This window comes from Tauraco erythrolophus, chromosome 6, assembly GCF_009769465.1.
Source record: "Tauraco erythrolophus isolate bTauEry1 chromosome 6, bTauEry1.pri, whole genome shotgun sequence".
NCBI lineage: Eukaryota > Metazoa > Chordata > Aves > Musophagiformes > Musophagidae > Tauraco > Tauraco erythrolophus.
In genome coordinates, this window is record NC_141470.1 from 67,316,610 (window position 1) to 67,427,806 (window position 111,197).

A 111,197-nucleotide genomic window follows, 5' to 3' on the forward strand; every position below is an offset into this window, starting at 1 on the left:
CTCTAGGTCTCTTAGCACCATGGCAGAGTCCACAGTCCTCGGTCTTCTTGTTGTTTTGTGAAGTCTGAAGATGTAAGCAGTGTAGAGAGAAGCAGCAGCGGGGAAAGGAGAGAGGGATGGTGTAGTTGTAACCCCAGGCGTAGGCGGTACTCAGCCTTGCTCCAAACCTGGTACATAAACCTACAGAGCATCATGGAGAGAGGAGCCGGGGCAAGTTCCTGTAGCAGAACAGCTTGTACGTAGCTACAAGAGAGGGCACAGTGTTAATGGGAAATCCCTTTCGAGGCAGATTGCTTGCAGCCACGACAGCAGTGCTCGTGTCAGAGCTGAATTAGGGCAGACAGCGCATTACAGGCAATTTAAGCATGAGTTTCCCAGCTTGGTCAGAAACGAGCCCTTCCGTACAGAACCCATCTCAACAGTACTGGTGTTCCATGTGCTGGACAGCAACAGCTCTGAGGCACCAAGGATTGTGGTTTTTAAAACATTTCCCATCCCGTTGACACCCAATTCCACCATTAGCTAAAAGTACCTCTGTAGTGGCAACTTGTCTGTACTCACAAGCTTGGTGACCTTCTTGCTGTCGACCAGGTCCTTAGTAATGTTTGGATATACTTCAGGCCACACACTATGCAGGTAAGAAAAATTCTTCCTTCTGTATCGAGTGATAATAAAAGACTAACAACCCATAACAACATGTTTAAAATGATCAAAACTTTCCAACCATAGCAAAGAATAAGCCCAGAGTGATGTTTTTAACATGACATTCAACGAAGATGGAAAGTCCTGTCTTGAAAAGAAGAAAACAGACTGATGAAATGACAAGTGTCTCGTCTCCTGCTGTTCTGGAGGAACAGATGGTTCAGGTCACTCACTGACACACCAGTTCCTGTGCTGTGGTTGGTGAGATGTGCTGAGAGGGAGCAGTAAGTCTGCGTGACAAAATGCAGCGACTCATAATGCAACACGCGCGCAGATGATGTTCACAGGATGCTTTAGCTTCCATCCTCTAGTCCACAGGTTCGGCAGTACTGCACACAGCAGAATGTTTGCTCTCAAATTTACGTACAGCCTTCTGTGCTTTTTCTCTACCAAAAGTGGAAGCCTTTGTGCTCAAAGAGAAGGTCGCTGCTCTTGCTCGTGCTAAGGACAGCTGCTGCCAGACATATGAGCACAGCCCCACCTTCACGGACTATGCTACTGCCACCACCAGCACGAGAAAGAACAACATGGAAGGAGCGACAGTAGAGATGACCGAGACCAAGCGGTGAGGAAGTTACCTCTTTCAGAGAGGAAGCTGATGTTCAAGGAAAATGCAGAAAGTAGATTCATTCCAAAAGGGACAAAGCATTTGCCGTTTGAAAACCTCACCTCCCTAACGCTGTTCCATTAAACCGATTCGTGTTGCTTTATGGTACATGAATGGGACACAGGCGGCATCCAGGACTATATTTTTTGTAAAGGCTGAAGAAAAGGGGGTGAAAATCCTCTAGTAAGCAGTGAACATGTTACTTTGATCTCATTAAATAAAGGGTCTTCTCCAAAGCTATGATGAAGGTGTCTTACACTTACCTTGGTGTCCTCACCATCGCAGTCTGTAAAGCAAGTGGGTGTTGATCAGAATTACAGTCAAGTTGATGCACCCAGCTGGTTAGAAAACACAGAACAGTTCTCACTGGTCAGACAGGAAAATGGTGGAGGAGCCTGTCATAAGCTCAGTCCTAAATATTCAGTCCAGTCCTAGTATTCCATCGGTAATCCAACAGCAGCATATATATACTTGAGAGCTGCAGACAAGACCAGGCTCGAAGGTGCTCCAAATTCCTGATAAAGAAGTGCTCCAAAAGAAACACAACACAGTTCAAGAGCACGCAAACGAAACAACACACTTAACAGGGACACTCAGCTGCGCAAATTTGTGATACAGGACAAGAGGGTGTAACTCCTTGTTCTGCCAAAAAAAGAATCTGAAGAGGGTTGCAGAAGATCGTAACGTGAATTGGGTCAAACTGCTGCAAAAACATACCGGAATGTGCCACTGGCTCAGTGTATTAATGACTACGGGGCTGCAGGACACGCTGCCTGCAATGGCAGGGGCAGGGTGTCACAGCGCCTTCGAGCCCAACTCCACATTCCTGTGCACACACGGGAATTCTGCACGTCACTAATTCCGCTTCTCCAGCTGATACCAATCAGGATCTCGCTGCAACACCAGCAACACCTTCCCAGAAGGCTGTGTGCCAGGTGGAGAAAACCAGAGGAAAGCAAGAGAAAAGGATCACAGCGCTCTCCAGTTTTTTCTCAACTAGTTTATTCGGTTTACAGAAGACAAAGAATGAGGGCAGAAATTACAGCCATCTTCAAATCAAAGACTGCTGCTGCTGCTGCAAAAAAAAGGTAATTAAATTTTCTGTGACCATACAGAAGCCAAGTAGTAAGAGGCTTACAATGAGGCAGGGAGGTTTAATTAGATTTAGGAAAAAAACCCAACTTTCCAACTGCTGAAAGAACAGCAAAGAACTGAAGCTAACAACTCGATGAGTTGATGATACTTCTGGTATTGAAAGTTTTAAATCAGATTAAACATTTCCCAGGAGTAGTTCTTTTTCAGAGGGAGGTGAAATAGGTGCTCTCTAAAAGCCCCTTCCAGATCAGTTTGCATGACTCTGTATTTCCAGACACAGTTCATGGCCAAGGAAGGTGATTTTAGGTTATCGGCGCTTCGTTATTTATGTGCCTGCATAAATACCAAACAAACACCTTCTAAAAGCTGCTTCCATTAATGTTCTGTGTGAATTTCATCCTGCGTGTTAGAGTGTTATACCATGGAGTTTGACAGGTGTTTCCTTACTGCTTCTGAATTCCAGTACACAGTTTGCATATTTTTTAAAAATAATTTTTGCCATTAAAAAAAAAAAAAGGCTAATAGCCAAGTACACAGTACACAGCCCTGTGACAAATTTTATCTGATACAAAAAGGTCTTAAACGTGAGGAGTAAAAGTAATAAACGCTTCAAATTCAACTCTGGGTGTACTAAACCAATACTGATTTGGTTACAGAGCAGATCTGATTTAAACGGATTCTACAGGTTAAAGACAAATTACCTACATCCCGCTCAGCACATGGCAGCAGTAATGACACTGTAACTACTGATCCACAGAGAAAACATTTATGTTTCCTTGGTGGTAACCATCAGGATAAAAGAGCCACCGGAGAGATGACCCACACCTGTTTTCAAGGAGACCTATAACAAAAACCAATTGCCAAATTCTGTTCTAACCTCTGGTAAAGATTAAAAAAAATAGTAAGTTATGGCACAGACAGTTGGATTTCCACCCCCACCCCACCCTGTCATCCAGTTCTCACTGTATTTGTGGAAGACTGGTTAGTGATGTGGACATAGGTTGCAAACAACAACGTGTGTGTGTGTGTGTATATATATATTAAAAATATATATGGATATCGAAAGAAGGAACTAAAAATTAATCCATTCGGATTTAAATTCCTTCTCTTCCCTAATTACACGTTTACTTTCATCAGTAGGTCACACAGGTTATTGATGTGTCAGAACGCACACTGACACTTAAGTTTTATATAAATTTTCTTTGCCCCCAAAACAAGTACTTCGGTAAAAATTGTCCCTTACAACTTCTTTTGTTAAAGCATAGCTGATAACTCACTACAACTAAGGAAGATCAGCTAATGTCATATATTATAACAAATGCTAAAACTGAAGTCAGTCCCATATAAAATGGCCAGAATAATAAAAAAAAAAAATCATTTAAATAGTCGTATGTACACTTTGGTTACCAACTCTGCGGTTGACAGTACTACAGTGAGCTGTAACCTGTCAGTGCAAGTCACCTGTCCAACTATTAAAAAAGAAAAATATTAAAAAAAAAAATCAGAATGCACCAAAAGTAGTTAATGATCAGAATTATGCCGCTCTTCTCTAAACTGAAGAAGAGAATTCCAGCATCTGGCTTGTCAGCCACCCAGGCAATGGTGCCTCCCATGTTCCAGCAGAAGAAAACAGTTCAAATCTTCCCGCCTGCTGAAGGTTCTGGCTAGCACCATTTCTGCCCAAATTACGTACGCTGGCTTGGCACTGCCATCCAACGCCCTTTTGAGAGTAAAATCTTACTTGTAGTGTAGAAATGTGGCACGAGCATTCGATTCCCCACGTGCAGATGGAAAACACAATAATTAATAACAAAAGTGCTACTGACATTCTAGAACAAAGGCAGATGCAGGAGTTCAGATGAGTAAACGGGGTAGCCAAGAGGTGGGTCCGCAGCTTGCACAGTCAGGTTGCGCAGGAGAACGGGGTGTGCCTGGATGCTGTAGCGTTCTTCATCATCGTTGGTGGCATACAGCAGCTCCCAGGACAGATTTGCCCACTGACCTCGGACAGCTTCGTCATTAAGTTTTCCCACCTGTACTAACAATTCCTGAAGAGTGAGGACTCGCCCGGTGTAAATTCCCTTTAAGAACAAACAGATCAAAATGTTCAGTACATTCTCCAAGTGTTTTGGTTACAAAGCACTAAAGGCAGCTTTGGGACTACATACTATGAATATCGTCCCTTTAAAAACGGCAAAGTGCACGAACTAGTCTCCTCGGTTCAGTTCTTCCATCTAGGAAGATAAGCAGGAAACATTCTGCATCTGAAGAACAACACGGCGTGACTTTCTACAACAGTGATGTCAGCTCCTGTCTAGTACAAGCAAACCTTCTTTGCACAGCCTTTGTGTTTTGGAACGCAATTAAAAAGAAAAAAACCCCAACAAACTAGTGGAAAAGAAAACCAAAGTTTGATCTTGCTTCCTAGTAATTTTTCTACTTACCAAGTTTGGGTCATGTCCCAGTGAAAAAAGGTATGGCTTTTCCTGAAGAACTGCTTGCTGCCACTCAAGATCCGATACCAGTCCGATGTACCAATCGTTTTCATATTCTTCCAGATAGTTAACCAGCTCTTTGAAGTTCTCAACTGGACCCAGACTGGCTTTGTCAACCATGAGTTTAAAAGTGTATCTGAAAGGCACAAAAAGCCATACAGTAAGTGGCGCAGCAAAAGGCAGGAGCAAGAAAGCTCCTTCAGGCTGGAAAAGGCAGAGAGGCTCCGTCAAACCTCCTCAGGCACCAGCGACTTTGTGAGTTACTGCTGTCAGTCGAGTCACCAGGAGTCAGTTCGGGTGTGCTTTTAGCTCACCCAGATGTAAAGCACATCAGCCGAAACATCTTCCATTCACCTCAAACACTGTTCCTGCTGCCTGATAATGGAAAGTGTCAAACATCCAACTCCATCACAATTCTCTTAGATTATGGGGACAATGAGTCATTTTTTCCCCACTCAACACAGCTGATTTCCAATGTTGAAGGCAGCTGCTGTGGGGAAGGGAAGAAGGAAGCAATCTCCATATCACAGTCTTCACCGCTTGGGGGTACGGGCAATATTTGTGTAGGAAGAAGCTACAAATGATCCGGTTTTAACATGAACTACTCTTAGCAAAGTGATACTTACTTTCAAAGCACATGACTCTCTATATCGGTTTTATAATCTGGGAGAATATTTTTCTTTTACCTGAATGCTTTCAATGCAAGTTGGAATAGCTCCGGTTTGCCAGTCAGCCAGTCCAAACCGACAGACCACGGAACACCACCAGCGTACGCTCTGAACACGTGGCTCGGGGCAGGCACGGTGTTATCCAGTCCAAACAGACCAAAGCAACACGCCAGTACTCCGTGGACGTACATGTCTTTCAAAGCTGTATCTTTCATAAGCTCTTCAAGTAAATTGGAAGGCTTTTCTTTCAGGTGAAAAAAGTCCAGTTGACCCAAAATGAAGTGGTACCACTCTTCTGGAAACCTCTGCCTCATTTCATTGACTTTGGAAGCAGGCACCGGGGCTGTTCTCCAGTCTTCAGGGATGCTCAGTAGCTCTGAGTAAGAGCAACTAAATGCAACCCGAGGTAAAACTCCTTGCTGTTTCCCTTTGTCTACAGCAGGAAGCCCAAGCACAACAGCCCTGTACAATTTCTCTTCTGGTGACATTTCTTGTGGGACATCTTGGCTCTGTGTTTCTACAGATCCTGGGACAGACAGATGTACTTTTGGTGTAGTTCCCAGCCGCACAGGGTCTTTTCCATCTTTCTTTCTGCCACTGGGTTCAAGATCAAAAATGTCACTATCATCAGTCCAGTCCTCAATTGTATCAACACTAAAGCTATCTTCTTCCCTCAGAGGCCGGGATCTTTCTACTGTACCACTAGGCTGATTTTCTGGAAATGATCCTTTTTTGTTCCGGTCGGCATTGCCTGGGCTTTCCCATGCTTTTGATTTTTTATAACAATACTGGACAAGCGTCCATACAAGCACTTTAATGAAATCATCTTTCAGATGCTTTAAATTCTCATGAGAGTCAATTATTCCAGATAACACATTTCTGGCATCGGAATACAGCCGCACAGGTAGAACAGTACAAGGAGTCAAAATGTGACCAAAATGGTGATTAGGAGAGAAAATCTTTGTGTGCTCCTGATGTTCGAAGGCCATTTCGAAAATTTCATCCACTCTGTGGGCTTCAGCAGCATGACAGGATGTTTCCTGCAGTTCTAGCCCCTAAAGCATAAATGAAAACAATTTGATTTTACTCTTCACCAATGCATATCCTTAAATGCTAGCAAGCTGTTTTCTTGCAACAAATTTTTTCTGAACAAATAAAGATACCTTCCATTGTCAGTATTTCCACAACTGAACCTACAAATCTAACTAGAGATAATAGGAACAGCAAAGCACTCACTACAATATTATACACAGATCAATGTCTTAAAAAAAAACAACAAATCTTTGCCTCATACAGATCTTATTAGCCAACTTATTGAAGATATGTCACAAGCTAGATGATAAAAAATTTCACATGTGCTAAGCAGGTCAGTTGCAAGACTAGTTAATATAGCAATAACATTCCTCTTTGAAAACCGACTGCAACATCAGGTATATTAGTTGAAACATTTTACAGCAAAACGTGCATGATTTCCAAACATTAGTAGGTCAGTCCTCAACACGCAGTTACCTTAATGTTAACAGCACAGTAAGTGAAGCCTTGTTCTAGCACCAATATCCACATCAGTCTGTCCTGAAAGCGGCACAGGTAATGTGATCCAGGCAGAGAGAGACCTAAACAAGAAAAACAAAACAAAAACTATGGCATTACTGCACTATTATATTGATAAAAACCTTTTGTACATGCCAACGGAGGAACTCGACTGCTAACACAAAATATTTCTGCGTCAACATCGAAATCGGTTAAAACTGGCTAACTAGTACCCTAGAATCCTAGAGGAACTAGCTGCAAAGCTAGATCTTGAAATTGTAGTGCTGTCTTTGAAAAAGCTGTGGAAAACTGGGAAACTCTCCCAGAACTGCAGGACTACAACATTCACACTGGACCCGAGCTAAGCAGCCCCACCGTCAGTTCCCTTCGTAGACACGACTGTCATGATTGAAGATCAGCTTTGGCTGCATTTCCAAGTGCCCAGTTCCCACTGATGCCACCTGGAGATCTAGAATTCTTATGACTGCTAAATACATTAAAGAATCATCACTTAGCACTGGAGTATCTTAATGGTCCTATTTGCTGTGGAATATGAAGTTTATCTTTTATGGGAGAAATAAAAAAAAAAATCTAACTGAATAGGATTTGTTATCGGCACTACTGTTCCTAAACTGACTCATCTGTATTCCAGAATGATTAGAAAATATCCCTTAGGATGCAAAATCCAGAGTGTAAATGATTCATAGCAAGTGTCATAGTATCACATCCATTTTATAGATGCATGAATAGAGGCAGAGAGATAAACATCTAGATTTTCAAGAGCAACTGAAAGATCTTTAAAGATCTGTGAATCAGTATCACACACACTGAACAGCAGCAGCAGATACAGCAGAAATCATCTGCAGGCTTTCTGCAGCACCTCTGTGCATGTGTATGTGTGGAATAAATCTGATCCCACTGCCTTAAGTTTGGCATCGCCAAAAATACAGTCACACAAATCAAACTGGGATTTGAAAATCATGTCCTGAACGACTTCAGATCACACATCAAATTAGTACTCAAAAATCCCACAATTTGGCTCTCGCTGTAAAAATTAGATGACATTTACAAAGAAAATAGTACTTTTTATCTTTTCTCCCTATTTCAATAAAAAGCCCAATGCCAAACTTCCTTGACACTGGTGCTTATCCTGTATTTCTCTTGAGTTACAGCTTATTGTTAACTTCTCCAAAACAATGGTGCTGTTCTTAAGCATGACGTTTGCTGCCAGTTTATGACCTGCTTCTGCTCTCACTCATGTCCAAGTGATCACTCACTTGCACAGAGAATTTTAGTTTTAGACTGTTGTAAGATGAAATCAGTGAAAGCATCCATTAAGCTGTAGTTAAAATTTAAGTAACCTTTTCTATCCCACTGAGCTAATGAAGTGCATTTTCTTGCTAACATTTTGCAAAGATTTTAATTCTTTTCTTGCGAGCTGTTAAAGCTACTAAAACTCCTTTACACAGAAAAAAGTATGGTTTTAAATTAAAATAGGGACACACAAAGTGGTACCTCTTCGTTTTGAACTCATCTGAGAACATCACATTTTTTCTTGCTTGAAGACATTCATTCAGAGATTTTCCCATTAAAGAAGAGACTATTTTTCCCCTCAAGACTAGTAGTTTGAATTATTTAATCTGAGGCATACATGCCACCACAGTCTTGATGGAAATGAGGGAATATATATACATATATCTCTGTGTGTGTGTGTATGTGTGTGAATATATATATTTAAAAGGTATAGATATAAAATAGCTATAACAGATACATAACAGATATATATGTATATTATAATATACCTATTGCATATATAAAACATACATAGGCTGATGCAGTTGACAAGTGTCTCTCTTCTTTAGAGGAAAAATAGCCTCCTAGTTTTATTTTTTAAATACCTCTCTCTACCCCAGTACTAAAACTGCAGAAAATGTTTCCTAGTAAACCACTTGCATTTAGTCTTCAGAAAATTGTGATTAAGGTTAACTTCCACTGTAATTTTTAAATATTAGTCCATTTTTTCTAGTAACGAGCCGTTTTCTAAGAGGCTTATGTAAATATTTGCCTCTTGTCTAAGGGCAACGATCTTTTGATTATTTACTTAGGTTCCACAAAGACTGTTTCCCAAGAAAACAAGCTTGCAATTTTAACAGTTGTTCTGTCTCCAGCAGGCAAAAAGACTCGGCATTTCTTCACCTCTGTTTATATAACTCTGTGAAATACCCATCATGATGTCTTTCACAGGTTTTAAGACCACAAGCTCTGTTATGACCCCACCCTAACTGGCTGCCCAAGATATGATGTTACCTCTTATCAACTGGTTCTATTCTCAACTGTTTACTGCTAGTTAGGTTACATCATGTATTTTACAAACACCCAGTCCACATTCACCAGACCTCATTAACATAGCCAAATTATCACAGTCACCTTCTGGATCCTGAGTAATGGGACTGATGGAGAGAGACACTTATATACCCAACCACAAAGAGCAGTTTGATCCATCTCCTTCTCTCCACTGACTGTCACGAGAACTTCTCAATTTATTGCCTCCAATTAGGTGGGATAAATCATAGAATGGTTAGGGTTGGAAGGGACCTCAAATATCATCTAGTTCCAACACCCCTGCCATGGGCACGGATACCCTCCACTACACCAGGTTGCTCAAAGCCTCATCCAATCTGGCCTTGAACACTTCCAGGGATGGGGCATCTACAACTTCTCTGGGCAACCTGTTCCAGTGCCTCACCACCCTCAGAGTGAAGAATTCCTTGCTTGTATCCAATCTAAATCTCCCCTCTTTCAGTTTAAATCCACTTCCCCTTGTCCTATCACTACATGCCCTTGTAAAAAGTCCCTCTCCAGCTTTCTTGTAGCATACCATCCTTTTTTGTTCAGTCTAAAAAGATTAGGATTGATACCGTTTCACCACCACCTAGTTTCTCCTTACTTTAAAGATAACAAATCAGAATTGTTTTCTTACAAGGATGTAAGAAGCAGAGATGTATGAGAAGGATAAGAATAATCACTTTTCCTCAATTGAACAGTCTCTGGATACCAGATTTAACCTATGCCGTGAAATGTGATTTAAATCGGACGCTACGATTCTCCTGTTCTCCAGCAACATCTTATTTCTGGAAATATTCAGCTACATTCCTTCAGAGTGTTGCTAACGTGCCTACCTAGGCTACCGGCTGCTAGCGCAGCCTGCAGAGCAACAGCCAGACTGGGAACCATCTGCTGATAGTAGACGGTGTCGGAGCAAACGCACGCCGAAGCACCCACAGGTCCTGGCCAGCTTCGGATAGGCCTGGGGAACCCAACCAAAAACACCGGCAGCGTGAAAAGCGGCAGCAAGGGAGAAGACAGGAGCGCGGAGACGGCGACGAAGGTCAGCAGGATCGGGAAGAACACGACATTGAGTGTGATTAAGGTGGCGGTAGATTTACGACGTTGTTTTTTCTCAGTCCATGATGTCAGAAGGATTGCTATGGCGAAGTGCAACTTGGAGACAAACTGAAGCAGTCGATCCCGTAGGATACCAACCTGCAAGATACGTACCACGAGCATGTTTATTTATCAATATCATTTATTCAGCGCTGCCAAAGCTGCCTTATCTACAACAATTTTAAGAAAACAAAGCATGATTATCATTGACTGGTATTAGAAAGTTTTTTAGCTTCTATTTGCTTAGGTCCTGGACTCCCTAATTCTCTAACAGGCGAGGGCAAGGAAACAAAGACTTTAAGTGACAACTATCTGCTTAAATTTGCATTATGACAATTACCAGCAAGAGTCTGATTCCTGTATCGAGGCTCCTGTTCCACCAGAGGTCTGGATTAAACACCAACATTTGTGCTATTGACACAACCACTATGTCCAGTAGGGCATTTTCTGTATTCTGCCAGACCTAAAACACAGATATGTTAGACATACATTTAAAAATGCATTTATCTATCTCTGCTTTCATGACCTGGAATATTTCTTCCAAGTCACCTTAATACTTAAATCACGTAGAAGAGAATTACTTAGGCTGACATATTTAAAATTCAAATTACCATCCTAAATATTCTTGTGAATCCAATGCAAACAGACACAGAATGAAGATTTTGTAGCGAACGGTCTAGAGACAGGAACGCTATCATAGCAAACGGAGACACTGTAATTGAAATAAAAGAATCATTGATTTCCTTTCAAAACATAATTAAAGTCTACAGAGGTAAGCAGTCTTATTGCAGAATGGAAATTTTGGCATAAAAAGAGAACTCTTCGCTTCATTATTACAAACTCCTCTTTGTTTTACCCTTCCAGGATACCAAACAGCGTATTTGCACTAATGGCCCAAGATGGCAAACATTTCTGTTGATGCTTATTTGTTGCTTGTTATTACTTTTTTTGTTGTTGTTTTTGTTTGTTTTCCCAAGAGAATGGGAATACTCAAGTAAGTAAAAATAAACATGGGAATAGCACTCATCAATCCACTTCACTAAACTGATGTTTCTTTATAAAATTAAATAATTTAGATCAAATTTTCATTTCCCTGAAGTATATACATTTGTCCCTAATCTACCAGAAAGGAGACTGGTCCCTTCGCTAGCAACTTGTAAGAACCAAATATTTAGTCAGCTTGAAGTCTCTCAACTCACTTTTGTTTCCAAGTACCTTTTAAAAAACTCTACAAGAGCCATTTTTTTCAAAAGCGAGTACTGATGTTGTAACTACAATCCTTTAAAAGGCCTTGCTTTCTGAGCTGGACTTTTAAAAAGCTCAACTTTTTAGGTTTACCCCTAAAAAGGAAATAAATAAAATCACGAATCACTAGCAAATACTCTGAACCAGTAATTTTGACCTCAACGCACAATTTAGCAACAAAAGTATTTCCAACTACTTGTGGTTTTTTAGTTCATTCACGGAATCTTGCACATACAGTAATTCTAGTGTGGTTTCAATCTTCCTACAAGACCATCTAACAAACAACAGACAGTGCGTGCTCCTACCTAGTGTTAGTAAAATCCTCCTGACAACACCAACTTTCATTAGCCTTCTTTGCTTCTCCATGAATACAGTCACAGTCCTGACATCCTTTGGATAAAAGGGGTTTCGGAAGACTCCAAACAAGTACACTCTCTGAATCTCTCTAAGAATCCACATAATTATAAGTAATATGATCAGAACGTAACTCGCCACAGCCTGAGGACTGGCTTTGGAAAATGAAGAAAAGCCTGCAAACTGGTGCAGCAGGCTAGCTTCTATGAGAGCAAGTGTCAATACAGTCAAATAAAAAATAAATTCCCTCCACCTAAATTGTATTCTAAGACCTCTGAGCATGTTTTTAGATTTGCTGGAGGCTAAATGGCTGATCATGATGTGTTTGAAGGCAAAACCAATCTCGCTTAGGTTAAGACTCAGTATGAACCCAAATCCAGTCATGAAGAGGACCGCACCAAGAGTGCTGCGAATGAAATACGATGCTATTGCTGTTCCAGCAGAAATGAGAAACATTACTAACAACCTGTGAAGGAGAAAATAAAAAAAGATTTGCTTGAAAAGTAAAAGGTTATAAACAATATTGATATATTTACAATTATGTAAACAACATTTACTTTGTGTTACTTGACATGGGTGAACCTCCTAGTCCAAACTCCAACAGTTGTTCCATTCCCCATAGAAAAAGTGCGTCAAGTGGGGGCAGAATTCCCATTGCCCATAAAAATGGCAGAAAAAGAAATACGATGTGCAAAATCTGGTTTGTCTGTTCTAGAATGGGTGTGTTGACAGCAAACCTGGATAAAAAAAAGAAATGTATTTGACTTCTGTGAAGGAAAAGATAACTGATGCGTTGGAAGACTTAACTAGTAGTAGTAGTTTAACTACTACAGCAAATCCAGAAGTACAAACATTACATATTCAATCAATGCTTTTTACTTTTTCCTTTTAAAAGGAAAAATAAGGACACGCATTTAAGCTTAGGGCAGTAATACACTAATTAGAACATCAGAACAAAAGCTAGTTTTTAATTTAAAAGATTTGAAGCCTTCAGATTATGCAGATGAGTCAAATGATGTAAGTATCCCAATTGTTTTGATACTGTTAATACACTCAAGAAATACTTGTGCAAAAAGTAAGGTCCACAAGCTGTAAGACCTCAACCGTTTAGCAAAAAAATGCCAAGTACTTTTTTCAGAATTAGAAAAGCAAAACTTTATGTAAGTCCAAGACACAAGATACAAGCATTAGCACTGAAATAACTGGCATGTTGCCTGCAGACCAAGAGACAAACTCTCTTTATGATCATAAAATGTTTTCTTCCACATAAAAGTATTAAAATTTTCCCGTAAAAATGCAAAGATCTGCATTAGAAATCTGCATAGATTCTAAGCCATACATAGTTCAATAGCTAATTAACTTCGGGTTGGACTGCTAAGATACTTGGTGTCTCTCTTCTTACTAAATAAATAAGTAAGCTTCAAAGGAATCCTGACAGGAATTTAAAGAGTGTCTGAATTTTCTCCTCAGGTAATTATAAGAATTTGGGATCCAAGACAATTCTCGTATCATAATTGAAGAGGCAACTAGGGTAAATTACTGTTAAAAAAAAAAAAAAATTATTATCATTAACAAAGACATCTCCAAGTGTAAAACTTGTAAAATCAAACATGCTTTTTTTAATGCATTTAAAGTACCCCAACCATAAAATACGTACATGTGATGAAGTGGTATAAATATCACCCGACAGGGAGAAAGAATGCATAAAGTAAATCTAAACGCATCTTGCTTTAAGAGATTCTACAAATACTTCAACTAAGACACTCATCTCAAAAGTGGAAATATAAAAATCTCCTATTTGTGGACCGACATAGTTCTTTTGTATTACAAAAGCACTTAAAAATCCAAGATCCAAATCCATATGACAAAGATATAGCCATGTTCACATTTGCTTATCCATTCTTTAAAACCAAATTCACGGTCCTTTTTTGCCTCTAATTTAAAACTCTCTGCAATCACTTTGGAGAGATTAAATTAGAAAATATTCCAGGATGAAATCTGGATATAAATCCAGTGCTCCTGAAGTTTGCAGTGTTTAGATCTATGATTCCAGGTCAGGAACATGTTTTTTGAAAACACATCCTTTAAAAGGACGTTGATGCAAATGCTCTTGCACAAAACGACTGAAATTGACACAGTAGAAGATAATTTTAGCTGTCTCTTACTTAGAAACTGCTCTAACTGCTCTTCCTAATTCATGTGGAATGGTATGAAAATTTAAGAACCATCTTTCATGCACAGCATAGAGCCTCGATTTTTACCATGTCATCTTCTAGCTTCTTTCTCTGGAGTTCCTACAGTTGATTAAAATCTCAAGATAAGTTTTCCTCAGAAGAATAATTTCATCTTTCTCATTAAAACTATATAGAATAACAATTACTTTAATTAGCCAAGTGCTGTCTTTATGTTTACCTGTGTGCCACATCCACCGCAATAAAGACAAAAATGTAGAACGGTCTCATCAGAGCGGTGATTTCGTAAGTATCCAGTGCTTGGAAAGTAGCTGTTTCGGTAGCTGTGTTTATGATTAACGAATACTCTCCTATACAGATAGTCACCCATCCAAACACAAAGATCATCACAGTTCCTCCAATATTGCTATACAGCAAGGTTATTCTGTTTGGCAGCAAATACCAAGTTCCCAACCCACACAATACCCCTGCCAGAAGGGAATGAAATACAGTGTTGATTAGATACTTCTTGCCAGGAATAATAAATTTTACTGTCTCTGAGCCTACACAGCTGGAAAATTCAAACTCATCTTCATCTGTTAGGGTATTCTGAATTTGCATTCTTTCTACTGTCACTGTTTTCTGTTTTGCATATAGATTTGTGATCTGAAGAGTGAGTGCAGTAACAAACATCAGTCCTCCTGAAAGTGCTGCAGTACAGTAGTCTTTCATAACGCCTAACTGGTACAAAAGCGTTCCTACTCCTCCCAAAACCCATGGCATCAAGAAAAGAATAATCTGATTCACGTATACGTAAGGAGGGGCACAATAGCCTAATTTAAACCGGGGACCTCCCAGCACAGTCTGTGGAAAGCGCTTCAAGAAGAACTCCTGTTTGTAATCATTCAACAGAGGTACATCTGGACCCATCCTTATTACTCAGGAATGCTGGATGAATATCATTTTTCCTGTAAGAGAACACAAAGGCAAAAAAAAGGAAACATAACTGAATCTGGAACCCCGAACTTAACCAGGGAATTCTTCTGTCCTGTTTTCATTTCCTAAGTCATAGTGCAATTCTGACACGTTAGTAGACATCATACTAAAGCACCCACAGAAGCTACTAGACTACAACTACTGAGCAATGAAATGAAGAAAGACCATCTATTTTTAAACAAAGAACATGTTCGCTATCTGAAGCTTTAGGCAACAAATAACACATGTAATCTCTTCTTGGAAGATGATAAAATCAATTCATTTCCACAACAGAACACCTTCCTAAAACTGAAATTTTCTTCCATCTGGTCTGATTCCAATTACATCTTGCCACAGACCTCTAATTCCAATTAATCCTGCTAAAGATCTCCATATACAAAGAGAAGAGTCAGTGATTTCAGTGAATAGCCATGTAAGTGCAAGGATAGAGTCACACTGAGGTCCTTGCAAAAATCGAAGCCTTATGAAATAAACTGTAAAAAAATTAGTAGAACCATTAAAAAAATTGTTTTCCACATCAACATTTTTACTGTCCTCCCTAAACAGCTTAGTTGCAGAAGAGGATCTCACTGTACCAAGCACTACACAAGACATAAACAGTTCACTCTCTCCTTCCTAAAACATATAAAATAAAAAAAAAAAAACCACAATACTTGCGAGTTGTAGCAGAATTGGCATATATTCTTCTGTAAGTCAATGGAGAAAGCTGAAAAAAGAAAGAAGATACCAGTAAATATTTACAATGAACCATCAAATAGAAATCAGACATGAATACTCATTTAGAGAGGACGAGGCAATGTAGAAACAATGAATGTAAGATGGTAACTATGATATTCAAATATCATTTCATGCTACTAGCCACGAAAGCAAGAATCCATGAATGAATTGGTAGAAATACCCAAACTAAGAAATAGGGTGAAAAAACAGCATAAAAACACAGTGCAAAACCAGCATAAAAATGCAGTGCAAAAGCATTTCGCTAATATATTTCTAAAAAAGAAAGCGATGTTACTGTGCACTAGGAGACGTGGAAGTACTGAAATTCTGATTTTTCTACTGGACCTGTACAATCTGATGAATACGTATTAGCCATCACTGCTGAGATATTAAAAATTAAACACTTGGCTGCCATGGAGTTTCCAAACTATTGTGATCCTTTCCTCTGTAACATCAAATGCTTCCAGGCACTTCTGAGAACAATTTACTCCTTACATTTCAACAGATATCAATCACCTGACTGTAGGTAAATACTAGTCATCACTGGATAAAATTAGAAACAGGGCAAATGAGAGAGATTAAAAGCCATTCATGTGCATTATCGCGACTGCAAATTTGCATTCGGGGTCCACTAAGTCGATACACTTCAAAGTGAAAAGCAGGACCTCATAGTAACTACTCTCCATGTCGGCTGTGGAATTATTTTTTTTTTTTTTAATTTAGAATTCAAAATTGGAATTTTTTCACATAAAATATTGAACGTGGAATATTGAAAACATAGACGTTTTTTAGTCATACTATTTCCAGCCGTTGAAAGTTTCGTAAGGGAAGGAGAAAGCAGCAGCCAGTCTTAAAGGAATTCGCCACATCCAGCTCAGGAATTTAAAATGTAACAGGGACACACCCAACTGAAAAACAAATTTCAAATTTAATTACAAAGAAAAAGTCACAATTCAGCCAATCTTGTTTGGAAAAAGAAACACTGTTTACAAGGCTACATAGGCATGAAACTAAGTTGCTGCGAAAGCTACATGCAGTAGAGGATTTACATGCATGTAAAAGCTAGAAACTGAGTTCTAAAACAAACGTAGCACCAAAAGGTGCAGTTTTCCTTGAAAAACAGTTTTCTGGCAGCTCTGTTTTTCTGCTCTAAGAAGGGCTACTTTTGCTTCAAGTTCTAGTCTGCATTTGTGTTTGTCAGCTTATATTGCCAACAAAACATTAACCAAACATTCCTCTTGCAGTTTCTGTGTAAACAATAGACATCTTTGTGTGAGACACAAAAATCTCCGCACACAAACAACATCGCTCCACTTGGCTAGATTCCAATACGAGCCACGAAAAGATGTGAATTCATTTATAACTGAAAATCCCAAGACTTCAGCTCACCAACTACGGAAACGATACCCTCGACAGTCCTCCTGGCTTCCAAATAGTCAGGTAGCACATCAGGACTTCCAGGAGGCACTCGTGTGTCTCGTTATTTCTGTGCAAAGCCCTAGCAACAAGAGTCCACACAGGAGTGAGTGTTTACAGGACCTGGCTTCAATATGCATTCCGAACATACAGGCCTGGCCTGACTTTGACGACTTGCCTGGTTACCCAAACAATCCGCACCACAACAGTTTGTCATCACCAGCAGGCACCCATGCGCCAGAGATACTACCACAACAAGGATGGTAAAAGGACTTTTAACTCCTTAAAGTCATTTAACATGTTCCCTCCCCACGATATTCTCTCTATGTCCTCATTACAAGAGGAAATAAAGCAAGTCTTGCTCGAATTCAGGCAGAAATTCACAGGAGGGTATGAACTTTCGTCTAAACGAACGTCATCCTTCACGTCCACTGATGGTGGGCCAGCTCCAGAAGAACACAGAAACGTGGTTTCATTTCAAGCGGATTAGAGAAGAGCACGAGTACAGTCCTCGGCCATCTAAGCTGCCGGAGCACGTAAGGCTTAAAAATACTTACCCGGGTGGTCTCCGAGGCCTTTCCACGGGAGACCAAGTAACGCTCACAAAGCACCTGCTAGCACGGGAGGGTGAAGGCCAGCACGGGAGGCGCAGGGGGAGCTGCGGACAGACCCTGTCCGGGTGAATCCATACATGCCCCCTGCCCACCTGTGTGCCCAGACACCGGCACCTCTACTCCATGGTCAAAGATTCAGCTGCGCTGCAGGTCAGCGTCCAACCCGGGCTGGGGTCTCGCCTCAACAGCACTGATGCCATCCTCCAGCGAGACCGGGCACACACCATTTTAGGCTGATGCGCTCCAGTTACGGGAAGAGCATCCCAGGACCCCCTCTGGGAAGGGCTGCAGACCACCTCCTTCCCAAGACACCTCCGCACCCGACCAGACGGGCTCCCACCAGAGCCACCACATTTACTACCCGGCCCCCTTATCCCTCAGACCTTCCGCTGAAACGGAATCAACCAAGCGACCAAAACCAAAGCCTCTGCGGTTTTTAACCGCGGAGGGAAAGGGGAGCCAGGGATCCGATCCGAGGCACGGCCGGCGGGCGAACCCCGCGGAGGGCAATGCCGGTCCGGCGGATCCAGACGGGCCGGGCCGCCTGCCCCGATCGGCCTCCGGCTGTCCCCGCACCGCCGCCCCGCCGCTTCGAGGAGGCCCTGGCGCCTCCGCCCGCTCCGGCGAAGGGCCCCGCGGCGCCCCGGCCGCGGGGGAAGGCGGGCAGGCGGGCGGCCGCGGCCGGCGAGAGGCAGCCGCGGTAAAAAGCCTTTGCGAGGCGGGCACCTACCTCCGGCCCGGGCCCGGAGCGGGTCAGGGGCTTTGCGGGGCGGGGGGAGAAGGGGGACGGGGCTGAGCCTGCGGCGGGGAGAGGAGGGAGGATGGCGGAGCGCTCCCCCACCCCCTTCCCCGCTCCAGGGCAGTCCCGGCAGAGCGCTAACGGCGCAGGCCGCGGCCGAGCGCTTCTCCCCGCCGGCGGGGCCCCGGCGCGGCGGCTGCTGCTGCGAACGGCGGGGAGGGGGACGGGGGAGGCGGCGGCTAACGGCGGCGGGGAAGCCCGGCCTCGCCGCGGCGGCCCCCTCCCTTCTCCGCCCCCTCCTCCCTCCGTGCGGCCGCCATTTTGGCCGCTGGAGGCGGTGGGGGGCTGCGGAGCGGCGCTGCCCGCGGGGAACGGCCCCGGCCGGCGGAGCGGCGGGCGGCTTCGCCGGGCGGCTTCGTTGCGCGGTCGGCACAAGAGGTGCGGCGAGGCGGGGGGGCCGGTCGCCTCCCCGCTGCCCCGCCGCGGGTGCCCCGGGCCCGGCCCGGCCGCGCTTCCCGCGGCGGAGCCGGCGGTTTCTTCCCGCGTTAAGGAAATTGCAAACCCAGACGAGCCAGTCTGTTTTCTTTCGTTGTTACAACATTTAACATCCAACGCGCAACATTCTAGTATTGTGTTAAAACGTTTGGCACAAACACTCAATCCGCAGCGTTCAGACGTGACGCTAAAATAGCCTTAAAAGTCCCCTTCATCTCGAGCATCAGTGGTCCCTCCCTGTTCATGTAGAACTCACTCACTCAAGGGGAGAACACGGTTCCTCAGGCAGAGGAAAATTGCATTCTCAGTTTTCTTTTAGGTTAATAAACTCGAGCATTCACTGGCAAATTGAACCTAAATCCAAATACTGCCATACTACTTACGACTTCAAATAACACCCATTAAACACTGGCAATATTTAACAGAGCGAGCACGCTTAATATAGTTTACATCTAATCATACTAAACCGCATTACTCACTGTAGTCTTTAGAACATTAGGGCATGTGTACGTCTACCCCAATATCTGTGTTATAACAATCACCATATAAATTCTTACATCAGTTTTGATCTGAATCTCTAATAAAATGTAACACAGGCATATGCTTAGAATTTTAGATAGGCTAAAAGAATTACTGTAATTGATTTAATTCTTATCAGAAGCATCAGAACGTTTTTGTACGTCTGTTAATCTTTATTCTTCAGAGATAATAAAAAGGCAGTTAGATCGGGGTATCCAGTGCCAAACCTTGAAGATGCTACCAAAGAAAAATGCTCGTTTACCTTTACTGAGTTGGTTTTGAATGAAGTTCGATGGCACAAATGATACTAGAGTCCAGCCTCCTGGAAGACAGGTACAAGTATCTTGAACAAACTCTTCTTGCTTTTTTTTTTTTTCCCCGGGATCCTTGATTTAAGATTAAGCCACCCTGTCCTTCAAATATATCTTTTGTAATCCTATTAAAATTAAGTATTTATATGTCTCATAGCATCTCTGTACAATTCACTAAAGGTCGGCAGCAGGTGTTTTACTTTTTAGCTGAAAACTTTCATCCTGTCCCACTTTACCAATTCAGTTATAATTTTGTAAAGATGATGATTCTGTGCTGGAATATGTAAATCCTAAATATCAATTGCAGGGAGGAAGCAGACATTAGATTTATTTCCTTGCAAGCTCTGCCACTTGTGTTTCAAAACTCAGAGAAGGCTTCTTGCCCGTCCTCTTTTCCTAGGATTTCACTCTTGGTCAAAAGAATAAATCAGAATTTCAGTCAGTGAAAACTCCAAGCTGTTTACTAGAGAAGGGAGCATACTCATTTATTTTTCTTAAGAGTTGTAAGAATTTTCATGGTCATATGAAATAAGATGAAACCTGCTAAGAGAGTAAGCTGTTCTAGGTAAGTTCTGCCAACCTCCAGCTGTCTTGTGCAGATGCAAGCACGTGAACTATCCCACTGAAATTAATAGGACTCCTAATCTGTTTAGAATTATGATATACATAAACTATTTGCAGACTTGGGACTTGGTCTTTGGCTTTCTTCTTTTTAATTTGTGAAAGGGCTATTAGTCCCAGCTCCCCAGGTAATCATTTTGCGTATTTCCATATTTTTAATGTTTACTTTGTTTAGAATGACGCATGCAGGAGCAAGCATTTTTCTTACTGCCCTTTCTCCTCTTTGAAGATAAACCAAAAAAGTGATTTTTGTTTTGGAATGCATCTTCATATACAGCAATGAAAGTAGGAGAAACAGATGCTTTATTGCATTTAGTGATTATTAAGGAAGACAGAGCTTGTAGGAAATTATTCTTTTAAAGAGAATTAGTGCTAGGGGAAAAAAAAAAGATTACTTTCAGATCAGATCGTGGAAGTTTTGGTTTGTTTTTGTTTTTTTTTTTTTTCCCTAATGCCCAAAGTTACTTGTTGATATATTAGAGATCTGTAGGCTGGCGTTCCCAAACAGAAGATGTCAAAGCAAAATCTGACTCCTTGCTTTACTCGGTCTTCTTCTTCTGCATCCCATAGCAGATCCATCTTGTCTTTATCTGTGTGGCTTTCTGGAAGGCTGCATATGCTGGATGTATGTTATCCATGACTACTTTTCCATGGCTCCCTTGGAAGTAATACCTTTCGACAATACAGCCTTAGGCTGGCAGAAAAACATGACATACTAGGGAGCGTGCTTCTTTCTGGATGACTTTATCCCTTTAAAATAAACTTTACAAAAAAGAACTCCATTCCTACATGTGAAAGATACCTGTGTTTTCCTGAAGACAAAGGCTTTTAAGGACAGTTCTAAGCCACCATTAAGAGTTCAAGGGTAATAGTCATCCATGTAATGAGTTTTATCAACTGAAATGTCAGTTCCCATTCAGCTACCCTTCCTGTACAGCAGCTGAGCATGTGCTTCAAGTCATTGTAGAGTTGATACCTACCTGTTTATTACGGCATTAATGCAACAGAAGAGTATTTCTTATCAATTTAGTTTTGGTTTTGTGTGTAATACGGTTTGGGTTTTATGAGAACCGTGTTCTTCCAGTATTGCTGCTATAAAACAGTCTGAGTTTGCAGATTTCCTTTTAGTTTGTGTAGGATATTCTTAAAATCAGGAGCTGTGAGCTGAATTCTTTTTGTTGTTTAACAATGCAAGATTTTCCTTTTTCTTCCTGCTTGTGTTTAATGCTGAAAACACCTTGATTATGGAAGCAATCTAGTTAAATATTTTATGTTTTGGGAAAGGCTCCCTTGCCTTGGAAGTCTCTTTCAGTTGCTGTGTTTCGAGGATCTATCACTGATCTGAGGAGAAAGGGACAGAGAGAGAATTACAAATTTGTGTACTACTAGAATCGTAAGTGACAACCCAGGATTGACTACGGGATATTCTGCATCTTTAGTTTGACAGGGTGCAACAGTCCTGTGGCCATGCAGACTTCACAGTTGTCATTTACACCACAGGCCATGGCCACACAGATGCTGTGGTTATAAACGGAGACGGATCACGTGCAAGACGCTCCACTCCAGCGACACACAACCTTTAATGCTAGAGCTTGAAGACAATGTGTAGCTGTCACAGCAGTATTAAAGTTTGTATCATCTACGTGCAAGGCGGTGTATCCTACGTCCTTGAGCACTTCACCCAGTTAAGAATGGTCATATTCACAGGTGCTAGTTGTTAGAGACTGGGGTCAGATCTCTGCCATCAGGCATCCAACTTTGCAATGCCTTAAAAAAATATTCTTGACCCAAAAAATTAATTCAGAGCTCTGAGTGAGACATTTGGGTTTTGTGCAAGATGGGGAACGGAGCGAAGTAGGTGTTCCTGGAGGATAGCTTGGTGCTCACTAAGTGAAGAGCTGCCAGTGTTAGCTGTTGGGAAACATCTCCCCAGGAGCAGGTCTGAGCTGCTGTCTTAGTGCATTGGATTTGTGGTTGTGCATAAAGTGCCTCAATCCCCTCAGAGCAGTGAGGCCCCTGGCAGGGCCGGTACCTGCTTAAGAAGGACTCAAAGGCAGTGGTATGGTGCCAGGAACTGCCTTTTGCAGAGCAAGCAAGCAGGCTAGGGGCTGCCTGCCCCACGAGGAAGGAGGTCAGGGACCTTCTTAGCCTGAAGGGGTCCAATTCACTGTTCCACTCCATAAAAGATGTCTTAACCATGAGGCTACAGACAAGACTATGGAAGAGCCATTATCTGCTGTTCTAGTAAAATTGGACTAGAGAGGGAGCCTGACTCCATCAACCAAAGATGAGCATTTCCCTTGTGTGCCAGACTGGAAGTATTAATTAGTCCTTACCTGTTGCTTCTAATTATGTCTTCAAAAAAGCAGACCAGCAGTGGAAGATCTCAACGTCAAGATTCTCACGTGAAATTTCTGCAATGTTGAGGAGTTCAGTTGTTGTGGTGTCTTGGCATGCACTGAAATCATCACTTGCGCCTACAGCATTACAGGCCATTAGGTCTACTGCTCAAGATCCCACGAGGAGAAGAGATTTACTGCCAGCTGTCAAAACGCTGCCCAGGAGCAGAGCTGGCCCTTCAGAGCTCTGGGTGGCAGTACTGAATAGTATGCTTGGACAGCAGAGGAACATTTTGGGCGAACTGGTTCCTCTTGAGAGGAGCTTGTGAGTATGCCTCTGTTTAAGCCTGTCCTACGTAGTAAAACAACAGATGTGTAGACACGAATGGTAAAGTCCTGTTCTGTGCTGGTGCTCAGCACGCTGCAATACTGGTAATTAAGCTCTGCTAGTTTGAGGTCCGGTTTTTCTGACATGGGTTTTGACCTAATCTTGCAGAATTCTAAAACTCTGCCTTTTTTCTTTGTACATGCAAGTACATTTAAAAAGGATTTTCATTATTTCTTTGTGTCCAGCTTCTCTAATAAGGTTGGACACATTCTCACAGTTTCTGTTGCTAATACGATTCCTGGCAAATAGAGCAGAAGGTTCAGGAGAACAAAAGAAATGATCTAATTTTAGTAATGGTGCAGACTGAGCCTGTCATTTTTCTCTCTCTTTTATCCTCCTACCCTTCCTGAATGTCAGAACCTCTCCCAGCACTGCCTCTTTTCAGTTTGAATTGAATTCTTGTTCGTTGTCGAGGACTGGACATGATGAGTTTTTAGAGACTCCTCTGAACAGAAGATGGAGTATTTAGAGAGGCTTCTCAGTGAAATTCTTACTTGTCACAGGTAATTTGCTAAGAATGAACCACTTCCAGTGAAGCTGTTTTTGCAAATTAGAAAACCTCATATCTGAAATTTCACTTAATACGTGTGTCATATTTCTGTTATCCATTTTAAATCTTAAATTGAAGTTTGAGGCTATTACAGTATGAACACAATAAAGGAATTCAGTTCCTGAAAGACACAGAGGGTTGCTTTTAGTGTAGTAGGTCTGCTCAGCTTGCAAGGTGCTCAGACCTCTACCCAGTGAAGTTCTTTGGCCTGTGCATAACTGAAGTATGAGAATTTCTACAGAAGCCTGAACATAAAACACATTCTCTCAAAGGCAATGGAAATACTAACATGTTTGAAATTAAATATATGCTTACAAACGTTGCCAGGTTTGGATCTCGGGGGATTGTTCCAGTGAACAACAATTATCCTTGTCTTTGCAAACCTTTATTCTTGTGCTCCTGGTTTGGATGTGAAAAATAAACAGGCTGTGTTTGCGATTTGAAGGATGGCAATTACAGGCATCTGATGTGCCCAACTGGACAAGAAAGTAAAGAATAACATGGTTTGAAGTGAAAATTGCTTGAGCAGTAACAAAATGCAGAGGACATCCTTTCTTGGATGTTAATTTATTGAGTGTACAACAAAAACACTGGTATAGTTGGAAATAAATCATAGTTCAACATTTAGAGACGTAATATATTACAAAATGAAAAATAAAGCCAGCCTAAAGATTAATTTTGTTCCTGAACAGGTCTACTTAAATAACCATGTCAAACTTGATTAAAAATGTGCAATCATTTTTCAAAATAATTCCTAAGCATCTAGCTCCAGTTTGTTTCATTTCATGTCATCTCTATAGAAGGGGATAGGCAAGAATTGCAAATAAATCTATAAAACCTACAGCCATATTTGTGTTAAAATAACTTCCTGTGATTGATGTAACAGACCACACTATTAGGCCTAAAATTGGGCTTTGGAATACACTTGATGTACTTTAGCACAGTATTTTCATGTGCAAATGCTCAGTAGATAAGTAGGCAGACCTCCTCCCCTAGCTTGTGTCACGAACTTAAAAACCAGGCTGAATGATTTTGAGATGGGAGGAGTATTGCTTCTTAGTTTTGTGTCTTTAGGAGTTATATTTATGTTGGTTTTTCTTGCGTCATTAGGTCTGAAAAAAATGAAAGCTTCAATGTATTCCAGGAACTGGAGCTTAAAAAAGCCCTTTGCCAAACAGGCAAGGTTTGCGATGAAACCTCCCTCATCTCCACCAAGCAGCTCATCATTTAACCAGGAAATGCAAGGGAAGGACCATTCTCTCTCTGTTCCTGTTTTCCATGCATGAAGAGGTTTGGATGGTTCTACCCCAAGGCTCAGCTGGACACAGCGCTCAGTCTGGGACATTGTCCTGGAGCAGCCTGTGGGGCTGGACGCAGGGGGTTGAACAGCGGTGGGGAATGGCGACACAGCAACGTGGCTGTCCCCGTGACACGGCCCTCTGTGCCTGTTGCACCGCGTAGCGTTGGCCAGAGTCAGCCGCCCCTTCGGCCCCTCCTGCCACAGTAAATGTGTGCATGGCTGCCAGCCCACCCCTTCCCAGAAGTGTTCGGTTTGGCTTACCCCTTACCTCTTCCCGCTCTGGTGCCCGGCCATGACTCCCGCTCCACCTGCAGTCACGGAATAGCACAGTATTTCTGTTTAAATCAATGTTCATTAAATGCTTCTTGTCCAGGGGCCGGGTGGAAGACTGGCAATGGTCAGGAGGATCTGGGGGTTGCCGAGTTCTCCCCAGAGGACAAGGTGGCCAGCTCTCCCAGGCCTCTCTGTTGGGTGCACTGTAACCTTCGTCATGGTTGTTTCCTATGTCCTATTTGTCACAGGATGATTTTCTGGCCGGGCTAAGGCATCCGTAGCCCCTCTGGTGCAGCGGAGCCTGCGGCACAGGCTCAGCCACTGTTCCGCTCCCACTGCTATCACATGCAGCTCCTATCAGGGTGCTAATACTGTGGCTAACGATGTCCACGTTCTTGAGGCACATCAAGAAATCTGGCGTATAGCCCACAGCTAGAGCTCAGATTCTGCAACAATAATGTTTGCGTTGGCAGGCTTTCCGACAGAAACTCCCGTTCGCTCCAGCTGGCTGGTGTGATTCTAGCAATTAATTCAGCTTTTCCAGTGGCAAGAGTTTGTTGATACAGCTTGTTGCTCTTCCTGTGGCAAAACACATCAATAACTTGGAAAAAGAACTGTCTCAGCAGCCACAGAATCACAGAAGTGTGGAGGTTGGAAGGAACTTTCTACTCTGCTCTCATGAGATCCCACCTGCAGTACTGCACTCAGCTCGAGGACCCCCAACATAAGAAGGATGTGGACCTGTTGGAGCGGGTTCAGAGGAGGCCACAAAGATGATCCAAGGGCTGGAGCACCTCTCCTGTGAAGACAGGCTGAGAGAGTTGGGGCTGTTCAGCCTGGAGAAGAGAAGGCTTTGGGGAGACGTTCTAGCAGCCTTCCAGTACCTAAAGGGGCCTACAGGAAAGCTGGAGAGGGACTTTTTACAAGAGCGTGTAGTGATAGGACAAGGGATGATGGATTTAAACTAAAAGAGGGGAGATTTAGGCTAGATATAAGAAAGAAATTTTTTACAATGAAGGTGGTGAGACACTCGAACAGGTTGCCCAGAGAGGTGGTAGATGCCCCATCCCTGGAAACATTCAAGGTCAGGCTGGACAGGGCTCTGAGCAATCTGATGCAGTGGAAGGTGTCCCTGCTTATTGCAGGGGGCGTGGACTAGATGACCTTTAAAGGTTCCTTCCAACCAAACTATTCTGATTCCATGATTCTATGACCTTTGGAGGTCGTCTAGTCCAAGCCCTGCTCAAAGAAGGGTCAGCTACAGCAGATTGCTCAGGGTTGCATCAGGGTTTTGAATATTTCCAAGAAAGGAAACTCCACAACCTGTTTGGGCAACCTGTTCTAGTGTGTAACCTTCATCCCAGTAAAACCTTTTTATGTTTAAATGGAGTTTCCTGTGATTCAATGCTTGTCCATTGCCTCTTGTCCTCTCACTGGGCACCACTGAGGAGAGTCTGACTCCATCTTCTTACTCCTTCACATCAGGTGTTTATGCACATTGGTAAGATTCTCCTGCGCTTTTCCAGGCTAAATGGCCCTGGCTGCGTCAATATGTCCTCATGTGACAGATTCTCCAGTCCCTTAACCATCATCGTGGCCCTTTGCTGGACTCATTCCAGTACGTCCATGCCTCTTTTGTACTGAAGAGTCCAGGACTGGGCCCAGCACTGCAGATGTGCTGAAGAGGGGAGAAAGATCACCTCCCTTGACCTGCTGGAGATGTTCCTCCTAATGCCTTGCTGGAGACTGTTGTCTGCCTTTGCTGCAAAGTCACCTTCCTGGCTCATGGTCAGCCTGTTGTCCACCAGGACTGCTGGGGCCTTTCCTGCAAAGCTGCTTTCCAACCAGTTGGCTCCAGCCTGTACTGGTAGTTGGGGTTATTCATCTCTGGGTGGAAGACTTTGCAAATATCTTCATTGAACTTCATGAGGTTGCTGTTTGCTTTAGTCTTTATAAAGAACCATTTGGGCAAGAGCTGGAGGGATGGAGATCAAAGTATCTCAGGTTCCCACAAAATCCACACATCGTAAGTTATCTGATGTTTTAACTCATGAGTCTCACATCTGTAAGACCAAGTCATCATCCAGAGTTCCGGAGGCTGTCACAGACCTGAAATGAGGACAAAAGCAATCCATACAATGATTAGCTTAGTAAGTTTGTACTGAAAGAGGAATTGCAGGTATTTAATCTTACGTGTTGTGATCTGAGCCCTAAAATTTTGTCTTTATAGCGTTTCTGTTTTAACAACAGGAATTTGGCTCCAAAATAAATGTGTGTAAATGGAATCCTCTCGTTTATGAATAAACCACTTATTTTCTGTATATTTATATAACTTAAATTCATAGTTTCCTCTGTATATTACGTTTTGTTCTGCAAGGTTGTTCTTTCCAACAAGGCCTCACCGCCTCTGCCCTCAGCTCACCTATGGTGAGGAAGCAGAATGTCCGTGTTGTTTCCCGAGCATACAAATGCAGCCAAATGCTGGCTGTGAAATGTCACCAACTGGAATTGCCACCAGACTGCCAAATGTCCTGAATGCGTTGAATTTTCACTTTGCCTTTATCACGTTGCCTGTTATTTTGGAGGTAGAAGAGACGAAGAGCTTTGTGGAGCAGTTTGATAGAGCTCTTGGCTTCTTCCTTCACCTTTGCCATTCACATTGGACAGCCATCGATTCGCGACACGGATTTACACCCAACTGTGAAGATTTGTTACTTTGGGTCCTACCTTGAATCCAGACTTTCCGGTCTATAATGGATGGCTCAGACAGTGCACTAAGGACATCAGGAGCATAATTCTGGTTTCTGGGGAGTCAATAATGAACATACCTTTGTGTTGGAGGCAGCCTGTATTTTCAACCCATTTGGAGGTCAGGAGTACCCAGGCCTGTCCTGTCATCCACACTAAGAAACTTAAGCACATTCAAAACCCTCCAGCTACCTTTCTTTACCCAGACTCACTGAGTGATTTTTAACAGATAAACATAGTTTGCTTACTTTTTAAATTTACTTCTTTGGTTTGAAATGTCTTTTATTTCTTTCAGGTTTTATGCTGTAAATTTATCAATAGCACCAAAAATTAGATTTGTCAAGAAGGTGTGCAACCAGAATAACAATAATATGAAGTGGATGTAGCAAAGAAAGGAAGTAGAAATGTTGCTAAAATTAATTTAGGATATTTACAATTAATTTGCTCACTCCTAACTTCACTGTTCAAGCAGGTCAGGAATTAGGGTCTCCATGGCATGGTAGCGTGAATCTCTTTGGGTTCACAGAGACCTGAGCTGCAGACATTAACTACTCAGCTCCGCTCCCTGCGTGGCTGGATGTAGCCCAGTGCCTTGCTGTCTGCATGCCCTGCAAGTGCAGTGCCCTGGTCTTCCGTGCTGGGAAGCTTCAGTTCGGAGGGTGGAAAAAATGGGTTTATGTTTAAGTTCCTGGACTGGGATGCTTCCAGGCTAAAAAAGTGGGAAATTGTTTTCTTTAAACAAACGTGATTTCATCTGACCTTCAGTAAATCTGCTAACTTCAGCTTTGCCCCTGCAAATTAGGTACTGTCAGGCTAAGTTGGTTGGATACGAGGCAGCAGGAAGGAAAACAATTATTAAAAAAACCCTCAAATCCTGCTTCATAGACAGAGCTCATCTCTTGTAAAGAGGTGAGAATTGTTACAGAAAATGTAGCAGTAGTCATACTAACGACAGGCTCTGGCTTGTTTAATAGGTCCTGTTAACATTTAAGACTTCTTTTCCACTTTTCGAATTTCCATTTTGAAGTCAGATGATTCATGATAACATGTTTTTCCGTTTGCGGTTAACATGTTGACCCGGCATCTCGGCGGCAGCAGCAGCACTGGGACGCTGTGATGGTGAATCCAGATCCTCAGGTCTCCGAAGGAAGCACCCATGAACGAGTCCCTGGGATTAAAGAGGAAGCGGAGGTTTTAATGAAGCAGACTCCATTCTTCGGAGGGGTGAGGGGAGGTGAGGGACGCTCCTGTTGCTTATGTGATTATTGCTAATTACTGTAATTGAACATCCTCATGACAGGAATATTTGGTGCCTGAGGTAAAGCTTGTTTGCTTCCATTCCTTTTTCAGCTGTCTCGTGGTGCCCTCTCGAGGTAGGAGAGCCACCCGTTTTATTTGCTATTTTACAGCAGCTGGAACGCAACTGGAAACACGGACCCCGGTGAAGAAGCTGAGAAATTGCTGTTTGCTTTGAAAAACAAAGTAAATGTGCTGTAACTCGATGCAAAGTCAGTGTTTTTTTTGATTCCCATTTAAAAAAGCACATTAATCCTTTTGCCTCCAGCCTTTCCACTAGAAAGGACACGAAAAGCACGGAGGATGCTTCTTCACAGTGCCCTGAAGCCACAAAGGTACATTTCCCCGGAGTGTGATCCAACGGATCATTGCAAGGTTAAAGGCTGGCTGTTTCCATGCAGGAAGGGAACGTGTTTCTCACAACATGCTCTTGCGCCCTTGAAGTTTAGCACAAAATGCATCAGGAAACGCTGGCATGTTGGGATACTGAAGTGGATTTCGGAACCTTTGAGCTATTAGGAAGGACAGCCTCTGGGCTCAAGTCAAATAGAGGGCATTGTGCTTGTGGGGAAGGTCTGCGTGTGAGGTGCCCGTTCCCTCCTGGCTGGAGGCAGCCAAACGCCTTGGATGTGATCACCGCCTTACTGGGAAGGACTGCAAGCTGTAGGTTTGTTCTTAAAAGTGACTATTAGATGCTTGGTCTTGAAATATATTTTGTCCTTCCAAAAATGCCTCATCTTAAATCCAACAAGGTGTATGGATTGGCAATAGGGTGGGTCCTCAAGAGTCAGTGGATTAATCACTTTTGTGTTGGACGGGGATAGGGCTGACGCTGGGTGTCTGGGGCGAGGACGTCCCGTTTGAGAGATGAGCACGCCATGGGTGCCACGGGTGCGTGCCGATTTATGAGCAGTCTCCCTGACTGCTGAGCAGGATGTATTAAGCTCACTGTGCAGCCCCTGCTGTCACCTTTTCACAGGATCCTACTGAGTGGCTCCAGGCTGTTTCTGTCTGATCCCATGCAATGCTGGTATGGCGGTTTCAGGAGAGTAGGCACAGGAGGCAATTACTGGCTGTATTTTGCTGAAGTCTGAGTCCTTTCACACCTCTTGCCCCTTCCAGGTGCCCAATGGCAGCAGTCACTGTGAAGCCTGCCATGCCCATTTGACCAAAACCTCTTATTTCTTTGTTTACAATATACCCTTCAGAGTAGGTGACCACAGAGTGCCTGCTCTGGACTCAGTCGGAGCGCAAGCGGAGGCTGTGGCACCCTGCAGAGGGATTGCACCTAGAGCCTGTGCACCAAGGCCCACCAGCATGGTGGGGTGATGAACGTGACTCTGCTGGGTTGTCTTAGCAAGCAGTGTGACACCTTTTCTCCTCCTGATAGCGTGGCAGCTGTGATTTTCTGAGGCACCTGAACCAGTAGGCACTTGGGGAGCAAGATTTTCTCAATGAAGGTTTTTTTTTTCTCTGATTTTCCTCTGCTGCTATTATAGACTGCAGACTTTGTGAACTACAGCCCCTCCTCCATCCCATCTTTTATGTGCAGCTTGGTTTTGGAGTTCAGAAGGCTTTTCATGTGTTGATTTTGTGCCCAAATTGGATACATTTTAAAAATAATTTTTTTTTTTTTTCCAAACATCTCTCCTTCTCATAGATAACTTTTGATGGGACAGTTGGAAATAAACGTAAACAAATGCTGAACAACATGCTGAATTTGAAGGCATAAATCCCCACCGCAGAGCTGCAAATTGAAGACTCAAAGCTCCTGTTGCGTGGAAAAGAGGGACTCTTGGGCCCGACAAGGGGTAAGATGTTAATAAAACCTTTGTTCACTGTTACAATAGGGAACAGCTAAGTGTGGTTTGGGGTTTCTGCCAAGTTAACCCTGACTTATTCCCATTGTCACCAGTACTGCTAAGAAACCCCTTAACATGTTATTAAAGATAAAGAACGAAAAACAGTTAATACTTTTCATTTTGAATGCTGTATTTAAAGCAAAAGCTTTCATTTTAAAAACATCCTTTATTCCCTTTCCCTGTTGCTAGACTAGAGGCTTTAGAGAAAATTCACATTTTATGTGGCATTAACTTTCTTTTTTATGGAAAAAAAAACCCCAAAGTTAGCTTAAACGGTCTTAAACTGGTACTGTCTTTTATATTACTGGAGTCTTATTTTCTTTAAGATGAAAGTGCAGGTGTTCTGAGCGCCACCCCCACCCCCCCCCAACCACATGCTAACCTGGCTTATTTGATTGTTTCTTTCCCTGTGATCTGTTGCGCTCTGCCTATCTGTGGCCTCTCACCCTGTTGTTAGCTTCTTGGGGTAGGAACCATGTGCAGCAGACCCATAACCAGACAGAGTTGCTACGATAATGTGAATGCTAGCAACAAAAAAAATGTGGAAAAATAAGACAACATTCAATCATCGTTTCAACTTTTGATTTCTTCAGTGAAGAAAGGCAAAAGAGAGACAGCTTCTGTCTACAGTCCTGCCTTTCATTAGCCACTGTAATGTCAGGGAATCAGAGGCTACTCAAGACATGGTCTTGAACACCCTTTCGCTGAGTATGAGGTTGTATGAGACATTGTATTAGGTGTGTCTCCACGAGAAGCCTGTAGTGGCATGATGACGGGTACGTTATCTTGACAGCTAGGGAAGAAAGGAAAGAGAAAGAGGTGGCAGGTGTTCCTGGGTACTCTCTGGTCAAGTCAGGATGCCTTGAGCATTGGGATCACAAAGATCCAGTGGGGTCATGTTCAAATGCAGGCTGGCAGAATATGCCGGGGTGATAGACACGTTTCTTCCAGCCCTCATACCTTCCTCTGCTCTCCTCTGTGCCACTCGTTCACCTAAACAAAGGTGGCATCTTTATTCTGGTAGAATTAACTAATCAAAATACACTGTTGGTGATTCAATTATAAATGTTTCCTCCCATTCTTAAAATGTTTCCACTTGTTTCTTGGCAGGACCTTGAGGATCTCTCCGGAGAGTTCCTTTCACATAGATATGCGCAGAATGAATAGTTATTCTCCAGCTCCTGCTGACTTTCATGAATAATTTGATGTAAAAAGCTAACTTCTGCTGTCCCGGATCACTTGGAATACCAGATTATTCCAGCCACAGACCAAAAGAGCCTGTCTAGTTTTAGAGGCCAAAGTGGCCTCCCTGCCTTCCACTCACCTGCACCTTTCTTAGAAATTTCCACTACTTTACATTTCTCTCCTTTAGCTACCTGGCTGCTTCAGGCTCCTCCCAAATGAGAGAGTCTCTGGGGCTTCCAACTGACCAAACTTATCTTCTGAACAAAAACTATTACTTAAACAAAGAAGATTTGGTGGGACGTACAACTGTGATTTTTCCTGTTTCTTGTTCACCTCCCCAGGTATAGGCCAGGAAATACTGTGGTCACTCCTGAAGACGAGCAGTTTGTTTTTTCGGGTTGCATTCACCTGCCCAGTCTCACTGAAGGCAAACAGAATCACTTATCTGAGTAATGTCACACATGTGCCTAAATGATTGCAAGAGACTGAAAGGAGTTGGGAGTAGAAATAATAGCACTATTTCATCTCTCACGGAGCCAGCGCCAACAAAATAATGAAGCTGTGTGAATAAAGAACCGACATAATAATCAAGCTCTAACCATTTTTGGAAAATTAGCACTTCTTCCATAACAGCAGCGGCTGCTGGGAAAATGGTACCAAATATTAACTGTCAGGTTAAGCACACCTTAATCAACATGTGCTGAGTCCCACTGATGTGTCCTCAAACCTGTTACTTAAGTACTTATTAAGGCCAATTAAATAAACAAAATTTTAAAGCCTAATAGCATAAACCACATAAATAACACAAAAGAGCCGTAACGGTTGAATGGGTGGGTGTTTAGCCCTTCTTGATTTAAAACAGCGAAGTGAAAATGTTGGAGCCCTTGAAGGTGATTTCGAAGAGGAGGAAGTGACTGTGCTACACAAACAGCAATCAGAGACAATTAAGAGAACTGGGACAAGTGCCTCATTCTCTCTGCAGACTGCATGGGAAATTGCGCTTTACATTTCAGCCGCGTTGCATTTCAAATAAGGCCCCAGCTATGTCATTTTTCAAGTCCAACTCAAATCAAAAGATATTGCTTAAAATCTTCCTATTACTCCAGAAGTGAAAGGAATGATTGTCTATGCTGATGAGCCTGGAAGATTGTTTTGGAAAGAATTTGACAGTTTTGTCTCCCAGTCCCATTATAATGTTATTACTGCCCCTGAAGAAGACTGACAGAGCCTGACTACCAGCGTAAGCATGGGGGTAGTTTCGGATGGCTCTCTGCTGCTGCAGATTTCACGTTGTTTCTCTGCACAGTAGAGAAACTGTGAGTGACATGGTGCATTGTGTTTTCTTTTAAAGCTTAATCTGATGAAGAATCTTAGCGAGACCATATAGTAAAAAAGAAGAGAAAATATAAGCAAGCTAAAAAAAACCCCAAAACATAAAAATGGAAATAATGAAAATAGGGAAATTCAGAAATCATTATCCATGTCTAATTATAACCCTATCCCAACGCAAAACGCATAGCCCATGAGTGATACTTGTTCAAGAACTTTCTGATAAGCATGGAAAGGTTTCAGTACGGGATTCAGAAATTTCCTGACACGCTGAGGTGGTCTCACTTTTGTAGCCTCTTCACAAAGACAGGAGCACCTTGAGCTTTCAGAGCCCTTGTAGCTGTTTTGGTTTGCCATAATATGCTATGGTGCCGAGAAATGAGCACCTTAGTTTTTAAACGTGCTTAAATACCGATTTAAGTGACTAAGTTTCCCTTGGTGCAAATCCTCATCCGTGTGTCATTTCTGTAATACAATTAACTTTTGCTGGTGCAAATCCTCCTAGTTATGAATAAGACGTAACTGGGAAGTAAGAGGAACATACTGAATTAAGTTCCTTACTAGAACATCGGTGCTTTTTGAATGTGATACGCATGCAAGACGGACTGTTTAACATTTAAAAAAAACCAACGACAAACCAGAGGGCTGGAGGAGGGGTTGAGAGGAGGGACGTGCTAGAGGCGCTGCTCGGTTGTGCCATCTCAGGAGCGGTGCTCAGTGAAACACCTGTGTCTATGTTTCCTCCTTTCTGCAGCCTGGGAGAGCCTGATCCATGAGGAAGCCCAGTCCTATGCACCACTTTCTTCCCCTAGCCCTCGTGAGCTGCCCTGCCTTCATCTCCACCTCCATGCCAGGGTCCAAGCAGTGGCCCAGCCGCTGCTCTTGCCCCGGCACACGCTGGTGAGCAGAGGGACGCAGGGGGATGGTGTGCTTGGCTGACTGCCCCTGTGGTGCCCAGTGAACCTTCCCTTAACCAGCCCTGACTTCTCTGCTCACCGTCATGAAAACTGTAAGATGGAGGGGCTGTGTTGTGTACATAGAAATGAGGAAAACTTTGCCTGACGGCAATTTTTTCCAAGGAAGTATCAACGGTCAATCCCATCTTACCGTTTCCTTTGCAAAAGGCATTTTCTAATTTTGAGTATTTTTTTTTTTAATGAAAGGTCTCTAAATGTAAATGTTTCATTAAAATGTTAATTAATACAAAGTTAATACAAGATCTGTCCACTCAGATACAATCAACTGTGCATAAACCAGGTGGTCCTAGAAAACAAGAACCTAATCGATTATTTCCAGATAAAGATTTAAACTTTTACTTTTCACTGTGTAACAACTGACTGAGAGTGAAATTATGGTTACAGTGACAACCTGGTCCTTGCTCTCCTCAATCTAGTACATAAGCGACCTAGATCTCTGAAAAGAAAAGCATGCCTTGTTGATTTGTGTGGGCTGCAGAACAAATATGCTCACTGAAACTAAGAGGAATTTGTAAGGAAACAGGCTGCTTCTGAGCCAGGGATTATAGAAATCGTTTACAAATTGTGATGACCCCAACAAGAAGCCTTTCTCAGTGTAGTGTCAGAAAGCAAGTCCAGCCAGATCATTCACATATGGAACTACACGAAAGAAAGAAAAATCCTGAAAACCATATTCACTGCTCAGAACCTTATCTGGTACCCAGAGTTGTGATGGACAATGTTTCTAGCAGAAATCTCATCCATTTCAGTGAGGCTCCCTTGGAGCACAGTACTACTCCAACTAATGATTGCAAAGTTTGGGTCCTAACCTGCTTGGTTTAGAACAGCTTTAGCAAAATATGTTTAGGGGCAAATTCTTGTCATAATAAGACCAGTGGGATTTTTGTGACTTAGTTTCTCTATTATACAACAATTACTTTTCTTAATTTTCATGTACCTCAAATATGTAACTCCTAACTGGAAGGAATACCATTATGTACATAAAAATGATGTATGTCAAATTGCAATGTTATTATATCGTATTCACTAGTAACTCTATGGCTCTGCATTCATCTCTTTCTATTGTTTTCTGAAACATAGCTGAAAGGTGAATGGGAGCAAAATACCGACCTGAGACAGCTGTCTAGCAAATAAAGCACTGCTGTCACTGCAGAGGGACTTCTAGCAGAAGTGGCACTTGCAGTTACGGAGGCTGTCAGTCCAAATCCGTGTTGCTCTGGTACCCCGGATAAAGATCAGGCCAACTTAAGAGCTGGCAACACGCCACGCAGACAGATGGATAGATATTGGTGAGCAACATAGAGACCATGCAGGAGTGTCAAGTGTGGATTACGAAGGCAGCGTTCCCAGCTGGGAGACTGCAAACAGCTGGCCAGCCTGAATTTTTTAAAAACAATTTCTGGTTTAGGAGATGCTGCGGTTTGTTTGGTTCTAGATGACGTAACATACTGAACAAACCAGGGACAGAGATAGGAAGGGGTATTGTTATTTAACATTGGTAAAGTTGGCTTGAGCTGCACAAAAAGAAGGAAGTGAAGAAGGGGCATTCCCTCCGAGCTCCAGGGAGAGTGAGGATGAGAAATGGTAATGGAATTTCCCTGGTGCTTTTCTGTGACAAGGCAAAACAGAGTCCACACACTGCTAAGCAGAGCAGCAGAGAGAGTGCCAAAGCTGCTCGTTAGGGAGGGGAGGAGAAATCTTACCTTGGATTCAGAAGCTGGAATTCATCACAAACTCACACTTCAGCTTCCTCTCCAAAGAGGATCAGTGCCGGGGGTAGGGGCACAATGGGACAGCTCCTTTCCTGGGACAAGGATAGCATTTACTAGACAGGATAAACTTGGACTCTTATTACAAGATGGAAAACTGAAACCCAAAGGTGAAAATCTGATGCCAGTGCATTTTGGTTTTGAAGAAAATAGTTTAAAAGAGTTTATCTGAATTAAAATATTTAGCTTTAAGCAGTTTATTTCCTGGCACACCAAACTTTAAATGGTTTAAATGAAATGATTCAACTCTAAGTAAAAATTGGGCTGCTATATAGGAATTTGAATGATTGGTCCTTACATGCGTCAGCACTCCGTTCACTTACAGCATTTCATCCCTTTCGTTTGCAAAATGGATAGGGTTTTCCCAGGCAGATAATCTATCCAGATTGTACTATATTCTGTCTTCTGATAATCAGTACAAGCTGAATTCCAAATACGAGTTCTACTCCATTTCTGTAATTCTTTCATTATTATTTGAAAATGCTGGGCTGGCCCCATGTATTTTGCCAGTGTTGATGCATATTGGGCTGTCAGATCTAAAGTAATTCCAGGTTACTCTTGTTTGTGTTTACTCTTGTTGTGAACTCAATTACAGTTAATCTAGGAATAACAGTCATAAAAGGCCAACACAAAAAAACCCCCACAAACCAAAACAAACCAACCCAAAAAGAATGCATTCAGTGCACTCAATATCATGCCCAGTCACAAACAGGGTTAGAAAGGGACGGGATGAGTGAAGGGACTGATAAAGGGCACAAGCACCTCATTTTTGGAAGAGGTTTAGATTTGCTACATCGAAAACTATTTGCACCTACAAGCACTGATTTATTGCTGGGTTCATCTCTTTAGGTGCACTAAAGGAATAACAGAAGAAATGACACCAGCAGACACCCTTGTTGGTCTTTGCAGGAGAAAGGAGTATATTTACATATCAGAAACTTTTGTTCTCACACATATGTATGATCAGAATAGTGTTGTGGGATCTAAGTGGGGCTGTGCACGTGGCGATTACAAATAACACACAGGAGTGTATTTTGATGGCCAAGAAAAAATTTAAAGCAGCACTTTTAACAAACACTAGCATATTACATAATTTTTTGAAGTTCATGGAAGAAGAAATACCTTTCCTTTGATGCACTTGCATAAGACCTTTGTTCTTCTATCAGCAACAACCAGTTCCTGTTAATTTTGCGCTGAGATGGTCACACAGCTGCACTCTTTGGGCTTCTACGGATTATGCTTACAAGCTTGATTACAATTATATGCCTATGGTACAGGAAATAAAGAAATACAATGAAGGAACATAAAGGGTATGAGACCATCAGCAAAACAATCGAGTTTATACTTCAGGGTGAATCCTAAGCTGAGGGACTTCAACAGTATCTCTAAACCAGCTGACCCACGAATCCTTCTAGTGCCATCTCAGGACAAGACTTTGGGACATTCCTCCACCTTCCATGGCCTCTGTAGTTTCCACATAAAAGTAACATGCACAAAGGCCAGATGGTGGTTGTGTTGTATTCAGGAGGGCTCTGATTTGGATCATCAGGCCCAAGACCACGGCTATCAGTGTAGTTATCTAACTGTTGGCCCTATCTTGGCTTGCAAAGAACAAGCGCAGAACATTGTGCACCACCAGCAGAGGGAAAGAAAACATTACTGTGACCCCAGTGCTAAATCAGTGATGTTGCAACGGGGTGGATCAGGATTTAAGCCTGCCTCGGCATTTTTAAGGTCACTGATTGTCTGTAAAGAAACAAAACAACACACACAGACTTGCGTGTGCACAAACACACACACATACAATAATTAAAAGAATTAACACAGGACTTAGTTTGTGTTGCAAACCAAGATTGTTGTTAAGTGGAAATTTGCCATAGCTCTCCAACACTAGACACAAAGAAGAGCCTTTTGCTACTTAAACCTCAGTTTTGCTGTTGGACTGGAATGCCCATTGCTGTCCATTGGCTTATTTAGTTCAGAGCATTAATATTTATTTTAGAGACTCTATTTCAAGGTTACTTCGAAGAAGTTTTTGGGAACTCTTTCTCTCAGGCTGCTGAGATTTTATTTGAGGAGAAAGTAAATCAAATAATAAAATGCAGAGGTGCCAGTGGGCTTAGTGTAAAGAAGACTTGGAGGTTTATATGTCTTATTTCTTTTTTTTTTTTTTTAAACAGTCCAATTATGTACCACATAGCAGCAACTGGGCTAACAACAGCCATATGACGGAATAGCTCGTAATCCGGTTGTGGGTCTAGCTCCATGAGACAGACTCCAAGTAGATGAGTTTAAATCTCCTTAGAATTAAGAAGGGTTTGGCAACCAAATTAATTGTTTTGGAAAAAATCCTGCTTTATGGATCATGAAGAGGATAAAAGGGGAAAAAACATGTCATCTGTAGTGGTTAGTCAGATGTTCTTTTGGAGTTACAACGATTTCCTCTCTAATTCCTCTTCTTGTTGACATTCCCGTTAAAAGAATAATGAGCACGACGTTCGTTGCCGTAGTGCTGCTCATCCCTGTGTACATTACGAAATCTTTGCTTTAAGCCACCCGAATGGATGGAATCATATTGTAAGGCAGACATTAAAAACAATGGCACTCAGCTGTAGGCATGCACAGAAGTGAAGTATAAGCTGATACGCTACGATACAAGTGATGATAGTTGCTGGTACACCTCTGCAGTAGTTTGTTTCAAAGAAGTGGCGGGGCCCAGGCAACCGGAGAGCGTGTATTAATCTGGTTAGCAGGACCGAATTATTTCAGTCATTGGATTTTTTTAATATTTTATCTAGTTACCCTTTTACCAGTGAGATTGTGATGCTTCGGAAAAAATTTGTTAGGTGATTATTAATGCCATGTTTAAATAATGGGAGGCAATTAAACAATCACTGGTAATAGTTTCACAGGTGTATTTCTATTTTATATGTTTTGTATTTATATAATGCATTCTCACAGAGGCTACATTACTTAATTACTCAATGCTTTTAAAGTATTTTGGTAGAAATAGGTGTGCAAAAAAAAGGTATTATTATTTCACAGGTGGCATAAAAGCAGCTTCATTAAGGAGGCTGGTATTAATAGTGCTTTAATACAGAAAGCCAGGAGATGGTTCTTCACATGGTACATTAAACAGTGAAATATGCCAATTTTGACTTGATTTCTATGCTGCTAAACTACCCCCACATTCATTTTGCTTCAGCTTTAAGCCCTTCCATTCTAGTGTTCTCTAGCCCCAGTTACAGAATTGCAGCTTGCTTTTCACCTATCTTCTAACAGTTTAACATAGATGTCTGGGTCCAGCCCATTGTTCCAATTGTATATAGTTTAAAAAGCTCTGCAGTATTTTACTCTTTCCATTATATCTTGGCTTCCCTGAGCGCTCTGCTCGCCGCATTTTGCTTGTACTGGCTCTGTTTTCTAAACCCATTTATGGCTTTTTTCTGTACACTTGTTCATTGGGGAGCTTAAATTGACTTCTCTCCATTCTGTTTCCTTAACTAAAAACGCACCATTAAGGTTGATGAAGTCTTTTGAAAACACTTCATAAAAATGAAAGGCCGTAAGAAATTAGGCTACCAGTGTTTGCAAATACCTGTTTTCAGCCAAATTGATGGGAAGGAATAAGAACTGAATTTAAAAATGCTACTGATATATATTTGTTTGCTACTTATTTTTATCATAATAGAAAAAGCATGTGTAAAACATTTTGAGGAATAAAATATCGAGACATTAACAAAACAGGCCACGCAGTAGCTTTTTGTTGCAGAAAGCCTTTTCCCTAAAAACATCAGGTATGGTTCTGAAGAGAGAAAATGGCCAAATGAACAGAAGTATCTGTATCAGTTATTTTAATGAATTTCTTTTTTAAAAAAATATTTTTATCTCAATATTTCTCTTCAGAGAATACTGAAAACTATTTCTTTCTAAGAGTAACATTTGAACCATGGAATGACATTTTTATCAGGAGTAGGAGGAGTTCTTAAGAAATTGCATTACAAAGGGGAGGAAAAAGAAAGGTTAATTAAATCAGCGAAACTTTGAGTCTCCTTTCAGCACAAAAACATCTGTGCAGTGGTTGAGGATATTAAGTATGTTTTACATTATGTACATGTACACTTAATAAACAAAGTAGCCTCATTTCACAAATCACCCAACAGGAATAAGGAAAGTCATTCTGAACAACATGCTGAATTGGCGGGAAACTTTTATGGACATATGGAAATGCATCTACTTTAAAAAAGAGAAATATCAAGAGGGATTTGCACAAAGTTAAAAGCAAAGCAAGTGCTTTAGAAGCAAAAGTGATTACATTGAAAATGGCAGCTTGCTTGTCAGAGCAGCTGAGACGGCTTCCTCACCAAACAAAATACTGATCGCTCCAGCTGTTTCCAGGCTCACCTAACACTGCTGCTTATCATTAAAAAATATATTCTTTAGAAATGTGGAAACCTCTAAAAGAATCATTATTTGGGTTTTGTTTATTCTCGGATAATTTTTCAGACAACTGCCATATTTTATTTACAAGGTATATTACTTCTATGGCTTTTTCTCTTCTCAGAAATATAGAAATTCATTCTGACAGTCATCCCAGTAAGTGGAGACATTTAAAGTGTAGAAAACTTTTAGTATATAACTTCTGTTACAGAACAGTAGCAAAAATCTGCATACTGAGACTTTTACAGTTTGAATAGACGCTTTCAAACAAAAAAAAGTCTTAATATGGAAAAAAAACCCCAACCACCTAACCTTTACATCAAACTCAGGTTTGAATTCAAGATCTAACTTGTAAATGAAAGTTGGTCCTAGGCTTTGCTTTAATAATATGATTGATTTAAGACTTTTGTTCCTTTTTATTTTATAAAAGCAAAAGAATAAGCTTGCCAGACCTCAAATGTAGTAGTATTTGATGGTGTACGTGAACACAAATTTAGCATACTGTATCACTTCCTTTAAGAATTCTCCCGTTAATGGAGGAAAAGAGCAGCGAGATCAACCAGAAGAGTAGCTAAGTACAAGGAGGTCATGCAGCAGCGAGGAGTTCTGTAGCAGGGGTACAAGGAAACCCTGTCAGTTTCCATCCCATTAAACAAGCTATGAGCTATGTGTTGGACTCGCTGGGAGTACCAGCAAACCCCTACCAAGCTGTGTGCTAGCTCTTGCTCACATCCTCTATCAATTATTCAGCTCCTTTTATGCAAATAATGTTTCGTAGAAGCAACGGAGATCCATAATGGGAAGAAGAGTACCATCCATTTAGAAGAATTAAATGGTAGATGAGAAGTGTGACACTTTGCAGGCGAAAGCTATCGAAATGGTGCAGTACCAGTACCTTTAAATGCCTGTGTGCACGCACAGATGCGGAGATTCAAAGTTTCGTTTGGTTTTTTTTTATGATCATCTTTATACAAAATTAATAAGAAGGCAATAGACAAAGACTCCTGCATTCACGGTTCTGCCAGGAGACAGTTGCAGAAGCGAGGTCTCTGTAGCAGATCTGTCTCTGTTCTCCAGGCTCAAAGCTTTCCTTTTGTATTTTACAGGGAACGTATGCAACAAGCCTGGATGCAAACGGTGGTTATACTAAAGAGGCTTCACTGTCCTTTAGAATCAGGAATCAGAAAAAAACTAAGGGCCACTCCTGCATACTCTCATCAGACAAAATGTCCCATCAATTTCAATGCATATATGAGATCAAAACTTCTCTGCTGTACCACCACTACAGTTCCCTGGCTCAAATTCAATAATGGTGTATGCAGAGGCAATTCCATTCCCGTCAGTGGAAGTCAGCCTGCGGAGTGAGATTCACCAAGATGCTCCAAGGCGACTTGCTTGCTTCTGACGTTCTTCCCACAAAGAGATTGGTAAGTAAATGCAGACAATCCTGGGCGCACCCAGCCAAAGAACTGATCGTGTCTCTACTGTGAGCCTTTAATCCTTGTCTGGGATTTTACTTGAAGGTTTATCCCTTTTCTTGTCAGTAAACTAATTATAGTTTTCCTGCTGAACTGTCTGTGAGCTGTTTGACTGCTTATGTCTGGGTCTGCACTGGCAAGTTTGGGAGTGGTGACAACCCCACTAATGCCTCTCCACTGCAAAGGCTGTGGTGGAGCTGCTTGTCATAAACATAAACAGGTCAGTGGGGGTGAGACAACCTCCATCGTTCTGCGTGCCCCAACATCAGTTAGAGAACCTCATAATAACCTTGAATTTCATACCAGAAATCCAGTGTTTAATAAAGCAGCAGCACAGAAATAGGACCAGAGCCTCAAAGCTTCTTTCTCTGTCCTGCTGCAGCACCTTTGCAACACTTTGCTCGTGCTACTCTTTGTGTGCAAGGAGTGTGCATTGAAAGCAACAAAATGTTACTAAATCTGTCAACTTAATTTCGGGGAGACAACACCTGAACGCTAAGAAACTTCTCACAGCTTGAATCTGTATTTCCTGGACTCATATACGTGCTCCAGTGTAGTAACTCTGTCTTGTAGACACTAAGATCTCTCTTCTGAAAGCTTTGTAATGTGAGTGCCCTGTATATGGTGCTTCTGCATTTAACTATCTTTAATTATACTGTTATTCGCACAGGAAATTTTTTGCTAAACCAGGAGAGACTGAAAGTATGTTTAAATGGAGTGCAGTTAGCCTCCCAAACAGAATTATGCTTCCATTATAAAATTCGACGACTAAAAGGCCCTGGCAATAGGCAAAGGTGGAATTTAAAATCCCTGAAAGAGATGGAAATTTGAAGGGTATAACGCACAATCATAGATAAGCTTAGAGAATTAAAAAGAAACAAAGCTATAGGGGGCACACACGTATTTCTAATTTCACGTTCACCACATTGTGCTTTTACAGCCTACAGAATGAAAGCTATTCACCCCTGTCACAGGCTGGCAGAGCAACGCTCTCCATCTCAGATGGAAGTAGCATGCCACAGAAGCTCCAAGTCCTTTAGGAAACTCTGGCTGCTTTAAGGCACAGGATACTTCTACTCAGGATTATACAAGGGGCTTTCTGCAGGGTTCAAAATTACATGGGGAGCACAAGAGCAAAAAGCTGCACCGAGCAGTCTCTGCAGAGAACTCTCTGAGCTCACTCTCATCCCTTTCCTCTCCCCTTATCCCTGGTGAAGGCCAATTGCTAAATCTTGCCTTAAAATTCAGTCGTTGCCTGTGGGAGGCTGGGACTGTCCTTGCACGGAGATCAGTAACACACACCCATGAGTACCACATGCTGCGTGGAGCAGTCCTACTCTTCTTTTCCTCCACATAGGACTTTACAATCAGTTCACTCATAAGGGGCTATCTTCTGTTTTGTGCTGTTCCTCTGCCTACTTCAGCTACACGTGCTTCTCTCTCCTTCGGGCTCGGCCTCACCTTAGAGGTGCAAACTGTTTTCCCTGACTCTGCTGTGTCCTTGTTCAGGTCCCTCCAGCTCTCCTGCAATGAATAAACCTGGCTGCTAGCAGGTGACAGCCAGGCACCTTCAGATGCAATGTGAACCAAGTTGTCTGCACAAAATCAAATGAGTGACGCTCCGATCAATTTCCCAAGAAATCAGGGCTCCAAACTAATCCGAAAGCAAAACAAATCTGACCCAATGCTGTGCTGCTCTCACACACCCCTGTTGAGCTCCGCAAGAGGTCTTTCCTTGCCTTGAAATTTCAGGAATGGGATCTAAATCTTTGATTTATTCTGGTGCAAATCTGCCAAAACCCGGGTGAAGTGAGGAGGGAGCCTCCGTTACCCTGTGTACTCAGCACGTCTTAGTAGCCCTGATGTAGAAAATCAGCAGTACAACAAAGACACCTCGTGGCTGTCTACAAACCGCACTTGAGACAAAGACGACTTGCCATCCAGAAAGGGGATCTGACCGCAGCCTGAATACCTGTGATCCGGTGACAATCTTCGTATACTTACTACATGCCATCTGCTTGTAAGTATGATCAATACTAACCCCTCTTTCAAATCACCTAGGAGAAACAAACGAAAAAAAACCCTATAAACTGAGTATAATAATACCTTAATTGTAAAATTAAATCATATAATTCATAGAAATTTGATGATGGCTTCCAAATTACGCATAGAAACTCAAATTACTGAATTAAAAACTCTAGCAGTAATTATTATTTGACTTGACATGTGCAGTGAATGGGATGAATGAAAATTCCTAAGTCTAGAAGGAAGCTCTTATTAGAGATCATACTCTAAAGTCTTCTAAGAACTTAATTTCATAGTAACGTGGTAAGTTATCAACCTTTACTTTTAAAATATTTACAATTTTATTAGAATCGGCAGATATATAACATGTTTATAGTTTTGTATACCAGTATATTTTTTAAAACTCCGTATAATCATAGAATCATAGACTGGTTTGGGTTGGAAGGGACCTCAAAGATCATCTAGTTCCAACCCCCCTGCCATGGGCAGGGACACCCTCCACTACACCAGGTTGCCCAAAGCTTCATCCAACCTGGCCTTGAAATTTAGTGTATAATTAGTGTATAATCCTATATATTATACCCCAAAATATAAATTATATTTATATACACTATATCCCAAATATATATATTATATACACTATACCGTAAACTATAAATAATTAGTGTATAATCCTATACACTATACCCCAAACCCTATATTTTAAAACTATATGAAAAGTGAAATGTATTTTTAAAAAACCAGATGGAATAATAAAGGCCATAATTACATTCAGATGTAATATGATTGCTATTCCTTGTATCAGTTCACACACACGTGAGAAAGGCTCTGTAGATACATTAAGTGCATCTAGTAATAGCAAAGTGGCAATTTTTGTGATTATCTAAACTGCATTTCTGAACAGCAAAACAAAATCTTGCACAGTAAATTTACCAGCATAAAACCTTCATCTGATATGTACTGACATTTTTCTTCCTTCCTCCACTTTGCATGAAAATTCATTATACTATAATCAGTGATATTTTTCCCAGTTTAGTAAAAATGAAGAGTAATTAAGTCAGATCATGATATTGGAAAAAAGACCAACCCAATACGTAGTAAAGGCGGAGAGATCAGACTCTGCTCTCCATTTTCCAGTGCAAATCTGAAGAAATCATATTGAATTCAGACTTACTGCCAACTAAATTCTGAGGTTTTATTGCTGATTATACCAAGGTGAGTGAAAACAAACAAGCCAAAGGCATCTCTTTGAGTCCCGCAAGATCCCAGATATCTGCATATGCAGAATTGGCTGCTTCACTGAATTAAGTGATTTTGTTACATACTAGATATTTCGTATTCATTATACATTCACAGTCACTGTATTAAAATAAAGTACAAATGGCCAAATTCTGCCCTTCAGTAACACCATTTAAGCCTGCTGAGCAATCCTCAGGAAGAATTTTTTTCCCAGAATTTCTCTCATTTTCACAGTTCTTTTGACTCTTATGGTTGATTTAGTGTGGAGAGGCTAGAAATAATTCCAAGTCAAACCACAGAGACTTTGTTTTTAAAAAATCAATTATTTAGAAAAGTACTAATCATAATAATATATATTTAATGTATTAATAGCATGATATTCAGTCCTATCATGAGCTCCCATGAAAACAGCTTTATTATGTACCCTTCATGGCTGAAATCAGGACTTTGCTTAAGTAACTTGGCCTCCACTGCTAATACAGACAAGGCAGGATTTCGCCATGTACTTCAGTGCATCCCTCTACAAGCATTTTTTAAAGTTTTTTTTGGTTTATGAAGCAGAGATTATTTACAAAGAAGATGAAATACGGAATTTCCTTAGGATTAGATTTGTAAACATACCCAGGTATTGCTTTGTTAGCACTGCAAGGCCTGAACATCTTCGTACTGAAAATCAACTCTCTATTCCTCAGACGAACAGGTGATTCACAAATGACAAGCAGAGAAATATGCCATTAGTGGTTCCCAAACTTCCTGTTGCATTTGTTAACTCCAGTCTAACTTGTTGGTTTCTCTGAATAAGGAGAAAGCATTTTGACCCTGCTCCAGTTGTGATAATACGAAAACAGTACTGACCTAATCCTTAGGGAGCATGTGTCCCAGAACGTGACCTGAAAGAACCCGTGAGATAATAATGTATTCTCTTATTATCACTCTCATCTGCAAGCAGCTGATGAATGGAGCAACCGCTTGCTGCTTTGTGCCAGCAAAGGATAAAAAGCCAACTCTCTTAAAACACAGGTGTTTCCATTCCAGTACAAATGATCTTTTTTTAATAATATCTTTTTGGTAGAATTTTCCTTCTATTGAAATATAACTTATAACTATAATATTTAAAACTGAACAAAATGAAGCCTGGAAGATCTTAGTACTCAGAAGGCAAATAAATGTGATGATCTGTCCTAAGCGGGACTGTAGTGGTAACGTGAAGTTGTTTTGCACATCAAGCAGGGATTCAGACTCCTCCTTTCATACTTTAATATTTTTGGACATTAAACAGTTCATTACCAGCTCTCTAATAGAATGGGAAAATTCAAGCAAATTCACTTGTTACTTTTTGAAATAAAATGAGGTGAAACTCTATGTTTTAAGAGCTTTGCCTTCCTGTGTGGGTCATTTCTCCTGCTGATCCTAACAAGGAAAATACACATGCCTTAAACTTTCAAGGGAAATATATGTATTATATGTAGACTGCACTTGAATAAATTACTTGCAGTAAATTTAAGTTACTAATAAAAATAATACAGAAGTGTTACAATTAACTAGGTCACACACAAACCTAGGAAAAAATTCAGTTAACTCCAAGGAGTAATTGTCTCAATACATGTCCATCAACCACTCACTCTGTGGCCTCCACTGCTAATTTTCATAGAACAATTCCACGTGTTGTAGTGGCTCACTAGCAAAAAATTATTAATTGAATGTTAACTGTCCTAAGAAATGTCATGGCTTCATGGTACCTTTAATATTAATGGAGCAAAGGACAGTGGGCTGACTTTAGGCACTGAAGGTGCGTTGTCAAAAGACCTCAAACAACCTTAAAGCCTTAAAATTTTTGGATTCAGGAGACTAGGATCTTCCTTCTTCCATAGATACGGTCAAAGTTGAACTTACATTACCATACAAACTAACTCTTTGACTACCAAAGTTTAAGGAAGAAATGCACAGGGCATGGGTTCGTATTTTTCTGGTGATGGAATGCAACTATAAATTCATCTTAAATGATTACTGTAATCTTCCTGCTTTGATGTATCAGTGAATGTTTCCTGAAGTTCAAAAAATAAGTACTGATTAAAGACAGATCCTGTAAACAGAAATAATGGAAAGTATTGCATAACCGCATTCTTGTTTCCTTTTTACTTTAGAGTTGTGTGCAGAATTTTCATTATTCATAATAATAAATAGAAATTGATAAGTAAACACCAGTAACAACTGTAAAATGCTAAGAGATGCTACAAAGATCATCTAAGTTAAGAAATTTAGGGGACCTAATACTTTAAAGAAATCTAACCACGATAAGGTAAGAATTAGGCTGCTAAGACACCTGAATAACTTTAATTCTGCCTTAACAGAAGCTATGAGGGGAAAGGTTAAAAAAAGGGCTGATTTGTCCTAAAACATCACTTCATCTAATCTGGGATGATGTGACTAGTGTTGCTTAATCAGAGGCAAACATTTTTATTTTTTCTTTACTACATGGGTGCCCTTGTGGTGGTGGTCTAATTTTAGCATGTGGGTTTATTAAAAGTAAGATGAAATTGGAAACACCCAGACACTATGCATAAGTTGATAGAAATGGGAAAAGATCAAAGCACATGTGGCATGTGAGGAAATGCAAATAGAGTTACTGATAGAGCATGTTTGCTACAGCATCTCTTCTACATTATTTAAAAATACATGGTCTCCATTTGTTGGTTTTTTTTTTTTTTTAAACGTGTGAGGATCAATCTATAACATGGGGAAGGAGTCATACACGCTGCTTTAAGTCAGAAGAAAACACTTTTTAAGTAAGAGAGAAGTATCTGTAAAAGGATCTTGGACAGTATGCAGTTAAGGTGGAATCCAAGCTGTGAAGAGGCCAGCTTAGATGGAACCCATGGGGAATTTAGTTCTGTATAAATCAGTCATGCTGAGTAACGTCACTTCCTCTCACCACTTTCTCATCTGTAACATCTGAGTCAGCATGGGATTACCCAGTTTAAACAAATTTTATTTAAAGTGTTTCCTCTCTAGAGGTTTGATGATACTAATCATCGAAATGTATGTTCCTTTGGAAACTAGTCCTATCATCTCTGTAGATATGTAAATACCAATCGAAGACGGTTGTGGAGAAACATCTTTGGGAACAAGCCCTTAATTAGCTCTCTCTCTTTCATTGGCAAATATGGCCTACAGCCTTGAAACACATTCTTCTGGCGAGGAAGAAAAACATAGCTTACACCACGGCGTATAGGTATAACAATATATGAAGCATGCCTAAGAAAAATGCTGGTTTGAGACTAACCTTTCATGAAAAGCAACGATGCACACGGATTCCAGAAAGAATCACCTCACTGATTTACACAACTGATTTTCAGGGAATCTCTTTAGGTAGTAAATATTAATAATCAAGATGGAAATGTAAAAGTCCTAGTGCCAGACCTGTTTGTTCGTTTCCCTGTTGTGGAAAAACGTTTGGTACAATAAGAAATGTTGGTGTAACATTCAGTCACATGCTGGCTTGTTCCAGCTTCTGGCGGTCAGTAATAGCATGATACTGCTGTTTGTATCACAATTACTAGACAAATTTAACCACAGTAACAGCTTTACTCTTGCATTTCTGCTTCCATACTTAATATTTTTAATAACTAAACAAAATGAGATTTCGGGCAACAGAAAACAAACAAACAAAACCCCACAAACCAGAAAGTCTTGAGTTAGTGATACAACAGGACTAAGCAGGGATTTGAGAGGCACCAGTTTATTTCCATCAAACAGCTGGCTCCACTTTATAGTATAGTCACTGTTCTAATTGCAAAATGTTAAGTTGTTGTCTAGGTGTTTTTTCAGATGCTTTGCAAGCTTTATCAGAAGAAAGAGAGTAAACACATTTTTGGTGGATCTGGAAACTGAGATAAAGAAATATGGTAGCATTTAGAGAAAGAAAAGTAATGTGTGAACAGAAATACTTTGGCTGCAACCCCCCACCTCTAAAAAAGGAAAGCAGCAGCAATGTTTAGGGCTGGTAAGAGCCTCACCTGCCTGAATTTTCTATGTTGCCCTGATGCATCTGGCTGCTTCAAGAAGTAGCACTGCGATGCACCAAATGGTTTAGAAGATTAAGATTAGTTGCTGCTCCTCTGGCTTACCTACAAGCATTTTCCGCATGGATGCTTCAAAAGGTTATTTGTTGTAATTCCTGGGTTCTTAAGACTTACGTGTAACACTAAATGCACATGGATATTGTCCCTGCAGAGCCCCACCCCAGCTGCCAATCATCAACTGCTGCACTCATTCTTCTTTTCTTCTTCTTCATTTTCCTTACTAGGACAATGTTACATCATTTCCTCCCAGTTTCTAGCATAGTTAAAACTTTAATTTTCAGACTGAAATAGGTTAATAAATTAAAAAAAAAAAAACCACAAACCAAAGTTTTTGAAAGCACTGAAAGGCTCATTTTTCTATCAATGATTCAGGCTGAATCTGAAGATCCATCCTAGGGTGAAGAACTCACAAAGATACGTATTCCTCCAGAATCACATTTCCCAGCTGCGGGAAGGTTGTGAGTAACTTACAGACTTGCAAGATACTCAGGGAAGACAATGTCCTTGTTAAAAATACTCTGTATGGCCATTTAATACGTAGCATGAAGGAGTATAACTATGTTAAGTATTCAGGAATACATAATCCTGTTTGTTTATGCTTACCTTCATTTGACTTATGTAGTAGAGGCTCTTCAAGTTCATGGCCAAATGTAAGATCAGAGCCAAATAAATGGTTACGTTTCATTCACATTCCCATTTGTTATGCTGAGAGGAATGTGTCTTGTAAAGTTTGCTGGCAGCATAGGAAACCCAGAGTCCTCTGAAGAGTTTGCAACTGGAAAATTCTTCATAAAAAAAAAAAAAAAAAAGATTACTTATTTTGGTCTTTATGATAGAAATGTCTTTTTCATTTTGCAGTAATATGAACAGTAATGATCAACTTTTTTGTGAGTAAAGAACTGTTCTTCAAATTATTATTGTGAGCTTAAGATTTGACTATTGCACTTTCTAGATAAGCTGTCAAACACAGAAGCAATGCAAGTTGTGTACATTAAAAAGCACCACTAGCTATAAAACTCAAATGCTTGAAACAAAATTGTAACCACTTCAAGAACAGTGCTCCTGTAATGCACTGAAGCTGTTTTTACTGAGAAAGATGGAGAACAGTACATTTGCAAGTGTAAACCCATTACGGGGGATGGCTGGCAGGGGCTCATAAAAATTCAGCTTTGGAAGGATCTTTGTAATATTTTAAAATACTCCATATTCTATTTTTTCAGTTCATAGTCTCATTTTGTGACCACCCCTTCTTGCAGTAACTGATTTAAGGCTGTGTGCCAGTCTGTGCTGATTTATTAATTTTGTTAAAACTGGGTACAGTACAATGACAACAGTGATTGATTGCCTCCTGTACATCATCTCTAATTCAGCAGCGACAACGTTTAAAAGAGATTTAATCAATAGCATGAAGGAAGAAAATATTATTATGTACAGAGTGTTCTGGTGTCTACCTAAAAGAGTACTAAACAAAGTGCTAGCCTACTTTCTGCTGGGAAAATCTCTTTTGAAGCTTAAGATCAAAAGCACTTTTTAAGCTTGAACACCACCATACGGTTTCAATTCTTGCTTTCTAACAAGCACTTTAAAAAGCACAACTAAAATGCAACTGACAAACTTGAAAAATCTTTTGTGTTGTTCCACTTGAACGATCTAATGAGAAAATGGCTCAGTTCTGTTGTAGTTAATGAGGTATAACATCTCCACTGAACCTGAATATAAAACAGAGATTTCTCTAAAGATACAGTCTTAACATGCTTCTACTGCTTTACTCATTCTGCCATGTTTTTATTTAAGTGATGTCCAATGAATAAAAGCACAGGTCAGTTTGGAAATAAAACATTTACACATGAAATTACTCAATCCAAAAGTGCTTTGAACTCTGTATACAAGCATTGTGGCTTCAAGTGGGAAAATGTGTTTCACTAACTTACCAAGGTCCTGAGTCTGCAAACAGAGAGATTAATGTAGTCAGACAGAGGTCTGTGAGAACACATTTTTGACAGATGAAGTTCTGAGACAGAACCCAAGTGTACGTGTCTGCTTTCAGCAGTGATCTACTATCAGCGTGAAGACTGATATCTGACAACACAGTGAAGACTCCAATAACATCAGTATCGAATAATACCATTTATTCCAGTAGCACCTGGAAGCTAATACTGTGCTAAAAGGCTTTATTTATACAATGACATATTTACACTAAGAAATTTATGCCAATAACTCACAGTCTAAGGATACTATATGGACATAAGCCAGAGGTGTGGGAAGCATAAGACAATAGCAAAGGGGTTAGATTCAGCATAGCAAGTAGTATTATTTGCAGCTCAGCAACGGTTTAGGTGTGATTGGGCATGATGACAGCATCACGGCAGTAAAAAATTTAAGGAGACAATTGGAGTAGAATAACTTTGTGGTGTAGGTGTCTGCTGGTAGTGCTTCTTATTTATAAAGCAACGAGGTTTGAGGAAAAGCAGGACAGGCTGATGAGGACAGGAGAATAAATCAATCATACTGATGCTTCTCATCATCCTTAGCACTTATGTTTCGGATGTGTAAAACAACTGTTTCTGTGCTCCATAAATATGAAACTGAGACACAAAGACAGAACTGGCTTGCAGAACACAGAGTGGGAACAGACTCTAGATCTCTTCATTACTCTATCGATCCTTTCGGGGAAGCCGATGGTTAAAACGCACACTGCAGTCTTTTGAGCTCAAGGAAAGAATTCTGTTCATCAAACACATCTCGAGAAGTTTCACGCTGTGATACAGAAAACACAGGTCTGCTGTGGGACAACAAACTCTTTCAGTGAGTGGGGTCTTAGTGATAAACAGAACCACAGAGACAATGAACCTTCTGTTTGTAGGAGACACGTGCTGGGCTAGTCTCCTCTCTGACTCCTTGCTGTTGTTATTGTTCTTGTATTTAGGAAACCTAACAGTGAATCCTCCTAAAAATCTCTGTTCCAGTGAAGTTATACTGTAAAATGAGATGAGGAACACCCAATGAATGTAGACAGACTGACAGATGGGTGAGCACAAGAAAATAATGAGCAATAAAATTGGTCAGTGTGACAGACAATGGTCACAGCAGATGCCCAACTGTTGTGAAGCTTTCTTTTGGTTCCATAGTCAGCGAGAATTTCAGGGCAAGGTCTGGAGGAAAACAACAAGGTAGCTTGTCCAGCAAACCCCTTCTCAAGAAAAGGAGTAGCAAAGGTAGAAACATGGCAGTGAAAACAGAGTGTTGGTGACCAGTAACAGTGGTCAGCTCATGGTATGCAATTGCATCTCAAGGCATTAGGAGATGACCTCACTCTCAACAAGAAGCATGGGGATAGACAAGACTGAACCACAGTGATGGAGACAAGTACTTTGATGAGGAGGCACAGTGAGAGCTAACACAAAGCAACAGGTTTATGGGCAAAACAATAAATGAATATTATCTGTGTAAAAGTATTTCCAATGGATACAGATGAGACAAGACAGTACCTTTCAAGACAAGACAATATGATATTGCGTTATCAAGTTAAAGTTGAAAATGATTATGAAGGTAACTATCAGCAAGAACAGAAGTTGGAATCAGGTGTGCCAAGAATCCCATTTAGCAAGCATTGCTGTGATGCTGCATTATGTAGTAACATTATGAGGTAAAAGAATTAGGTTTCTCTGAAACTTTCATAAAAAATTATCAGACACAGATCCCCTGTGAAAGTAGGGTACTTTCGAATATGCATGTTCTTGTTCCACATGGACATACTTACATAGCACTGGTAGTGCATCTGCTTAAACTATGTGTGAGGATTTGTTTCATCAAATGTGCACCTGCAAATTTGATTTCTCCCCATGATCTCACTCTACCTGTAGTCTAGACGACCCAAAAGCTGTGTAACTGCACAGGAGTATGAACTGAGTGGATTTGCTGCAGCATGGAACTTCAGGGTAAGTATAAGTTACTATCCAGGGTAAACTTCACATTTCTGAACAATAAAATCTATGGTGTCATCTGTATCTATAGATAGATGAGCCTGAGAATCTAATGAGTCTTTTACAGTTTTTAAATGTTCGGTTTGTATCGCAATTGCCTATCACAGGCAACTCAATGACCTCAATGAAGGTATCACAACATCCAAATACCAGGCATCTTCCTAGCAGGATGATAGAAAGAGCCTGTTATAGGTTCTCACACTCATTAAATTCTGTGGAGAAGAAAGGGAGCAGATAGTATGTACTTTATTTTTGCTGACTTTACAAAATCTGAGATTGTTTCAGAGAGTCTATCTAGAAGGAAAATAAAAATCTATTTTAATGTTATGATAACCATATTAGGCACAAATTGTAGGTGACATGAATATTGTCCTTGAAATTTGAATCACATTTGCTCCACTTGTTCCAGGGGCTGGTAGTCACCTCTCATCCTCTCTTCTGCATTTACTGGCAGTCGAAACACAAGCAATGAAGAGTGGTTCTTCTTGAGAGAACTCTGCCCAAAGAAAATACCAATTAACCCAGAAATGGTGTCCTTGTTCAAGAAGTCAATCTGATAGTATCTCAGCTACACCAGTAAATGTCCGAACCCAACCTCACACCAATGCTACTCTTCTGAAACAGAATCCAAACTGTGCATAAATGACTATATACCTTTGAGCAACGTTTTTCAACTTTAAGTGCCCATGAATGATTGACACTTTGTACTGACAAAGTGGCATGCTGTGGGCAAATTTATATGTTCCTCATCAAGTTAGACTGGACCACAGCAGCTTCTCATGGCCCTCTGCACCTAGGAGGATTTGAGCGCACTCTGCGCCACGCAGAGATGTGACTAAGCCTTGCAGAAGGCCAGGTGCTCAGATGCAGGCTGTGCTGCAGGCAGAGAAGGCTAGCAATATTCTTCTGTTTTAATGACAGGTGAGAAGGTATCTGAAGTGTGGACCACAGTGGTGGGTACTAACTGATGCTTACTAATACACTGTGAGATGTACTTCTCAATGCCACATCGTACAGGAGACAGCTGAGACCACCACCTTGATTCCCTTCAGGAGAAAGTCTAGGCCTGCAATTCTTGGAACAGCAATTTCCCAAGAGGAATCTGTTAAGTCTTTTTCCCTTGTGAAGAGCATGACTGTTCAGCATTCAGTTTGCTTGACATTCTCCTGCCATTTCATCATCCATTTCAGAAGCCAGTACATTTCCCACTCTGTATAACCCTTTGAAAGTTGGTTTAAAAAAAATGTTGTAAGTGTAAAAATATTCTTTTGAGTCAAGCACTGAAAACAGAGTGCGTGACTGCACCGTACGTATTACTGCTCCAACGCGCCCCTGCCTTCTCTTTTCCCTGTGTTTTCTAGCTGTTGCTTTAGACTAGAAAACTGCAGCTTTATGGTAAAAGAAGGGGCATTTAGAACTTGGGCTTTCCACCTAACCTTCAAGGGTCTATTTATGAAAACATGCCCTATGAACTATATTTTCAACTGAAATTTAGAAAGCCACATCTGTTCTCAAACTAAAAATTAAAAAATAATTTTTGTTTTCATTTATGTTTGATGGTACTTTAAAGCTCAGCAGTGCTAAGGTACTTAAATTCATGAAGCTGAGATCCTACAAACTTTATTCAAGGACTTGGCCCCACTGAGTTCCACTTGTCCTTTCATGGTTACCAGGAAAGCATTTTCTGCTGTGTGAAAGTGATCTGTCTTCTGTCTAGCTATGTATTTATAAAATCAGAAAGGTTAGAGTCTTCTTTACCGTATTCTAATAGTTTGTTTCCAGGGAGAAAAAAGGTGAACCAACAGTACTACACTGCAATAGAAGTATGTCTGGAAAAAAAGAAACCTGAAATTCCCCTTCAGGACTTTTTCAAGGAGTGCTCTGCAAGACAACAAAAAAGATTGCTATCAAGCCATTTTAAAAATAAAATCAAGTATTTCAGAAATCCTTTAACATTCTTTGACCTTTCTTCACAGATCTGACCTGCTTTGGAATATTGAAAAGACAGCCCATCCCTGCAACATACCCATGCAAACACATACATTTTAAATTTGTCTTGCAGCACTATGAAGAACAGTGTGCTGAAGAATGAGTGCCTGCTGATCACAGTATGGCACGGAGACAGGCATAGTGAGGCAAGGCGATCATCATGCATACTGTGAAGCTTTCAACCTTAAAACATTAATAGCAGATACTTAGGAATGATGTGGTAATGGAGAAATTCTGAATAGTTTCAGTTATTATAAAGGGTAAATACTCCTTGTATAAAGTGAAATATACATCTGGTTTATGTAACAATGCAAACCAACATACTCACTGGATTTCCATGTTTTGAGAGCACCTTGTGACTGAGAATAACTTGAAGTTTTTCTAGTTCAGATGATTCCTGTCCAAAAGTTAAAAATAAACCATATGTCAGGAGTTCTCAGAAATCTTGCAACTGGTATATATATTTTGGACTGGTAATTTTCCCCAGGCAAATCCATAGAAGAAAATGGGAATTTTGTTTGAAAACAGTCCACCACATTTAGCCCACTGAATCTACAGCATTAACAAAAATATACTATACTTGAATTCTGCTAAGTCCAGAAAGAGTTTCCATAATTTTACCACAGGTTGTAAACTGTTCAGTTCTCATATTTGGTTTTGCTCCAGACAAACAGTCGAAAGATCATTCTGCCTAGCAAGGGAAACTTGTGAAATCATTTTCATGTGGTTATGCTCCAATACCAACTCCTGCAGAAATTGGAGACCTTCAAGTCCTTCAATTTGGCTGATGTAGTTTCTTACCACACCAAGAGTAAATGCATGGAATCATCTTCAGTGGATGTGGATCCCTTTCTAGCAAAAAATTATCTTAAGGAAAAGCAGCTCATAAACTTTCTGAATTACTTGTATGTTATTTTAGACCACTTCAGTGACAGTGGAAGACTGTGTTTGATTTCATCTATCTATCTATCTATCTATCTGCCTGCTATACCTATTTAAAGCAAGGTATCTTCCTAAATAAAATCTAGGAATCTTGAAGAACAAGTCTCAGGTCAATCATTATAGTAAGTATTGCTTATAGTGAGGAGGAAATTTTCTCAGTGTGGAACTCGCTGCTGGCCATGAGCTGACATATATCTTCTGTATGCTGGCTACCCTGCTCTGCCCTTGCAAAAGACAAGTGAGGCACAGTGGTGCAGTATGGAAGAATTTCACTGTTCAATATCTGAAGAATCTTGGAGCCAGGGCAAGAATTAAAGCTCAGGTATCATTCTTATTGCCGTCAGGACCAAAGATGACTGTCGCCCACAAATCCACAGCACAGAATGAAGGCTGGACATAAGGAAAGTGCTGTAAAATGAGTGCATGTACAGAAAAACTGTTACCACTTACCCTGCAAAACCAGACGTTTCAAGTTTTTTAACCTGCTAAGCTGTAGCAGGGCCATGTTAGTAATTCTGTTATAGTCCAAGTGAAAATCTTCCAAACTCTGCATTATCAGGGGCAGGTTTTCTCCCAATTCTGCATCCCTAAACTGATAAAGCAAACGAGTACAATGTCACAATTTTTCTTGGACAAAAGAACTTCAGCATTTCTCACCTCTCCTCCACCAAAAAAATATATATAATTATGAAGAGTATATATGGATGACTGTAATTTCAGTAACACTGGAACAGTTTTCATAGGAGTTACGCCTGTATATGATTAAAAAATCTGTCAAAAAATGAAACAAAGCTACTACTTGGAAATAGAAATGCTACAAATATACGCTTCCACTCTGTGGAAGCTAGGTCAAGTTTTCTGGATCCAGACCATGAAAATCAAACAAATGAAAAAAACTCCTCCTCTGCTCACAGAAGTTTGAGGACATGAAAAGAAAACAGCTGTAAACTGCTGTTTAATTTAGTAAAATACTTATGGCAACCTTTGGGTGTTTTCTCATAACAGCTGAATGACAATGGGGCAAAATAAAACGACATGCAGTGTTTCGTTAATTTGCTTGTCAAAGCTTCATTTCCGTTACGTCTGACCTGTAATTAGGTAGCATGAGCTAACGGATTAAGAAAGAGAAGGAAAAAAAGAGTCCTAAGTTTAACTTTGCTTCTTCCTTATGACCCAGCTAATGAAACAATGTGCTTAGCAACCTCAGTTTCCATAAACCCACTAAATATGGGCAATTGCTGAGCCAGTAGTGGACATGACTTGATTAATTCATACATCACAAAACACTATCCAAACTGTGTGTTAATATGTAACATTAATTTGTGTTAAGATGTGTAAATAGGTACTATGCATACTTCATGCTTTACACAGTCTTAATCCACAAGGCTACAAAAATCAAGAGCTAATTCAACTTCCAGAGAAAGTGTCAAGAGGATCTGAGGAAGGTTTAAGAACATTTTTGTTCCTAGAATACCTCACAATTGAGAGAGAAGGCAATAGTCATTAAGACGACAGTATCCATTTAGTGAGAAATTAAAAGCAGCTATTATAAATGGAAAAAATAAAGAAATAAACCGTAAGAAGTAAAAACTTGCAAAAAAATGATGAAGAGAGTAAATGCATGTAAGGGGATATCAATGGCTTGTAGCATTTAGGACACTAAGAAAGCGTTTGAAAGTCCGTAACAAAAGTAGCCCTGGCAATAGTATTGGATCATTACAAGCAGCAGATGGTAGATGTATCAATAAATCTGAAATGAAGCACAGTTTTTCACTAAATACTTTTGTGCTGCATTTGTGGGGAAAAAAAGGAGAATGTTATTCATATCACACAGTAATAATGAAATAATTTCCATTCCAGTATTGACTTAAAGGTTGTTAAGTAGCAGCTGCTGAGCTAGAATCTGATATGTTTAAATCAGTGACTCTGAATAGGTCACATTCGACAAAGTTGGCTGAGAAACATCAAGGAATATTTATGTTGACTTGCACTAAGTTCGGGAACATCAGCCAAGTTTCAGTGGTCTTCAAGAAAGCTAAAGTTTGTCAGTATTTAAAAAGGGAAAGGGGAGGAAGCTAGAAGGCATTAGTGTAAAAAAATCCCTCCCATCAAGAGGGGCATTCCTACAGCTACTGACCAATTATTTCAAGTCCTTTTTGAACCTTCAAAAGGCCTGTGTAGAGTGTTCATCTCTCATGAGGAAGCAGGCAAGTAATATGAACACAGAAATTTGTCACATTTGTCATGGCCCAAACAGCCCACATCCATGTCTGCTTCTGCCCTTTTCCCCAGAAAATCTGAAAACGAATTCACGTTTTTCTCATGCTCCAGATGCTGAGCATATGCAAAGAACGAAGACAAGAAGAGCTGGGTGGTCTTGAGAAGTATGTACACAGCAACTAGGTTTTGCAGGATTTGCTGATGCTCTGTCACTGACACTGTTACAAAACTTGACCGAATTACAAAGAGAACTCTGCATGGTGACTTTGCAAGTCTTGTCTGATTTGATAAAACTGAATTTGACTATGGATGTTGCCTTATTTATACAGAAATAAGTAAATGAATCCTGACAGGTCCCAGAAGTTTCAGTCCTGAAAGAGTGCACAGATGAGAAATGCAAACTGAAAGGTATTTTAAAAATGCTCTTTAGGACACAGGCTGACCTAATGTTGATGGCAACAGGAAGAAGTATGATCGTCTCCTTCAGAGAAAGAAGAAAAGACTATCACTTAGGAAATGAGCAAAGGAAAGAAGGTTTAATGGTAGGATAAATGACTGCTTAGACTAGACATAACATTTGAAAAGAACTTTTGATGAATATACAAAAGCCTTCTTTATGCTCATAAAAGGTACTGTAGTCTGAACTGGCTGAACTCATTGGTTCCAATAAGGGGTTGTAACTGCCACCAGAATACTCTACAGTGTAAGGCAGCGGAATTTTCACAGGTCAGTCTCAAGAGACTGAAATACTATCTCAACATATATCCTCACTATCTGAATATACTCCTAAAATTTTGTAGTGTAACGTTGTACAAATTTAATTAAGGAATGAAAACAAAATATCAATGATCAATCTGATCAGAGATGCATGTCCCTGCTCTCCCAGATCAAACCAGCGGCCAGAGAGAGGTAGGTCGTTCTCTTACTCAAAGTTAAATCCTTTGTATGATGGTGAAAAATCTTCAATGTATGCCTAACCATCTATGCAACAGGATCCAAAGAACAGATGACAGCCACCTGATATGGACGGTTTGATTAACAAGTGGCCTAACAAGTTGTTCACAAAGAACTTAGGAAAGAAAAGCCAATTAGATGATGCCAAACATATATGTGTGCAAAACAAAGAAAACCCCACATACTGGGTTTCTTCAAGCTAGGAGGGGAAAAAAAGGGAGATCTGAAGCTACTGACATTGAAGACATCTCCTTCCTCCTCAGGGGAGTAAAGGAGTATTAAAAGCATATTTTTTAAGCTGATGGCACTTGCTTCCTTTGGCAAGTCCTTGCTGTGCATAGCCACGAGAGGCCACCTTTCAGTGCAACTGCTGCCTATTTGTCACCTGATTTGGGAGCTTTGGTCCAGGCAGTATTGATTCATTGTGACTGAAGTTCAGACACAACACCTGTAAAGAAGGAAACATAAGTAATCAAACAGAATGTTCCTCTGCTAACACATTACCAAAACTGCCAATTACATTTTTCTGATTCAGAAATTTGATCTTTAGGAAGATGATTGGTCAATTTAAAGTGCTCAAAAGAGTTTCACGCAATTCATTGATTTTGGATCAGATTACTGCAACAATACTGTAAAAATGAAACCGTGGTTGCAATCAGCTTCGTGCTGATTCATTGCTGTTATTACAAAACCTCCAAAACAACAGGGTATTAAAGGAGATTACAGACTATTTTCAGTCAAAGGAAATTAGGTTATCATTAATATTATTACAAAAAATAGAAAAGACTGTGTCACAAACCCACTTTGGCATTACGAAGGAAGATTAAACCACTGAAAGAAATGAGATTATTGTTCTGTAAATTCACACTGTGGACATTCTAAACTGGTCTGCTGACACCAGCTCTGCAGCTCTGAATTAAGTAAAAAAAAGACAATATGGACTGAGAATATAAGTAATGTGGAAAAATAAGATAGAAATGAGGTGTATAGCATGAGCAGATCCATAATATGCTGGCTTTGAGGTAAGAAATGCAAGATGCTCCTATGAAAGAAGCACTCTAATGAAAATCTCACAAGAAATTTCGAGTTCTTTTTCCAGTAGTAAACAATTGATTTGATTCTGACACCAAAGGCACGGGCTTTCAGCAGTCTGCTCTGTTTGCTTCTATATCACATTACTGAAATTCCAGTTCCATACCTCTGAGGCTGTTTTCATTGCTTTCCAGCAGCACTGGAGCTGCAATTGCTCAGATTGACTATTCCATTCCCCACTTACCCCGAGGCCTGCCAAAACACCACACAGATACACCTCAGCTGCGTCAAAGCCTGCATGCAAGGAATTGACACTACTTAATGGTAGAAGCAGGATACTCTCCTGGTCAGAGAGACATTCCTCAAGTAATTTTTAGGAATTCATAACTGTGCTGTCGATACACCTCTTCAAGAAATTCAGGGCTTGCGATTGTAATACCTTAAAAGGCACAGTCAGTGTTACAGTATTGCTCTACAACCTTTTACAACAAAGCCTCCAGGGAATGAATGTCCTTGAAGAAAATATTTCTGACAAGTATGTTTAAATACTTGTATCTGTCCTCACATCTTAAAACAGTCTCTTGAAACCAAGAGTTGAACTAAAAGGAGTTACAATTTCTTTATGAACAAGACTACTCAATTCCAGAGTAGTATACTCTGGAGTATATGAAAAGATCACACACACATTAACAAGTCTGATCAGATGGGTCTTGATTTGTTAAAGAACTGTTTTTTAAAAAGTTATAGTAATAATCTGGATACAGAATAACTTACTACTGCAGTGGCATCTGAGGCTTTGAGAGTGGGAAGATGGAACAATACAAATAGTTGGTAGTGATCTTGTTTCCAGACTATTCAACATCTACTCATGTCCAAAACTAGCAGATTAGCTAAACCCTATGTAGAAAAAAGCACAGGTTTATTAATATAACTTTAAAGCATCTATATATCGGTGTGTTCAGACTACTTTGTTTTCGGCTCCTTCTTCAGCCATCATCTGCATGACTCAAAACTGAAAAATCACTTAACAAAATCCATATATCTTCATTTAGATTAATAGCACTTCTCAACTCTCAAGCCACAAAGCAAGCCCTTAATTTGAGTGAAAACTATACTGACATTGCCTTGAAAGCCTTTGTGCTCTCACGCAGTTTCACAGAGTCTGAACATAAATAAGAATCAGGGCCTCAGTCTCCAATTAGTGTCTGAATCATAGAATGGTTGGGGTTGGAAGGGACCTTAAAGATAACCTAGTTCCAGCCCCCCTGCCATAGGCAGGGACACTTTCCACTACATCAGGTTGCCCAAAGCCTCATCCAACCTGGACTTGAATGCCCTCAGGGATGGGGCATCCACAACTTCTGTGGGCAACCTGTTCCAGTGCCTCACCGTCCTCACTGTAAACCAATTCTTCCTTATATCTAATAGAAATCTCCCCTCTTTCATAGATTCATAGATTCATTCATAGATTCATAGCTTTCTAGGTTGGAAAAGACCTTAGAGATCATCGAGTCCAACCATCCCTAATCCCCATTAAACCATATCCTCAAGTAGATCATCCACCCTATTCTTAAACACATCCAGGGATGGGGACTCAACCACCTCCCTGGGCAGCCTATTCCAGTGGCTGACAACCCTTTCAGAGAAGAAATACTTCCTAACATCCAACCTGAATCTCCCCTGACTAAGCTTATGCCCGTTTCCTCTTGTCCTATCACCCATCACTAATGTAAAGAGCCCTTCCCCCACCTCCCCACCATCTTTTCTCAAGTATTTATAGGCCGTAATCAGGTCTCCCCTCAGCCTCCTCTTCTCCAGGCTAAACAGCCCCAACTCCCTCAGCCACTCCTCATAAGTTTTATTTTCCAGCCCCTTGACCAGTTTAGTCGCCCTTCTTTGGACTCGCTCCAGGAGCTCAATATCTCTCTTAAAGCGAGGGGCCCAAAACTGGACACAATATTCCAGGTGCGGCCTCACCAGTGCCGAGTACAGGGGCAGGATCACTTCCCTGCTCCTGCTGGTCACACTATTCTTGATACACGCCAGTATCCCATTGGCCTTTTTGGCCACCTGGGCACACTGCTGGCTCATATCAAGCCGGTAGTCAATGGCTTCAGTTTAAAGCCATTGCCCCTTGTCCTATCGCTACATGACCCTGTCAAAAGCCCCTCTCCAGCTTTCTTGTGGCTCTCTTTAGATACTGGAAGACCACTATAAGATCTCCCCGGAGCCTTCCCTTCTCCAGGCTGAACAACCTCAAATCTCTCAGCCTGTCTTCACAGGAGAGGTGCTCGACCAACATCCAGCTAACCAAGTTAGCTAATACATTAGCATTCCAGATAAGCTGAAAAGAACTGGAACTGCTTAAGATGTAATTGTTTGTTATTTGACACGCGCTGAAGAATTATTCCATGGATTGTAAACCTTGATTTAGCCTACCTGGTATAAGTGATGTTTATCTCTGCAGAATATTTTGAGCTCAGTCGACCTGAAGGGTTCACTACCTCCTTCTCAGGAGTGAGTATCAATCCAAAAATGTTAGACTGGGGTTCTCATCAGTTCGGCTTCCACTGTAAAGATGGATGAACGCAGCACCCACAGGCAGAACCTCCAATTATGTTTAAGTATAGTTTCCTCTATACTTTAACAAGTGGTGAAACACTGCATTTCTAATGTAATAAAAAATACTAGTTTTGAAATGGTAAATATTTACCTTTAAATGATGTATGTCTTAGTATAAACAAAGTGACTACTTATGTACAGCTCTATTAGGGAGTAAGTTTTCTTTAACCCAAGTAAAGATGTGATTCTATTGTTCTCAATGGAAATGTAATGAGGATGACAGATTTTCAAACACAGGCTTTTTGAGGCTGATAAGATGGATATTATTTACACTGTATCTTGTAAGTTTGGTGAGTTTTGAAATTCCTTGAAAAATAAACAAGATGCAGGTAGTATAAAGTGAGCTGTAATAGAAAAAAGTGTCTGATACAGAGGTAAAACACGTTACAAGTGACACAGTTTGTGTTACTGGGTCCAGCTGTAACTAGATCAGTGACCATTAGATCAATCAGATCATTAAACATAGCTAAACAGGCACATTTTAATAAGAAATACTTGTCTTGCTGGACATAACTGTTCCTCCTCACTCCTTTTCTTCGGTTCTGCTAAGGATACACTCAGATTTTTTTTATATTTGAAAAACTCACTCTGTCGACAGTGAGTAAAAATTCACCCTCTATAATATTTCACTATAAAGAAACGTTTCTACTGTGTCCCAGCTTAACAGCCTGCATTATCACTACCGTAGCAAATATTGTATCACCTAGTGTTGAAATGTGCTTTTCAACTAAAGTGGATTCTTCAAGATTAAGACAAGACAATATTTCTTCTATTTGTGTGAGATTGTTGTGGCTAAATGATGCCCATCTTAAATGCTCCTATTTTTCCAAGTTGGAAATTTTGAAGAGTGTTGGTCATTCAGATTTAAGACAGTGACCTGTAGCAAAACTCAGTATTAGAACTGAAAGAAACTGACCAGTCAATTAATCTGTAAATTAATTAGAATCATAGAATCATAGAATGGTTAGGGCTGGAGGGGACCTTCAAAGGTCATCTAGTCCAACCCCCCTGCAACAAACAGGGATATCTCCAACTAGATCAGGTTGCTCAGGGCCTCGTCCAACCTGGCCTTGAATGTCTCCAGGGATGGAGCATCCACCACCTCTCTGGGCAACCTGTTCCAGTGTTCTACCACTCTCATGGTAAAAATTTTTTCCTAATATCCAACCTGAATCTACCTCCCTCTATTTTAAAACCATTACCCCTTGTCCTATCACAACAGGCCCTCCTGAACAGCCTCTCCCCATCTTTCTTGTAGGCCCCCTTGAGGTACTGGAAGACCGCTATCAGGTCACCCCGGAGCCTCCTCTTCTCCAGGCTGAACAGCCCCAACTCTTTCAGCCTGTCCTCATAGGAAAGGTGCTCCAGCCCTCTTATCATCTTCGTGGCCCTCCACGAAGGAGGAATCTAATAATTCCACCTGTTTATTCTGTGCTCAGTTTCCAGGTCTATATTTCCTGCTAATATGAATGGCAACTTCTTGGATGTGGGATGTGATATTTTCCCATTGTGCAACAGAGCTACTCATTTTTAATACATTTAAAAAAAGTTCAGCTTCTCCTCCAAAACCAAGAGCTCTACAACATAAGTATGCCAGCTCCCAAATATACCTTTGCAGTTGAAGCTATCTGAACATAGACTTCTTTTTTTCTTGTCTGCATTAGATCTTAGTTTTGTTCAATTTAAATCCCTCTGCAATACATGATTATTTTATTGGCTAGTCTGCTTTACAAATCCTCATTCTGCAACAGGACTTTAATGGAAACAGCCTAACACCAAGGCTAGATACTTAGCCTAGAAGAGGCTGGGTGCAAAGTCAGAGCAGAATTCATCCTAACATTATAGCTCTTCATGCTTTTTAAATACAAACTAAGTACTTTCTTCTCTGTATCATAGATTAACAAATTCAGTAATTTTCTTGTTTGAAATATTCTTGAACAGAAGCAAATAAATGTCAATCCTAAACATGTATTTTGCTGCCCAGGTTGTGAAATGACTTTCTTACACAGGAGGTGACTTTAGACACCTGGCAGAAAGCTTCCTGTAAAGACAAGGCAGTCAGTGATCCTGTCTGTAATCTGTTCGTATGACTTCGGCTCCCCCTTTCTGATAACACTACAGGAGGTTAGCCAATCACTGCACAAGGGAGAAAAGAAAAGATCACAGGGATCAAATAAAAAAATTCAAATTGTATTGCAGGGGCCCTGTCGTGGGTTAGGCCGCTCCAGCAACTGAACCCCGCACAGCCGGTCACTCACCCTCCCCCACCCCCAGGAATGAGGGAGAGAATTAAAGGAGAAACGGGAAACCTGTGGGTTGAGACAAGAACAATTTAATACAGATAAGTAATACACAGTGTAGATGCTCACCACCCCCTCTTATCCGCAGCCCGTCTCGTCCCAAAGCTGCAATCCCAGATGAACACGAGGCCCCGAAATAGAGAGGGGCAGAGAGAGAGAGAGAGAGTACTCCGAGTGGGAGTACTGGGAGAGAGAGGGGAAAAAAAAGGCAATAGAGCAAAAGCGCAGCAAGTGCAAAAGAGCAGAAGTGGCAAAAGAGCCAAAGCGCAAAAGCCCTTCTGTCCGGCTGTCCCTCACCTTTATACTGGGCACGACGCTGCATGATATGGAATACTAATTGGCCAGTTTGGCCCTCAATATTAAGTTCCACCACAAATCACAAAGGGAATCGTGGCCCCCTTGTCCCGGCTATGCTCCCCCCTTATCCCGCCGTGCTTCTGCACTCCGGCACACTGAAAAGTCCTTGGCCAACTACAAACATCAGTGTGCTATCAACATTCTTCTCAGAGCGAGCCTCTGAGTAAAACCAAAACACGGAGCTCTTCTAGCTGCTAAAAAGAAGAGCTAACTCTGTCCCAGCTAAAACCAGGACAGGTCCAAAATATCCAGTATTGTATCTAGGTTGTATCTAAGACAAATAATCACCTATATATTCAGTGTCGTTAGACTTGGTGATGACTAAAGAATATTTTTTGGCTATGTTATTTTATTTTTCAAAGTATTTATCTTATCCTTTATGAATCTCTTCTCTCTGATGTTGCAAAACATATATGACATATGCTAAAGCATTAATTTTCCTGGCAATTTTTCTGAACATGAATTCCCTAATGCACATAGAATGAAATGCTAGCTTATCAGCAGAAATGTGTTTTCCTCTAGCTATTCTATGTTCTAATAACAAATTGAACTGACAGAGGAGCTTTTAACCTTTCATACTGGGTAGATTAACATGATTTCAGTTGATGGATCAGAACAGGTTAGGATGACCTTGGATCTTCCTCCACTGATTCTTGTGGCTTTTTGTTAGCTCAGTTTCTTAAGGAAACAAGGCTAAAGTGATTGTGCTGTCTGTTTACCCATCTGCCAGCCTTACCACTAATTTTCAAACCTATTGGTGAGTTTTGGCCCAATTGGTCAGACAAACACTACTCAATTTCCTACAAATTCCGTGAAAATGAGCAGCTGAATGAGAGTTATGAACTGATGATCCCAGTGAAGGAAAGGCTGCAATACTGGCTCAGCTGCAATGCCCAACACTACAGGATCCAGGGGAGACCTGTTCTGAATGATCTGAGAAACTCTGAGAACTCACACAACCCAAAGACAAAGCTCTTTCTTAAGGTGAACCAATTTCCTCCAATCCTGCTGCTCATCAAGTGACTGCTTAATTAGTTCATAATTTTAGGTAGTCTTTCAAGATGAGAGATAATGCTCAAAGGGTTACTCTCAACGTTTGCTCGTTTGAAATTAGACCTACTAGGTCTCTTCTTGCAATCTGTTTTTCATATTGATATTTAATGGTACTCTGTGAAAAGTTTTAATCCCGCCTGATCACAAGAAATGGATTGGTACAGGGAGTTCAACAAGCACATGGCAAAGCTCATTTGGCTTTAGACAGGAAATACGCCTAAGCCTCAAAATTTTAGGGCAGGGTATATTTGAAGGGTCAGTATTAGAAAACTGTGTTGCTATATGCATCAGAGAACTTATGTTTATAGAATTTACTAGGAGAAATAATATTTCAACATGTCTCACCATTATACTTTTGTGACATCAGAAGAAAATTGGGTTCAAAATTGGCAGAATTTATAAGCTAAGCATAGCTACTGGATTTCCTAATAAAAAATTCTCAGGGCCAATCTCTAATGCCCAGGGACAGAATGCAAAGGAGCTGACTGCAATTTCCTGAATCATTCTGGTTCTCCCATTATCCTTGCCACCAGTGTCCTTGCTTTTCAAAAAATTGCTCAATATTCTTGAAGTTTCACTGACACTCCCCTCTGAAATACTTTTACAGCATTTGGAATTCCTGGAATCCTTAAATGAAGCAAGTAGATTAAGGACTTTTTGCGCAATTCTAGAAGGCAATCCTTAAAACGAACAAGCAAGCGTATCTCATAAGCACATATTTATATACCCTTGCTGTTTTAAAAAGGGCAATTTTCAAATGCTAAAAGCAGCCACAAGCAAAATGAGTGACACAAAAACTTAAGGTAAAAAATGTGAAGGCTAGTTAGGAGAGGTTTAAAGATGCAGAAGGTTAAACACTAAACACCTCATCTTTGCACACTTTTTCATTTACAGTTAAAAAAAATCTTCACCCTTTTAAGTTTACAGACTAAAGCAAATGTCCATGAGCCCTACTGGATCAGATATGGCCCTTTTATTCCACTATAGCAGAAGTGAATGAAAAATAGGAAAAATGATAGCAGTGAGAATAAAAACAGTTATTAGAAACACAGACTGCTGAAAATGAAAGCTAAAAATGTCAATTAAAACTTGATGGCTAATGTAATCAGAGATCATAATCAGGACCTAATGAAATTCAAGCAATGCTGTAGGCTTGATCCTATCTAAGGATTATAGAATAGTCAATCAGAATACACAAGAGGAAGGTAGCTTCAGTGCGTATTCTCCTCTGCCTTTGGAAAGAACCATGATGAGATGCTCATAATTTACACAGATAAAAAAATACTTTCTATTTCATTAACAACGAAAAAGAATCTAAAACTAGAACGACTCTTGTTAACATTTTTTAAGCAGGCATTTTTCAATCAAGGATATTAATGAACCAGCTGAAGGACTTTCTGAGACACTCATCAACTCGTTTTATACAAAGGACAGTATGCTTGGGAAGTTCTAGAAGGTGGTGAACAAACTGAAGTTATAACAGTATTGAGGATAAACGAGATGACCAGAATAGGTCAGTCAGCTTGATATCATCCTTAGGTATCGCAGAGAGGCTGATATGCAACACGGCAAATAATTAAAAGTTAATGGCCTTATCAATCAATGCCACTATGGTGCATAGGAAATAAAAATTAATATTAAATTGCTTTTGATGAAAATTTAAATGTATCGATAAGATTAATAGCTTCTGCCTGACAATGTGATAAAAAAAAGATGTCCAAAAGTGAAAGTAACTCTTGTTAAATAGATAAAAACTGTTAGAGGATGGATCTCAAAAATCTAACTATAGAAAGAAAATCACCACTTTATACAGAGTATTTTTACTGATATTCTGCTCGAAATTATTTTTCTCAATGACTTAGCAAACAGGAGCAGGAGTGCCTTCCTGATAAATTAAGAGATGACATAAAGATGTGAGCAAAGTCAGCTATAAACAACAATTTTATAATAACTACCATGGTGCCCCTATTTAAGAAGCACGCTTTTGCACAGGACAAATTGTAAATTATGAAGCTAGGAACAGAGAATTCACACTCACGCAGTGAAAGACTATCTCAGGAACACTGAAAAGGACTAGATCTAACGACAGAAAACCAGATGAATATGAGCTTGCACTGTTGCCACAAGCACATACATGTCAGTTAATATTTAATCATGGGACTAGTGGGTAGGATTAGGCAAGTGGAATTTTTTCTGCGTATATTATTATCAGTCCAGGGTTGGAAGTTTGTGTAGAGTTTTGTAGGAGGTCATATATAGAAATCATGGGGACATAATGAAACACGTCCAGAAAGGAACTAGAATAATGTCATGGGAAATAGAAAAACATTTTATAATGAGACACTTAAGAAGCTCAACCTAGCTTAGTTTCTTTAAGATAACATAAAGTCGGATGATTTTGGCTAAATATGATGACTTCTGCTCCTTTAGAACACCAGAAAGAGACAAAATGAGACCCAGTGGATGAAATTTGATAGTAGCCAAATTTGTATTAGAAATAAGATAGACGTGATAGAGGATAGGAAAGACCTGGTAGATTCACTGATACTTGAAATCTTTAAACAAACATTAAGAATGCCTTTTATACTAGCAAACCAGTACCAGCAAGAGAGATATCTCCCTCTGTGGCTGATTGGGCTCTCTGGTAGTATGCACTTCACTTCAACCTACAGTGACCCTCTAAACTGCTAGATGACTCACATCCTCCCACTATTTCTGTTTCTGCACTGTCTGTAAAAGGAATGTAGGGTGCCTAGTTCAAATACGGTTATCTACACTGTAGATAAGCAAAGTTAGATGAAATTACTCCTGATCTGAATAGTTTACTGTCAAATCTGCTGTAGCTCAAAGAGACAGTATGAAATTGATGTCAAAATTACCACATAATGCTTTCTCACCTGCTTTATGGATAAAGTCAGTCTAGGGAATCTTATCAGTACACCTTGGTCTTAAAAGCCTAGTAATGCTAAAAAGACAGTTGCACTGCAAAACAAGTAACTTGAATATCATCTCCAGGGTATCCTGGACCTCCTGTGAGATATCTGGAAATGGTCGTTCTCAGAGTTCAGAGACAAGGCAACTATTCGTTAGACATGAACGTGTTCAGAAATATTTTTTAAGCAAAAAGCATAAAAACTTTAACCTAAGACGATAAAAGAAAACTTTACAGAGATTAACCTAAACACATTAAACAGCATCAGCCCTACCTTTGAATACCAGTTATTACGATGCATCTGTGAATCCACCGCGCTCTTGCAAATTTAAGTCAGAATTTTAGCACGAGGAAATACACTGAGAATGGGAGATTTTTCTTCATCAGTCCTGGAATATTCTAACAGAGACATGTGAGGAAAAAAACCCCACTGTATTAGCTACATAATATAACTGGATATACTATAAATACTTCACAGCTTAGAATATAGTAAATGGCATAAAATTCTGCTATTCTTTGAAAGGGAAAGTGATATATTAGTAGTCATAATAATTCATAGATCTAAGAACTTAATGGTTTGCAAGACTGCTATAGATGTTGTCCATATGAAGTTTTCAGAGTCTTCAGTACATAAAACAGAGAAGGTAGATCTCATTAAACTGCTCCATGGATACCATCAAGGATCAGAAATATCTGTGATGATATTTATCCATTTTTTTTTCAGAAAGACATGATTTTACTCAGCATGTGAGCAGATATAGTTTCATTGTGACTGTGCTGTGACCATATAAAAGTTGTGTCAGCATGATACTGAGTTTCAACCTATACAGTCCATTGAGTGTGTTGGCTTAGAATCAGCCCAGGATTTAGAAGCACTTTGGGATACAGTTCAGAGCTTAAGTAGCACAAGTTTGTGCTCAGGGATTAGGAGGGATTGCTTCACATCTGCATACAAAACACTCTGAAAAATTACCTACTTAAAAGTCCTTAAAACAAGGGATTTGGCACTAGATACTTAAGAAAGCATCTAGAATTATTGGTTTATCCTGTTATTTTCCTCTCCATTGTTTCTATTTGGTAAACATACTTCCTTGCATTCTGAATTCAGCAGAACTTGAACATGACTGTTTCCAAGATCATGCTAGAATATAATTTTTTGTACCTGCAAAGATCATTGTAAGATCAATGTTTATTAAATAATTTCTGACCTACTGCCAGAGGCAAGGACAAAGCTTCTGTCTTCACAAAAAACAGAAAATGAAACATTCTTTAGAGAAAAACAGGTGCAGAACTATTCCTAAAACTTTCTTTTTCCATAGGACTTGCTATAAGTTACAGCAAAACAGCACATCAAACCTGAGTGATCTTTGATCCTGCAATATATCGTAATGCTTCTGGAGCTTCTTTGTTAAAAATCAGGACTCCATCTAGGTTAGTGAAAGGCTTTAACTGCCCAATGACACTCAGCTGCAATGAAGCTGGCTTGAAAAAAGAAATAAAATGTTATATTTTTTTTTAATTGCCAATCTAGTTTACATACAAGAAAGAGACTTGCATTTCTTTTCTGTTTAGTATACTGTCATCTCATGGATGTCATGAGCTAGAGCTTTGCTACGATATTAACAGAGCCATTGAGTCACCCCTGCTTACGTAGTTTGCCAGAAACACATGAGATAAGGTACATTTGAGCCAGTTTTGATTGTCCTGATTTCATGTGACATTGATGGCAATAAGCTGCTCTGGAGTCACATGGGCTAATTCAGAATTTTACAAATGTTATGAAGCTCACTAATACATAAGATATTTTATTGGTTGTTTTTATAATATAGCAGTTTCATTTAAGTCCAAGAAATATTACGAAAACCAAAAAGCTTCATAGAACATGCAAGAAATTTTTTAAGGATTTAGAAGCGTCACCAAAACCTCAAGACATCACAACAAATCTATCCTGTATATACAGAATATGTTAGACCGCCCACTAGTTTAAAATATAATACATGAAATATACACTTCTCACATAATGAATAATAATGTCTTTGTGAATGAAATACAGATCTATTTTGACAGCCAAATAAGTCAATTGCAATCATTTATGAGCTGGATGGTAGAACACTCTCTGAGAGGCAATAAGGATTTTCTTCTTTGCTCTGAACTGAACTAACTGGACATTGTGGTTGGATGCCTTAGAAACACTGGAGAGGCACAGGTTTAGCGACGTGTAACACTCAAGAGTTACCATGTTGGCACGCAGAACTGATGGCAAAGAACACAGCAAAGTTAAAAGTTTAATGTGGTAAAAAACTAAGTAATCACAACAAAGAACCAGAGACCAGAACTGGTAGCTCTTATTATTTCTTTTTATATCTTAAATATGTATTGAAAAGATTCACTGCAGCTTAATTGGCAGGCTAAACTGACAATAAAGGCAGTATCTTTTTAGATGTTTCCTGGGTGCCCCAATGGAGTTCTGTTTCCTGTGTTGGTTTGTTGTTCAAATTATTTGAGGGGTATTTTATTCAGATAGTGCTCTGTTTGCCTGACTTTGACTTGTACAAAACATTAAATTCAGCATTAAATGACCATCAAAAAAGCTTTTTTAAGAGACTTTCAATGTCTCAAAAGTGTAAGCTTTAACTCTGCTGATTCTGACTGAGCACTTTAAATAACGTTAAAACGTACTGATTCAAAGGGCATAAAGAACAGAGAGAAACATTTGTTCCAGAAGCTGGCTGGGCAACAGGAACGAATGAGAAGCAGTGAAAGGGCTGAGTATTGGCTTTGTCACCAAAGCTCCAGCCAGCACAGCTGTGCTGCTGCAGACAGACACTTGCAGAAACAGAGAGCCCAACAGTGTATATGCACATCCCCAAAGCGAGGAACTGTCTCTGCTCCTGCCCCTTATTCAGTGCAGCTGATAGACTGAAATTAAAGCCAGGGCTTGGTTTTTGATATCTGGCACAGGCCACTAATAAATTTAATTCTTACGGGAAGCAAAAAAGAAAGGAATTATGGCTCAGAGATATCTCTGAGCAAAAATGCCACACAGCTGATTGACTTGGTTAGGCTGTCACTGCAGAAAGAAGGGAAGGCCCTGTGAGAACAACGATGCTGTAACGTGATTGTAAGGCTTCTTACATTGCAGAGGCCTTAGAATCAATAAGGTGCAGGACCAGATTTTTTAGCCTTCACAACTGTGGTCATGGTTAGAATGCTTTGCCAGGAATTTCAAATGCTGATATGTACCTTATGCCATGGATTGTGTGTGATGTCAAGACTGAATAAGCTGAGAGTGTGTTTATATAAGATGTTTATATATTCCTTGGACTTTTTCAGCTGGTTCTAGCTCAGGTTGAAGAACTGCAGTTTGCTTAAGCCTCTAACGCCCGCAGAAGTGATCACATGGTTATGGCTCACACCAAAATATTCCCTGTTGGGCTGCAAGACAATGCAGGTTTGAAATATTTGTATGACCAACAGCATCGCAAAAGAAAACTTTGGTTAAAGTAATCAGACACATTTAATCTTTAAACAAACTTAATTGGATCTAGTGCCTGGGACTTCCCTTGCTCAGTATTGGGTCTATTGAGGGAGACCTAGTGTGCTCCAGCCATGTTACTCTATTTGTTAAAATGAAACGACCATTATAAAGGTCAGAGGGGTGATAAAGTGATACCACAAACACTGTGATTCAAACTGGAGACAATATCAACAGGCACCAAGGCTGCTAATAATATCACAGTATTCATGATCCTAGCTCAGTCCCCCATTCATAGAATCATAGAATCATAGAATGATTAGGGCTGGAAGGGACCTTCAAAGGTCATCTAGTCCAACCTCCCTGCAAGGAACAGGGATATCTCCAACTAGATCAGGTTGCTCAGGGCCTCGTCCAACCTGGCCTTGAACGTCTCCAGGCATGGAGCATCCACCACCTCTCTGGGTGTTCACTTCTCATTCTGTTCCCCTGTGTGCATCCTGGCCCAATCCTGTCTTGTGAGCACATCCCACAATGTAAGAATATTTATGCTAGCAAATGTTCCTTAAAAAACAGAGAATTAGAGCTTAATTTCTTACCAGGACATAAATATTATCTAAGGACATAAATTCATTACAGCTGATAAGCTTTTGAAGTGTTTCTAAGTCTAGACATGTCCTGTAGCATGCTTAGGCTGTTCCCATTCAAATTCAAAACCTAGGCCAAAAGTAGATCAGAAATAGCAATTTTAGTGGGCACACAGTCAATTTCTGTAATACTCCACGGCTGCCTTTAAAATTAAAAAGCTTCAACCCATGGAGTGCAAATACAAATACTGGTAAACAGTACAAAGACTACAAAATGTGAATACAAACAAACATGAAATAGTGAAAAGACGATAAAAGCCATGGTGAATCGTTTTCACTTATTTGAAGACTATTTATTCTTTAACTTCTCCTTGAAATAAAAGTGACCTGGGTAAGATGAGGAGTCAGACAGTCAATCGCTTGACAGGAGAAGGGAACAGACGCTGCCAACACTAAGGAACTGGCAACTCTTCCATTATGAAAAAGCAGTACGGGAAGAGTGGAGCTGAGCAGAGACAGGCAACAGATCCTTAGGAAAAGGCAAAGCGAGAGGAGAATTGCCAGTAGATGGCACTTTGGTAAAATAAGAGGAGGATTATTATTCTCCTCTTTCCTAACTTTGCCTCTAAATAAGCTTTAAAAAAGAAGTTTATTTGAAACTGTCATGTACACCATCAAGTACAAGAAATAATGCCGTCTCATAAACTAGTTAAAAATGGGAGAGTTCAGAAACTACTTCACAGTTTCATGTATCAGACATTTAGCAGGGCTTCTTCATCAGAAAGGGGGCTACTGAAGGTGCCATGCAATACTTATCCATATGACTGCAACGTCAGAATTATGCATGTCTACCTGAAGAAATGTTTTTCTGTGCAGCTATTATAGCAATATGTATTTCTGAAGCTGAAATCTGTAGCCTGCTACAGTTTTGATGTTTTTTTCCCCAGGCTACATTCTTGTCATTCTTTCTTGTCAAATCTGACCAAAAAATCTTTTCAAGAACAACTGGCATAACGGCATGAAGTCATGTATTTCATAAAATTCAAAGGAAAGGCTGATAGTTTAGGTCATGTTATATTCTCAGATGCATTTTTCTTAGACTGTTTTTCATGGAAATTACTTGTCCTTTATACCATAAGAAATAAAATTAGGATTCAGTTCAATAATTGTAATTCACAATGTATAGTAACTGATAGGCAGAGGAACACAAGTTCTACTTATGTTAAATAAATGTAAGCAATATCAGAATCAAGCTCAAATGAAAGTGTTAATTTTTAACTTTTGTGTTTGGTTTAGGTCATGGGCCAACCTGAATAACAAAGTAACAATTACACAATAAATTTATTCTATTGAAAATTGGACAGCAATACCTCACCTGTACCTGACTAAATATTGGCCTTAGCCACTGACAATATTGGTTGTTTTTTTTTCATTTAAGCAAGCAGTCTGAGGCCTGACTTTTACTGTTGGTTGCATGTTCAAAACTTCATCATCATCATGTCGCAAACCATGAGACAAGAATAAATCTTTCTGTTCTTCTCTTTCCCTCGTCCACAATTATATTGCATGTAGAAAACAGAGACTGGTCCTTGATATGAGAGAGAGAGAGAGACTGGTCTCTATATAAAAGGCATTTGAAATTTGTAAAGTTTCTAATTTTTAAGTAAATAATTTTAATACTGAACATGAAATGAGAGAAGTTTCATGAGGAAATTAATAGCACTCAAGTCAGGAAATCATCTTTCTGTAACACAGATCTCCTAGAAACTGGGTTTAATTGCATCATAATCAAAGCATTGCATAATGTTTTTGCTTATATGGGTGGTTGTGTACCATACATAACTCTGGCTAGAGTCAAAAGAAACAATCCTATGGAACGAAATTCCCAAAGTCCAAGAATCACAGTAGAGCAGCCTGACAGTGGACCATGGGACCAAGCAGACCTGACTGAGTGAATTTGACTCTCTCCTTCCTTTCCCCAGAGCTGAACATCCCACTTCCCTATACTCTCTTGTTTCTAACAGAGTAATTCAGAGTCTGAAATGAGCCCTTCCACCTTGGCAGCAAGTTATAAAGTTAGATGAGTGAAACAGCAGCATTATACGCTTGTAAAACCGGATAGAAGGAATCAAGGAAAAACTTGTTCAGAATACCAGCTGAGAATAAAATTTTTTTTTTTTTCAAAACTGCATCTCTCACAATTTAGATCAAACAACTAAAAATCATTTGCTCCTGCAAGATCACATGAAAAAAAGATCGTTTGCACAGTCAATACCGTAAGCTTTACTTTGCATGGTACCTCAGAGAAAGTAGTTCTTAGTGAGAGAGGACTTAGTTTTCAGTTGCATTTCATTTAATCTGTTGAAACTTAGGAGATCTTAGCTTTCTTTGCTATGCTGTTCACATGTACAAAGTAATAGTGTCACCCAAATCTCAATACAAGGAGTGGAAAGTTTCCTACTGACTTCCACAGAAGTTTCATCTGGCTCTGACAGAATGGACAGAAGAGAACCAACCTTAAACCTGGGTGAGTCAGGTCCTATTAGTAGAACAGAATTTAATTTTACCTACTCGCTATTTTTCTCTTGATCTGCGAAACGCAAAGCTTGCCTTCTAATATCACAGCAGGAAAACCAAAGTTCACATCAGTGTAACATACTCAAACTCAGCAATGTATTCTGACAGGACCAGTTCATGGTCAAACACAAACTGCTTGCAATGCCAATGGCTGCAGTCACAACTTCTCTGTTCCAAAGAAGCCCACATTTCTAAAGTGGATGAAAAAGGGAACAGATTGCCCTAAGAAGCTGTGGCTGCCCCATCCCTGGAAGTGTTCAAGGCCAGGTTGGATGAGGCTTTGAGCAACCTGATCTAGTGCAAGGTGTCCCTGCCCATGGCAGGGGGGTTGGAACTAGATGATCTTTGAGGTCCCTTCCAACCCGAACCATTCTACGGTTCTATGATTCTAGGAATATATTATTGTTTTTTAGCTAATTTCAGAATGTTAATGAGTCAAAGGTATCTCCTTCCATGAAGATGCATCAGTTTTATTCCTTTCTACCATTAGACTTTCTTTGCTATACAGGCTCACACAGGCTAATACAGGAGTTTAACTTGGCTCTCTCACACTGTATGCAGAATAAGCAACTGTCAGGTTCCAGCATGAAGATCACAGTCTGTCAAAGACTAGATGAGATCCTGAGAGCACAGACAGCTCTCCTGCAGTGCTGTCATTGCCGCACTGTTCAAAACTACTCCATCATATTATGGTGTGATCATCTTTCCAATTAGCTTTAATTTCCTCCCTTCTAAGAAACCAGAAACAATCCCAGTTCCTTTATGAAGACAGATATTGCTCCCTGTTAGCACCTGAAAGTTTGGAGGGTGTATCAGAGTGAATAGGTAAAACTATCACTCAATTCCCACTCTGTTCTCTTGCAAAAAAAATAGGGTAAAGCAGAATCTGTCACTCAGGGGATACATACGATACAGAGATTTAATCTGGTTACTTATAACAGTGTATTTCTCAGCAGTACTCATTTTTATTTTGCTTAAATATAAAGGCTGTCAATTTTACAGGTGAAGATTTCCTCTGTGGTATATGCATATTGCTCTTTGCAACGGTCACTCAGTCATGCTGCACGAAGAGTATGATACTGCATGAAGTAAGCTACGTTTAGTGTGGACTAACAGCTAAATGGCAGTGCCGCACAGCTCACTTTCAACTAAAAAAGCACAAGTATTTATTCAAAGAGCAATCTTCTTTCTTGCTTGTTGTTGTCTTTAAAAAAAAAGCACTTCAGCTGAGCAAAGACTGTTCTGAGGAATGAAACCTCTTGACATAACCCAAAGTCAAAGATGAGTTTGGAATACAAATGTAAATTCAACCTTAACTTTACGCTAACGAGTGCCTACTAACACAGACCATTGCCAGAAGCAGACACATCACTTTCTAGGCATTTCCGTGGCCTGAATACTGAATTAGCTTCTGGGTAGTTGACTTGATAGACGGGATTCATTGCACAAGCTAGAGCCCTGTGGTCAAGGAAAACTTTTGCAATTATCACTTTCCGTAAGAGAGGAAGAAAGGACACTTAATGCTTCTAATTCTAGCTTGGCGGTCCAGGCAGGATCATACAACAGGGACACTTAATGTCGTAACAGGCAGGCTCCATCTTGGGCTGGCAAATGAATGCTCTAATAGGTATGTAACACACATTAATAAAAATATGTCTTTTTATAGCTATTATGGTTCTGGTTTTATGTTTTTTATGAAATAAATATACTTTGGCAAAAAAGATTACACTGTGAAATTTAACATTCGTAGCTGGTGAATATTTAAAGTCAGTGAAATCCAAAATACATGTAATTTCATAAACAGTGGAACCTGTGAGGCCAGGTATCCTTTGGACTTGTGTCTTTCAACCTTTCTTCCATATTGCAGCAAACCCAGCTTCCCCAGGCTCCCCATGACACCAAGGTCAAGCAAAAGGTAGGGGGTTGGAACTGGATGATCTTTAAGGTCCCTTCCAACCCAAACCATTCTGTGATTCTATATGTGCAGCAGCTAGTCTCAAGCTACTTATACGCTGACAAACTTGTCAGAAGTCCATGCTGCCTGCCCTGTTGCCTGATGCTAAATGAGCCCTAGAAAAGCTGAGTAATGTCTCTTTGCTTTGTAAGGAGGAGAAGAGGTGTCCTAATGTAGGTTAAGCGACATCTCTACAAAATCATAAATACTTACTCACCTCTAAGAGTTCTATACTTTTTCAAATTTGGTTGAAATTTGACCATTCCTAAGCCACTGCAATGACAGAGTCACACAACATGACTGGTGTTTCTCCCTTCTGCACCCTGTCCTGGACACAGACTGACCCAATGTATTTGTGTCTTTCCTCACTCATCTAGAAAAGGTCATATATACCTAATTATTTCTCACGAGGACATTTCTCATAGACGCTTCAAACTCCTGTCTGGGAATTACTCCCAGTACCCAAGCCCTTTGTGGAGCTTCCTAATACACAGAAATGCCACTGAGACAGATTTCAGCAGTTTCAGAGCTCCTTTCAAGGCTGCATATGCCACCTCATGGCCATCTACAGTATTTACAAAATGTGCCTACTGTAACAGCAATTACATAAGCCACCCAGCAAATATTTTACATCATCTTTCCAAACTTTAAATTATCATGCTTGAATGACTGACTTCTCGGGATCATTGCTGGTTTTGCCTTCTACGTTAGCTTATTGTTTCAGAAACTCTTATCCCAGGACATTCACATATGTTTAGGCTGTTACAGAGAAGAAAAGCTTTTTTTCTGTCAGACTGTTGCAAAGATTAAAGCAAGGGTCAAGTATCTTTATCTGACTGCGATCATGTCCTAAAAATGTAAACAAATTTAAGCGGCATGAAAATAAAGCCACGAATTATTGATAAGAGATAGCAGGCAGGGAAAGTGAAGAATAATGAATAAGAAAATAGTTTATGGTGTCATTATTCCAACAGAATAAGAGAAACAGATAAGAAAATCAGATTGCTAGCTCTGTGGGGCAGAGCCCATCTTCCTGTGTGCTTATGTAGCATTTCACACTACGAAAGGGAATCTCAGTGGGGCCTCTGCAAACTGGCGCGATATAGACAATAATAAAGCGTACCAGGACAATAGATACTGTGTTTGAAGATACAATCTTGCCACCCAAAAATCTGATCTCTTCTCAGAGCAAAAGGAGAAAGGCAGGTATGCAAAATGTTGGAAAGAAGGAGAGCAATGGAGACTAGAGAAGAGTTGCCCTGAATTAAGTTCCCTACTCTCTATTCTTTTCCTAGTCAGAATGAAAATTTCTTTACTCAAAATATCTCCATCCTTGGAGATATTCAAAAGCTGTCTGGACATGGTCCTGCACAGCCCGCTGTAAATGACCCTGCTTGATCAGGTGAGTTGGGCAAAGTGACCTCCAGAGGTCCCTTCCAACCTCAACCATTCTGTGAGCCTGTGAAAATAATTTCTTCTATCCAGAATGTCTTACTTAGCAAGAAATATTATATTCCATCTGTCTGGCTGTTTTACAGTCTAGAGATGGAAGGAATCACTGGGACAGGACTAACAGTTTCTAGGGTTATGACTGGTTACTGGTCAGACAACTAGGATCCATGTCAGAGGGATCCTACGTTTAGGGCTAGGTGTCTGGAGATACCAGAGGTAAACGGACTAGGATTAAGTTTAGGATTAAGGACAAAGTAGGCAATGATTCAGAGTGAGGATGAGGCTTGCACATCAGGACAAGGGATACTCTATTACTAGAACTGAAAGAACCGAAAATCCATGCTATGCTTTGTGCCAGCACTGGTAGGAAGAATAAAATAATAGCAAAATAATATTGTGTTCAAACAAATACATATGAAAATTATAAAATAAACGGCTGAGGAAACCACTGAGCCAATCGGTTCCATGGGCAGCAAATACAGGTGCTGCAGCTGTTACTGTGGAGACTCCCAAACTAGTCCTGCATCAGTTCACGCAAATTCTAGCAGAGGGCACTGATGAGAAGTGGTGACTATGAAGAGATAATGTGCAACAAAAAGAGAAAGGGCAAGGAAAGGACAAGATGATGATGAGAAAAACTGGAAAGCACTAATCATGCCTTTGCCACAGATGGCATCAAGATGTGAAAAATGAAGCAGAGGTAACACCAGGAAATAGACTGAGAAGAGTCTGAAGAAAAGACTGCAGAGTCCTTCACTTGGGGTGTAAAAACCCCAAGCATCGCTATAGGCTCGGGGAAGAGTGGCTGGAGAGCTGCCTGGCGGAGAAGGACCTGGGGGTGTTGGTTGACTACCGGCTTGACATGAGCCAGCAGTGTGCCCAGGTGGCCAAAAAGGCCAATGGGATACTGGCGTGTATCAAGAATAGTGTGACCAGCAGGAGCAGGGAAGTGATCCTGCCCCTGTACTCGGCACTGGTGAGGCCGCACCTGGAATATTGTGTCCAGTTTTGGGCCCCTCGCTTTAAGAGAGATATTGAGCTCCTGGAGCGAGTCCAAAGAAGGGCAACTAAACTGGTCAAGGGACTGGAAAATAAAACTTATGAGGAGCGGCTGAGGGAGTTGGGGCTGTTTAGCCTGGAGAAGAGGAGGCTGAGGGGAGACCTGATTACAGCCTATAAATACTTGAGAAAAGATGGTGGGGAGGTGGGGAAAGGACTCTTTACATTAGTGATGGGTGATAGAACAAGAGGAAATGGGCATAAGCTTAGTCAGGGGAGATTCAGGTTGGATGTTAGGAAGTATTTCTTCTCTGAAAGGGTTGTCAGCCACTGGAATAGGCTGCCCAGGGAGGTGGTTGAGTCCCCATCCCTGGATGTGTTTAAGAATAGGGTGGATGATCTACTTGAGGATATGGTTTAATGGGGATTAGGGATGGTTGGACTCGATGATCTCTAAGGTCTTTTCCAACCTAGAAATCTATGAATCTATGAACCTATGAATGAGAACAGAGGAAGACAAGAGAAGAAAGATGAACAGGAAAATTACGAAAGCAGAGAGGAAAAGAGAGCAGCACTTTTCTGCCTGCTCTCTTCTGTGCTATCCTTTACTAAACAACAGCATTCTGCTGTCCACAATGCAGCGTACCATATGCACTCCTGGACCCTGGAAACTATCCTCCAGCATTTGTAGCAGCTGCTTTTCCTTAACGGGCAATTCAGGGTTGCATATATAAGAGAGAGATTCCATCTTTTCTTATTCAGAAATTACAAAGAGAAGAAATAGCGAAAGACTTCAGGTTTTCATTATGCTGTTGCAAAGGCAGGCAAAAGACAAGAACAGACATTCTGCCCATATCAAGTTTATACATTGCACAATATTTACTAAGGATAACAGACTATAATTAACACGAATTCCGTAATACTGATGTTCATAGTAATCATGAGATCACTTGCAAGCCTTTTTTTTTTTCCCCCTGCCTCTTTATAATGAGTAAGAGTAGTCTCCATGTTTGGTATTACATTAAAAAAATAAATCCATGTATTTGTGTCTGGAACCACAAGTCTTGTCTTTTGCTGAAGATCCCTAACAGGAAGGTGGCAACAGCATGAGAAGAAAGAGAATAGTACAATAAATGTTGACGGCAGATCCAGAATCCCATACAAAAACTACAATAGTGTTGATAACTTATTTTCTTCTTGAAATTCTTTTTCATAAGGATGTCATTACTTGTGATTTACAACACTGCAGTTTGAGCATTAGCAGGTTAGTGTGAGGACTCAATTAATTATTGCTGGGCTTCTCTGCCAAAATAAGCATCAGACCATGAGGTTTCAGTTTAAGAACAGTGTTGGGCTGACAGCTGCTTCTCAGGGAAGATGCATAAATTGCCTATCACCGACTGGAATGGGGTCTAGTACACATGAATGGAGCTGATCTGGCTAATCCATACTAGGAGCTAATACAATGAGACAGTTTTTCATACAACCTGGAGGATATCCCACCAGCATGACACAGAGTACATTGGGGAGCTTCCTGAAAAGCTCTGTTCTCTTCAGATAATATGAAAAGGGCTCCTAAAATCATTAGGTGTGCCAATCTGACTTCCCCATTGGCCAAAAAAAGTGCTGGAAGTGGGTACTTGAATTGTCTGATATAGATTACTACCTCAAATAATTTCAGGTAAAGATATGAGAGTGAGGGTCATTTTATGTCACCGAAGTTGTGTGAAAAATAGCAAGGAGTGTTTTGTGTTGTATTGGAACCAACTAGAAGTTCAATACTGTTTCAGGTAGGGAGGAAAGTAACTTTTACCTAAAGGTTTATAGGAAAAAAATCTGGAAGTGATACAACCCACAAGATCATCTCTGCCCACCTCTGAATGTTTCTCGTGGCTACGCTGTTTCTGAGTCAAGCCATACTGCACCCCTCCAACCCCCAAGCAAACAAAAACACCCCTAAACTGCCCCCCTACAAACAGGCTAAGGGGGATGTAGCTCAGCGGGAGAGCACTTGCTTTGCATGTAAGAGGCCCTGGGTTCAACTCCCAGCATCTCCATGTACTTTTGAAGGCTCTAGGGTGATCTTATAGCAGCTTTCCAGTACCTAAAGGGAGCCTACAGGAAAGCTGGAGAGGGACTTTTTACAAGGGTGTGTAGTGATAGGACAAGGGGCAATGGATTTAAACTGAAAGAGGGGAGATTTAGGTTAGATATAAGAAAGAAATTTTTCACTCAGAGGATGGTGAGGCACTGGAACAGGTTGCCCAGAGAAGTTGTGGATGCCCCATCCCTGGAAGTGTTCAAGGCCAGGTTAGATGAGGCTTTGGGCAAACTGGTGGAGTAGAGGATTTCTCTGCCCATGGCAGGGGGGTTGGAACTAGATGATCTTTAAGGTCCCTTCCAACCCTAACCATTCTATGATTCTATGCTGAGCCATGTTATGCCACTAACTGAAATACTGCATCTCAGACTGGGCATGCTTTGAAGCCCAGGGAATTTGTTTTAATCTCAGCAGCTGAAGCGTCCTGAGCTACGCAAACGAGCAGTTCCACTACAGTAAGCACAATCATGTATAAAGTGAGTATGGTTTGCAAGAACCTACAACAGTTTCTACTGTCTCCTCTTTCTCAAGTCAATTTGAGAAAGAGGAGACAGTCCACTGGCCAGCCAGGAACCTGGGGGCAGAAGCTCCCCTACTCCCTGTGGTACACAAGTCAAATAACTTAAAAATACGTGGCTATTTTCTCGGTGTCTGACTAGGAAGACAATAAACTCCTGTACTTTGATCTGGTACTGTAAGATTGCTTAAAGATTCTGAGGTAATCAGACACCTTAGAAAGAGAACCATCCTAGAAATGCAGGGGATTCCCCAGTTTTTCAATCAATGGCAAGTTTTCTTAGAAAAGATATAACAGTCAAAATCATTACTACAACTAATAAAAGTATTGCTCCTTCTCAAAAAGAATCTGTGCTAAGATTATTCATCCAAAAACCTTTGGTTTGGCTTTCATCCCTACAACAGTCATTTATTAATTTCTCCTTGCCAGAACAAAAAGATCCTTGGCTTGAGAAAGTGGCATTAAAAGTAAGCAGAATGCTATTTATAAACAGCCTCAAATGGAAACGGTAAGTACAGGACTACCTGCAGCTCTAACAAACAACCCTGAACACAAAAAGAAGGCTCACCTGAGGTGGACAAGCTTGGAGTACTCAAGCAGAAAACAGTCCTTGAAATACTGCCAGTCTAAATTTGAATCTCCCCTCAACTGAGCGTCAAGGTTATTCGAACAAAGATTATGTAAGCAACTTCTAATGCTTCTTTACAAGTACAGCTGTATAGGAACTCAGAATAATCATTACCACTGTTGTTAAAAAGCAATTGGATAGCTTGCTTATTCTTTTATCTTCCTTTTTTAAAATCAAGGCTTTCATAAATGAGTAATAAAAAAATAAAGGCAATAAAAAAATCAGTCTTTGTAGACTCAAAGCTTCAGCCTAGTACACCACCGAGACAAGCAGAGGGGAGAGAGTGTGTCCTTTCTTGTCAGCTATGGAGTCTGTGAAGCACTGATGCTTCAGAATACTCCAGATCCTTGTAATAAATTTGTTTTGTTAAAAATTATTAACTTGGAATCAAAAGAAACAGGTTCTAATTTGAAGTATCTTTACAAGTTTACCATGGATTATTTCATAAACCTTCTTCAAAGTGATTGTTTATCACTGTTTCCAATTACATTACACAAGAATTGTACTACCAAATTAAAACTTTTCATTTTCACTAAGAAATCTTTTAAAATTCTGCCTGGAACAACATAATGGGACAAATTAACATAATTAAAAAAAAAACCCAATACATTTTGATGAATGATTACAGAAAGATTGATGTCAGACTACAACTGGGGATGCACTGATCCACAACACCAAGCTTCACCTACTTCACCCCCAGTGTTGTTCTGTAATCATTAACTTAGGGAAATCACCTCCTCAAGTAAGAGAAGGTCTTAGTATTCATGATGTCAGTCCAAATTGAAGCACTAATGAAATCATGCTGGACTTGGGTGCAGTGTGAGACACTGGCATGAAACCAGTGGCAAGTAACAGCAACAAATTTCACAGTATGTTTAAATTCTCCCACACCTCCATCAGTTGTTCCATCCTTGAGATGATCGACGGCTTTCTATCTCTTTACTGACAGGCTTTAAACCAGTACTATTTCAGTATACTATTTCCATTAAAATGTAAAATCTAAATTATTTGATTCTTTTGGGGCCTGATGCACTACAGACTCTTGGTACTGCACTTGTAGATACGAACAGTGCTCTTTGGTCTTAGATGCAAACACAAAGCAAGAACTGGCCAGATGAATGGTAGGCCTTAGCTGTCCTGCAGAAAATCAGAGAGAGAATAGACAGCTTTCTACTCATCAGAAGAGGGTGATCCAGTTCTCCTGTCATAAAAATTCTGTAGAACGAGCTTCAGACCCATGCTGGCATCCAACACTAGGTCTATGGCATCACTGATATCCTCCACATGCCCTATTATAAAGGATTCTCTGTGTGTAGACTTTGTGCCGGCCGTTGATTTTAGAGTGAATTTGACTCATGAAGTCCTAAGCCAGAATCAAGAGCGACAAGAAAAAGAAGCCATTAAAATGACATTGGAATTACATGTGGAGAGAAAAAAACAAAAACAAAAAAAAAACAGAAACAAAAAACTCACAGCACCTTGCTGGATCTCTATTGTTTAAAGGCCCAGAAAACTTTTCCAAGCATTGGTCCAATGTAACTACTCATCCCAGCTGTTTTTGTTCAATCCTTTTCCTATTTACCAGATCACCAGTAAAAGGAACGGTAGCATCTGTCTACTACAAGCTGGCCTGGATCAAATAATTCAGATCACATAAGAGCTGTCACTTTATTGATATTTGCAACACTCCTAGTTTGGACCTTATCAAAAACAAGTGAGAGACAGGCTTGCAGTCCTGTCATTCATCTCCTAACCACCAGCCACCACCATACCCAATTGTTAATGTTTGAAAATATCAGAATACTGTTCTTGTACAATTCCCTAAACATACCCATTCAGTTTTCTGTTCCAGAATGTTATTCTTTCCTCCAGTGCATTTATTTTTTGTAAGAATGCCTTTTCTGTATCTTCATTATCATGAACTGAATTTGCAGTTTCCAGGTTTTTGCTCTGTAGAGATTTATTACTTGATGTTTAACTCAACATTTGCAGCTTGGCCAATTCACATTCCAGCTGACAAAAAGACCCCATTAGGATTCAGAAGCAAGAGGTTATGTTAAAGTATGGCAGGAAAATTATCTTCCTTATGTTTAATCACAAGATAAGCCCTCTAGATGTGTACTAAAAGCATACCTGAAAACATCAAATTATTTTAATAAATTCAAACTCTTGATTGTCAATAGGAAAAGCTGAATTACTTGGCCAAAGGGATAGCTCTGCTCTGAGCAACTGCACATACTCTTCTGTTGTATACTGGCTCATATCCCAGTCCTATTCATACCAGTTGGACCATTGTTTCACTCAGGCAGGGCCAGTCCCTCAATGTGACTTCATTATGATGCAAGCCTCGGCAATGAAAAGAGAGTTAGAGCGTACAACTAAAATGGAAGTGCAGATTTCTTCAGACACCTAAGGGTAGGGATCACTTCTCTCACATGCTCGATTATTGTGTGGCATAGTAATTACTCCCTGCTTTGTGGAAGAAAAACTCTTTTTGTATTCTTTTTTGAGAAGTAAATCTTTAGGACCAATCAAGCCACTATAAAGCTGAGATTAGGTAGAGCAAGAGAATAAACTTCTCATTCCTTTTGAATAATAAGTAAGGATTTGGCTCTGAAGCATAAAACTTCCATAACACTCTTCTTGAAAAAAAAAAAATCAACTTAGCTCACTCCTCACTCTGCCTACACACCCCAATATGAATATTATTCAAAATATTTATAGATGTACTAACTATAGGCACTTCTGACAAAGAGACGAGATGACTGAAGCACGTATCTAGTTCCCAGATACTACCTGATCTATAGATGGCAAGCAAAAGAGGAAGATATGACTACAAAGGCAAGAGCCTGCACTGAGAGAGTCCTTGGTCTGTGCACCCTTGATCAAAAGAATCTGTTGACTCTTGATCACAGTACTTTTAAGAGGTCCTACTTATGTAATCAGAAACATTTTTTCAGTTATATTTGTATAGACATGTGTAAAGAGTTCATTCAAGATGCATTAAAGATCTACTAGGAATGTTTAGAAACTGCTGTACAGAAGGTCAATGACACGGTCTTTTCATTTTAGAATAACTGCAGTTGCACTGATGCAACTACAGTCTGACTCTGATCCATTATGCTGCTTATACTGTTCTTAAAGGAAGGGTAACAGACTCATCAGTTAGAATTCAGAAAAAAAACCCAACAACCTGGTAACTTGAGAGCTGGGTGAGCAAGAGCTTTCTAATCTCCAAAACCCTTCAGAAACGTTTATAGCATCAACTAGAACAGGCAATAACCATAATAATCTGGGAACTCAGCAGGAAGGTCCTCTGCAAACACCTGTACTGGATGACTAAAAGCAGCAACTTGAAACTCAGTTTACCACATGAGATGAGTATTTTATCTCATCCACTGTTCTGGACTGGATCTCCAAGGCTTTCTCCTCGGTGCAGTTCCATTTAAGAGCCCGTTGGTCAAAGCGCTTACCTAAGGCTTGAGACACAAGATTCAAATAGTGTTTCAGCTTGGCAGAACTGAAACTGGAAATGGAGTCCTTGCAACACAGTACGCGTCCTAGAAACTTGGCTGTTGATTATTCTGAAGAATAATTAACACAAACAATGACATCATACATGTAAGACATTATTTTCTATTTCCACTCAAAGTGCAGGGACAGCATTTGGGAGATCTTTTTATTACAGGTAAAGATAAACGAAGAAAAATTAATAGATTCTCTAGTATCTGCTTAGAAATGCAGTCATTATTTACACTTCCTTTTATAACCAAACAGATTTGATTTAGATTTAAACTAAAAGCCCTTTATACTAAAGGCAGTGAAAAAATAAAAATAAATATATGCACAAACCCCACTGATACCTATTTTCTGTCTTCTTTGACATGGCTACATCAATAGAAAGGAGTTTGGAGCAAACAAAGATAAGCCCTAGGGAGTTTTGACACAGACTGTGGGATGATCAGGGCTGCGTATACTGGATTTTACTCTGAACCACGCAAGTTGGTAGGAAATTTTTATGAGAATGAAAGAAAGATTAAACGATGTACACAAATCCTTGGTAGCAATCAGAATGCTCACGCTAGACATGTCAGACTGTTATCACCTTCATATTTTTCCTACTAAGTCCCCAGTGAGGTTGACCTCTTGCAAATTCTGCAGAGTATGTAACCCCTGTGAATGTTTTAAACAATACAGTTTTAATCTAATATAGCACTGCAAACGCTGAAGAGCCTGTAGGCTGAGAGGCAGATCATTCAAATGTAAAAACAAATTTGACTGGAGTCTAAACAATGTTGGCCTCTGTTGTAAACTATAGCTTTCTTTTGACATGGAAAGAGAGAATACATTTTGCCAAAAGGAAATTAGCTTGGAAAGCCTCTGTAAATGATACTGCAATGAAAATAAACTTAGTCCCCCAGCCTGAATTTCACAGTTGTGCATGAGAAACCTAACAGACCATGCCTCATGTCATGAGTACTCATTAGCTTTTGGCTGTAGCCCATGTCTCGGCCTCAGGATATCATGAGAATTAAATCACTGATGTCAACCATTTCTCTCCATGATGACAATGCAGTTCTTTGCAGTGAGATGCCACTAGTGTTTGCAGTGTCCTTGCTAATAAACACCAATTTCTGGAAATGCTCTACTGCCTTTACACTTGTACTTTGTCAGTTGCAATTTCTCAGTCTTCCCTTCCTTCCCTCTCAGCATTCCCAGCCTCAATTTCTCTCTCCTCTTTTTTTACGGCTTTGGAAGTTCACAGTGATTTGATCTCATTCATCCCTATCGGCGTATCCTTCTGCTCTAACCACTTTTATCTTGATATCAGTATCTCCCTCTGCCTTTTTTTCACGTACTGTCCCAAGGGAAAATAGACTGAGCTGCAGCAATTCCACCTCCCTGTTGGGGCGCGAAGGGTCAGGTAACTCAGCAAGCTACATGGTCTTTTGCTAGAAATGGGCATTTACACATTTCTTCTCCCTTTACATGCCAAACTGCTAATCCCAGAGCTCTCACTGGCTCTAGAGCAGCCTCCAACTTTAAGGTTAGCACAGGGAGAAACTAATTTTTCTTAAGAGCTAATTTGATACATGACAGCATGAGAAAAAGCCAGGGTAAAACTTCTCCTGAACAAGAATTAATCTCTCAAAGTTATAAAAAAATAAAAAAAGCCAAATACTAAAAACAATTACATCGCAAGACTCTCACATAATACTGAAGTGCAGAAAAAAATCTGCAGTTATAAGAAAACTAAAAAAATCTTTTCCTTACTGAGAATCTCAGAGGTCTTTGAAAACAAGTGATTTAGTTAACTCTGCATATGCAGAAAACCTTAACAGCTAATCAGTTCCAAATAATGTTTCAGCCTTAATTCTTATAAATTGAAGTTTAAAATTTTCCTTTCTGTTGCTCAATAATTCTAAAAGTTAGCCCTACTTATTAGACATGTTTATATACCATACTATTAAAATAGCATACATTAGACAAACGAGAAGAAAAGAAATCATAAGAAGGACACCAGACTCCCCTCTACCTTCTTGATCAGGTTATTATTCAACCAAAGTAGATTCAGCTTTGTTAGGGCTTTCAGATTTACAATCCTGGAAGTTTCACTGCAATAACGATAAAGCTTTTTCAAATATACACATTTTTGTAGACCATTTATCTTCTCTTTTCTCAGAAGAGGCATCACTTTGCAGCACTGAACAACAAAATGTCACTCTTTTCCGTCAAGATGCCATTAACTTGCACATAAAATTGTTAGGTAGTTCCAAATAATTTGAGACCACACCCTCTGTGCAGAATTCTGTAGATTTAGAAAGCTTTCCAACTAAGCCAACAAATAAAAAGTAGTAGCAGCTACAATGGTTCATGATAGATGATTATGCATTTTTAAATAAAGTATTATTTTCATTAAAATGTCTTATTTCTCACCTGCTTTCTGGAAAAGGTTTCAATGTAATTATCATACCTTTTAAAAATATTGTTTCCAATGAGAGGGAAGAAATCCAACGATCGGGTCTAAACTACAAAAACCTGTAATAAGTAACAGATGTAATTTGATCCGTATCTAAAATGGGATTTTTTGGGTATTTAAGCAAAGAAGTGCCAGATCCTGACTCCATTGAATAGTGCCTTCTTCCTTGAACAGATGAAAGGAGTGTTTGTGAAAGAATATGATTATCATTGTAAGGAACTGAAAATTGTATAAATCTGGCTAGAAAGAAAACTCATAGTTAATTTACCACTATGCAGCATTCAGTAATCTACAACTTTTTAAGCAACAGGCAGTACTCTAGGTCTGAAATCTTTTGAATACTTCGTGCAATGAGAATGAGAGTAGTTATATTTGGGAAATATTTCATACCTACAATTCTGGGATAACCTGAGAATAACCATCTCCAGTGCTGTTGTTTTCAGTCCCTCTTGATCAACACTCATGTGTACTGGAAATGAAATGCAACTATTATTCTCTTTATGTCCATGCTGTAAAAAATATATTATACAGTAGAATGCCTCACTGTCATTGCAGTAAATTAGAGACAGCTGCTTAACATCAGTTGTGTCTTTAAGGACTTTCTCTGCAGCAAAACATGTTTGCAATTTTGGTCACGTTCAGTATATAGCAGTTAAGTAGCTTTCTTCTGCTCCCAAAGCACAATTACAAAGCATTACGTGAGTGCTTCATATCACACCTCAGAACGCACCTTCAACTTAAAAAAAAAAAAATTTCAATGATGCTAATTTTAATGTAAATTAAAAACTGGAAATCCATAGCTTTATCTATAAGCTCCTATATGTATGGCTATACACACAAATACGTACATATATGGATAAGGATAAATCTCTCAGTCTTGTAGCTTTCTACTTCTGGAGTGGTTCTATCAAATAAATGTAATAATAAAGCTTTTTGGCCAGGAAAAAAGTAACAAGCTTACATGGAATTTCATTAAGACACAAAGCAATAAGTACCCACCCACGTGTGTGTCTCTTGCCTAGGCTCTCATGTTAATCAAGAGATTCAACCAATAAAGCCAAAGGATCCTGTAAAGCCATTCAGATGACCAGACAGAAGATGTTTATGTTACACTAAATTGACTTTATAGGTTCCCTTGACTATATGGACTAAGGATGGGATTCAGAATATCTGTTGTGATTTCAGAGACCCGAAGGTATCCTGCAGCAGCTGTTTCAGTAGGGTGAAGTTTTCTGTACATCCTCTTAGATAGGGGGTGTCTTCGATACCTTGAGACAAGTAAAATGGCACTAGAGGGCGACATATCTGTGCAGCTGAATCCTATCCTCCATTTCCACTCACTGTAACAAGAGCCAAGAAATGAAATGCATAAGGAAACAACCACCTGTAGACACCTAAAGGAAGATGTCTTAAACTAGAGTGGGACTCCATTTCAAAAGTCTAACCAGTTCGTAGTACACAAAATTTCCATCACCTTAGTTATCACCTGATTCTGCTCACACCTATCCATTGTCTACAAAGACGCAGGACTGAGTCAAAACTACAAGATTTATTTTGATCAAATTTATATAACGAGATTATTTGTTTCTCTATATGAGTATTTCTGTGGGGCACTTCAAAGAGAGACAAAGCCTTAGAAGTAATTTACTCTGAAGATACTCTCTTGAGAGATTCTCATTTCTGCATCTTAACTACTACTGTGTTTCCCACAGTTCTGAAACATTCAGATTACCACAAACTGTCATTAACGCGTGATCTATACCACCTTTGGGGTATTCCAGAATGGACACGATCCTACAGATGGTATTTATAGAGAAGCAAAAAGAATTGCATATTCTAGCAAGAATGTTGATATCTATGGATGTATTGAAAGAGGGGAAAAAAAAAAGGTAAATGTAAAAACAAAATCAAGTTAATAACTTACCAGTGCCATAATTACTTCCTCAAGGTTCTGATTTTGGTTACCCCTTGCATCAGCTCTTTAATTCCCTGCAGTGACTATTATTTCTTATTATCTTCTTAGAAAAAGTACAGTAATATTATCAGCTTCGTAGTCATCCATGTAATTCATAAGTCATGGGATTTCCAAGAAGTTTGGAAAGATCTAAGATCCAGAATACGTATTTCTAATGGATCACAATGGAGATTACAACAGAAGGAGGCTGAAATTGTCTCAAATACTGTATTATTTTAATTAACTTTTTTATCTAAAGGGCCAGAAAGTAGAATCACAGAATGGTTCGAGTTGGAAGGGACCTCAAAGATCATCTAGTTCCAACCCCCCTGCCATGGGCAGGGAAACCCTCCACTACACCAGGTTGCCCAAAGCCTCATCCAACCTGGCCTTGAACACTTCCAGGGATGGGGCATCTACAACTTCTCAGGGCAACCTGTTCCAGTGCCTCACCATCCTTTGAGTGAAAAACTTCTTCCTTAGATCTAATCTAAATCTCCCCTCTTTCAGTTTAAATCCACTGTCCCTTGTCCTATCACTACACGCCCTTGCAAAACGTCCCTCTCCAGCTTTCCTGTAGGCCCCCTTTAGGTACTGGAAGGCTGCAATAAGATCACCTCGGAGCCTTCTCTTCTCCAGGCTGAAGAGCCCCAACTCTCTCAGCCTGTCTGTATAGCAGAGGTGCTCCAGCCCTCGGATCATCTTTGTGGCCTCCTCTGGACTCGCTCCAGCAGCTCCATGTCCTTCTTGTGTAGTTTAACAAAAAAGTAGTTTATCAAAAGCTATTCTGACCACCTCCATAATGAAGGGTGAGGAACTGCAATCAAGTTATCCTTGTATTTGACTCAGTAAATTGTATTTGCACAAAGCATAAAGATACAGTAAAAATAAACCAGTTGGAGCTCATAATTCACCAAAAACCTCCATAAAAGCTCCTCTGCATGTACTAAAAAAAAAATCAGAATATAACTGCGAGGAAAAAATCTCTGCTAATTTTTTTTAAGTAATCACACAGCCGCTACAATTAATCTTTAGAATTATCAAATACTTACTAGTATGTAAGAGTATGATTGCTGCAGTTTTTTTTTTCTTTTTGAAAGCACTTACACAGTATACTAACTGCAGTATGTACAAACTACACCCTTAATGTACTACATTCCTGCTGCTTTTGAATTTCTGCCACAGTATTTAATGACACACAGCCCCTCTAGTCAGTAATTTAAGACAGGAAACAAAGAATATATTTTTCCATTTACAGCGGCTAAGGAAATTACACTACACCAGAGTCAGATTTGAGTGGATGCCTGCTCCTCTGGGCTCCACAGGGCAGCTTAGGGAATTGTTCTACCTCACCTAGAAGGGGCACAGCTTTATAGAATCATGGAATGGTTAGGGTTGGAAGGGACCTCAAATATCATCTAGCTCCAACCCCACTGCCATGGGCAGGGACACCCTCCAGTACACCAGGTTGCTCAAAGCCTCATCAGACCTGGCCTTGAACACTTCCAGGGATGGGGCATCTACAGCTTCTCTGGGCAACCTGTTCCACTGCCTCACCACCTTCAGAGTGAAAATTTCTTCCTTATATCTAATCTAAATCTGCCCTCTTTCAGTTTAAAGCCATCACCACCCCTTGTGTTATCACTACACGCCCTTGTAAAAAGTCCCTCTCCAGCTTTCCTGTAGGCCCCTTTTAAGTGCTGGAAGGCTGCTGTAAGATCACCCCGGGGCCTTCTCTTGTCTCACTCAGAAGGGGCACGGCTTTGCCAGCATCTCTTCTAGAGCACTGCCTCCCCATAGAGCTTCTACACAACACATTCCCACAGAGTAACGCCACGTATTTCCCCACTATGGCCTAGTGAAAAACCTCAGCGCGGAGCCAAGCCGAGCCCTCAGCACAGCCACTGAGCCGCCATGCCAGCCCAGAGCGCCGGCGCCGTGTGAGAGACTGCCTTGCCCCGCCCACTAGCGGGCTGACAGCCAACCAGAGGCGAGTGTGCCGTGCAGTGCCTCCTGCCATAGGCCAGCGGGGCGGCGCGGCAGCCAATCGGAGCGGTGCGTGTGAGGGCGGGCGGATCTCCCGCTGCAGGGAGCGCAGCTGTGGTGGTTACCGGAGAGAGGGGCGGGGGGTACGGGCGTGTCCCGGAGGGCTCAGCACCAGGAAGCCCAGTGAAATAGGTCACTGGGAAGTGGATCCTTGCACTAGTCAGCCGTGCTAGGGCGGTGATCTGACAGCACCACGCTGGAGACCTTCCCAATCCCTTTGCCGGGCACCTGGCCCAGCGCTGGTGATTAATTTAAGCTGCAATGACTTTTCCTGTAGCTCTGTTAATGTGTGGGCTGGTGGAGCGTACCTGGTAAGATGGTTTGTGAAAGTCACAGAATCACAGAACGTCCGGGATTGGAAGGGACCTCAAGGGATCATCTAGTCCAATCCCCCTGCCCGAGCAGGACCACCTAGATCAGATCACACAAGAATGCGTCCAGGCGGGTTCAGACATCTCCAGAGAAGCAGACTCCACAACCTCTCTGGACAGCCTGTTCCACTGTTCTGTTACCCTTACTGGGAAGAAGTTCTTCCTCATGTTTAAGCAGAACCTCTTATGTTCCAGCTTATATCCATTTCCCCTTGTTCTATCATTGGATGCCAGTGAGAAGAGCCTGGCTCCATCCTCATGACAGTCACCCTTTACATATTTATAAACATTCATGAGGTTCCCCCCTCAGTCTCCTCTTCTCCAAGCTTAAGAGACCCAGCTCCCTCAGCCTTTCCTCATAAGGGAGATGCTCCACTCCCTTAATCATCCTTGTGGCCCTGCGCTGGGCTCTCTCAAGCAGTTCCTTGTCCTTCTTGAACTGAGGGGCCCAGAGCTGTGTCAAAAAAATGTCGAAAAAAGAGAGAGTTTTGTTCTGGTTTATCTCCCGTGGTCAGGGAGGGTGTCACGTCTGTGCAGCACAACGTAAACTGACTGTGCCAAACTGCAGCGCAGAAGCTGACTGGTTTAGCTTGAATCAACTGGAAATGGAAGCGTGAGAAAAATAAGCCATTCTTAACGAAAAGGGCCACGTTCGCTGAGCCGTTTGCACTGAATTAATTTTATCAATTTAAGAACAACTATAATTAAATTGCTATGTTTATTTTTTTTGCATGCAGTGAGATTCGCTGAAAAATTTTCCAGTAGTAGTATTGCTCAGTGGAAAATCGGATCCTCACTGCGACAAATGTCCTTAAAGATATCTAATTTGTAAGTAAGGAGGTTAAATTTATCGAAAATTGCAGAGCTTTCTATGAAAGTCTTTGTGTTAATGTTTCTTAACATTTTTAATGGAGAGGGAGAAAATAGCTCAAGCAGCTTCTGCAGTTCTACCAAGGCAGATCCATCTGTCTGTAGCTTGTTACTGGCACTGCGTTTTCCTGTCACCAGATGTCACTCCAAGTCCACACAAGGCAGACAGCTTCCCTTTATTTCCATACCGTAAAAGATGTTCTGGCGCGGTCTTAAGACTTCCCTATCCATAGGTGCTACGTTTTACTTACCCAAAGACAAAAATATATTTATATACACCCCGCTTCTTTTAGAAGAAGTCTGTAGCAAGATAATTCTATGAGTCCAAATATGCTTTCCTGAATTAACATATCATAACAGGTACATAATGGAACAATTTGAAATTAAAAAGGGGACGTGAATGCTCTGAAAACTGTACACTTTCTAATTAAAGGAAAAAAAAAAAAACACCAAAACAATCATCTACTCTGAGCCTTCCTTCTCCTGAAAAATTTTATGTGATTTTTCTTAAGGGGAGTGTGTTCTGTTCCCTTTACACCAGGTCCTGCAAGAAAGAAGGTCTTGCGTAGCAAATGACTCTTTTCTTTCCTTTTTTACTGATATAGAATCTTAGGCACAACCTTCTCAGTAAATTGGTTTAGACATCTAGGCCAACTGATACCATTTTGTGATCTGTTTAATATTTTTAAAACAGCAATTGAATGAATAAGCTTTAAAACTGGACATCGCATGTGAATTCCGATATTCATTGTTAGTATCAGTAGCGAAATGCAACTGCTTTTGTTTATGAGCGTCTAATGGAATGACTCATTATTGGCAGTGAGGAAAGCCAAATGATCTAATTTGGGTATAGGGATTTCTGTTTGACTGGAAAGCACTCCTCTCTTATCAGAATGGAATTATTGTAAAAATCAACGCTATTATGCAAGGACTTTCTAGGTGACTGAAACATCTCAGAGTGACCTGCTGTGGCGGCCTAAAATCTGTGTGCGTAATATTCCTAATCTCTTCAACTGCTGCAAACATGCAGGGCAGCGTTACAGTATTAATCATTAACTCAGCTCATTAAGAACTAGATAATGTTAGTGCTAGATAATCTCATGTTGGTTTATAAAGCCATTAAAATGTGTATCTGCATATATAGTATTTTTAAAATGTCTGGCAGCAGTTGCTAGGTTTCTCTTTTAATGTAAAGGATTTTCAAACCTATCTCAGGCGGGGTTAATCATTTCAAGTGTGTTGCCTTTCACCTTCTGCTGTGGCATATTCTGCTCTAATTCTGCTAAAGCCTTTTAGTATAATTTGAAATCTTTTCATAGTGTAGTCAAAGCAACTGTTTAAGTGCTGATGGTGGTTTGCTGCTGTACATTTACTTTTGGAATTGTCCTTGCAGTTTTGCTGACTACCACAGAAACTTTTGAAACTGATGTTCATCAGATTCTTATGGATCACTGTGCATCATAGGCACGTGTTTCTGCCTTGTTGGTATTTTTACAGGCTAGTAGATTATTTAGTTTCACTGGCATTGTTAAACAGTCGTCATCGTATTTGTTTGTTTAAGGGTCTCCGTCCTTAAAATAATACTGTTTGTAATGCATTAGTGTTTTATCTAAAATAATTCCTGGCTATCTGAACTCTGGGTGGAAAAGATAATTTCCCAGCAGCTCTGGCTGTATCCTTCTGCCACAGAGTGTATGATGCAAAACGAATGTCAGTGCTGTGGGGCTCTGCTCCCTCTGCAGCTCACCTGATCTTAGAGACAACTGCTCACCATTTTTCTAGAGTGAGCTAAACAGAAGCATATAGATGAATATGTATGCCTGTGCTTTGTATTTTACATGGCTTTAGATCACCCGAAGTGCTGTATTTTCTCATTGCTGTAGATGACAGGCCATAAAAACTGAGGAGTGAACAGGCACTGGGCATCTATATGAAATTCCCTATTGAACAGGGCAAGCTGCTTCCTATATATTTGTCAATAACATTGGGAAGGAATACTGAGTTCATAGAATCATAGAATGGTTAGGGTTGGAAGGGACCTCAAAGATCATCTAGTTCCAACTCCCCTGCCATGGGCAGGGACACCCTCCACTACACCAGGTTGCCCAAAGCCTCATCCAACCTGGCCTTCAACATTTCCAGGGATGGGGCATCTACAACTTCTCTGGGCAACCTGTTCCAGTGCCTCACCACCCTCGGAGTCAAAAAATTTCTTCCTTAGATCTAATCTAAATCTCCCCTCTTTCAGTTTAAATCCATTGCCCCTTGTCCTGTCACTACATGCCCTTGTAAAAAGTCCCTCTCCAGCTTTCCTGTAGGCTCCCTTTAAGTACTGGAAGGCTGCTAGAAGATCACCCCGGAGCCTTCTCTTCTCCAGGCTGAACAGCCCCAACTCTCTCAGCCTGTCTTCATAGCAGAGGTGCTCCAGTCCTCGGATCACCTTCGTGGCCCTCCTCTGGACTCGCTCCAGCAGCTCCATGTCTTTCTTGTGCTGGGGACTCCAGAGGTGAACACAGTATTCCAGGTGGTGTCTCATGAGAGCCAAGCAGAGGGGCAGAATCCCCTCCCTCGACCTGCTGGCTATGCTTCTTTGGATCCAGCCCAGGATACGGTTGGCTTTCTGGGCTGCCAGCGCACATTGCCGGCTCAGTTATCTGAGATGACTGTGTCATGGGGATAGCTGTTGAAAGTCTCCTGTAAGGAGATAAAAAAAAACAAACTCAAACCAATAAACCTTGATTAGTGCTTCTAAAAATGGTAGGTAAGACATTACTTGTAGAATATTTTATTATTGCGGTAGCTTCTTCAGCCTGCTCTGGACTGGATGTCATGCTAACAGACAGAAATGAGCTCAGCATTGATCTATAAATTAGCAGTTGCCTAGTGACTCATGATCTTGGCACACTTGCTTTATGCAAACAAAAAATAGCACTATGCAGTAATGGGTATATGCCAATTTTTTGTTAGGGTCACTGTCCCAGAGCTTACAGCAATTTTTGACATAAATTTTGACAGGGAGAGTAAATTGAAAATGGAAAATGTCAGTGAAAGCAGAGAATTGTTCAGAAACCATCAGCTGGGTACCTACAAAAGGATGTTACTTAAAACACACTGCAAGGAAAAAAAAAACACGCACAAAAAATATGGCCCAAAACATATGAAAATAAGCAATGCAGCATAAAATAGAATTTTCAGGGCACATATTAAATGGATTAGAAATTGGCTTAAAAGCAGATCTTAAAATGGAAAAAAAATATGTTAATGATTATTAATCAACTTATCGAAGCTATCTAATAATTTTATTTGCCATGGTAACATAGGTCTCTGCCAGTTAAATCTCCAGATGGCATGGGCTTGTTGAGTAGTAAGTAATAAAGTTATGCCTACAAATTATTTAAATCACCTAATTAAATGGTGCTAGTCCAGCAATATGCACGTCGGTGCAGCTAAATGCAAGCTGATGCACTAGGGCTATATGGGCTACAGCCATATAGAGTCATCCGTAGCAAACTGCTTCGGCCTGAGCTCCCACTGGAGTGCTGTAGTTAAATTAACCAATGTGATCTACAGGTTTATCAAGCAGATGAACACAGAGGATAAGGCAGAGAAGGGATTTCTCTTTTATTTCTCTTTTGTATGCAGCACTACTAAAACAGCTCCTGTAATGGTGTGTTCATTTAAAGTGCCTTCACACTCCGGAGAAGGAGGCCACAAACTGAGCCATGGACTGGAAACCAAGCCTGATGACACACTGCTAACAGACCCTCACTGGTGAAAAGAAGGTTGAGACTGAGCTGAGCAGTAGTGTATAGATAGCTATGGAAAATTGCAGCCGATGGCAGAGGGCTTTGGAGTCTGACAGAGAAAGGTGCAGAGATATCCAGCTGTTGCTCACCAGCCTGGGCTGCGGCACCAGGGACGCTGTTGCATCTTCCGCAGCCAGGAGGAAATGGCCTGCCTCTTGTGGGCAGGATAGGTACCTTGAGTTGAGTAGTTAATTAGTAGTTCATCAGCTCAACTCAGTCCAGCTGGATAAGAATGATTAGTGCCATAATTCCCCCTTTTTGTTTTAGTATTTTTGTTTTCACAAAGGCCTTATGGGTGAGCAGAGACCCAGCCCATTCATCCAACTCCAGCACGCTTCCCTCCCGCGAATACCACGTCGGGGCTTGCAGCTTTACCTTCTTCTCCGAAGGACTCTCGCTTGAGCTCCCGGCTCCGGCGCTGGCTCCGGCTCTTTTGGCTCGGGCTCCTTAGGCTCAGGCTCTCGGCTCGGCGAGGGAGTCGGGGCTTCCCAGGGCTTTCCAGGGTCTCGTCAAGGTATCACGTCGGGGTCACCAGTTGTTGCTCACCAGCCTGGGCTGCGGCACCAGGGACGCTGTTGCATCTTCCGCAGCCAGGAGGAAATGGCCTGCCTCTTGTGGGCAGGATAGGTACCTTGAGTTGAGTAGTTAATTAGTAGTTCATCAGCTCAACTCAGTCCAGCTGGATAAGAATGATTAGTGCCATATCCAGCCACTGAAATTCTAAGTTGAACAGTGTATTTTTACATGGATGTAACGTACTGTCAGAGTTAGTTGGGGTGGCAGTTGTGTCAATGCCAAATTCTTCTGTACTGTTAATCTCGGTGCGATCTGACTTAGGCTAGAAACCAGCACCTGTGAAGTTTCATCCTGATGTTTCCATGGACAATCATGAGAAAGAAATTGCAAGATTTGCTTTTTATTAATTTCAACTTTATCCTTCCTTGTAATCTGTTGATAATATCCAATCCATTAAGTTCTTTACTATCTGTATTTTTCAGTGCTTATGAATGGTAAATAATTTCTCCAAGAGGGGGATCAAATTCTTCATGCTTTCTAATGAGGGCCTGCAGGTATAGGAATGTGAGTGTATTTCTCATCTTAGTGGTCGATATTTCCAATTTTTATAAAAACAAACTCTGCTTGCACCAGTACTTTGAAAAACATCAGTTTTTTTTTTTTTTTCTCCATCCCTTTTGTCTTTCTTTTCTTTCTATACATCAAGGATCTGAACAAGCTACACTGAAACAAAAGTAAATCTTCCATGGGACATGGTGTCATTACAGGTTCATGAAGTCACAAGGCAAGTACTTTTGGCTGTAATCTGCAAGCCATGTGTACTCCGATAGCTCCACTGAATCCCATGGAATGATGCTAGTTTTGTGCCTGCGGAAGGCCAGAACTGTTTCGTGGTCATAGTCCTGCCTGCTATTGGCTTTATTCTACACCCAGGACATTAAACCCAACCAGCAGAGTAGGTGTGGAAGAATCATTCCAGTCTTATGAAGCGTCCTTACGAATTGTCTTTTCCCAGAGGCTGGTTACACTGAGCTCAAGACCACTAGTTACAAAGTCGTAGGGAGAAGCAAACAAAAATATTCAAGAGAGTCCTTGAGCACGTGCTGCTGTCACACTGTAATGGCAGTTACCAGAGGTCTCTAGGAAACAGCAACTTCAAAAAGCACCACAGAAGTAACATTGGAACATTTTGTCTAATATCTGGGGCAAAAGAATTGCACTCAAAAGCAACAATGAAATGCAGTGAGAAGTTTTCACCTGCTTTTCTTTTCTTGCATTTTCCATGGTGACTAGCACATCTCTTTGTCTCTGAGGCACAATGGAAATTGAAAACCTGCTGGACTGGAACAAGTGCAGTCAGCTTTCCAGGATGAAATAATACCTTAATCGGTCTGTCTGCATGGATAAAAAGGGCCAAGCCCTATCGTCCCAGTCTGAGAGAGATGATGAGAAAAGCATCCTAGATCTAATATCAGCAAATCTTCTTTAAGCTATTTGTATCTTTTGATGAAGAGACCTATTAACATAATTCACAGAACAAGGATACTGCAAGACTTATGCATCAAAGCATTGTTTTGAGCATAGAATGGACTTTCTACATAACCAGCTTAAGCAAATCTTAAAAAAAAATATTTTTCTTCTCTTCAATTTCTTTTTTTATTGAACATTTTTTTCCTGAATCGTAGAAACAAGACTAGCAAGCACCTTTGAGAAGTTACCTAATTCACCCCTTAGCTCCAAGGCAGAATGGACTTTTTCCAAACCTTCCCTGTGTACTGTTTCTGTAACCTGTTTTAAAAGCCTCTGGTAATAGAAATTCCAAAACCAAAGAGTAATGGCAAATATTAGTCCCAATGAGCAGAGAAAGTTAGCGAGTGCAAGAGAAAATAGTGGTATGCTCAATGGCACTTTGGTATTATGTTACCTTTTAGATTTTGCTGTAGAAGAGCAAAAACCTGGATGTTTCAAAGGCTCAGCTGACTATGTCAGGAGCTTCCATCGAGTCTCTGAACTATTTATACAAATTTATATCCTTTTATATTGCATAAGATATACATTTCTGGTTCAAATTCCTGAACCGAAGATTGATAGCAGGAAATTAAATGAGTATGCTTTTGACTGAGTATTGTGACAGAGGAGAACCCCCCCAATTTTTAGTTTTGAACAGGTTAATGTAACAAACCCCCCTGAAACGTAAGTATCAAAACCCTCCAAAACATAAAGAAATTTTTGAAATCATGTAACAGGGAATCATATTTAGCTGTCACTAGGTTCCTACCATAAAAAAAGTTATAACACAGTATAAAGGACTCAAAAATACTAAAAATATAAATATTCTAAGTTAATATTCTGAATGAACAAGTTAATGAAACATTGTTATACTTTGGGCAAAATAAGACTGAGAAATGATCAACTTGTATTACTGTAAAACAGTTATTTTCAAGGAAAGATTTAAGACTCTCCGTTTGTGTTGTAGTTAATTTAAAAAAAAATAGTGAAGAATTCCTACCTAGTTTTGAGAACCACAATTGATGTATTTCTTTTGAAAAGACATAGCAAAAATGTGTCTTTAATTCTTCTGCTTGTATTGCCATAGGTAAGAATGTTCTAAGGCAGAAAGAAGATGTATGAGTTTCTGTTATGTCAGACTGCGGTCTGACAAGGTGAGATACTGATATTGCCAAAGCAAAGGAGAATTTCGAGAAGCCCAAGTGACTGACAGTAACTGAAAGACTGCACTCACATTTCTGGAAAATTATTTTAGAAATATGATACACCAAACTTTCTGAGCATAATATAGAAACTAGATACTCAGGACATGCTATTGTTTCATTTTTAGAGTGAGGAATATGTCTTTCTCTTTCTCTGATGCTTCTATTGGTTCTGTGACACCTGATGTCGAAAATTTCATGTACACACCATTTCCAGACCTTCATCTTACCACCTCTTTAATCATTTGTAAGAGTCACACCTGGTCCTGGATCTCCTTGCTCTGGAAAAAGAACAGGAAGTAAACCTTTCCCTGCTCCACTAACAAAAAGCAAACCAGAGAAAAAAAACCCCACAGAAACAGCAAAAATCACACGTAAGCCACATGGCCTAGGGCCAGTAAACATTCATTCCCAGAGTGGGGTAAATCATGGGAGGGTGTCTCATTAGAGAATTTCCAGCCAGTACAGCCAAGAAGACAATTTCTCCGTTAGGAGAAGACACACGAACACTGACAGCATCAGATGCTTTGCTTCTTGCAGAAAAAAAGGAAATCTGGCTCCCCGGAATGTTGATTACAGTACTGCATCATATTCTTGAGCACATCTTGGGCCAGCTGTGAGTCATATTATTTGTTTCACTAAATTAAAACCCTTGTAAGAAGCTCACCAGAGCAACAGTAGGAAAGGCTGGTTTGTTATCTACAGCAACACACACGTGCAAGCAGATAAAGTGCCTTCTGGGCTTAAGAGGGAGAGCAGACATAATGAAGACAGCTGATGAGACTTGTTTCTTGGTTGTGCTTCCCACAGACCAAATTAATTCCAACAGATGAGTAAGAGATGGAAAGACATGCTAATTAGCAGCTTTTTTTTTGTGAACCAGTTCTGTACTGCAGGATCTAATTAGCTTGCTAGATAAGGCGTATGTTGTCTGTGCTTTGAGAGACAAAGATGGCCAAGTTTCTGTTTCTCCAATCATAGAATCATAGAATCATAGAATGGTTAGGGCTGGAAGGGACCTTCGAAGGTCATCTAGTCCAACCCCCCTGCAAGGAACAGGGATATCTCCAACTAGATCAGGTTGCTCAGGGCCTTGTCCAACCTGGCCTTGAACGTCTCCAGGGATGGAGCATCCACCACCTCTCTGGGCAACCTGTTCCAGTGTTCTACCACTCTCATAGTAAAAAATTTTTTCCTAATATCCAACCTGAACCTACCTCCCTCTATTTTAAAACCATTACCCCTTGTCCTATCATAACTGGCCCTCCTGAACAGCCTCTCCCCATCTTTCCTGTAGGCCCCCTTGAGGTACTGGAAGACCGCTATAAGGTCACCCCGGAGCCTCCTCTTCTCCAGGCTGAACAGCCCCAACTCTTTCAGCCTGTCCTCATAGGAAAGGTGCTCCAGCCCTCTTATCATCTTCGTGGCCCTCCTCTGGACCCTCTCCAACTGGTCCATGTCCTTCTTATGTTGGGGGCTCCAGAACTGGACGCAGTACTCCAAGTGAGGTCTCACAAGGACAGAGTAGAGGGGGAGAATCACCTCCCTCGACCTGCTGGCCACACTCCTCTTGATGCAGCCCAGGACGCGGTTGGCCTTCTGGGCCGCAAGAGCACATTGCCGGCTCATATTGAGCTTCTCGTCCACCAGTACTCCCAAGTCCTTCTCCTCAGGGCTGCTCTCGATCCAATCACCACCCAGTCTGTATTTATGCCTGGGATTGCCACGACCCAGATGTAGGACCTTGCATTTGGCCTGGTTAAACTTCATGAGGTTGGTACGGGCCCACCTCTCCAGCCTGTCAAGGTCCCTCTGGATGGCATCCCTCCCTTCCAGTGTGTCAACGGCACCACACAGCTTGGTGTCATCGGCGAACTTGCTGAGGGTGCACTCCATGCCACTGTCCACGTCACCGACAAAGATGTTGAAGAGGGCCGGGCCCAACACGGACCCCTGAGGGACGCCACTCGTGACCGGTCTCCACTTGGACATTGAGCCGTTGACCACTACTCTCTGAGTGCGGCCATTGAGCCAATTCCTTATCCACCGAGTGGTCCATCCATCAAACCCATGACTCTCTAATTTAGAGAGAAGAATGTCGTGCGGGACAGTGTCAAAAGCTTTGCACAAGTCCAGGTAGATGACATCCATTGGTCGACCCTTGTCCACCGATGCTGTCACCCCATCGTAAAAGGCCACCAAGTTGGTCAGGCACGATCTGCCTTTGGTGAAGCCATGTTGGCTGTCACCCACCACCTCCTTGCTCTCCATGTGCCTTAGCATGGTTCCCAGGAGAATCTGCTCCATGACCTTGCCAGGCACAGAGGTGAGGCTGACCGGTCTGTAGTTGCCCGGGTCCTCCTTGTTCCCCTTTTTAAAAATGGGGGTTATGTTCCCTCTCTTCCAGTCATCGGGGACCTCGCCAGACCGCCACGACTTCTCGAATACAATAGCCAGTGGCTTGGCAACTTCATCCGCCAGTTCCTTCAGGACCCGCGGATGGATCTCATCAGGTCCCATGGACTTGTGCACCTTCAAGTTCCTCAGATGTTCTCGAACCTGGTCTTCAAGTACAGTGGGCGGTGGTTCATCCTCACAGTCCCTGCTAGTCAATACTAGGGTTATGTTCATGTATTTCCAATGCTTGAAAAGATCTGCTTCAGATTGATGAATATTTACTTATAGAGACCATATATACCCTCTAGATGATGACAGCCACCTTTTACTACAGCTCTGAGGAATTACACAGCACAATAGATTCCACAAGCATAGAGAAAGTAAAGAGAGCACAAAGCATTGGAAGTGATGGCCAAGACCATTAGACCAGAGTGATACGGGAAGAATCATGGTTGTGCGACAATAAACAGAGGGAGAACAGAGCTGGAGGAGTCTGGGGGGAACCACCACAGTAAGAGGAGAAAAGCCAAGAGAAATAGCCAAGATCCAATTGCTTTGCCTACAGTTTATATGTTGAAGGAAGAAAACAGGAAATATTTAATGGCAAACAAGGATGGAAAGAAAAGAGAAATCTAGAGAAAAAATATAAAAAAGAACATAGCTAGTTAAATTAAATTGTCTATGAGGATAAGATAATTTCCTGGGAAATATATGTGAGTAGCTGTTTGTATTACATCTCTGTAAATTTTTGGGAAAAAAGTGTGTATGATAAATAGTTGTGCTGGAAGAAATCGAGACCTCACTCTGCTGTTTGCAGCCCAACTCACCGGATTTACTACCATGACACATGTACTTTTAGAAATTTAAAGCCATGCTGGCAAGTAATTTCTTCCCAATTTTTATTCCTTAATTTGTGAATAATTAAGATGTTTGAAAACAATTAGGAAAATCATGAAGGAGGCTGAAATGCTAGTTCAGGGCCAAACTTGTACTAAATTTTGCATCAAGTCTGACCTCAGAAATACTCAGATATTTAAAGATACTGGAATGCTAAAATATTCACTGATTCATGACATCGATGAATAAGGCCAGAGAAGAAGCGCGTGGTACTGTATTACAGTAGTGGTAGCATGTAGTGAATAAAGCCTTGAGGACTGTCTTAGAATGTTTGGAAGACAAGCTCTGAGCCTCAAGACCACAAAAGTAGAGGACAGAGCTTAATTAATTTGTTACTGTTACTTGGCTTTGGTACCGGTCAACCACAAAGGGTGCATTAAAAAGGCCACCCAACACTCCAGCAGCTTCTCGCGGTGTGACAGATCTAGGACTGTGCTGCCACAGAGGTGATAAAGACAGGCTCGGCAGCAGCTTTTCTCTTCCAGAACTAGCTCACATTTCTAGGGAAGTACTGATCAAAATAGAGGGGAAAGAATGAGAAAGATGTTAAATTTGGCAATGATAATGAAACTCTGCATATTGAACTAGCATCAGGTTAGACTGATTCTCTTTTGCCAGGCAGATTTGATTGCTTTTTTAATAGAATTATAAAATGTAATGGAAAGAGAGAATCTAAAATCTGCCTTGTATTTGATGGAATGTGTATTTGAAACAGATACCTCTCGAAACTTAATTCGAGGGGATTTAGGTGGGGGTACTGTCGCTGGCAGAGTGGTAACACCTGTATGAGATCTGATAATGAAACTGACCGTTGATCAAGTGAAGGGAAGTCTTCAGTTTTCAAATAAAACACAAATCTCAGCTTACTGTTTCAACAAATATTAATGAAAGTATAACGTAGTGCTACCTCAATCAAATCAGTCACAGAGTATGCGGACAAATGCTGCTTCTGCTGCAGTGCCATGCTGTCTTCCTACCCAGATACATCCCGTGAGAGGAAACATCAAGCACAGTCCACACTGTCTTGATCTATTCCACTTAAAGTTACGGCAAAATTAATCTGCCTGCATGACCGTGTCCCTAGGGATTATTTATGAAATTATGATGTGAGAGACGAATAAGAAATTGGTGATGTGTGGACAGGGAAGTGGCAAACAGTGTGCGACACGCTCCTGAATTCTGGTTCAGTGGTTAAAACATTCACTGCTCACTGACTGCAGTGAGATTTGGTACTGGCAGTACTCTTGGCAAAACCAATTTCTTCTTTCTGTTCCTTTCTAATGCCTCTAGACTTTCAGTCACCGAAGGAGATATCAGAAGTCCAAGTTGGGTGAAAGCCAGGAAGACAGCAACAGCTTCTTTTAGCATTAGTTTGCACACCATTCCTAGTCTCTAGTCCTCTCGGGTTGAAGCTGGATTCAAAAGACAGTTAGGTGGGTTAGATCCTGTTGCCCCTCTGCCTACAGTTTCACCAGAAGAGGAAGAGATGGACCAAAACTCTAAGACAGTTCTGAAAAATCCAGGCAGCCTCTCCAACAGCTGGGACCTGCCTGCAAATCTTCAAACCAGCCTCTCCCATAGGATCCCAGTATCACTAGGCAGAATCAGTAAGAGGTGATCTTCACCCTTTTGTGCAAAAGGAGTTCTGTCACTCACTGTGTCAGCAGAGAAAGGCGAATGCAGCAAGAGCCCTTAGCAGACATGGAGCTGCTTCATGCATGTTTAGGCTTCAGGTGATGTGTATTCTCATTTGCTGTACGTGTGCAATGTGGTCTCTCTACACAGTATGCGGTCCAGCCATGGCATGCCATTCCTTACTGCACAGGAGCAATGGCTGTGGCATATCCAGAGGCACATTTCTGTTGCTGGAAAGTCAGGGTCTGGAGCAGGCTGATGCCTCCATGCTTCCTAAAGGGCAGAGTCTGCAAAACAGAGGACACAAGTGGCTAAAATTACCTCTGTCAGAGTGAAGTGCTGGAGCATAGATTTGGTGCTGTGAGAAGAATTAGCAAACTGGGCATGAGGGAGGGAAATAGTGGGGAGGCATAGTGAGCTGAGGGGCAGGAGAGTGGGAAATGATGACTGAAAAGAGGGGGCACAGCGGGCATAGTGTTCAATGGATGGATCCTCCCAGTAGTTCGGGGAGGACGTGCTGGATATGTGCTACTCAACATACTCATAAATGATGCAGAAAATGGAGAACAGTGATATGCTGGGTTTATGTGGTGGAGTTTTGGTAGTGGAGGAGGGGCTGCAGGGATAGCCTCTGTAAGGAGCTGCTAGAACCTTCCCCGGCTCCGGAACTGGTCAGACTGGTCTCTGGCCTGGCTGGACCCATCTCTGGCCAGGGCTGAGGCAATCAACACCTCTGCAAATTACATATTTAAGAAGGGGACAAAGGAATCCGCCCCATGTGAGACCTGCAGTGGTGAGAGGGGAGAGGCGACAGACTGCCCCCCCTGGCCTCCTGTGCAGACAGCTGCCCACACTGGGCCACCACCACTTGGCTGGAGATAGCCACAACCGCATGGCTTGGAGAGCTCCGAAGCGCCTCGCTCCCAGGGCACCCACTAGGAAGTGTTCATCCTGCTGGGACTGCCAAGGTTTGCCGGGCCGGTTGGGCCCGGCACAGCTGCAGCAGAGAGAGGATTGAGATCTCAGAGAAAAGGCTCTGTGGACACCAAGGGCAGTGAAGATGGAGCGAGAGGAGGTGTGCTGGAGCTGAGATTCCCCTGCAGCCTGTGGTTAGATGACAGGCGGCCCTGCTGCAGCTGAAGAGAGAAAAACTGGAGCAGAGATCCACCTGCAGCCCATGGAGAACCCCACACCAGAGCAGAGATTCCTGCGCCCAAAATAGTTTGTAGAGGACTGTTTCCTGTGGGAAAGGACCCCACGCTGCTGCAGATTGACAGTGGAGCAGAGATGCAGCTGCAGTCTGTGTAAAGGGGCTCCACGCCAGAGTAGGTGGCTACACCCTAAAAAGCCATGACAAGCTCGTGCTGGGGCGATCTGATGGGCAAGGATTACATCCTGGGGAAGGACTCATAGTGGAGAAGTTTGTGGAGGACTGTCTTCCGTGGAAAGGGACCCCAGGTTGGAGCAGGGGAAGAGTATGAGGAGTCCTCCCCCTTAAGGAAGGAGCCACAGAAACGACGTGTGATGAACTGACCCCCATTCCCTGTCCCCCTTCGCTGCTGTGGGAAGGAGGTAGAGCTTCGAAGAAGGGAGAGGTGGAAGAAGGTGGTTTTAAGATCTGGCTTTGTTTCTCATTATCCTCTGTGAAGTAACTGATGATGAATTCAACTGATTTGTCCCCAAGCGAGCCTATTTTGCCTGGGGCCATGGTTGGTAGGTGATCTCTCCCTGTTCTTCTCTCGACCCTCAGGCCTTTTGTTATATTTAGTTAGTGAGAACAAAAGCTATTTGCAAAGATTTGCAAAAGGTACCTCATAAAATTTGAGCAACTGGATGGTGAAACAGTTTTTTACCTCCATGGCAATAACTGCAAACTGCTGCACATAAGGAGAAACAGCCATGACTACAGATAGGCACTGATGAGCTCTAAATTAGCTATCACATCTCAGGAAAAAAGATCTTGGAGTCATTGTGGATAATTCAATGAAAATATCAGTTCCATGTTTGGGAGCAATGAAAACAGCAGTCAAAAAGTTAGAAACCACTTAAGGGGAAGACAACAAAACATCACACTGCAGCAGCAAATTGCCAGAGTACCCACACCTTACATCATACAAGCAGTTTGGCCTCCTCCCAGTTCCTCTTTCATATTTTTTTTTTTAATATAGCTGGAAAATGCTCAGGGAAGAGTACTTACCATGACCAGCAGTATGGAATAATTTCCATATGAGGAGAGCCTAAATAGAAGTGCTCACCTTGGAAAGCAGATGACTAAATTGCAGAGGTCTATAAAATATATATAAAATATATATTTAGGTATAAAAATATATAAAATATGCCACACAAGTGGCATGAAGATGTACATAGGGAACGATAGCCATTATTCCTTGCTATACAAGCACATCATGAAATTGTCAGGCAGGTTCAGAACAAACAAAAGGAAGCATTTCTTCAAACTGCCTGTAATTAAATTGTGGAACTCATTGCTACAGGATGTAATGGAAGCTGAAAGCATAAATGAATTAAAAATGTGATTAGACAAATTTATGTATATACCTCCATCAAAGGCTGTTAAACAGAAGGATGTGGTTTCAATATCTGACTTGGGAAATCTTTCAGCAAAGATTGGAGGAACTCTGCAAGGATATGAGGAAGGAAAGCAGAGGATTTTCACTCCCTGTGAAAGGGAATGATTTTCACTCCCGGTTTCCCTCTCTGTGTGCACTTTCTCTAATCAGCGGCAACTGGACCCTCTCAGAGACAGAGCCCTGAGCAATCCTTTGACTTGACTCATTATGGCTCTTTATAATTCTTAATTTATTTCCTTTCTCATTTCCTTTCTTTATTTCTTTATCTGTCTTTAGTTTTTATAACAAAGCCATTGGATTAGCTAAGACTCCCAGTAGCACAGCTCCTGGCTTTACAACCTTTTTTGCCTCCTGGGAGTGCTGGACAGTTCACCCATGTCTTATTTTAATGCTCAGCACCTAACAAAATGAAGAGTTTTTTTAATTGGCTCCTGGGTATGTGAGCCATAGAGTTTGTTTTCCATGATGCATCCCTGAAAAGTTTTTGAAGACACTGCTAGGGAAGTGCGGGCAGTTGTCTGAGGCACACAACAGACTGGAGTTACAGTTCTAATGACTGGTGATGTGCTCCTGGAACGACTGTGACACTGCACAGTGACAATAGTTAGTGAGTTGAGCTAAGCTGAAAAAATCTGTATTAGAGCTACCGTTCATGAATGAATTTTTGTTATCTAAAAGAGCATGTAAAGGTACAATTATAAAATGTGTAGAAGATCCAGCTCTGGAACAGGAT

At 40.9% G+C, this 111,197-nt stretch overlaps 2 protein-coding genes and 1 non-coding gene across 3 annotated transcripts; 1 reads left to right on the forward strand and 2 right to left on the reverse strand.

The window, feature by feature from the left end:
• Positions 1-3,979: 3,979 nt before the first annotated feature.
• On the reverse strand, positions 3,980-15,287 carry PCNX4 (pecanex 4). Its single transcript, XM_009989476.2, has 10 exons — positions 14,553-15,287; positions 12,698-12,877; positions 12,092-12,606; positions 11,153-11,253; positions 10,882-11,004; positions 10,277-10,640; positions 7,077-7,180; positions 5,586-6,622; positions 4,849-5,035; positions 3,980-4,485 (listed from the first exon to the last, which is right to left on the reverse strand). Exons 1-10 carry the CDS (start codon positions 15,239-15,241, stop codon positions 4,234-4,236), a joined length of 3,552 nt encoding a protein of 1,183 aa, XP_009987778.2. The 5' UTR covers positions 15,242-15,287; the 3' UTR covers positions 3,980-4,233.
• Positions 15,288-29,373: 14,086 nt separating this feature from the next.
• LRRC9 (leucine rich repeat containing 9) lies at positions 29,374-95,432 on the reverse strand. Its single transcript, XM_086613639.1, is given in 31 exon segments — positions 29,374-29,505; positions 56,320-56,392; positions 56,575-56,787; positions 57,380-57,520; positions 60,416-60,555; positions 60,911-60,987; positions 60,990-61,018; positions 61,384-61,391; positions 61,914-62,036; positions 63,853-63,872; positions 63,875-63,981; positions 63,983-64,067; positions 64,375-64,377; positions 64,465-64,608; positions 64,611-64,638; positions 70,678-70,842; positions 71,760-71,885; positions 73,647-73,838; positions 74,478-74,534; positions 74,536-74,595; positions 75,876-76,011; positions 77,110-77,210; positions 82,094-82,200; positions 85,144-85,186; positions 85,188-85,249; positions 87,803-87,830; positions 88,816-88,866; positions 90,215-90,364; positions 90,942-91,091; positions 91,093-91,182; positions 95,388-95,432. Coding segments are annotated over 31 exon segments (2,886 nt in total).
• Positions 83,433-83,504, forward strand: TRNAA-UGC (transfer RNA alanine (anticodon UGC)). The gene has a single exon. It is a non-coding gene; the product is annotated as a tRNA-Ala (tRNA).
• Positions 95,433-111,197: the final 15,765 nt, after the last annotated feature.

Excerpts from the sequence above, each read along its gene's own strand:
- PCNX4 (XM_009989476.2), bottom strand. The coding sequence starts at position 15,241 with ATGGGTCCAGATGTACCTCTGTTGAATGATTACAAACAGGAGTTCTTC. Across the intron at positions 12,607-12,697 it reads CCCATGTCAAGTAACACAAA|GTTGTTAGTAATGTTTCTCA; the intron begins GTAAATGTTGTT and ends TCTCCTTCACAG. Across the intron at positions 6,623-7,076 it reads ACTGTGCTGTTAACATTAAG|GGGCTAGAACTGCAGGAAAC; the intron begins GTAACTGCGTGT and ends TTTATGCTTTAG.